This window comes from Calliopsis andreniformis, chromosome 8 (assembly GCF_051401765.1).
Source record: "Calliopsis andreniformis isolate RMS-2024a chromosome 8, iyCalAndr_principal, whole genome shotgun sequence".
Taxonomy (NCBI): domain Eukaryota; kingdom Metazoa; phylum Arthropoda; class Insecta; order Hymenoptera; family Andrenidae; genus Calliopsis; species Calliopsis andreniformis.
The window spans coordinates 9,844,250-9,988,428 of record NC_135069.1 but is presented as its reverse complement, the minus strand read 5'-3'; the positions used below and the strand labels follow the sequence as shown (position 1 = coordinate 9,988,428).

Sequence of the window (144,179 nt, the reverse complement as noted above, 5' to 3'; positions counted from 1 at the left end):
AATTAAGAACACTATTACGATACTGACAGTAATTAATACATACAACTGGTTGAATTAATTATACATATATACAATTAGTTTTTAAAATAATAATCCTTATGAACACTGAATAGATATTGTTTCATTATAGATTTATGATCCATTACAAAATTGACTAATCGGACAGTGACTGGATTATCTTGTCTAAACAGTTACTTATGAACCCAAATTAAGTTAAGATAAATCTAAATGTCTTTATCATCTTCAGGAATGACAACAGAAAATTTTAACTTTGTCTTAAATTACGAAACAAGTGTCCAAAGAATAATTTAATAATTTTATATACAATACAATTATATTCTTTTCCCATTTGTGACAAAACGAAAATGAGCTTCTTCACTGTCAATCTGAAATTCCTTTTGCTATAAGTTTGTTGTTTGTAAACCATTAGCAAGAAAATACTATATATATCGAATACAAAAAATTTAACTGGTTCAACACTTGCAAAACATTGACTTAAAATATTCATCCACCTGTTTATCTGAGCAATAACATTCAAATGCAGATTAAAAATGAAGATTTAAACCCTGTTTTGTGTTTCGAGAGCGAGAAACATGACTGAGCAGATGATAGACGTGTAAATTATGATGCATATATAATACTTCACACAATTTATTATAAAAATAATCGTCTAGCACAAAACGTGACTTGTGACTTGTTTAGAAGTCCAAGTAGGAATGAATGTCCTCCACTGGCTTTTCTTCAGTCGGCAAAAAGGTAAAAAAGAGAAGAAAGAAGAAAAGGCATAGTGAGAAGAAAGATAGGAGAAGAGCAGAAAGAATGAAGGAAATGGAAAACAAAGAATAGTATATAGAAAGCGTGAACAAAGACTATTCTCAATGGCTGCCCAGGTCTGGTCGCCAAATGCGCCTGACGGTGACCAGGCCTGTACAGATCTTGAGAAGAGATAAAGAATAGATAGAGGATTGTTAATCTAGAAAAGTGGAAGTTAGAAAACGAATATAGAAGATTAAATGCAAAACTAGAAATATAAATGAAGGATATGGTGGCAATAAAAAAATACTGTAATTTACATACGTACTAATGTTAAGAGGCAAGATTATTAACCCCACATTATACAATCATGCCCCTGTATAATTCTTTCAATGCCTCTCGCCACGGAAGACTGTAACAATCGCTTCGTAACTGCGGCCTATAATGTTACACTTCAGACGTACATTCACACATAGATAAGGATTGCGTCATATGAATGTTAATTGAAGAACGATAACGAATAAAGTCGTGAACTCTCGTTTGTTGAACCTTAACATTGGGCGTACTGTCGTTATCCTTGGACTAACAGAGTTTGTACAGAGAAACAGAAATAACTGAAGACTCGACGAATATTTCGTTAGATTTTATTTAGAATTTTATGAAAAAATTTGCATAATAGAATAGAAGATTTGAAGAATCGAGAGGATGAAGAATTTCGTGTAGAGACAGGGGTAGTTAAAGATAATTTAATAGAAGATACATATCACGTAGACAATAATAAAAATAGTGTAAGATTAGATAATTTTGTACTGACATTTTTTGTTATTATTATACGTTATACTGACAATGAGGTTATCGTTAGACATTCTTAGACATTATACTAGACTATACTATACTCTACTCTAATTCTCAGATCAAACTCAGACTTATTTATGCCACAGTCGTGTACGCCAGTTGCACTTACTACATGTTGTCACATCGATTAGTTTCATATTTAGTTGTAACTGGTGTTGTAAATAGAAACGTTAACAAATTATATTATATTATGAAGTATAATCGGTCTATGGCGTTTCTCAATTGGAAATCCAACAAGAGACTCCTGTATTTGAAGTAACAGGGAGAAAAAAGTGGCCAGATAGTGGAATTTTCAGATAATAAAAAACACTCAGTCTCTTTTGTGTTTAACTTCATTTATTTGAGTATAAATTAACAAAATTCATATTTATTTCAATGTTTAAGGATCCCATTATGGATCCCTTTAGCTGCTAGATCACATAAGCGTGTGATTTTCGATGTAACGATTTTATTTTTTAATATCTGAGATTGCAGATTTCCCAATACCATATATTCTTGTCAATTTCGTTACACTTTCACCACTTTTGAGGTTTTCCATTATTTTGGATTTTGCTTCAACAGGGATGTTGTTTATCATTGTGATACATAGGTACTTTGTCAATTTCATATTGAATTATTATGATTAGGATTTCATTGGGTGAACACAGATATCGACTCAAAAGATTGTTCTGCCATGATATTCCTTCTTCGACACCATTTAAACTATTCCATAAATGATTTTCGTTTTATTAAAATCAGATACGGGAATCTGTACTGTATCTTCGTCATTGAAAAACAAGCAAATTGCATATTGACCAATTTAATAATATCAGAGAATAATTAATATCAGAGAAAGGGGTAATGAAACAATTTCAACCTTTTTTATTATTTTATAGAATATAAGTAAAAGGAACTACAAAACATTGTGTAGTTTTTTTACTTAGAAAAAATGAAGGATATTATTAACAATGTATTACTGAAATGTTATTTGCAAAGTACTGGTTATTGAACTATGAAATGTATAATTACGTATGAAATATTAATTCTAGTCTATTAGTCATAAAAAATACAAATATTGAAACTAATAACCCTCTATAAAAATCAAAATGCTGGAAATGTGAATAAGAACAAAGTACCAAGAACATTACTAGATAACATTAAGAACATAGGAATATTATCTTAGTATTCAATAAATTTCCCATTGTTTAGACTGTTATCTCTTAATCGGATGACCCACATCTAAGAAAAGTATTTTATGAATGATCCATGACGGGATCAATAATAATAAGGCATTCGATACTCGATGACGTCGATCGAGACGTCGCCTGACTCAAAGACGTCTAATCTCCTCTCTATACTTATTATCGATTCAATTTGCTAGGGGACAGGTGCATGGAAAATTTAGGAGCAGTCCACTGATCTTTGTCATTTTTATTATAAAAAAACTACGAATAGCTTACAGTAAAACAAAAATGCTTTCATTTATTTCCCTCGCGACATCGCTTATTGCACACACACGCACGTGTTTAAAGGTCATTGCACATTTTAGTGAAGCGAATCAAAATTTAAAAATAAATTTCTAAAAAATGCTCTGTTAACATTATTCATAAGTTTATTAAGTTTCGTTTATCAAACTTCATTGATAGCTAAAGTGTTAATATGAATTCTTCAGAAGAAGTTGGCTTTAGTACTCTATTAATTGAGGCCATTGAAAAAATAAGAAATATTTCTCATAAATAATATACATAAATCTTTGCTTCATAATTCTGTGCTTCGCCAAAGTATGCAACAGCCTTGTAGGTTCGAGCCACTTTCAATGTCGATTTAAACATTTATAAAGATACATATATTATGTATACACGATCTATACTTGCACATCATTAACCAAATTATATCCCAATCATAAATTTATAATTTTATTATTTTCTGCTACTTATTTTTTATTCGACAGCGAATACCATCATGAAAAATATACAGGGTGTTGAGAATGGGTGGTACAAGCGAATAAATAGTGATTCGACGTGAAAGAATAGACTACAGACAAAAAATTTAGATTCACTTGCTAATTTATATTTTTAATACATTGACTACCACGCTAGATTCACTAAAAATTTTATCACATTGCCAGTGTCTGCAATTTAAACGAAATGTTTATGTTTATTCTGCAGTGCTCTCATTTATGAAACTTTCCCCATAATTTTTTATTACAATGTCATTCATAATTATGTAAACTAACGTTATTCACAATCATGTCAAAATTATCACGCATGTATACGTGTATGGGTGACATGTAATCAATGTGTTGAAGTATATTATTTATATGCTAACGCTCATTAAAGTTATACTACATAACAAAGTATTTTTCACTTAAAGTTAGCACCTTCAATAATATTTACAGTATTCCTTGTTTAACGAAACAGCTTAACTTAGAAAGTAATTGAAAATTTTGATCCAGTAATGTGAGTGGAAAATATAGAATAAAATTCTTTGACATCAAGTTTTGTTTTCTAAAAAATTGATATTGAATTTTAGCATGCACCAAAGTATGATTTTAAGAATTTAAGTTTGGAGATATTGTACATGGAGATGTTTGTACTTTACAGTAGATATGTAAAGTCAGTGGTCAGACTGTAAGTATTCCTCTGACCTCTTATAGCCCTCAAGCATCTAAAACTGTATTTACAGCCATAAATTTGGAGCAAAATATAAATTCAGTTTCCTCAGAAACGAAATACGATATCAAGCAATTTTATTCTATATTATTTTACTATTCTAGGATTCTATCCTATTCTTCCTTCTATGTTATCATATTCTATGTGTCTATTTTATTTTTATGTAAAATCACGACCTTTTTGGTTGTGCCACCCAATCTCAAATACGCTGTATACACATCATGTTTGTTTAATTATTTATTAAAATATTAGAGCGTCACTTAGACAGTTTCAGTAAGAATAATACAGTACTGCTTGGTTATGAGTCCACAGTCCAAGATCATAAAATAATTTTACACATTTTTACAAATTTACAATTTATATTACATATAAAACAAATTTTTGAGGTCATCTTATATGCTAGCTAATCAAAACTATTGCAAACTAATTTGCAATACTTGCAAACCATTTAAAACACTTGAAAATTAACTTTTAGATTATTGTATGTCAATGAATTGTCTTTGCCCTGTCTAAAGAACACAAAGTGAACACAAACAGAAGATTCCTTTGCTATGAATAATTTCAGAGAACAATAATCGATGCAACAAGTTTTACGTTAATTATTGCTAGGTTGAATGTGAAATCTAATGGTAACGATAGTTGTTCAAACAATTTATGACTCCCTAACTAGAAGAGCATTGTTAGCAGATCGATTTACAACACTAGTGCCTCAGTCAGATTAGCCAGGTAACTTTAGACAAGTTTTACTTGAATTCAAATTTAACTTGAAGCAGTGGATATCTAAAAAGACCTCGAAGAAAGTTAACAATGAAATTTTACTCGAAGATCATATTATACAAGTTCACGTCGTTTAAAATGTATTATATTATTTTAAGTCAAGCAAAGTTGGAAGAACTTCAACTTCGCTTGAAACTTAAAAGGATATTTGAAGTCAAATAAAATAACAGATTTACATTGATATAACAATTTTAAATTACTACGAGCAATTTAATTAATGAGAACAAGCGTAGAATCTCGAAGAAATATTACAAAGTAAATTGTAAATTCACATTAGTAAAGTGGCTTCAAATTGCTCCTTTATTGACTAATCTATTCGAGGCATAAGGGTTTTCGATCGAGATCAAAGCAACTGAGAATTTGAGGTAAATAATACTTCGTTATAATCTTTCCACTTCCGTGATCGGATTGCTAGTTTTTCTCGATCTCCTGCTGGATCTATATATCATGCTGCTCCTCAAGGTTTCACCTCGAAGAGAAGCTCTCATCGAGGCCCCCGCACTGCCTCGGGAGAAAGACCTGAACATAGCTGGTGGCATTTCCTCATCCTTGCATTTCCTGAAAAATATTCAAATGTTTTTCAAATCAGAAAATTCTTTTCAAATTTGTTTCGAATCAATAGACAAAGATTGAGAAATCATGCCAAACATGAAAACCAATGTAGAATATTTGACATCTGTTTAAAACAAATTGTTAATAGTCACTGGCTATAAATGAATGCATGCTATGTTGAAAATAAATGTGAATATTTAAAGACTCGGCATTCTTAGATTTAGAATAACATTCCAATGTTAAGAAGAGAATATTAATATGTGGAAGATAAGATAATGATAAGAATATGTCAAAAATCATTCTTCACGAAGAAGCTGGAAAAAGTTGCAGGCAGAGGTAGATTGCTCTAAGTCGAATATAATTATAATATAAAATTGAAAACTAAAGTGAAGCTTGAGTGAACATTCAAACGAAAACAATTTGATAAATTGAGTAAGTATAATGTTATCTATTTGCGAGCATTTTGTTGTCACATCTTTTGTACCTTAAAGATGAAGTACTCAGCCATCAGCCAATAAACCTTAAAGATATAAAGAAAAATTATGGAGGTATTTAAATATCTCGACATAGAAAATTGATTACATTCTACCGATAAAATGAGAAAGGAATTTTGTCTTCAAAGATTAATATCATTTCATGGATTTTTTTAATATTAGAAAATTGTAGCAAATAATGTCTTTGTTTAGAACATTAAAGTATAAAAACTTAGATGGAAAACGCCTGATGCATGACAACTTTGTAATCATCAACGTATCTCAGTGGATTAATAAACAGGGATGAGATCATCAAAGCACATTAAAAACTCAGAATCACAGATTATAAGATGTATAAATTTATATAATATTTTATCCATCGTTTATCTAATTATAAATGTGTTTCTTATCAATTTTGAAGCTTTAATAATTAAAAACACGATGCCACAATCAAGATTTTAGCACTTTCAGTTTTGACCTTAATTACAGCAATAAAATAAAGAATCACCTCTTCGAAATTTATTCCAAATCTTGTCGAATGCTCTGCATGTATCACCTAACAATTATCTAATATAACATCTGACAAGACCTCAAGTTATACTTTGTATAGATATAAAAAAAATTACGAAACATATTCATGTAATATAAATACCACTTTTGATAAATATCATAAGTCACTCATTGTTGACGAAGCTCGAATTCATTTACATATAAATTTAGTCTCTCAAACACTAGCATGCATTCATAAATTATTCTTGGGTTCTTAGATATAAATAGATAATTTAGTCGTTTCGTAATTGAACTTACTTATTGATACAAGGAAAGTCCCACATTTTCTGCTCTTTCCCAAAGTCCTCTCCGTCTTGCAGTGTTTGCGGAAGATCCTTATCTAACGTCTCTGGTAAAAATAGGGTGAGAAAACCTGCCCCGATTCCAAGGACTCCCAACACCAGAAGGGGCAGGATCGATGAAACGACATCGAGGTATACCACGAAAGGTGCTAAGATACTCGCGACATATCCCATAATATGTATCAAAGCTACGCCCTGAGCTCTCACGACAGTTGGTAACACTTCAGCCGCGTATTGAAGGCCAATATTGTAGGAGATATTTATCCAGAATCTGCCCAGAATTGCCAAACTGGCCGAGTGAATCTCTAAAAAGGAAAATAGAAGGCATGTTGAAGTGATCTTGCGTGCTAAAATAAGACTAAAATGAAGAATGACAAAATTGTAATTACGGAATCGGTTTACAGGCATGAATTGTTGAGAAAACACCTAAAGTAGGCGTAAAATATGTCTAACTTAGGACTTGCTCTATTGTTGGTTTACAGTAGTTAGATTAGACACAAGGAAATTAGTAAAATAAGTCTAAAGTCAGACACAGAGAAATCAGTAGAATGAGTCCCAAGTCAAGCATAGAGAAATCAGTAGAATGAGTCCCAAGTCAGGCATAGAAAAGTCAGTCGAATAAGTCCCAATTAAATAGGTCCAAAAAGGAACAAAATAGAACTGTATTATAATTGGATTTAAATTAATACGTCAAATAATTTTGTTTCTTGGAGAAACATTAGCATATTAGGGATTCTCTTAGCACTGAAGTTTTGTTTAACTATGTTCAATGTAATGAAATGTGAACAGTATTTGATGAATACAAAATAATACGAACTGTTGGAAACCGCGCTGGCCCAAATACTAAAAATTCCGGATACGATCAATGATCCACACGCCAACCATCTTCTTCCCCATCTGTCGAGAACAGCTGTAAGAAATGTATCAGCTGGCAATTCAGTCGCTGCTGCGATCGTGAAGGTCATGAAGACATTTAAGCCCAAGTTATCGACATTTCGTACGTGCCCATCGAACACTAGAGAAATCGCCATCCTAAAGCGTGGAAAATACGACGAAATAAGAAAAATACATATAGTGAAAAAAATCAAGAAGATCCAAAATAGAGCATCTCTTGTCGTAAAGGTAACTTTTAAAACAAATGAATTCTTCACTTAAAATAATGCCTACTCGTGAGAATTACTATCTAAGAACTTTGACCATTTTTGTATCCACTATTTATTTAGTATCTAGTATGTACTGAAATTTCTAAAGAGCTATCAGATAACACCTACCATATAACAATAAATAAGAGCGTAATCCTCCTCAGCCGCGGAGATTTAAATAGATCTATCACGGAGTATGTTTTCTCAGCCTCCTCTTCTTTACGTATTCTGGCACATGTTTCCTGTTATTTCGAAAATCAGCATGATTCGCATTCTCTGTCTTCGCTTTGCGACAGATTTAGTAACTTTTCATGGAATAAGACGTCAATTTGTTGGAATAGAGAAACCGAACGTGCGAAAGAAATTTTGTTGCTTCGTTTACCCGAAATCTCTTGTAGACGTCCTCAGGTACCTTAGTGCCGTTTATACGCTCGAATTTGTTTAGTATAGTGATAGCCTTGTCCACGTCACCTTGACTCACAATCCATCGAGCGCTTTCCGGTACCAGCCAAGGCGTAGCCACTGCCAAGACCAGAGGAACTGACGTCGCGATGCAGGTCATTCTCCAGTCCGCCAAAAAGTAAGCGATCCAAGGTAAAATGCAGGCGGCGAACGTGAAGAATATGGCTATTGACATGTTTGCCACGAACGTCCGCCATTTTGGTCCAACGTATTCTAATACTGGAAAAAGAAAAAGAATTTTAAAAATAGAAATAGTATTATGTGACGAAATTTAAAATAGTATTATGTGACGAAGTAATCGGAACAAATTGGTAGCAAAATGCAGAGTGTTTTTGAATAACATGTACAAGCCTGTGAGAGATGACTCGTTATAAAAAAATAAGAAAAATGTAAAGAATCAAATCTTTTCGTTTTCAGCTTAGTTGTTGCGATGATCAATGTACGATTCTCTCAGAGATGTATGTCTACAATCTTTGTAAATAATGTTTACAGGATATATACAAGCTATTGCATTTTAGTAAAAACAAAAAAATGGATTTTGTTAACTACTTTGCTCTCTGTAATAACGAACGCTAGTAGATAAATTTTTATTACAGTTTCCAATTCATCTAAGTCATCGACGTTGCAAATTAACTAAAAATGAGTACTCACGATGGACCGACGATTCGAAAACTAAGTCAGAAACGAAAAAATTGTATTCTTTACATTTTTCTTATTTTTTCTTAAGGAATCACTTATGTCTCCTTTGAACGTGTTATTTGGAAACACCTTATATGTAAAGTTTGTTAGATGAACTTGCAAATCAAGGTAAAAATTAAGTCAGTAAGTGATGTGAATAAAGATAGTAAGTGATGTTTCTTTACAATACTTTACATAGATGGAGAAATACAAAGAAGGCCATAAATGGCAAAAGCAATATACAGAAAGATTAACTTGTAAGCTCAGTTTATTACAAACTTAATATTTGCAACATAACACCTTCATGCTCAGGAGACGTGAATTCTCAGAATTTCAAGTAGCTTCCAGGTTGAGTTGAAATTCGTAATTAAGGAAAAAACAATGATGATAATGAATGCCGTACTTGGGACCTATTAGAGATGAAACTCAATTAAAGACAAAGACACAAAGCTCTATCAAACGACTAACGTTACCGCTTCGTTAAGAACAATTATTCCTTATTTCGTGGAGAATATAAATAGACATCATTTGGTGTCAAGACATTTCCTAGTGTTTACTACTTCCTGCCCCATTACGCGATCTAGAAGCCAAAGCCACATTTCTGGCTTGATAGATGCGTTCACGAAACATTGAATTCGCAGTATTTGGTGATTTCGTGTGAAAATCTCTTAAATGCAAATTTAATTATCTTCTTAACCTCGACATCTACCGAATTTGTAACCAATAATCGATTCTTTAATTGGAGGTGCATGTGACTCATTATAGTATTGTCTCCTTCAATTATTGCCTTCGGCAATCAATTAGATATTTTAGATTTCCTACGTCAATCATTAATGTTAACATTTTCGAGAAAAAATCTTGAATTTTCTACAAACATTAGAAAAATCATTTTCTGCATGTGCTACTCACTTTTCTATTTTGTTATCACTTAGTGACTATGCAGGTGTCCCAGATTTTAGGTGCAAAACTTTGTCAGTAGATTCTACGAGTGCAGACAAGAAGAAAATGTTATGTAAACATGAGTTGTTTATCGCTTTATTAGAAGGTTATAAACAAAAATATGAAATTCTAAATTAGTCAACCTAAAATTAGTTTGGTAGGTGACGATCGAACACTATCACTAGACTCTTTATGCATTTATGGGAAATCACAGTGTGTAAAAAAGGATAGAATTCGTATAATATTGAGATGCTTTGAAATTAGTGAAAGATAAACACATTTTATAATATTTGAAACGTGGAACAAGCCTATAATTAGGTTCCATTTCTCTAATATTATGCATTAAAATAGAAATAGGTAACTGTTGCATATTAATGAATAGCTCCATTCCAAAAAGGGAGAACTAGATTTTTACCATTAATACTAGTAACACAAAATAGTCACAGAAATGTCATGTGTGGATTAATTCTTAACAGTGTGTATCTTAAGTATCATGAACAGTCTTTTACAGTAAAATATTTATAAATTACGATTTAATAACTACTCACACTCAGTAGTTGTTCTAAACTGTGTGCAATTAGATTTACTCATTCTCAGTTGTTCTACATTTTAGAGTAGCAACCTTAATTGCAATCTGTTGACAGAATTTGTATGAAACGTAATACTATGTCACTTCATGTTAATTTCTACAATTCTTGTTTTTGCAAGTTTAAACGATCTGTTATTCTAGCACTTTGCTCGTCTTATATTTACTGGAGTGTTACATTTTAGTAATGAAGCTACATTGACACTATATATCTACTATGTATATTAGGTAGTATCTTTCTTGTTTTATGAAGGATTCTTCTCCTGAATAGATCAATTACAATTTAATTGCTTCTTTGATGTTCACGAGAAATGTTCTTCAGCCACTTGCTGTGTATTTTTGAAAAATGAAATCGAGAAAAAATAGAGAAATAGAGAATTAAATTGTTAACATAATCAAGATCTCTCAATTCATCTCTTTCAAAACATTTTCACAGTCGGAAGTTACATAAAGTCTTAATTCTTCAATGTCTCAGAATTTAACTACACTGCCTTGCTCAGTCTCACATTACACACAGAAATGGTATTAAAAAATAAAAAAATTCTTCCTTTGCTTCGTCATGTCCCATGCATCAAGGTTTCCTACCTTCAACGCAAGGACCATTATTTTTTCAATGAAAATACTTGCTTGTCCCGAAGCATCTCCCTCATTAAGTCATACAAACTATCTGTTCTTAGTAACAGAAGCTATTAGACTCTATAGCATGGAATTCCTCATTAATGAACATAGAAAAAAAAACATAAATTATATACTGCGTTGAAAACTTCTCCATTGCCATTTCACATAGCTGAGAAGCACAAAGTGAACCCTCGATCAAGACACTAAATAGGAAAACATGCATTTCTAACTAGATTTCCTTTCATTTTTCCTAGCTGAATACAATTATCGTTCTGCTGTATATCTTCCTCGCATTTCCACACATTCCCCATGCATTGCATTTAAATGCAAACTCGTGCTATTGAAAGTACGTCTGCTTAACGACTTTTAACAACGCGTGCCGATTGATTTACTCCTCGGAGCAAGCAATAAATTTGCGCGCGGAAGAAAGAGTACTGTTAACAAGGAGCTGTCGTTTCGCGGCGAATGGAAGAATCATTAACGACTCGTCGTGGCTAAAAGTTGCACGAAATTATTTATGATTGTTGAACAGAACATTTGTGAAGTTTTCGATTATAAATAATAACAGTTGAAAAATTGAATGGGGTTTCTGATCAGTTAGCGAGAGTGAACAATTAACGCAGGACTACTCTAATTTAATTGTGTACGCCTTTGAAGTACAAGTACAAAAAAATCCCCAAAACTGTCGATGTTCAATGAGCACTTAAAAAGCAACTGATGTTCTATTATTGGACACTAATATAATCTTTTATAATCCACTTAAAATGATTAAAATAAAGGTGTATTTAAACTGTGGATTTTTATGCGATTTTATATATTCATAAACATGGTTCAAATAGTGGAGTCTAAATTAAAATTGGCTTCACCTTTCAAATACTATAATTTGCACTCTGGTTTTCATATTTTCTATATAATTTTGAATATTTCAATAAATGCACAAAAGTCCACAGTTTACTTGTAATCATTCCCAATATACTTCACTATACCATTAAAAATATACAAATATAAAAAAGAACGATAAGAAAATGGTAGAAATAAAAACTATTGAATTCCATAAATGAAAAAAGAACAAGTAACCAGTTTCGCTTCTGTATACGTAACCCTTAACACTTTAAGGCACAATAAAGATACCGAGAATGATTAGAATAGTAAAACAAAGTAGAATGGACTCGTTATGCAGCTCCTCAAAGCGCGTTTCCTCAATCAAGCAACCAGGTGTTCAAACAGCATTCCTGCAATGAAAATCGAAACTCTCGCGCGTGCATTAACCGTGACACGATGACTCAAGTCAGGAAAATATTTACGGCTGCAACTCGAGCAGCTCCATCATCGAAAACTAGGCCAAGTTGACAAGATTCGAGCATCCGTCCAGTGGTCGGCTCATTAATTGTCTCGTACTTGGATTTTCCAATTGCCAAGGTCATAGTTAGCTGGACAATCGCTATTAATTGCATACAAGACTTCGATCCAGTATCTCGAACGAACGAAAGAATAAGGTTGATCGATTCGGTCATATGCTAATCTCGGATAGGGGAAAGTAAGTCGGTGATATGGAATTTCGTTTCGAAGGCACAGTTAGTTACATAATCGAGACAGTAGTGGTGTATTGAATGTTTCTTCAGATAGGTGAAGGAGTCAACTTCAAGCTACATTTTCGATTTATTTTCCCTCTTTTTGTAGGATATTATTTACTCGTTAATGTTATATTTTGCTGGACACTCTCTATATTATGCGTTTAAAATAATCACTTGCATAATTATACATATAGCAAGAGGACAGCATTGTAAAGTTCCCATCTGATGAAGAGAATTTCAGGTATACTAATCATGGAAAGGTGTAGTAGGTTTAATGTCGAAGGTAGTTCTTAATTCTTAATCATGTTAGTCAAATGGGAATTTATTATCAACGAATGAACATAAAATTGGTGTAATACTATATAAATTATAGTACCAATTTTGAACTATTTAACGCTGACAAAATTTAGATTTTAATATAATGATTATAATACGAAAATAGGATACACAATTGACTAGCTTCATTGCACTTGACAGACAAATTTTTACACCAATTTCTTTTTTCATTAGCAATTACGAAAAAACTAGACGAACAATTTTATTGAAATTAGTACATTGATTTTATAATATTTCGATATAAATTCGTCCAATTTTTGTAATATTCTATGATATATTTTTCCTGTTTAGTAGTTTTTTCTAATTCTATCATGTTTTATAATATTAAAATACGTCAACTTTGATTAATAATTTTTCAATAACTATAGGGTAAATCGATTCCATATTAGATGCAAGGGTTTCTTATAGTCCAAATTAGTTTTCCTCAAGATTTGAACGAAATCTTGGACTTTTTCGCTTAGCTAAGAACTACCTTAATTGCTTTCAGGTGAAAAATTCTAAGTATTCTTTTTTATCTAATAATCAACTAAATTTGCACAGTGATATCAAATGCTTCATAGCTTTGTGTATCGGAAAATACGAAATTTCACAAATATTTAAAAATGTTACTTTAATGAAAAAGTTCCAAAATAAATAGCTCGAATTTATTCGGTCATCTAACACACAATAACATTTTAGAAAATCGAATTTAGATAAAAATTTGTATAAATCTTCAAAATATGTTCCTATTTACATAAGATTATACTTTAATATCTCAGAAAAGCTAGTAAGTAAATATGTTGAATATGAGACTCGTATAAGAAAGCAGCTATCATTGTATGACAAAGTTCATAAGCATAAGAATGTAATTGAAATATTGGAAAGACTAAAACGAATGTTTTAGTTGTTTTCCCAATCACAAACAACGAAGACAGACATAATCGCCACGAGATCGTGCGTCGAAATATCGTTCGCGTGCAGTGGCCCTAAATCGTACCTTGAATCGAAACAAAGTCTATCTTGCCCGAGGAATACTACAATATATTTCGCTTGTGCGTGTTTCATAATCACAGCGCAAGATCAACAGGTTTTCTTACATGTCATTCGAAAAAATAGAATAAGAAAAACTTATTTTCCTTGCAAGCAAAGCCTGTGTAGCATAAGAGCATGCAGCGAATAATAGAAATAGATGGATTACCTAATATGTACATCATGGTGAAGCAATTGTCGAAGGCGAATCCAACGAAAAAACGGCACAGTGTAAACTGCCAGAAGGATTGACTGAATGCTGTAGCGACTCCCGCTAAAAACCCCATGAGATTGGCTCCAATCAGAGCTGGTATCCTCCCATACTGATCAGCTATCCAACCAAATATCAGTCCTCCAAAGATCGCGCCGACGAAGAAGATGCTCTGTGCTGTAGTAGGCAGGGCACTGTTCTCGCATACCCATCCTAACTGCAACAGAGAACTGTGATCGAATTATTTATTTCTCACAAATTTCAAAGTCAATGGGATTAGATTAGATCATAAATAGCACAGTAATGTGAAATTTATTTAGAGATTTTGAAATAGTAGATACAGTATTTAGTGCAAAGTCGAAAGAAGATTTTTCTAGTAAGAAGAAACTTATCCTGCAAAACTTCAGGTATTATACAGGGTGAGTCACTCAACTGTGTCACTTGAATTTTCTTGTGAACTATTTTTTGTATAGAAAAATGTTTCAAATAGTTGTTGTTTGGTATCGAAAGTATACTCTTCTTTGATATGCTCCTCTCGATGCCAAATAACTTTTGTTTTAAACATTTTTTCATATAACAGATATTTTACAAGAAAATTCAGGTGATAGAGTTGCATGGCTCAATCTATATATATTTGTTAGTAGTTTTCTTATCTACTGACAGACAGTTTTTTTAGAATCCCAGTAATTTTCAGTTAATCCACATTGCTTCGTGTGTCACTTTGCAAATAACGTTATCAATTTTTATTCGTGAAGTATATTGATACTAAAGTTTGAAAAAATATTCCACCAGAGCAGTTAAGGGTTAAAGAGAATTCTTATTTTCTATTAATTTACAATTTGAATATTTCTGAAACCAGAAAGGTCAGGAAGATTGCCAAAAGACTGTAAACGAAAGTCACTTCATTGTTAATTTCTTAACCATGATTTAAAAGTGGTCTAAAAATGGCCCATTCAAAATTTAAAGAATACTATTCTATATAACCAAAGTTCAAGATTTAAAGTAACGACATCGATTTGAATCTAAGACACCTTGTATACTGTGCTCATAAAGAAAAATATTAATGTTAATGCTAATGCTTCCCCTCACCTCCGTAGCTACTGTTGCATAAGGTACACTGGTGTAATTGAATTCCCAACCGTGCTGACAAGCTTTAGTGGGCCATGATGGGTCTGGCAGGTGGACTCCACTTAGCAGAATCTCGGTGTAATTAATATCGTACATACTGCAACTGGAGTAACCACCCTGCGAGATAGGTATTGCCAGCGAGAGTCTGAAAGGAAAGAAAGGAGATTATAGTAGTTCAGGGTCTTCGACGCTTATGGACGTTTCAATAATGTGGATAGTCAGCGATGTTTTTCGCAACCTAATTAAGCCTACGTTAAAGTATTTGCATTATTTATTCACTTTTTTATTCTTAATCAAACATTATTAATGGTCTGCTTCGATTCCAGTAACATTTATTTAAAAATGGTAATGATAGTGTTAGGATTCAGTGAATATCGTATAAACAAATTTTGCATTTTGACCTATTTAAATTGAAATAGGTCAATGGAAATTGCTAATATAATTGTAGATACATATTTTATACATAAAAATACATATAAACGAGATAATTGTACAGTTCGGTTCACTTATAGTCTGTTCAAATTAATTAGGTGCATGTTCTGTGTTATCATAATAGAAAAATAAATTTGTATCGATTTTTCTCGGTGTCATATGTAATTTATTGATGAAACAAATTAAAATTCGATAAAATAAAAAGGTAGATATTAATTGAAGTACTATTAACGAGCGATTGTAACATTATATTTCAACTGGTAATAATTAACTATCACACAGATATATGTAGGTAGTAGAATTTATTATATGTACAGGGTGTTCCATTCCATGAAGTAGAATTGATTTGAAATAAGTACTACGAATACGATTTATAAAATCATAATAATAGTTTTGACTGCATGTTATCTCATGAACCATTAAAAAATAATCTTATATTACTTTTTCTTGAATCTACATTAAAGAACAACAAGCACAATCATAATGATTCACAAATACTAAAATAATTTCTTTTTATAAGTAACATTAAATTAACCTTCTATCACTGATTGCTTGCCATTTCTAGTATCTCATATCCACTTCAAGGAAAAAGGAAGTACCTAGATACCATGATTACCACCGTCTGCAAATAAGTTAAAATGCCCTTGAAAGAATGCTATTTGAAAATGATTTCTTTAATTACCTCCGTTAATTTTTATTCTCATATAACGAACATAAAATATAAACCTTAATAACTTTTCATTATAATTATTAACATTGTTACTATAAAAACGTAATTGTTATCTTTACGAGATATGAATTGATGATGTCAATAACATACAATGTCATTTCAAAGAACAAAATTAATTATAAAATCTTTTAATAGTAACGAAAAATAGTTACTACAGGACACCTATTGACCGAGTCTAATTGTGTCTTGCAACTTTGTGATTAATCACGCGCGTCGTTTGACCTTTGCGTGTGGAGTGAAGGAACGACTCACTCGACGTCAATTGTATTATGCACGTGTACGATGCATTTTTATCCAGGATTTACTGTTATGATCCGTAAGAGTCACGTAAAAAGCTGTACGAAGAGTCACGAAAGGAAAATAAACGCTGACAGGCTTCCTTCGTTACTAAAATCCCTGAAAAGTTGTTTGACAAAACTTTCAGCCACCAATTTCGTTGAAACGCATCAAATTTCTGATTGCCCAAACCAACTGTAACCACGGTTTTTAAAAGTACTTCGTTATAAACTCGGTACTATGTCCATTAATTCTTGAAACTTGTTTAGACTAAAGGAGCTTTACTTGCATCCACTCATTCATACACCCTCATCCAAAAGTATCAGGACACTTGTTCAGTCACATCATGTGTATTTGGAAAACGTTCTACAATCAATAACAATTTGCACTTAAGACGCTTAAAATTTCTGTGAAATGTGTCTGACTTAGATCTGATTCTACTATCGACGTGCACTGACCTGATAAGACACACCAAAATCAGTAGAATATGCCACAAGTCAGACACAGCGAGATAAGTAGAATGAGGCTTAATGCAGGCACAAAGAAATCAGTAGAATAGATCCCAAGTAAGATACAGAGAAATTAGTAGAATAAGTTCCAAGTCAGACACAGTGAAATCTCGTCATATTTTAGCGTCTGGAATTACCCTTAAAATTTCTGATTATTGATGGTTTATATTATAAAATGGAAATTTATTGAAGATAGTAAGTATCCTATATACTTTTAAATAGGGGTGTATATTTGATATAACAAATGTAAGTTATGATTATATAAGTTAATATCAAGAAAGTATTCCTCCAACTAATTTTATTATTCAAATATTTCTTGCTTTTTATTATTTAAACATCTAACCTGAATTTTTCATAATTTTAAATTCAGAACATTATTAGAAACTATTAAGTGATTCTATCATGCAAGAGGAGAATATAAATATTTTTAGCGTGCTGTGTTCATAGCAAAACTAGAATACTTGGTATTATTTTCTAGTATCCATTCTCAGTTGTCTTTAAAATACAGAAGATTAAGATCAAATCTATGTCAGTCAGGAATTACTAAACTCGGAACAAAATCGATTGGACTCTCAAGGATACTTCCTTACATGAACATCATTGCACCTCTCCGCTTGAGAGACAGAGAGCTTTCACTAGAAGGTTCGTGCAAATAGATAAAGAATAGAATAGTGAAACGATACGGTTGCTCAATGCTCTTAAGCAGTCAATTAACTCTATACCACTTATAGTAACACTGCATCACAGTGTACTTTTTAACAAGTTCTGGTTTTTGTAAATTCTCGTTCAATTACTGAAGTTAAACCGACAATGGACATCATCCAATTGACAACAGTTGGAGACTTCGCTCAAACGCATTTATGTTGCTGTAAAAACTTTTATGAGGCGTATATCTTGTCAGAAACATTTATAGATATATCTACACTTATCAAATTAGTAATTAATAGTCCAGCTTTGTTGATATTTGACACATGAGCTGGATCTTATAGATAACATTCTTTTTCAGTGATATTCGTAGTAAAGGAGTTTAAAATTATTGTTAAACAAAGTACATATTTATTTAAATTTCTCGAAATGAAAAAGAATATTAAACACATAAAACAAATGGTTTTTTTTAACTAATAGTATGAGTTATAAAAGTTTCACTGTTTCTAAAATTGTCTAATACCTTGATTAGTTAAACAAGCTTTAATAAATAAGCTATTCAAAAGGTTGTAGCAACAATAGAATAAATAATACTTCTACTTTCTTTTACAATTTATAGATTATTATCAGTTAATATTAATTTCGTAATTAATTCTAGTTACCAATACATCAAATAATTTCTCCTAAAAAAATCTCTCAATTGGATTTCCCACAATGCTAATTTGTAGCAATTAAGCTTACAGACAAAAAGATTACAGTCTGTTCTAAATTGCAGTATTAATTAAATTCAATGTATGTGATTCAGACGATAAGCAAAAGAAATAATTGCTCGAGAAAAAAAATCAGTTTACTGAATTTGACACATTGGAAACAGTGCATGAGAAGCAGCTAATTGTTTCAAGGAAAAAGTGCTAATTACAATGCGTATAATGTATATGTATCAGAAGATACCATATAATCTTTGCATAAATCATATTTACGAGTTTATAAAAGTTTTCTTTTGAAGTTTATAAAATTATACCTTGTTAGAGTAGTTTACTGCGCAAACAAGTATGAAGACTACTAATCAATTCAGGAAAAATAATTATATGCTTGTTCTGATGCAAGAGTCCTATATCTGTCACTTTGGAATGCATTATTGAATGAAATGCTATGTGTTTATCGATATTAACAGTATATCTACGAAGATTTACGTAAATCTATTTTTATCGATGCATTAAAATTACAAGCTTTTGAAACAGTATAGTATTCACACAAATACTTCAACATTTAAGTCAGAAAAAACGGTTTACTCTGTCATAGATTTATGTAATATGCAGAAACTTACGATTCATGACTAACTGTACATTTATAAAAACAGCTTATTATAAAATTTAACAAATTTATAATGTTTGTATATATCTTGATTTTTAACCAATGGCTTCTTGTAAACAAATTGAAGAAATAAGTACCCTTACTCTTCTAAAATTTTCCTTATCTTAATTGCCAAGTAACTTAACTTGTCCATCAGTATTTAAAAACTGTGTATCGATTTTTCTGTCTGAATATACGTCTCAAAGAAACTTTTCAAAAATGAAGTCTTCAAATAACTCAAACAAAGTCTTCAAAACACAATTAGCAGAAATAAGGTAACAATTCTGTACTAACGAAACTGTTCGTCGCGTTCCCAGAAAAATTAACACGTCCTGATAAACATGTGACCATCGTCTGTAACTATTTGTTTCAGTATTAGAGCATTTAAGAATCATCCAACCGATAATTACCTTACGTCGCATAATTTAGTCATCAGAAGAAAAGACAGTACGAGATAAGTCGTATGAGGAAGAATTTAAACTCGCTGAAACTGAGGAGCATGATCTATTTAGATTTGTACGATCTACTACTGGGGCTAGCGAAGTGTCACATAATTTGAATAATACCAAGGTTGTTAACCCAGAGTGCAGCTCATACTGTGGCAGCACGTAACCAGACGAAGGTGCACCTTTCAACGTTTCGCCACCGCGTTTCGACACGCGTTTCTTCGTTACACAGTCACTCGTGCCGATTTTTACGCGAGAATAATGCAATAACTTTTCGATACTTCGGTAGAAATCGCGATGGAAATCCAACGATGATGTTACAGTATTGGGCAATCACTCTCAACGAACGTTTCATTTCATTATATTCGTATGAAAACTCTGCTTTCGTTGCTGCGCCATACAAGGTGATCGACAAGTGTCAGAAATTTACAGGTTGATTTTAAGCGTGAAAATAAGATAAAGATAATGAACGACGAAATTGCGTTTGGAACTCTGTTTCAGGGTTAACAATTATTGAAAAAATGCCTGAACAGCTGGCCAGAAAACGCATCCACTGTAACCGCAGCCTAACTCAGGTCAGGTGCAGCGAAATCAGTGGAATAAGTCTCGAGTCAGACACATTTCACGCGTATTGTAGGCGTTTTCTCAACAATTTATATCTCTGAAATGAAGCGTCAGAGGCAGTTTCATTAGTCTTGACTTAATCATCTCTTAAAATTTCTGTCACCTGATGTCGAACACTAAATTTGTTCTTGGTTACGCTTTTTAAATTTGTTGCAAGCCTACTATCATTAATATGTTTCTACATACTGTTTCTTCGTTACATATAAACTTGGAGCTCTCTAAGTGCTTGCTTATATCAAGGAATACTCTTCTGGAATCAATTTGTGTATTTAGAAATTAATTGTTAGAAGTTTTCCATATTATAATATACAGTTTCATATCTATTTATACAACACAGTTAAAAATATATTTAATATAAAAACGTATGAAAATTTACACGCTGCAATATAACTTTTAACATTTCTCTAAACTATTAAAACACATTTTACACTGATGGTACTTTATTAATTATTATACTACTTCTGTACTAATATAAAGTAATTCTGTACTAATTTCCGCATTTCTTGAACTTAGTCGCGAAGATAAAGTCCTTCGTGAAAAATATGCATCCAGTTATTAGAAGCATATTGTTCTCCGCGTTGAATCACAAAACAGATGCTAACTATCAATGGTAATCGTTAATAATCAGCATTGTTTATTAATGAATGCAACGGAATAATAATCCTGTCTGAAATGGTGAAATCCAATTGCATTTTTCATCAGCAATCCGCTAGTCTCTGCGCTTTTCTTTTCGTTCCTCAGACGTCATGTTTCAGATTGTACGAAGAACGAATCATGTTAATTAATCGGGTTAAACGTCGCGTCGTCAGTCGATTGACTAAACATCTAAGAACCTCTAATTTGCATGCAAAATACGCAAATACCGTAACGAACATGACGGTGAAATGAATCATCCTTTTCCACGTGGCTTGTGAAAACGATGATATCCTGGGGTACGTAATTATTAAGTCGAAACAATGGAACTATTCATATGTAGCAGTTGCACGAATGTAGCATTGCCATAAGCATTAATATCCCTGATTAGAACATGGGACACGAAATGTCTCGGTTTTAGACAAGTTGTGTGTATTAGTATGTCGCTGTGGATTGAAAGAAGAGGAAAAATATTATACAAATATACAGTAGTGGTCACAGGGAAATTGGAAAATTAATTTTATTGGAGTGACTTTGATAATAAGTGTATAGCGAAAGACGTATTTTGAAGATGAATTTTTGAATTTTAAGTGTGTTAGTAACTCAATATTATTTTATCATAAATGTGCATAAAAAGGCATGAGAGTAAACTTTATTTAATCCAAATTAATTCTAAGATGTAGTAAGTATCAAATTAATCCATATAGTAGCGAGTTTATAGCGAGGACATTTTATGTCTCTTGCTTGTCATCGTTTGGTGTAAGAAATTTTCTACGATACATCAGGAGTATCAACATAATTTATAAAATCGAAAATGAATATTATTTTACACAAATAGAATGTACTAATATCGATGTTGAGCAATTTTTATATCACGTCTATGACATTTAATATTTCTTTTAAAAATTTCGAGTAGACAGTCTATATCTCTATATTTGCATACAATTTTTCTCTTGCTTTTATTCGTGGAACACATTAGCACAATTTAGATATTAAATTAGTTGGGAGAGTCTATGCAAAGAGAATTTTTTAAAACAAATAACTTTCAATCATCATTAAATTACTAATTTGAATATTGTTAAAATATTTTTCTCCTGTTTAATTTTACACTATAAATCTTCGTTTGCATTTCCAAAGAGTAGGAGAACTTTTGTTAACGTTATTATTAACATTATGAGCTGCTGCATGAGATTTGTACCCCATGAAAACTCCTCTTATATGTCACCAAGGTTATTGAGAAGCAACTAATTATTTTATTATTTCTATGCTCATGTAAATACATAGTTAGTACAGTAACACTAATTGTCTATATTACGTATTTCAAGATGTGTCTGTACTTAATTGTCCGCGGTTCCGTTTGCTCCGAAGAGGGTCAGTTCATAAATCCAATTATTATCTAACAATTTTTTGTTGATATAAACCTATTAATTTATAGATTAGATTAAGAAGACATGAAAAGATAAGTAAAATAATTTCTCGTACATATTGATTGAAGTAGAAGATTAAAAATTAGGAAGTATAAACATGCAACGAAGATATATGACAAATATAGCCAACCTAACTTCAGTTTCTGTGATCGTAATTTTATTACTTTAATTCAGACAATTTTCATTTCAAACAATTATGCACAAGTTTCTTTAACTAGTAATTGACATACATTCCTATATAATGTGTTAAATATAATGTATTACATGTATAAATATAAGATATGCAAAAAATGGGTCACTTTTTGGATATCGAAAACACTTAAAGGAATTTGTGAAAGTAGTCTGATAACCTTTTTTTAATGGAAGCAATTTTCGAATGTAGGCGACATGAATTATATAAGTCTAAGCCAACTTATATAAGTCCTGCTATAAATGTTATTTTTCTATCATTAAAGATTTTATGTTTTACACTACTTTCAAATGTGATAACCCTATGCTCAAATATATTATACCACTTGCACACTTTAGAGTGGTGGACTCTCACAAATGTTTCTATACAATTATATTTTGGAGAACATGCATTAAATGTGTAACTGAGGAATAAAATTGTATTAGGTTTAAACATTTCTTTGCTTCAGTAATTTCAACAAATTTTTTGTAGACTGAATATTGGAAGGCTTTTATGTACTTGTATAAAAATAAAAGTATCTTCACTTCTGACAGCAATTGAGAGTAAATATTTGAGAGAAAAATAAATTCAATGAACCATAGTTTTTGATCAATTTCATTTAAAAGTGTCATTCATTGATTTTGAGTGATTTTCGCTTAAGAAACATCATATTTCCTTTAACATTTTAAGTACCATGTCACTTACATCTGCGTTATAGTTTTTACATTTCAAAAATAAAAATTCGATTCTAAAAAAGTACTAAAAACTTTAAACGAAGTTTGTTCAACAAAACAAATTTCGTTCTATTTTTGAAGCCTTTTTTGTGACATTGCTTATTCAAATCGAACTAATAATTAACTTAAAATGTTTTTCGCAGCTCACATGTCAGATTCGTGATTTCTGCGCAAGGGTGTAATTTGTATGATTAATAATGATAGTGACAAAAGAGAAAGAGAGGGACACTAAAATAAACATAAAAGTGCAATAAAAATAACTTTATTTTAAGTCAAAATTTCTATTCATATGGTAGGATTTTAAAAGAACTATAACATAAAATATTCTCTAAAAAGTTATACCTCTTAAATTTGTTTTAAATATTGAAAATAAGTGCAATATTCTGAATGATAAAATTATTGCGTGGAACCCGATTTTCCGGGTTAATTTAGATCGAATCATGACAGTTTTTAGAAGCAAATGCATCAGACCTTATCGAGACTCAATAGTTAAAGGATTAAGTAAAAACAGTTCAAAAGTCAAGTCTCGAGATCATTTCAGTCATATTATGAAAAGAAAGAGGCGAAACGAAATCGATTTGACTTCCATGAAGAATATAACTAGGTATTTAGATTCATTGAAAGAATTTGTCATACCTTTTAAACAAGATCTAATTTACTATTATTAAAATTAATTTAAATCTTAATCACGTATGAAAGTACCTACATGGTTTTTCATGACTCTCTTTCAATTTACTATTTTCTACTCGCATGATAAATGATAATTAATACTTTTTAAAAGAGTTGACAGAGAATAGTAGACCTTTTCAAATAGAAGAGATCTTTTGTTAAGTAAAAAAACTGGAACATAATTCCTTGAAATAGGATAAATAATAACAGATCTATAAGAAAAAAATAATGTACACATGAATTCATAGATGTTAAACTACACTACCATGCATAAGTATTTGGACACTTATATTCTGAGAAATGCATAGAACACACTTCAACTAAAATTCTCTAGCACTGCCATGCCTACAGATCTTATCTCAGACGATTATTGCGTACGGTTTACAAATATTGATGAGACTAACATTGGATATCAGTTAGTGCAAGTAAAAAAGTGTATTTCATGCATTTTCAATAATACGAAAGCGTCCAAATACTCATGCACAGTAGGGCATATTGTAATGATATCAGCGCCAAATCCTCTACACTTCACACAAAATTCGTCTAAGGAAACAACCTAGATCAACTAGATAAGACACTCTGGAAAAGCCAGCCAGTATTATATTCAACCTTCCACTTAAAAATTGGCTCATGGACAATAGTATCAAACAATCCACGCACCTTTCGTCGACAGTAAGGTTCGCCAGTTCTGGCACCCAGCACCAATAATCATCCGGTATTAGCGTGATGAAGATTTGCGAGAAGTACACCCACGCCACGAACGAAGCGAAAGGGATCATCAGGATGAACAGGATCTTCTGATAGAGCCCGAACTCCCCGACGTACGGAAGCAATTCATCGAAATCCATATCCTTGGCCTCTTCCTTCTCCTTGGCGCTCTGGTTAGCCTGATTCTTCTGGCAGGCCGTCATGTTTCTGCCACAAGTATCCTCCGATTATCCCAAATTCTCTGGCACGATCCTGAATCGAAACTCGTGGCGAGCACCGCGAAAACGAGAAGACAATTCCAGCGTCCGCTTCTTCGGCTTGGTACAGGTCTCTGTCATCAGAGGAACTCGATCACTGCTTCTGCTTAGAAATCTCTGTACCGTATCGCCTTCGCATTAGCGAATGCATCGTACTGATTTTCTGTCAGCAAACAAAGTTTTCAGACAGATTAATCCGCAAGCTTGGTTGATAAAGCCGTTCTTCGTTATCTGAGCCGTTACTTTTTATGGATCCCTATCAGCGGCACAGATTTCAGCGTTTGTTGTCGACATCGCGAGGAGAAGTCTTTGGGAAATTTTAGGAGCTCGATCAGCGAGGGTAATTTAATGCAAATGGATGAAAAGAGGAGAAATCCTGACTGAAGAGTTCGGAACTGAAATGATCGGTTCTGTAGCTGGCTATATAACCACCGACAGAGTGCTACTCCCTCTCTTCTCTTTTACTAGTAGAATTCAGTAGCTTGTAAGTGGCACTGTACAGAAGGCTGATCGCGTCAATCATCCTCGGCATTGGAAACTGAACGACTTTTTGTGTATTCCCTTGGGGAGGTGCGAATAACTTTTTAATTGAATATCTCTCGACTAATTGCGAACCTAGTGAGTGATATCTGCGGCTATAAGGCAAAACGATCTATGTCAGATTTTTAGAAAATTCGAGAGAAGATCTTAATTGAGATCTGTAATATGGATTTATATTTTACGATAGAAAAAAAACATTAATTTTTTCGCTTAAAAATAGGGGATCAGGAAGACACTAGGGCATAAGATAGTCTAAAAAAAGAACATATACCTTGGATTATTTTGCTTTATAGTTACAGATATAAGTATAGGGTAAAAGTTGAGGAAATTCTGTCTTTGCTCTTTTTTCATTTTTCAATTTGTTAAAGATTTACTGTTAAAAATTTGAAATTCTTAGGAATGACGATTATAGACCATTTAGCGCGTCTATCTTGCTGCCTGTTACGAATTGGATGCACTATATATATGCACTTTTCTGGGAATTACCTAAGTGTTGCATCCTCATATTAACTCCTTTTTTGAGCTATTAATATTGAAGTACCATTAATCATCAAAATTGATTTACCTTGCAAACATTATTTTCTCTTAATGATGAATGGAATGAAAATAATAATTATGTGCTTCTCCAAGAATTAGTAATCATAGCACACCATTCGAAACAGACAATTGTTATCCATGATAACTCTAATATTAAAATTTTAATTTTAAGAATGATAAAAATGAATCTTAAATTTAAATTTAATAATTCATTTTAGGAATGAATAACAAGATGAGAGAAGCTTAATCGAAGTAAAAAATCTATTATTGATTATATTGTTTAACAGTTAAAAATAGCTTATGTTGAATTTCAGTTAATAAAGCACCATGAACTTTTTGGATAATCAATTTGGATATATCGTTCAAAAGTTGCCATTTTGATGATCTTTGAATTTCCCATCTGTTCTACTTAATTCCGGTGATAGAAACACGCATTTGGATTAACCCTTTGCGGTCAAAAGTTCTTTAGATATGATTAAAAATTCCAGGCATGTCCCAACCGCAAAGGATGAATAATCTAAATGTTTCTTTTTAATATTAGAACATAAGAAATATCAAAACCATATCACTTAAATAGAAACAGTTCTTCAATGAAAAAATGTTCGATATCTTCCTGTCGAGGAAAATTTTTTCTATCAATGAAATTTAATAATAACGTTCTAAGTTGATTTTTTTATTATATTATTATAAGTTATAATTTATATCTGTATTTTGTCCTTAATAAAATAAAACAGATACAAAAATCTGTACAATACAGATAATTATATAAAATATTTAATATAGAGACAATTATTTTGCAAAATGATAGAAATAAAGTAAAATTATTCCCATAGAAGCTTTTTAATTAAGAAAGATATTGTAACATTAGACTTGTGAATATATTTAGGTATAATTAGAGATTATTCGCCATTTTTAAATAGAATCATGTATCTTGAGGACACATCGCGTCGTGCATTCTAAAACGTATTTAAGTGCACAGAATGTAATCTTGGTGCATTATCTACCAAGTCTTCTCACGAATATTAATTACGTGTATTAAATTTATTCACGCGTTTTTCCCCTCATTATTAAACTTCGAATGTTTATGCAAACTTATATTTTTGATCTTGAATACAATGAAAAAAGTGAAACCTAAATAGAGATTTATCTAGCTTCTTCAATATTATAATTCTATGCATTTTACTTAAGTATTACACGTTTCCTATGTTGCTTTACACTTTTGAATTTCCTGGAAATACAGAAACATCCAGCGTCTACAAGTCACTGAAATTCTTTGAACTTTACTAACTTGTCGAATTCACACATTAACACATAAATGAAGAAATCCAAGAATACCCTGTTTTATCTACGACTAATTTCAATTAATTGCATCTTGCCTAGATTACAATGAGAGAAATGTATACAATAGACTGACTCAAAGAACTCGCAGGATTTAATGTTCACAAGACTTTTTGCTCTTGCACTGTTTGGTGCTAATTTTTCCCATATTCTTTCTCACCGTGTTATAATAAATACAAAATATATTTAAATGTCGTTAAATATCAGCAATACTAAAAACAAATGGCACAAGTGTAAAATAAGTTTATGTTCTATGTATCAATTCTAAGTCGATTAAAATGGTGAAGCGATCTTCAGAAGGGATAAACATTTAAAGGTTCAAGAAAAAATGAATATTTTGATGAATTTTTAAGAAAAAATGAATTTTAAAAAGAACGATGCAGATAGCCTAGCAACTTGCCCAGAGAGTTTAAAGGAGGATAACCGGCTGAAAGGTTTCAAGAATCTATTTTTTTCTTACGTATTTACATAGATTGGCATTTTAAGAATATTCTAAAATGAGTCTAATAAAAAAATTCCAAGAATTGACGAAGTTACAGAACTCTGAAGATAGTTCTGCAGTTTACCAAAGGAATCTACATGCATTTTTCTCGCAACTACATATTTGAATTCACTGGCCCTGATAGCTCGAACTACGTTAGACTAATCGACTCCAAATTTTACATACAGTTTTATCATAAGATTCTGCATCTGGCAACGAAGGCTCTTTTTAATTGAATTTGAATTTTAGTATTGATTTCTCTTCTAAAATCATTATATTATAGGATGTACAGATATTTTCAGTGCCATCGTCCAGGATAAGACGCCCTAAAGAAGCCTTTATAACTTTTGAAAATAGTCTTTAATAAATCTTTTTAACTAGAACTTGTTTCAAACTACATTTTCAAATAGTCAAAATGTAGTAAAAAGGATAAAAATACATCAAGTTATTGAGCTGCAATAAAATGAAGAAAGTACGCGTATTCTACGGCGATTCGAACGGTAATCCCCCCTTAAATTATTTTCAGATTGCAAATCCACGTAAGAAAGTAGCGTTAAAATAAAAGCAAAATACTTAGCCGTGACATAAATAAACGTTCCACTAAATATGTAACTAAAGATGCAATATTGAAAGCCTAGTACAATGGAAATGTTCCCAACTGTGACGATTACGATCGTGTAGCATAGTGGAGACATACATGTAGGTACAATCAGGATAATCCATTGACTTCTATGCGGAACCTGTTTCGAGAGACATAGAATACTGTACATGACCTAGTTTCTTCTTTTTAATCCTCTTGCATCCCTTTCACTATTTACGCTGTGTAATCAGTATTTCACAGGTAATTTATTTACGAGCCTTTGAGAGGCTGAAGGAAGTAATACAAGTGACGTAACGTGAATAGATTGAAATGATATTTATTTAATCTTAAATCAGAAGCAAAAACATAAATTCGTTAACAACTAATGTTGAATTCATCATTGTTTCTTTTTACAATTGTACTGCTTGTGGTCGCTGCAATTTCTTATTTGAATTATTAGCGTAACAAAGAATAACAGGAAAGGTTTACAAATTCAACAAATTTTAATTACAAATTTTAAATTCAAACACAAACAGAAGAGACAGAATATAAAATATAAAAAAATAGCGGAGAGCAGATGTAATAAATGTTACAAAACCACAAGAGAGATCGAAAAACCAGAATATTTGTCATAAAAATATAAAGAACGAGATCAATTGATGATAGCTAGATTCATATGCGGAAATGAGGAGAGAGGAAGAAGAAAACAAATGCAGATTATGAAGAGAAAAGACAGAAATACTACTACATTTAAATGGGAGAATGTAGAGAAACAAGGAGAGAAAAGGCAACAATGTACTGGCTACTGAAAGGAACAGAGAAAGGAACACGTTGGATGAAGGAGATAATCAGAAGAAGAAAAGAAGTAGAAGGAGAAGAAACAAATGAGGCAGATAATTACTAATACTCTTAAAATGTTGTAAAGTTTATAAACCAAACGTGTAAATCCTCTTTCAAAGGCCGTAAGACGTATGAAATAAACGCCTTACTACTATTACTATTATAAATAATAATATTCTATTCCAGTGATTTTATTTTTCAAGAAAATCTTCATTGATTACACTTCTTGAACTTTTTCAATAATTGTTTGAATATGATCGTATTGAAACTCATTTTCATACAGAAAATTTCAGTACTCTACTGATAACGTTTTCGTGATAAAGAATACATTTTTGTGATTCGTTTGATCATAAAATATCGTTAGCAAATCACATAATTTTGTCTATGTGATTTCTTCTATATGTCAAAGTTTTAATCTATCTTATAGATATTTTCATAACTACTTTGGATTTATTATAACAAAGTAATATTAGATTTAACAAAGACATTTTTCTGGTAGTTTAACAAAAAATTGATACATACATTTTGATACATTTTTAAAGTAACATATAGATGTGCTATGATTTGTGAAGGTAAAGAAAAGTTACTGTATCTGAATATAAATAATTTAACTATATAAATGTCTACATCTATTCATTGCTACTAAATCAAGAATATAAAAAATAAATTTTAAATAGCCAAGTTGTCAACAAATACACATGCAATTGTTTTATTCAAATTTATCATTACTATACAAATGCAAAGACATTCTCTTATTTCAAACTATTACATATCTACAATGATAAGTAAATTGTTTTAATTAATAATATATAAAATAATCATAAACTTTTATGTAGAAATTTCTACTTAGGGAGCTATAAAAATTCTTATAGTAATATTATAATATAATGAATTCAATACTTAAATAAATAATTGTAAAACTACTAGCGCAGCCTTAATAGATATCTACAAAAAATAATAATGAAATTACTAATAAAATTAATAATGAGATTATTATTTTTGTGAAGAATGTATTTTTTATATTTAAGGATATTTAAGTATAACAGTATTATAGTTACTATTCTGGTATATCATGTTTAATATTGTATATGTTGAGACTATCAGTGAAACTTAAATTCAACATATTTCAATTACGTTTAGACAGTCAAGGTAACAAAGTACCCTTTATTTATAGAATGAAACTTTACAAAATTAAACATAACTTATCACAAAATTTAAAAGTCAATTATACAATATCTACTAAATATATTACCTATATCTACAAGCAATTCAATTTTTCATATATTCGTCTTACATTTTAAAATTGTTAATGTACCTGATTAGTGATGTTCCTAAATTTTTTATGACAGATTTGGTAGCATCATATATTGTTTCTTAAACTAAATCTTCATATAGAAAAGATTCTGAACATTATTTCTCATACATTATATAGTTTCACAGTTACAGTATAATAACAACATGAAATTCATCAATTCATTCTTTTTTATGCTTAAATATTGGAAGTTCAATGATAGTAAACTTACGCATGACTGTTGGTGTCTATGTCTCTTAGTATCATTTTGATTACATTACAATCTAATACCTATTTACAATTTTAATATTATAAGGCCCGCAAAGTGCAGTAAATAACATATACAACAGTTTTGTCATATGTTATAGCAAAGCTTTGATTTCATTGAATGTATAGTAACTGAAAATAAATATTTATATTCTATTTAAGTGCTATTCATTGTGCACAAAGTGAGTAACTAAAAGCTTTTATTCTTATAGATAATTTAAACGAAAATATTCATAGAATCTGTGTGTCTTAATATTCAACAAAAATAACTGAGTAATTAATTTTAGTTTATTCTGAAAGTCTTTGGCTTAACTTTACTAATTAGGCTGGAAAAGTATGCATTTGTCAAATGAATGACATTCAGCTGCTGACTTAGTTTGACATTCATATTATATTGTTCTTGTGTTAGAAAATCATCACATAAACGTAATACTTACTGTTAGTAATGGTACGAGAATTTTTATTAGCATTAATATTTCTTTTCAGTATAAAAATCAAGGATATTTATCTAATAGATTTGCTTTGAAAAGGCATCTATATTGTTTGTCTGTATAAAAACAAGTCAAAATAGTCTCTTATTTCTTTTTTAATTGCAAATACACTTGGTGAAGACTGTTATATCATATTGAATAAATCCAATCAATTATTAATTTGAACTCTTAAAGTTACAAAATTATACTGTATATGTCATTATACCACTATATAATTTCTATGTAATACTACTGTATAATAGTATATATGTAATATATATATTTACGTCAATATATTCAATAATAATATACAGTAGCATCACATAGTAGTAATGATAGTACATATTTTTAGTTATACTTACATTTTAGAATTTTTCTACATTACTTTTATATTTGTTCATTATGCTCTTTTATTTCTGACTTAAATTATTTTCTTTATAAAGATTCTCATCTATTTGTAAAATGTGGTGTTACTGAAAATTTATTCTTTTTCTATTTATTATTATAGATCTAAACGAAAACAAAATGTATTATTTTGACAGTGGAGCGTAGCCAATTGTATGTAGTCAATCACAAATGAAATATCATAGTTATTTGTTTATATGCACTTAGAATTATTCGAATACAATTTAGTTAAAAAACGTGTTTAATATAAAAACTTATGAAAATGTACATAGCCTCAAAAAATTATATATCAATAAGTAGCTTTTAACATTTTCACAAATTATTAAAATACATATAGTATACATAGATTTTATATTGATAGCACCCAGCACAATTACTGTAACACGGGAATAAAGTATTTTTACTTGTTTGTTATTAGTTTATACATTCTTTTTCAATTGAAAAAAAAAAAAATAACAGTATTGGCAATTGTTCCGAGATTCCAATAATTAACATTTCTTTGCTTCATCACATATAATAAAACAATAAGGTACAAAAAATCGCGAAGATATTTGTCACTTCAAATGTTCGATATAATCGATTCGTTGTCATCTGAAGTAGTACATACGTAATAAATCAACAGGAAAAATACAATTTCAGTAATACGACAGCGCGTAGCGAACAAACCTAACGTTTTATATGTACAGCATTGTTAATACCCATGAAAGGGATGAAGAAATGATAACATTAAATCAAAACAAATCTCCCCTACAACTCCAGGAACTTAGTTCTGTTCAGTTATTGATATTTTGATTATTCACAGTAGAATTTTTACATTAACATTCATAGTAATGCCAGAAGTTTTACCCATAAATAGAATATTTTAATGCTTTAAAAGATACTAATATTACCTAGTTATAATTAAAACAGAAAAGAAAGGGGTAAAATCAACCTTAAACTATGCAGTGGTAGCAAATTCCTTATGTTGAAAAACTTCAATATCCACTCGACATATAGGACAGCGTTTATTAGTGCACAGCCACTGGTCAACACAGTTTATGTGAAATAAATGCATGCATGGAAGCCTCCTGTAAAAAGATTCAATATAGTTTTTAAGAAAAAAGGAATTATCAAGCATAATTGTCAAATGTATACTGTACCTGACACTTTCAGAATCCTCAAATTCAGACAAACATATAGTACATTTTTCAATAACATCTTCTTCATTTTCAACTTTCTTTACCTATCAAAATATACAATAAACATAAAAAAAATTGATCGTAGCACTTTTAATAGCACAATAAGGAAGCTATACATTACCCGTTTGTACTTATGAGGGAATGTATGACTTTCAATTGATTCCTGTGTTGCTCCACAACTAATGTGGGACATATATAATTCACGTGGTGGAGGTGGCAGTCGCATTAAAGGTTGCAGTAAAGGTGGCAGTGCATGAGCTCTTTGCTATAAATGAAAACATTCATAGCAAAAATTGATTGTGTGAATTGCCAAAAATGAATTCAAGACATTGTGTTTGAAATCATACCATACTGATCTGGACACTATGCATACGTGATGCATAATGATGAAATACAGGATGGCGTAGAGAACGATGTGGATGAAACGCAATTGAAGCTGGCATTACTGGCGACGTTCTCTCCGTTTCTACGACACGTGAGGAATTTACCTGCACGTACAAAGTCATATCAGTTGTCTAAATAGAATCACATTTTCGAAAAAACATAGTCGTCTTCTTAAAGTATTAAATTACCATCATAGGTTGCATGGGACAATTGGGATTGAAGTTCGGTGGGCCTCTAGTTTCTGGATGGCTATAAACAGTAGGCTGTTGCGGTGTTGGCAGAACTGGAGGAAAATAGTTTCCTGGAAACGTCATGTTTCTCATGCCACTGTAAGGATTGTTCGAGGGATTCACATTTCCATTATTACATGTATGTTGGTTCGTTTGATGCACACGATCACCACATAACGTTCCATTTCTAAATATGAAAATTATTACATAATACGTAAGTAACACAGTAAAATATTTATTATAATACTAACGTATGACGTATCGAAGTTACATAAAAGCATCTTCTGCGCACTTCTTGCATATGCTGCTGAATCATCCATAGTCTTTCTTGCATAGGATGCATACGTGTTCTTGTCATACCTGTCGGAATATCTGAAAAGGAAATAAGTTTTACGTTTAAAATTAAAGCCTACAGTTACTAATGAAAATATTAGCAAATAATGGATCATCTATTATTATTATTATACACTACTGCAATTGAAATCCTATAATTGTTATGCATACCGCAATTATGATGCGACTGTGATCCTCGTCCATGATACACATAGTCTGGTATACCATGCATGCAAAAATAGTTGTTCCCACTAAAGTAATTACTAAAATAAATTATGAATTATATGTTACATAACATATAATATGTAATAAAGGTACCAAGTAACTATTTCTTCATACCTATTTACATAATCTGTTGTCTGTGGATTTGCCACAGAAATTGTAGGTGTAGGTGGAGTATGTTCTTCATCTGATTCCACAGTTAAATCAACCACAGTTACTGGACGACTATTTTCTTCATTATTTTGTAGACAATTCTGTTAGTTAAATATGTGCATATTTTAAATATATGAGATAAAATATATGAGATAAAATATATTAGATAAAATATATATAAATAATTTAACATATCTAAATTTTGTTACTTTATTATTATGATTTACTGTTCCAAGCACTTCAACCGATCCATCTTCATCGTCACTACTAGAGGACCAATCTAATTGTAGATCTGGTGCTGATGGTATATCGTCATTCCCTATTCAGTGTTAATAAATATGTTTTATTGGATTGTTTTACTATTTGTAAGCCTTGTTAATATATTATTAATACACAATTGAGCAATGTAGATTATATCTATTATCAGTAACTTATTTAACATCAATAATGCGAAAGAATAATACTTGTTGTATGTGTAGAATGCTGCTGAGAATTAATTGTATTTGGCAAAACAGGATGGTATAAAGTATTAGATTCATTGGCACTATCATTTTCAATATTTCCTATAACTCTGTTTAAAACATTTCCATCATTAGTTGACCTGTTTGTGCTGAAAATCAAAATAACACGAAAAACAAAAAATCAAAGAATGAATTTTAATTTCGAGCACATACCTATTAGAAATATCATCTGATAATCTAGATGGTCCAGCTATACTTAAACTATCGGATTGTTGATCACTTGATGATTTATGATCTTCGCTTTTTCTACTTTTATGTTTTACTAGTGCATCTTGTTTAAGATACTGCCAAATTCTCTCACAATAATTTTCGCAAGCTCTTTTACGTCTATGATCTAACCGTAGATTATGAGATTCTTGTTTTGGACTTCTTTCTTGCCAATAGGTTTGAGAAAGATGTGGTAGATTTACATAAGGATTAATAGGAGCTGTTTCTAATTCTTCTATATCACTCTCAGCAAATAAATGTTCATACTCCATTTCATTAGCTGTAAACAAAAACAGGAATTAAATTAATATTTTATTATTTTGTAAAATATCTGTTAAGAGTATTTACAATGTTATTTCAATAATCTTTTTCAATATAAACAAATGCTTCAAAATTTAATTGTTTGTAATAAAAAAAAATATAAGAAATGAACTAAATATTACATTAAACATCCACAATGTCCTTTGGTAAAGGAAGAAAATATTTTTGTATATCTCATATTACTAATGTTCTGTTTATACCTGCATTAAATCTTGATTGTGGAGAAGGATCAACTGTAGATGTAAATGCTGTATCAAATATATCTACTAAAGAAGTAGAATTAGCTTCCAAAGACTGAGTTGATTCTCCGTGATATAAACCACTTTGTTCCTCAGTTTTAGTCTTACACCCAACTTTTTCAGAGCTTGTACTTTCTTCCATCTTATTTGAAGTCTTTAATCAATTAATATCTATTCAAGAAGTAACTATTATAAGTGATATATATTTTACGTTGTTCTTATTAATATATTTCTATAGTGTAAATATATCACAAAAGATATAATTATAATAGAATTTAAAGTTATCTATATATTGTAATCATATGTTTGTCACACAAATACTTTATTGCGCATTCATTTCTTCTTCTCACATACACAGAATGAATAATATTATGAATATATTGAATTCTCTAACTCTAATAATTCATTTTGTTAATAAATTAGGAAAAAAAATTAAATAATCATAAAAAGACAATATTGAAATCTATTTACTTCATTCCCTTATAGATTTTATAAATATTTTACAACTTTCATCCTACTTTTACAAAAGGGAATATTTTTACATAAATAAAAAAATCAGTTTCACGTAACATACAATGAAAGGAAACAGTACACAATGAAAACCTTTCCGTATCATAATATGAGTCACATAATTAATTGTCAGAAAATGTTTTTCAGGAAATTATATCCGAAACAATCCGCTTTTCAAATAGATGTTGTTCCTTCCACTGGAAAGAATATTATCGAGAAATGTTAGAAACATTTCGTAGTCTATGTACCTTGCAGTTTCTTCGATGGTTTTATAAAACGATAAAGCTCTCTTCACCACGTCATTTTTATCAAGAATTTTATTTTCTATACATCACTGTCATTTATATTGCATGGGCGTCAATATTAGTTTCGTAATCAGATCACTTTGAATTTCAATAAGTATTCAATCCATGTAAAAAATTTCGATATAATTAAATGCTTATGTCAGTAATAACAATAAAATCGAAAAAGGATTTACAAGACTTTCTTTTGGTACATAATCTACATTTGGCAACTATGATACCATCAATCGTAACTTTCATTAACTACGCTCAGTTTTACAATGTCTCCGTTGATTATGTAGCATGCTACCTTTCCGTGGCATAGAATCATTATGTTTGCTTTCATTCCAACAGCCACAGCAGAAATCTAATATTTAATCACATAGCATGCATGTCTTTCACAATTAATTTCACTCCCCTGCCCACCATATTATTTTAATTTCGGCACCATATATTTTTATTCGAAATGTATGGATTTCAGAATACAATTACAACATATCTCAATACATAGAGATGTTCAGGGAAAAACTTAAATCCCCTATTTTCTGCAAATTATAATTTTAGAACTCTACAATGATTTTGATAATTTAGGAAATATTAGCAGGATAAATTTTGTGTTTCTGAATTAATTAATATTAAAATATATTTCATCTTTTGCTCTGCTTTCACAATTTTCTGTGGTATTTTAAACGATGAAATATTAGTGAATTATTCAAAATGACATTATTTTTTATTTTTAGTACTGAAATGTCTATGAATTGTAATCAGAATTGTTTGCATTTGTGAATGTTTATAGTTCTATATTTTTTTATACCAAATTGTGGTATTACTTGTCTAGTGATATTAGCAACGTTAGTCATTTCTATAATCTATGGTAGTAAGTGATGGACAAGAACCTAATTTTTTTATATCCAGTGGTTACTTTTTAAAATTTTTAGAAATTTATACGATTTTTCTCAAGTTAATGCAAATCTTTTTAAATATTCTTTACATTAACTTCTTTTATTTTGAATAAGTTTTGAATTTTCTGATTCCAAAAGCTTGTTTATAAATAAAGCAAATTTATAATTAATACTCTTTAATAACCAATTACTAAATTTCACGAATGTAAAGTTGGCTATGGATTGAGTGATAGTTACTGTCATATTTAATTTTGAAGCGTTGTTGTTTTGTTAATAACAAAAAGAAGAAGGATAATAAGGATTTGAAGAAGAAAGGTGGAGATATATTATAATTCACGATTTATTGATTTCTAATGTTTAATCTATAATTATATAAGAATTTTAAATACATTTATTTAATTAAAGAAAAAACTTCAGTATTACGAATTTTTATTGGAGACCCAAAATTCCCTAGTGGTTCTCCAAAGAATTGTTTGCGTTGAAAGTCAGACCAAAGGAGGAGTTCCATGAAATACTTGACCAATCGTTTCGATGTTCGACGTCTCTGTCACTTGACAACTTCGTAACGAATTCATAGATACATGCGATAACTGGCATTTTGTCAGTGTATTTTCTTTCGGACTCTGCCTTCTCGTTAAACCACAAAAGTCAGTCCTCTTGATGGTGGCTCTCCGATAATTTGATTTTCTTTATTAACATATTTTTATCAAAAGTATCAATTAGAAAATGGCTGTGGTAGCCAGGACATTTTCAAAATTTACAGGTAAGATTTTGGAAAATCGTCATATACTTCACTGTGCTAAAAAAGAGAGAGGGCTTATTATATTTCGAGATGCTTAAAATATATTCACGAAGTATTCCGAGATAACTTACTTCTTTTCTGTGATTTTTCGTTAAACGCTCTGCTTGAAGAACTAAAAATACATCTGACATCCCGCGTTCACGTTAACGCTCCATTATATAAGGACGCGTACAATTAATTCTTAATTCGATCTTTAGAAGGCAATGTGCTTTTCATTAATTGAGTTTTCCATGTAGTTTTGCCCTAATTTAACTGGCAATCAAATATTATGTAATTCTATATTAAATTTCTGTTCTCTTTAACTATATGTGTTGTAGCATAAGCCTCTCAATAATTTTCTTATTCTTCAGTCATGTTTCTTGATTGTGGAACTTACAAAATTATGAAGATTCTCTTTGATATTTGTTTTAATATTTTTTATAATTTGTTCTCTTTAACATAGAGAATGACTTATCAGTTAATTATGTGTTGGATGATCTTTAGTCCATGAACCTTGACCTAAAAGAAATTTGATGTTGTCGCTATTAATAATACCTGGCTTAAAACAATAGTGTTTTGAAATATATCTCTGTTATAAAATAATATATAGATTATTATTTCAAAACTCATTAAGGATTAAATTAAATGAAAATTATAATACATGTTTTGCATCAGGATCTAATTACAAGAACATTTCCACTAATCAGATTTTTTATATGTATTATCATAACAATTGCTTTTGTGTTTCAGTCAGAAATTGTGGAAACTTATTACGTTCTCAAGTAAGATTCAATTATGCAGATACAAGGAAAAATCTAAAAATTGATTCCAATACTAAAGTTATATGTCAAGGTTTTACGGGTAAACAAGGAACATTTCATTGTCAACAAGCCATTGACTATGGTACAAAGGTAGTAGGAGGTGTTAGTCCCAAGAAGGCTGGCACAGAACACCTTGGTAAACCAGTTTTCAAAACTGTAAAAGAGGTAAGTAAATAATAACTGAAATTTTTATACAAATTTTATTTTATTTTTTTAACGCATAACTGTAGTCTTTAGACCTTTCAAAATTAAATTAACATATCTAATGAACTACAATAACTATTCAATTAGTACAATGGAGCCATAAGCATGAGTAAAAGTGTAAAACAGAACAATATTTTGAAAAAGAAAAAAAAAGAAAAGAACTTAAAAGATTGCATTATGGAGTAGAAGCTGTCATTTACATTACTGTTTATTTAAAGTCTTTGATAATACCTCTTGATTTACTGTGTGGTATTTCAAGGTTCATAATTCTGAATTGCCTTATAATTTCCATTTTTTATTCATATTTTAGATCTTTCTTTTGTAAGTTTCAAACACCTTACTTTTGTCTTTCATTTAATATTATACAATCCATGACGAATCATTTTAAGAATTATGTGCAGCAGAATATTTGGAATAAACTTTTTAAAAATTTTATCTTTTTTATTGGTTTTCTAGGCAAAGGAGGCCACTGGTGCTACTGCAACAGTCATTTATGTACCTCCTCCAGCTGCTGCGGCAGCTATTATGGAAGCAATAGATGCAGAAATGCCATTAATTGTATGTATAACAGAAGGTATTCCACAACACGACATGGTTAAAGTTAAAAGGCGACTCTTAGAGCAAAATAAATCACGTCTTATTGGACCAAATTGTCCTGGAATAATAGCTCCGGAACAGGTGCAGATACTTTGAATTTATCAGTAGTTTTGTGTTAGTTTTTATATGTCCTTCTGTATATACAATAACTGACATAAAACTAGCTTAAGTTTGCTGTTTTATAATATGACACCATTTTAGTGTAAAATAGGTATTATGCCAGGGCATATACATCAAAAAGGAAAAATTGGTATAGTGTCAAGATCTGGAACTTTAACTTATGAGGCTGTGAATCAAACAACCCTTGTAAGTGAGCAATATTTACTTTTACACAACTGGTTTTGAAGAAAACGTATTAACTTGTCATCATTTTATGTTACGAATAACATGAAGTAATTGCATTTCAAGGCTGGTCTTGGGCAAACACTTTGTATTGGTATTGGTGGTGATCCATTTAATGGAACAGATTTCATCGACTGCTTGGATGTGTTCCTACAAGATCCAGATTGTGATGGTATTATAATGATTGGTGAAATCGGTGGCAGTGCAGAAGAAAAAGCAGCAGAGTACCTCATTGAAAAGAATACTGTTGGTTGCTGTTCTGAATTATTGGTACCTAAATCCCATCCTATCCTAGAAGCCATACTTCCTTCCCAGTAATCTTAATGATCTGTATACCTAAAAAATCTCCTTGTCTTCATAGATGTTTATAAATTACTTACCAATTGATATACATAAATATTAAAGATTCTATTAATTTCAGGGTGGCAAAGCTAAACCAGTAGTATCATTTATTGCTGGTCTCACAGCTCCACCGGGACGAAGAATGGGCCACGCTGGTGCGATTATTTCAGGAGGAAAAGGAGGCGCGCAAGATAAAATTAACGCACTTGAAAAGGTACTAGTAACTTTACCGTGTAATTCAAATTTCGTATTATAATTTATATTACACCATTTCATTTAAAAACATTTTTTATAGGCTGGCGTAATAGTAACAAGGAGTCCTGCGCAAATGGGAAATGAACTCTTGAAAGTAATGACTCGTCTTGGTTTGGTCTGTAATTAAAGACACATGCCACTATAAATATGTAGTTTCTCTCATGTGCATGTATCTTCATACAATAAATTGAAAGTATAAATAATGTTGCAATCATCTAAACAAAAAAAAACGAAACAGTATATTGTATTCAACTATGCAAATTCTCAGTGTTGTCAATGATATGGTGACTATATCCATTGTTAAAATTGTCCAACAGTTCTATTCCTAAAGAGAAAGTTTTTAAACAGAAATGCGGACATTTTTTTAAAGAACTGAATTTATTTTATCAGTGTACAGTGCTTATGAAATATTTTTATCGACATAGTTCTTATTTTATCAGTAACAGCTATCCAAAGATAATTTAAAAAGTATCTAAGGAAACATTAACTGCCATTACATCATAATTTTAAGAAACAGTTATTTAAGAAATTCTCACTATTGTAAATTATATCAAAGCTATATCTGTTATAATTAATGTATGTATAAATATATATACATATACTCATTGTAAGGTGAATTAAAAATTAAAATATATTGAATGATTACAATTAATCTTTTTATTATCTTATAAATATTTACAATTTCTTCATCTTGAGAAACCCATAATTTCATCAATAAATTGAGCAATGTGTTTACTTTTCCTTACACTAAATGGTTTTAATTGTGCGAAGTTCATTGTCTCGATAGTATTTAATAAGGTTTCACAGGTACAATAATACAAATATTTATCTGTATATAATTGCTCTGCTAATTCTAATTGATGATTATCCATTAAACTTTGATTTGTAACTACAATTAAATTTTTTCCATTTTCCAGAGCATCTAAAATACTTCCTGCACCTGCGTGACTTATTATAAGATCTGCATTTTGTACATATTCAAGTATATTCTCTTTTAAATTAAAATATTCTATAGCAGTGATACCATAACGTGGAGTACAATCGGGTATCAACGAAGCTTTTCCAATTTGCAAAATTAGCTCATTGTATCCTTTTGATGACAATGCCTATACAAAAATATATATTACAAACTATATAAATCTTTTACAATAATATGTATTCACAGAAATTAGTTCAAATATGTTAGTAGTTAAATATTTTTGTAATGTTTTACTCTAACCTCAAGTAATTTATGTACAAAATACAATGACACATGCATCTCCAATTCAAACAATTGTATGCACGAGGAAGCACATGGGACTAATCTCAATATGTTAAATTTACATGACTTGTAATTCTTTAACAGAAATCAATTTCGCGGGAAATATTACAAACAAAAAGTTACCTCCAAAATTTTTGGGCTAAGAATTGATTCAATTAATTCATTGAACGTTGTTGTGCCTACAGTAACGAATACTTTCTTTGTCATCGATGACATTTTACAAAATAAATTTTATATCGTAGAGGTTGTTAGAGCGAACGCAATAGCTGGAATTTCAGCTACCTATTCACATTGTTATAACATTGAGTTAATGATATGAAAACTATCAACATAATCAGTGCTTACAGTAATTTTTAGTATCTAATAACAGTTTTTTGTGAATATTGATTTATCATTTCTTCATGGTTTATTTTTTCAATACATTATGTTTAGAGATTGACCAAGTAAATTACATGGTTATCCCATCTACACAGTTCAAATCTAGAAGAATGGAAACCTCTCTCCATATTTAGAATAATTCTACTGGACGAGGGTTCTCAAGATTGCGAGTACTTTACATGCAATAGATTAGAATATAAAAAAAACCAAAAAATTTATAATAAAACACCAATCAATATAAATTATAACTATAAAAAATATTTTTCTGTTACATCTTGGAGAGACTCGAGAAAGTCGCAGGTCTTCTTACCATTTTTCTGTCAAAACCGATGTTATCGATTAATTCTAAAATAAGATTTAGCGCTAAGAACGGTAGGAATTGAAGTTAAATATTACCAGAAACATTTTAAACAAAAAAAATTAATATATACACACATGTTTTTCACGAAATAATTAACAAAAATTTAGGGATTGGTAAGGTTTATTATAAGTCATGGTAATTGTATTATAACACAGAAACTATAATAATACCAACCATAATCAATCAATAAGTTAGTATGAAAATCGTAATACAGAATTATACTCCATTAAAATCATTTCTATATAAACATTAGTAAAGATATTTTACTAAAACAACTTTGCTTGCAAAATACATATTTGAGCAATATAATATTAAAATAACTACGAGTATTTTTATTACAAATATTGCAGATGATTAAACATTGCATGAAGTAAATTTAGAATCTTTCTGAATAAAGAAATTATTCCATATTTACGAGGCTGAACGATAAACGTTAAGACTAATTGGAATTATCAATTTTTCACGATTTCCTCGTTCCATTAATCTCAAAGTTTCAGTACCTGGCAAGGATGGTATGAGAGCTGCTGCTCGATGACGTCACAAGATAGAAAGAGAACTTTTCACATGGGATGGGGATTGCCCCACCGCTTCGTGATTGTTAATCCCCACCTCACTCGAGAAGTTCCCCTTCTACTTCGTGACGTCACCAGGCAGAAGGTTTCATACTATCGCTGGTCACTGGTTCCCTCTCCCCTCGCCGTGAAAGTATAAATACCCATCAGGAGCGACAAATTTCGCAGTCGCTGCGGTGCCTCGGAAGTGTGCGGACTGTAGATAGTTTCTATCATTCCTTGGACTGTCTTGACCAATTACCAACTCGTCATTCATCATCCTTGACCACCGATAAGCAATGCTCGAATTTTTAACAGAAAGTGAATGACCAGCATTAATACCTTCTCTATATATGTGCCTGTGTCTACGCTTAGTGCAATAAAGTGTGTGTTTAACCTATGGTTAATGTATATAGTGTAGTGTTTTATTATTAATCTCATAATTCCAATCACTGGATCTCCCTTTCTTGGTCCGGAAGGTATAAATACCCTTCGAGAACGATGAATTCCACAGTCGCGCTTGAACCTCCGGAGAGTGCAGATCGTTCTGGTGATTCTGTGGTGAAACTACCCTGGACTCTACCCTGTTTTCCTGGAATGCCATAGTCACTCGACAGACGTCACCGCTTGGACTACTCTAACCAGTGGACAACTTGACCTTTCATCATACTTCACCTCTGATAAGTATTGCTCAAATTTTAAGTGAAAAGTAAACTGCTAATATCAATGCCTTTTGTGCGCGTTTGACGTGTGCTTATTGTGTATAGTATAGTGTAGTGTATAATGTTCTTTTTCTTTTTTTCGTGGGTCAAACGGACACTGGATGAAAACTGCGTATTCAGAGGCAACAGACGTTTGGAGACAATGTGGCACTCGGTGGGTGCTGAACGTGGCCTGGGTGACACCTCACATGGTACGCAGTTATCCAAGACGTATAATGCAATTGTATTGTTAAAGCAACTGTAATGTAAAATATTCAACTACATTAACACCATCAACCCTATTCCCAAACTTCCTCTTAAAAGAAATAAAGACATACCCGAGTTTAGAGTAATTTCTCCCCTTAGAGTTAAGATAGAAGGACATTGAAGACATTGAATGCTCCATTAAGGAGCGAGGATAGACGGGACTTTCGTATTTTTCAAGTCCTTTATTTATTCACATATATAACTAAAGTGTTTGATAACCGAATTCTTTTCTACGGTAATTCAAACTATAGATAGCTTCTTTTGAGTAACTATTAACTTGAAAATTTGAGGAATATAGTAAAATTAGGTAATATTTTGAATACACCACTAAAAGGCGCGCTTTCGAAAGTTTTCGTGTTGTATAAAATTGGAGTTGTTCGCATCCTAGGTCCATGTATCTCTACCATCAACTCACAGCCCAGAATTAGTGTGCCCAGAATACATGTGCACAATAAGATCGACGAACATTCCGTGGGTAGATAGAGATAGGACGTTTTGGTCACTTGACTAGAGTTGCCCGGTTTCTTAGTGTGATTTTAAAACAAAAAGGCGTAAATATCCTGCACGCCCGGTGCAACAGGTTCCTCAGTAGTATTGCGATATGCCAGGAGAAAAGTAGAAGAGGGGGGTTAGTGTAGGGAAGGCAATCAAATGGTAGGTGATACCCCCTCTCTTCATCTTATGTCGAGGCACATCCCAGCACTGCTCCTCAGTCGCTCCTGAGACTTCGAGGGGTGCGGGTCGTGGCGGTTTTTAATCTGTTCCTAGATTAGCCTCACCTGACCTATGTCAAAGGCCCTTGAGACTTCGCGGGTACGCCATCCTTGCTCAGCGATGATATGGGCGATGATATGGATACGAAGCATCCATCCAGGCCAGCATCAAGTGGACAACTTGATCATTCACCATCGGTGACCACTGATAAGTATTGCTCCCATTTTTAATGAAAAGTGAGCCGCCAGCATTAACACCTTGTCTGCTTGCGCGTGTTTAGTGCATGTGTAAAGTGTTTGGTTGACGTTGGCTTAATGCGTATAGTGTAGTGTAGTGTTTTATTATTAATCTCGAGATTTCAATTACAGATTCTCCCCCTCTTCTGGTCGAGAAGCTATAAATACCCTTGGGGAACGATGAACTTCTCAGTCGCGCTTGAACCTCCAGAGAGTGCGGATCGTTCTGGTGATTCTGTGGTTGGAACTTACCCTGGACTCTACCCTGTTTTCGTTGTGTGACATAGTCACTGGACAGATGCCATCGTTTGGACTATTCTGACCAGTGGCCAACTTGACATTTCATCAAACTTTATCTCTGATACGTATTCCCCAAATTTTAAGTAAAAAATGAATTGCTAATAACAATGCCTTTTGTGCGTGTGTTTGATGCGTTCTTAGTGTATATAGTATAATGTTCTGTCTCTTTTTTTCATGGGTGAAACAGACACTGTATAAAAACAGCGGATTCAGAGGCAACAGATGCCTGGAGACGATGTGAACTTCCATGGGTGCTGAACGTGGGTTGTGGGATACGTTCCATAGTACGCAGTTATCCACCACGTAAAATGGAATTGTATTGTCAAAGCAACTGTAATGTAAAATATTCAACTACATTAGCACCACCAACCCTATTCCCATATTCCCTCCTAAACGAAATAAAGACATACCCGTGTTTAGAGTAATTTCTCCCCTTAGAGTTAAGATAGAAGGACAGGGATGACATTGAATGCTCCATCAAGGAGCAAGGATAGACGGGACTTTCGTATTTTTCAAGTCCTTTATTTATTCACATATATAACTAAAATTTTTGATAAACAAATTCTTTTCTACGGTAATGCAAACTATAGATAGCTAGTCTTGAGTAACTATTAACTGGAAAATTTGAGGAATATAGTAAAATTAGGTAATATTTTGAATGTGCTACTAAAAGGGGAGCTTTTGAAAGTTTTCGTGTTGCATAACGCGAAGATCGTTCGCATCCTAGGTCCATGTATACCGACCGTCGACTCACAGCCCAGAGTTAGTGTGCCCAGAATGCTCGTGCACAATAAGGTCGATGTACATTTCGTTGGCAGATAGAGATAGGACGTTTTGGACACTTGACTAAAGTTGCCCAGTTTCTTAGAATGATTTTAAAACAAAAAGGCGAAAATATCCTGCACGACCGGTGCAACAGGTTCCTCAGCCGTATTGCGATTTGCCGGGACAAAAGTAGAAGAGTCGGGATACAGTAGGAAAGGCAATCGAGTGGTAGGCAAAAACCCCCCTCCCCTACATATATCCCGGTACGTCCCACCTCTGCTCCAGGGTCGCTCCTAGGATTTCGAGGGGTGCGAGTCCAGGCAGTTTTTAGTCTGTTCCTAGATTAACCTCCCCTGACCCGTGTCAAAGGCCCATGGGACTTCGTGGACACGCCATCCTTGATGAGTGATGTGACTATGGGCTGCATGATATGAAGCATTTATCCAGGCCAGCATCAAGTGGACAACTTGATCATTCATCGTCCTTCATCACTGATAAGTATTGCTCCCATTTTTAATGAAAAGTGAGCCGTCAGCATTAAGACCTTGTGTGCTTGGGCGTGCGCGTGATTAGTGCATGGATAAAGTTTCTGGTTGACGTATGCTTAGTGTGTATAGTGTAGTGTTTTATTATTAATCTCGAGATTTCAATTACAGATTCCCCCTCTTCTGGTCGAGAAGGTATAAGTACCCTTGGAGAACGATGAACTGCTCAGTCGCGCTTGAACCTCCAGAGAGTGCAGATCGTTCTGGTAATTCTGTGGTTGAAACTACCCTGGACTCTACCCTGTTTTCCTGGAGTGCAATTGTCACTGGACGGACGCCACCGCTTGGACTACTCTGACCAGTGGGCAGCTTGAACATTCATCATACTTTACCTCTGATAAGTATTGCTGAAATTTTAAGTGAAAAGTGAACTGTTAATATTAATGCCTATTGTGTGTCTTTAAAGTGTGCTTTGTATGCATAGTATAGTGTAGTGTATAATGTTCTTTCTCTTTTTTTATGGGTCAAACGAATACTGGGTTAAAACAGCGCATTCAGAGGCAACAGATATTTGGAGACGACGTGGACCTCTATGGGTGCGGAACGTGGCTTGATGGAGACATTACACGGTACTCAGTTATCCACCACGTAAAATGCAATTGTATTGTCAAAGCAACTGTAATGTAAAATATTCAACTACATTAACACCACCAACCCTATTCCCATACTTCCTCTTGAAAGAAATAAAGACATACCCGAGTTTAGAGTACTTTCTCACCTTAGAGTTAAGCTAGAAGGACAGGGTAGACATTGAATGCTCCATTAAGGAGCAAGGATAGACGGGACTTCCGTATTTTTCAAGTCCTCTATTATTTATTCACATGTATAAATGAAACTTTTGAAACCCCGTCGTTTGTAAGGTAATTCAAGCTCTAATTAGCTAGTTTTGAATAACTATTAACTGGAAAGTCTTCGGAATATAGTAAAATTTGATAATATTTTGAATGTGCTACTAATAGGCGCGCTTTTGAAAGTTTTCGTGTTGTATAAAATTGGGGCTGTTCGTATCCTAGGCCCATGTATCCCTACCGTCAACACACAGCCCAGAATTAGTATGCCCAGAATACTCATGCACAGTGAGATTCACATACGCTCCGTGGTAGATAGAGATAGGACGTTTAGGAAACCTGATTAAAGTTGCGCGGATTGTTAGTGTGATTTTAGAATAAGAAGGCGTAAGTATCGTGCACGACCGGCGTAGCACGTTCCTCAGCAGTATTGCGATATGCGGGGACAAAAGTAGAAGAGTGGGGATAGCGTAGGAAAGGTAATCAAATGGTAGGCGATACCCTCCCTCTTCTTCTTATGTCACGGCACATCCCAGCACTGCTCCTCAGTCACTCCTGTGACGTCGAAGGGTGCGGATCGTGGCGGTTTTTAGTCTGTTCCTAGATCAGCCTCACCTGACCCATGTCAAAGGCTTTGGGACTTCGCGGGTACGCCATCCTTGGTCAGTGTTCAGACCATGCGCTGCGGGATACGAAGCATCCATCGAGGGCCGTCAACAAGTGGACAACTTGACCCTTCAACGTCCGTGACCACTGATAAGTATTGCTCCCATTTTTAATGAAAAGTGAGCCATAGTGTGCAGTATGTAGTGTATAACGTTTTCAATTTTGTTTTCCGAGATCAAACAGACACCAGATGAAAACATCGCATTCAGATGCAGCTGGAGTCTCTGGAGCATTACTGGAGTCCACTGGATCCTCCTTGGGTGCTGTTTCTATACACTACGCAGCTACCGAATAGTGAATCGCAAGTAAAGTGCAATTGTTGTATAAAATACAATGTAAAATATTGGAATACATTCATCCCAATCCAATTCCCATACTTCTTCTTAGAAAAAATAAAGATATAGGAGAGTTGAGAGTAATTTCTACCCCAAAAATTAAGATGTAAGGACAGGAAGGACTTTGAATATTGCATTAAAGAGTCAGAACAGACGGGTCTTTCATAGTTTCGAAGTGCTTTATTCGTTTACATACGCGACTAATATAATTTCAAGTCCAAATTTCTTTCTAAGGTAATTCAAGTTTTACATTAGTCAGTTTTCATTGAGATAGTAATGTTCATTTATTATAAGACGATGACGATGTAGAATATTTAACGAAGGCAGTAAAGACTGTAATATTTCGAATATTTTATTAAAATAAAGGTAGATGGAACTTTGAAAGTTTTCCTAATGTATAAGATTAGGGTTATTAGCAGCCTATCCCCACGCGTCCCCACTCAGCCCAAAATGTCCATGCCCCGTAATGTCATTCGTTCCGTGGCAATCGAAGAGATAGGACACTTTAGATAACTCGTTATTTCCAAGGCACTTGAGGTATATAATTCGACTTTTCCAATAAGCATTGCCATCAATATTTAGCAAACGATTGAAGAGTAAAATGAAGCCACATAATAACATTTCATTTTTCTTTATTCTTCAGGGGTCAAACAAGCATCCAACGAAGCGTCGCATCTCCAGGTTGATCTGTGGAGAACGGTGTAACCATTTGTCGTGGCAAGATGTCCTCCAGGAACGTCACAACGTGGAAATGTGCGCGCAGCTCACGGCATTCGAGTGAATTGCATGTGGCGCCCTCACTTTCCCACTTTATGACGTCACTGGAAGACATTTTGGAAACGATCCCGCACCACCAACGCCCTCCTCAATCGCTTCTGAGACTTTGGAGGAGACAGATCGTGGCAGTCCTTGGTTAATTGCTTCGGCTGTCCCATATTAAAGGCCCATGGGACTATAAGGGTGCGTCATCCTAGAGCAGGGAGCAGGCCATGCGCCACGAGATACAGAACATCCATCGAGGGACATCATCAAGCGTCTTCAGTTGAAGAATGTAATCATAGGTAAGGTTTCAGTTTAAATCTTCCTTTTACGTCTTTGATGAGCCGACTATTAATCTTATATCTATCTGTTTCAGGCCAGGTAGCCAGCATGGTTGTATGGCATGCATTGACACGACAGGAGGAATGCAAAGTACTTTACTGTCAAGAAGCTTCGTCGTGAAGATAGAGGACAACTGCTTGCATTTGTTGAAAAATTGTGTGTGTCATGATGTGTATTAATTATATGTGTTAAAAATTGATCTTTATGTTGTATGTACAAAATACGTCTGTATAAAATCCTCTGCCTTAAAAAAATAAAAGTCTTTGTAGAAATAACCATGTGTGCTTATTTACACCACAATCTTGCCATGTTCCTTTCATATCCATTCGGTAATCAAAATTCCATTTTCCTTCAATTTTTCGATAGACCTCCTTGCATATCATGTTCTCCTAATAACTTAGTCGATTTTCGGGCAAAAGCTGAATTTTGATTCCCGCCAATTTTTGGTAGACCTCCTTGCATATCATGTTCTCCTAATAACTTAGTCGATTTTCGGGCAAAAGCTGAATTTTGATTCCCGCCAATTTTTGGTAGACCTCCTTGCATATCATGTTCTCCTAATAACTTAGTCGATTTTCGGGCAAAAGCTGAATTTTGGTTCCCGCCAATTTTTGGTAGACCTCCTTGCATATCATGTTCTCCTAATAACTTAGTCGATTTTCGGGCAAAAGCTGAATTTTGGTTCCCGCCAATTTTTCGTAGACCTCTTCGCATATCATGTTCTCCTATTAACTTAGTCGATTTTGGCCAAAACTGAGATTCCGTTTCCCGCCAATTTTTCGATCGACCTCTTCGCCTATCATGTTCTCCTATTAACTTAGTCGATTTTGGCCAAAACTGAGATTCCGTTTCCCGCCAATTTTTCGATCGACCTCTTCGGCTATCATGTTCTCCTATTAACTTAGTCGATTTTGGCCAAAACTGAGATTCTATTTCCCGCCAATTTTTTGATCGACCTCTTCGCCTATCATGTTCTCCTAATAACTTAGTCGATTTTTAGCAAAACTGAGATTCTGTTTCCCGCCAATTTTTCGATAGACCTCCTCGCATATCATGTTCTCCTGATACTTTTGCGCATTTAAAGGACAAGCTAAAGTACGTTTCCCGCAAATTTTTAAAGATGCTGCGATATCTCTTTTTATATTATGTTCTCCTCAAACTTTTGCTTATTTTCTTAGCAATATATAACTTTGGGGCAGGAATAATTGCAAGTATTAGGAGAACATGATACTAAAAGAGGTCTATTCTTTACATATCGTTTGCTATATGCTAACGGTTAGGAAACAGGATTAGTGATGGAAGAAATAAATCATGAATCGCATATACCTTTTACTACTGTCTTTTTATTGTTATAAATCAAGTTACATGATATATAAAATACATTTCAACTTATGCAAGCTATGTTCAGGACTCACAGAGGTTCCAATCGGCACCAGGCGTCTGACGTGTTCCACGAACTGGATTCATATTATCGCTTCACCGCGACAGGCGTCAATGAAAGACTCAGGGAGAAAGTGATGCTTTCACTCGGTGTCTCGTTGACCTCTGAAAAAGGAACAAAGCCATATTCACTACGGACACTATATACACTCTAATATATTAACGAACGCATACAAGATATTAATGCTGGTCGCTCACCTTCTGCTTAAAACGTGCGCAATACTCGTCAGCGGTCAAGGTAGTCCAAGGGATGTCGGCTGTTCAGCAGCTGTCGTAGTACAGGCAGCCATCTTGGACCGGTACGTAGCACACCCTCCAGAGGACGCTGTTGTCCGGCAATCCCGCGGCGTTTGATGTGAACACTGAACAAGGATGGCGCACCCTGAACGTCCCGCGGGTTTTCGATATGAACCAGGGGAGGCTAGCCTAAAATCCAACCGAATGTTGCCACGATCCGCACCCTTCGAAACCTCGCGAGCGACTGAAGAATGTGTCTGTCCTTCTCTGACCTAGTAAATATTCGGTTCACTCGAGTTCAGGCTTGTTTTGACCCGACATCTATCGAGTTTTTACGGAAACATTTCAGGTTCGGACTGCCTCCGCGGCACAGGACTGGCAGTAATGCAGTTACAGAGAAGCGGTTTTCCGAGGGTCAAAAGCTCTCTCTTTCCTCAGTCGTTCCGGAGCTTTGGAAGAGTGCGGATCGTAGTGGTCCTCAGACGGTTCTCGGGTTAGCATTTCGTGGTTCCCGTCCTCAAATATGATCCGCGAGGACATCATCAGCTCATCAGGAAGTGATCGTATCATATGCCGCGGGGATGCCATACAACAACGTCCTCTGGAGGGTGTGCTACGTACCGGTCCAAGATGGCTGCCTGTACTACGACAGCTGCTGAACAGCCGACATCCCTTGGACTACCTTGACCGCTGACGAGTATTGCGCACGTTTTAAGCAGAAGGTGAGCGACCAGCATTAATATCTTGTATGCGTTCGTTAATATATTAGAGTGTATATAGTGTCCGTAGTGAATATGGCTTTGTTCCTTTTTCAGAGGTCAACGAGACACCGAGTGAAAGCATCACTTTCTCCCTGAGTCTTTCATTGACGCCTGTCGCGGTGAAGCGATAATATGAATCCAGTTCGTGGAACACGTCAGACGCCTGGTGCCGATTGGAACCTCTGTGAGTCCTGAACATAGCTTGCATAAGTTGAAATGTATTTTATATATCATGTAACTTGATTTATAACAATAAAAAGACAGTAGTAAAAGGTATATGCGATTCATGATTTATTTCTTCCATCACCAATCCTGTTTCCTAACCGTTAGCATATAGCAAACGATATGTAAAGAATAGACCTCTTTTAGTATCATGTTCTCCTAATACTTGCAATTATTCCTGCCCCAAAGTTATATATTGCTAAGAAAATAAGCAAAAGTTTGAGGAGAACATAATATAAAAAGAGATATCGCAGCATCTTTAAAAATTTGCGGGAAACGTACTTTAGCTTGTCCTTTAAATGCGCAAAAGTATCAGGAGAACATGATATGCGAGGAGGTCTATCGAAAAATTGGCGGGAAACAGAATCTCAGTTTTGCTAAAAATCGACTAAGTTATTAGGAGAACATGATAGGCGAAGAGGTCGATCAAAAAATTGGCGGGAAATAGAATCTCAGTTTTGGCCAAAATCGACTAAGTTAATAGGAGAACATGATAGCCGAAGAGGTCGATCGAAAAATTGGCGGGAAACGGAATCTCAGTTTTGGCCAAAATCGACTAAGTTAATAGGAGAACATGATAGGCGAAGAGGTCGATCGAAAAATTGGCGGGAACCAAAATTCAGCTTTTGCCCGAAAATCGACTAAGTTATTAGGAGAACATGATATGCAAGGAGGTCTACCAAAAATTGGCGGGAACCAAAATTCAGCTTTTGCCCGAAAATCGACTAAGTTATTAGGAGAACATGATATGCAAGGAGGTCTACCAAAAATTGGCGGGAATCAAAATTCAGCTTTTGCCCGAAAATCGACTAAGTTATTAGGAGAACATGATATGCAAGGAGGTCTACCAAAAATTGGCGGGAATCAAAATTCAGCTTTTGCCCGAAAATCGACTAAGTTATTAGGAGAACATGATATGCAAGGAGGTCTATCGAAAAATTGAAGGAAAATGGAATTTTGATTACCGAATGGATATGAAAGGAACATGGCAAGATTGTGGTGTAAATAAGCACACATGGTTATTTCTACAAAGACTTTTATTTTTTTAAGGCAGAGGATTTTATACAGACGTATTTTGTACATACAACATAAAGATCAATTTTTAACACATATAATTAATACACATCATGACACACACAATTTTTCAACAAATGCAAGCAGTTGTCCTCTATCTTCACGACGAAGCTTCTTGACAGTAAAGTACTTTGCATTCCTCCTGTCGTGTCAATGCATGCCATACAACCATGCTGGCTACCTGGCCTGAAACAGATAGATATAAGATTAATAGTCGGCTCATCAAAGACGTAAAAGGAAGATTTAAACTGAAACCTTACCTATGATTACATTCTTCAACTGAAGACGCTTGATGATGTCCCTCGATGGATGTTCTGTATCTCGTGGCGCATGGCCTGCTCCCTGCTCTAGGATGACGCACCCTTATAGTCCCATGGGCCTTTAATATGGGACAGCCGAAGCAATTAACCAAGGACTGCCACGATCTGTCTCCTCCAAAGTCTCAGAAGCGATTGAGGAGGGCGTTGGTGGTGCGGGATCGTTTCCAAAATGTCTTCCAGTGACGTCATAAAGTGGGAAAGTGAGGGCGCCACATGCAATTCACTCGAATGCCGTGAGCTGCGCGCACATTTCCACGTTGTGACGTTCCTGGAGGACATCTTGCCACGACAAATGGTTACACCGTTCTCCACAGATCAACCTGGAGATGCGACGCTTCGTTGGATGCTTGTTTGACCCCTGAAGAATAAAGAAAAATGAAATGTTATTATGTGGCTTCATTTTACTCTTCAATCGTTTGCTAAATATTGATGGCAATGCTTATTGGAAAAGTCGAATTATATACCTCAAGTGCCTTGGAAATAACGAGTTATCTAAAGTGTCCTATCTCTTCGATTGCCACGGAACGAATGACATTACGGGGCATGGACATTTTGGGCTGAGTGGGGACGCGTGGGGATAGGCTGCTAATAACCCTAATCTTATACATTAGGAAAACTTTCAAAGTTCCATCTACCTTTATTTTAATAAAATATTCGAAATATTACAGTCTTTACTGCCTTCGTTAAATATTCTACATCGTCATCGTCTTATAATAAATGAACATTACTATCTCAATGAAAACTGACTAATGTAAAACTTGAATTACCTTAGAAAGAAATTTGGACTTGAAATTATATTAGTCGCGTATGTAAACGAATAAAGCACTTCGAAACTATGAAAGACCCGTCTGTTCTGACTCTTTAATGCAATATTCAAAGTCCTTCCTGTCCTTACATCTTAATTTTTGGGGTAGAAATTACTCTCAACTCTCCTATATCTTTATTTTTTCTAAGAAGAAGTATGGGAATTGGATTGGGATGAATGTATTCCAATATTTTACATTGTATTTTATACAACAATTGCACTTTACTTGCGATTCACTATTCGGTAGCTGCGTAGTGTATAGAAACAGCACCCAAGGAGGATCCAGTGGACTCCAGTAATGCTCCAGAGACTCCAGCTGCATCTGAATGCGATGTTTTCATCTGGTGTCTGTTTGATCTCGGAAAACAAAATTGAAAACGTTATACACTACATACTGCACACTATGGCTCACTTTTCATTAAAAATGGGAGCAATACTTATCAGTGGTCACGGACGTTGAAGGGTCAAGTTGTCCACTTGTTGACGGCCCTCGATGGATGCTTCGTATCCCGCAGCGCATGGTCTGAACACTGACCAAGGATGGCGTACCCGCGAAGTCCCAAAGCCTTTGACATGGGTCAGGTGAGGCTGATCTAGGAACAGACTAAAAACCGCCACGATCCGCACCCTTCGACGTCACAGGAGTGACTGAGGAGCAGTGCTGGGATGTGCCGTGACATAAGAAGAAGAGGGAGGGTATCGCCTACCATTTGATTACCTTTCCTACGCTATCCCCACTCTTCTACTTTTGTCCCCGCATATCGCAATACTGCTGAGGAACGTGCTACGCCGGTCGTGCACGATACTTACGCCTTCTTATTCTAAAATCACACTAACAATCCGCGCAACTTTAATCAGGTTTCCTAAACGTCCTATCTCTATCTACCACGGAGCGTATATGAATCTCATTGTGCACGAGTATTCTGGGCATACTAATTCTGGGCTGTGTGTTGACGGTAGGGATACATGGGCCTAGGATACGAACAGCCCCAATTTTATACAACACGAAAACTTTCAAAAGCGCGCCTATTAGTAGCACATTCAAAATATTATCAAATTTTACTATATTCCGAAGACTTTCCAGTTAATAGTTATTCAAAACTAGCTAATTAGAGCTTGAATTACCTTACAAACGACGGGGTTTCAAAAGTTTCATTTATACATGTGAATAAATAATAGAGGACTTGAAAAATACGGAAGTCCCGTCTATCCTTGCTCCTTAATGGAGCATTCAATGTCTACCCTGTCCTTCTAGCTTAACTCTAAGGGGAGAAAGTACTCTAAACTCGGGTATGTCTTTATTTCTTTCAAGAGGAAGTATGGGAATAGGGTTGGTGGTGTTAATGTAGTTGAATATTTTACATTACAGTTGCTTTGACAATACAATTGCATTTTACGTGGTGGATAACTGAGTACCGTGTAATGTCTCCATCAAGCCACGTTCCGCACCCATAGAGGTCCACGTCGTCTCCAAATATCTGTTGCCTCTGAATGCGCTGTTTTAACCCAGTATTCGTTTGACCCATAAAAAAAGAGAAAGAACATTATACACTACACTATACTATGCATACAAAGCACACTTTAAAGACACACAATAGGCATTAATATTAACAGTTCACTTTTCACTTAAAATTTCAGCAATACTTATCAGAGGTAAAGTATGATGAATGTTCAAGCTGCCCACTGGTCAGAGTAGTCCAAGCGGTGGCGTCCGTCCAGTGACAATTGCACTCCAGGAAAACAGGGTAGAGTCCAGGGTAGTTTCAACCACAGAATTACCAGAACGATCTGCACTCTCTGGAGGTTCAAGCGCGACTGAGCAGTTCATCGTTCTCCAAGGGTACTTATACCTTCTCGACCAGAAGAGGGGGAATCTGTAATTGAAATCTCGAGATTAATAATAAAACACTACACTATACACACTAAGCATACGTCAACCAGAAACTTTATCCATGCACTAATCACGCGCACGCCCAAGCACACAAGGTCTTAATGCTGACGGCTCACTTTTCATTAAAAATGGGAGCAATACTTATCAGTGATGAAGGACGATGAATGATCAAGTTGTCCACTTGATGCTGGCCTGGATAAATGCTTCATATCATGCAGCCCATAGTCACATCACTCATCAAGGATGGCGTGTCCACGAAGTCCCATGGGCCTTTGACACGGGTCAGGGGAGGTTAATCTAGGAACAGACTAAAAACTGCCTGGACTCGCACCCCTCGAAATCCTAGGAGCGACCCTGGAGCAGAGGTGGGACGTACCGGGATATATGTAGGGGAGGGGGGTTTTTGCCTACCACTCGATTGCCTTTCCTACTGTATCCCGACTCTTCTACTTTTGTCCCGGCAAATCGCAATACGGCTGAGGAACCTGTTGCACCGGTCGTGCAGGATATTTTCGCCTTTTTGTTTTAAAATCATTCTAAGAAACTGGGCAACTTTAGTCAAGTGTCCAAAACGTCCTATCTCTATCTGCCAACGAAATGTACATCGACCTTATTGTGCACGAGCATTCTGGGCACACTAACTCTGGGCTGTGAGTCGACGGTCGGTATACATGGACCTAGGATGCGAACGATCTTCGCGTTATGCAACACGAAAACTTTCAAAAGCTCCCCTTTTAGTAGCACATTCAAAATATTACCTAATTTTACTATATTCCTCAAATTTTCCAGTTAATAGTTACTCAAGACTAGCTATCTATAGTTTGCATTACCGTAGAAAAGAATTTGTTTATCAAAAATTTTAGTTATATATGTGAATAAATAAAGGACTTGAAAAATACGAAAGTCCCGTCTATCCTTGCTCCTTGATGGAGCATTCAATGTCATCCCTGTCCTTCTATCTTAACTCTAAGGGGAGAAATTACTCTAAACACGGGTATGTCTTTATTTCGTTTAGGAGGGAATATGGGAATAGGGTTGGTGGTGCTAATGTAGTTGAATATTTTACATTACAGTTGCTTTGACAATACAATTCCATTTTACGTGGTGGATAACTGCGTACTATGGAACGTATCCCACAACCCACGTTCAGCACCCATGGAAGTTCTCATCGTCTCCAGGCATCTGTTGCCTCTGAATCCGCTGTTTTTATACAGTGTCTGTTTCACCCATGAAAAAAAGAGACAGAACATTATACTATATACACTAAGAACGCGTCAAACACACGCACAAAAGGCATTGTTATTAGCAATTCATTTTTTACTTAAAATTTGGGGAATACTTATCAGAGATAAAGTTTGATGAAATGTCAAGTTGGCCACTGGTCAGAATAGTCCAAACGATGGCATCTGTCCAGTGACTATGTCACACAACGAAAACAGGGTAGAGTCCAGGGTAAGTTCCAACCACAGAATCACCAGAACGATCCGCACTCTCTGGAGGTTCAAGCGCGACTGAGAAGTTCATCGTTCCCCAAGGGTATTTATAGCTTCTCGACCAGAAGAGGGGGAGAATCTGTAATTGAAATCTCGAGATTAATAATAAAACACTACACTACACTATACGCATTAAGCCAACGTCAACCAAACACTTTACACATGCACTAAACACGCGCAAGCAGACAAGGTGTTAATGCTGGCGGCTCACTTTTCATTAAAAATGGGAGCAATACTTATCAGTGGTCACCGATGGTGAATGATCAAGTTGTCCACTTGATGCTGGCCTGGATGGATGCTTCGTATCCATATCATCGCCCATATCATCGCTGAGCAAGGATGGCGTACCCGCGAAGTCTCAAGGGCCTTTGACATAGGTCAGGTGAGGCTAATCTAGGAACAGATTAAAAACCGCCACGACCCGCACCCCTCGAAGTCTCAGGAGCGACTGAGGAGCAGTGCTGGGATGTGCCTCGACATAAGATGAAGAGAGGGGGTATCACCTACCATTTGATTGCCTTCCCTACACTAACCCCCCTCTTCTACTTTTCTCCTGGCATATCGCAATACTACTGAGGAACCTGTTGCACCGGGCGTGCAGGATATTTACGCCTTTTTGTTTTAAAATCACACTAAGAAACCGGGCAACTCTAGTCAAGTGACCAAAACGTCCTATCTCTATCTACCCACGGAATGTTCGTCGATCTTATTGTGCACATGTATTCTGGGCACACTAATTCTGGGCTGTGAGTTGATGGTAGAGATACATGGACCTAGGATGCGAACAACTCCAATTTTATACAACACGAAAACTTTCGAAAGCGCGCCTTTTAGTGGTGTATTCAAAATATTACCTAATTTTACTATATTCCTCAAATTTTCAAGTTAATAGTTACTCAAAAGAAGCTATCTATAGTTTGAATTACCGTAGAAAAGAATTCGGTTATCAAACACTTTAGTTATATATATGAATAAATAAAGGACTTGAAAAATACGAAAGTCCCGCCTATCCTCGCTCCTTAATGGAGCATTCAATGTCTTCAATGTCCTTCTATCTTAACTCTAAGGGGAGAAATTACTCTAAACTCGGGTATGTCTTTATTTCGTTTAGGAGGGAATATGGGAATAGGGTTGGTGGTGCTAATGTAGTTGAATATTTTACATTACAGTTGCTTTGACAATACAATTCCATTTTACGTGGTGGATAACTGCGTACCATGGAACGTATCCCGCAAGCCACGTTCAGCACCCATGGAAGTTCACATCGTCTCCAGGCATCTGCTGCCTCTGAATCTGCTGTTTTTATACAGTGTCTGTTTCACCCATGAAAAAAAGAGACAGAACATTATACTATATACACTAAGAACGCGTCAAACACACGCACAAAAGGCATTGTTATTAGCAATTCATTTTTTACTTAAAATTTGAGGAATACTTATCAGAGATAAAGTTTGATGAAATGTCTAGTTGGCCACTGGTCAGAATAGTCCAAGCGATGGCATCTGTCCAGTGACTATGTCACACAACGAAAACAGGGTAGAGTCCAGGGTAAGTTCCAACCACAGAATCACCAGAACGATCTGCACTCTCTGGAGGTTCAAGCGCGACTGAGCAGTTCATCGTTCCCCAAGGGTATTTATACCTTCTCGACCAGATGAGAGGGAATCTAAAACTGACATTTCGCGGTTCATAATAAAACACTACACTATACGCATTAAGCCAACGTCAACCAAACACTTTACGCATGCACTAAACACGCGCAAGCAGACAAGGTGTTAATGCTGGCGGCTCACTTTTCATTAAAAATGGGAGCAATACTTATCAGTGGTCACCGATGATGAATGATCAAGTTGTCCACTTGATACTGGCCTGGATGGATGCTTCGTATCCCGCAGCCCATATCATCGCTGAGCAAGGATGGCGTACCCGCGAAGTCTCAAGGGCCTTTGACATAGGTCAGGTGAGGCTAATCTAGGAACAGATTAAAAACCGCCACGACCCGCACCCTTCGAAGTCTCAGGAGCGACTAAGGAGCAGTGCTGGGATGTGCCTCGACATAAGATGAAGAGAGGGGGTATCGCCTACCATTTGATTGCCTTCCCTACACTAACCCCCCTCTTCTACTTTTCTCCTGGCATATCGCAATACTACTGAGGAACCTGTTGCACCGGTCGTGCAGGATATTTACGCCTTTTTGTTTTAAAATCACACTAAGAAACCGGGCAACTCTAGTCAAGTGACCAAAACGTCCTATCTCTATCTACCCACGGAATGTTCGTCGATCTTATTGTGGACATGTATTCTGGGCACACTAATTCTGGGCTGTGAGTTGATGGTAGGGATACATGGACCTAGGATGCGAACAACTCCAATTTTATACGACATGAAAACTTTCGAAAGCACGCCTTTTAGTGGTGTATTCAAAATATTACCTAATTTTACTATATTCCTCAAATTTTCAAGTTAATAGTTACTCAAAAGAAGCTATCTATCGTTTGAATTACCGTAGAAAAGAATTCGGTTATCAAACACTTTAGTTATATATGTGAATAAATAAAGGACTTGAAAAATACGAAAGTCCCGTCTATCCTCGCTCCTTAATGGAGCATTCAATGTCTTCAATGTCCTTCTATCTTAACTCTAAGGGGAGAAATTACTCTAAACTCGGGTATGTCTTTATTTCTTTTAAGAGGAAGTGTGGGAATAGGGTTGGTGGTGTTAATGTAGTTGAATATTTTACATTACAGTTGCTTTAACAATACAATTGCATTATACGTCTTGGATAACTGCGTACCATGTGAGGTGTCACCCAAGCCACGTTCAGCACCCACCGAGGTCCACATTGTCTCCAAACATCTGTTGCGTCTGAATACGCAGTTTTCATCCAGTGTCCGTTTGACCCACGAAAAAAAGAAAAAGAACATTATACCCTACACTATACTATACACAATAAGCACACGTCAAACGCGCACAAAAGGCATTGTTATTAGCAGTTTACTTTTCACTTAAAATTTGAGCAATACTTATCAGAGGTGAAGTATGATGAAAGGTCAAGTCGTCCACTGGTTAGAGTAGTCCAAGCGGTGACGTCTGTCGAGTGACTATGGCATTCCAGGAAAACAGGGTAGAGTCCAGGGTAGTTTCACCACAGAATCACCAGAACGATCTGCACTCTCCGGAGGTTCAAGCGCGACTGTGGAATTCATCGTTCTCGAAGGGTATTTATACCTTCCGGACCAAGAAATAGAGATCCAGTGATTGGAATTATGAGATTAATAATAAAACACTACACTATATACGTTAACCATAGGTTAAAGACACACTTTATTGCACTAAGCGTAGACACAGGCACATATATAGAGAAGGTATTAATGCTGGTCATTCACTTTCTATTAAAAATTCGAGCATTGCTTATCGGTGGTCAAGGATGATGAATGACGAGTTGGTAATTGGTCAAGACAGTCCAAGGAATGATAGAAACTATCTACAGTCCGCACACTTCCGAGGCACCGCAGCGACTGCGAAATTTGTCGCTCCTCAGGGGTATTTATACTTTCACGGCGAGGAGAGAGGGAACCAGTGACCAGCGATAGTATGAAACCTTCTGCCTGGTGACGTCACGAAGTAGAAGGGGAACTTCTCGAGTGAGGTGGGGATTCTTAACAATCACGAAGCGGTGGGGCAATCCCCATCCCATGTGAAAAGTTCTCTTTCTACCTTGTGACGTCATCGAGCAGCAGCTCTCATACCATCCTTGCCAGGTACTGAGACTTTGAGATTAATGGAACGAGGAAATCGTGAAAAATTGATAATTCGAATTAGTCTTAACTTTTGTAGTTTTTAGGTAAGGAGATATAATGAAATTCGCAATATTGCAAATTTAGAATAATTTCTCTGCTCAAAAGGTGTACGTAATTTCTGCAACGCAATAGGTTAGGATACTTATAAAATAGGGGAACTGAAGGATTAAATTTAGAATTTGTGCAGAACGTACCGCTGTCGACAATGGCCAATTATCAAGCTTCGTTAAGCTTGGTCAAGTGTGACGAACAAGAGAGTATTACTAATTGAAAGAGAAATCAACGAGACCTAGCTTTGAAATTAAATATTGAATTAGAAGTGCATCCCGATTCAGGGATCACTATGAGACAAAATCGCGATTCACGAATGACTGTAAGAAGTTTTACTTATAATATAAAAAGAAAGACACTGTTGTTGAAAACTTTATTTCGTAAAGAAATTACAAAACTCCTTGTACCAAGTATCTCGTATGTATAAATTTTTAATATAAATGCATTCGTTACATATATATGTATATATAAACGTGTACCTTCATAAAACAAATGAAGTAATAAAATAATCTTATGTTTTATAAATTAAATACACTCAATACACTTTAACCCTTAACTACAGACATGTAATTTTGAAATAGACAAGTATCAATTAGAACCTACTGATATTAAATATTTTTAAAATTAATGTGATTTTAATTTGAATATAAAAACGAAGTATGACATGTGTTTCCAAGTTTCATTATAAAGGCTTTGATATTTAAATGAGAGTAATAATAACAAAATATCTTATGAAGTCTACCAAATTTCGTGTCAATAATTAAGGGTTAATAAATGTACACTCTGTTTTCTTTTTTTTTTTTAATAAAGTAATGAGCATTTGTAAACTAAAACGTTTGAAGTGTTTTTAGCACCCACTCACTTTGAGGAAATATGTAAACCTGTTAAATTGCAAACTTTGTTTTCTCCAGACTATACAGTATTCAACTTCATTCAACTTTTAATAAAGTTTATGTAATGTTTAATTCCCTGAAAATAGCCTTAGCCTTCTATAAATAAGTTCGTTCTATTTCATCAAATTTTATGCAAATAGCAATATGTGTTCCCAAAATCTGTACAATATTACAGCTCCTTGACGCACATCGTTTCTTGCCATCAATAAATCTTTCCATAGAGATACATTTATTCTTTGGCGCAGCTCAACATCAATACACGGTTCCACGCTTCAGACTCTTTAGTTGGTTTTCACGTGAGCGTTCAGCCAGCTTTCCAACTTACCACTGTTTTTAGCCAGCCATTTAATGTTGTTGGCCACTGTTTCCAAGGCTTTCGCGCGGTTCATCGCTCCAGCACCTGCGTCTGGGTATTTCGCGAAGAAGGCTTTAATCTCGTTCAGTTTCGTTTCCGTAGCGAATGTCTTCGTAATCGCAGGGATCAATGCGCCAAGGTTTCGATCGTTCAAAGTATATCTGCTGACAAGGAACTCCCAGTTAGAACGAACCCAGTCCCACACTAACGCAGTGCCCTCAGGATTCTCGGAAATGGCCAACAGACAGCCGAAGAAGTCCTGGGCGCGGACGTAGTTTTCATCTGTAGCTGTCGTGATGAACCTGCGTGGAAAGAAATTCAAAAAAGAGATTGATCAGTGATGGAAAATTACTATGTTTGATTTTTATTGTTTTTGCTATACTGCACAACTATAAAGGAAAGCAGTACCTACTAAAAATATTTTACTACTATTTTGCACTAAGACAAGACATAAAATGTTCATAATTATAAAAAACTGCAAAACACTTAATTTCATAGTTTTCTATAGTTACTGTCATTCTCCATAGCTTGACAGTATAGTAGATTGTAAATACAATTTGCAGTAGAATTAAAGGATCACTAATTTTAAGCAGAAAAATGGTCAATGTTTGAGGTACTGTAACTCTGACAAAAAAGTCGTACAAGGGTGAGCCTTAGCTCATTTTAAAGAGCAAAGTTTCTAGTTTCACACTCATGCATTGAATGTTTTCGGAGGCCCTTAGAGGCCATTCAAATATAGGACAAAGCAGAGTGGGTGGTTTTCCCCCAAATGTCTTCCAAATTCAAACGCTTGTACAGAGCTTAATAACTTTTTCTACAACTTTTTCTTTTGTGAAATCAATCACAGTTTTATACATCAAGCTTCTGCAAAATTCGATAGAATAAAGTGAGAACTTACTTCTTTAGAATCCAACTGGAGCGTATTCCAGCTAATCCGCGCATGAGCTTGAGTTTCTCCGTCGAATCAGTTTCAGCAACGAACTTTTTGAACACTACGTTCCATGCTGCTTCGTCACCAACATGGTGCATTCCTAAAACAATGCAGAAAAACGATGGAGTATTAATATGACGTACATTTCACTCTCAAATAAAAGTCAGATGTTACAGTTAATAACAACAGTATTTACGAAAGACAACAGACATTAGGAATAGAAAATATATTAAGTAACCAACATTTATTAGAATTTAGAGTTAAAAAAATAAAAATAATAGTTATAAAAAAAGATTTTACCATAATAATAAACAAGAGGACGGATATCTGGATGTGGACGATCATCCTTAGGATCTTCTATCCAATTTTTAAATATGTTCCCAGCGTCCTCAAGGCATTCGTCGTGTCCTACTGAGCAAGCTAATCCAAGGATCGCTGTTCGAAGTCTCCTATATCAGACAAGACGATACGAATCATGAAAAAAAGCTGTTCAAGGAAAAATGTAAGATTTTTGTAAGAAAGTAACGTTTACGTACAGAGTAATGTTATCTTCAGTGCTCTCCACGCTCCATGCTACTTCATGATACACACTGTCCACTAGATCTCTCACGTATTTCTAGTCAGTAGAATACAAAATTGAGTTAGTTTTCTAATAGATGTTAACTCTTTGAAGCACAGTAATGCTGCCGTCTAAACATCATAACAGAGACCCTGTCCCTCTACTCGATAAGCTACATATTGAATGTATCATTGATGACGATGGTCAGTACAACGAAGATGTTCGTTTGCGTGTGACCTGTAAACATCTTGCAATGATTTCTTCGTTTCTTGGATACTTATCATTTGAAACTTTACATATTCAATAGCTTCTAATAGATGGACAGGAGTTCTGTTATGACGTTTAGGCGGTGGTACTGCTTTTGAGTCCACTAGCGAAAAAATCACCCTCTATTAGGTCTGTCTGTAGTATTTGAATACCACTCACCCTGAATTTCGACGACGAAGTAGTAGACGACAGTAAAGTGTCAAGAGCTGTTAATTTAGATTCTGCCACTTTCCAAGGGACAACATGGTGTTCTTGAGGAAGATATCTTGTCATGTTCATTGCAACTCCATAATCGAGTTCTCCAGCAGCTGCCAAACTAAACGCATCTTCCAAAAGGTGTGCTCTGTCTGACACTGACAATCTCTGTAAATGAAATAATACGAAATCGAACGTTAATATGAGAAATACACTCAATTTAAACACGCACAAGTTCTTTTTAATTTTACCTTATGATAGTATCTAAGAAGGTTGTTGAGAGACTCCCATTCAGTTGGTTCGTAATTAACTCGATAGTATCCAACTTCATCCGCGTTAAACTTGATCCAGTCAATCGTTTCGTTGAACACAATCTCGACTATGAAGTTTAAACAGTATTTATAGTTATTCTTCGGATTGTTATGCATTTATGGAAATTTAAAGTAAATAAAAAGCTACAAGATACAAAGATAGAGAAAATATGAAAACTAGAGTGCAAATTATAGTATTTGAAAGATGAAGGAAATTCTTATTTAGGTTCCATTTCTTTAACTATTTTATGAGAAAATGAATTTGCTTAAATTCCGCAATCTAGTTACAATGAAAATATATTTGATGATAAACTTTTAGTGAATACGAGCAACTGATTTCTAATACAATTAAATAGTTGTCTACTGCACAAGACTGTTAAAAAGAAAAAAAATAATTACGTTTATCTGCATCCTTGTCAAACCAGACGAGAGTTGGTTTCTCTGTTTTATTCGTTCTGTAGGTGATGGGGATAGTCCACTTGTATCTTTGAAAAAAGATACGTTAATTACCATTTGTCTTCTTCATGTTATGATAATATTAGACTTACAAGTTACAAGAAGAGCCCACGAGCGTGGCAATCGCGTTTAGAATAAGATTGGGTATTATTTGTGATATACATATAGTGTAATAAAATCCTTATACCATGCATGAAAATGGGTTTTTGACGAATGGTATGAGACTCTTAACATGTTATGTATATACTGCAAATTATACCCAATTTTATCTTAAAAACGATTTCCATGACCGTGGACTCTTTGTTAGAAGATACTCACCCAAATTCAGAGTCTGCTGGATCAAACTGAGCATCAGGATCCGCGAGGAATCGCTTCTGCGTGAGTATGTATTTATTCTCAAACTTCTTCACGTTCACCACTGGGAAGCCTTTCTGCCTGGTCCACGTGTCCATAATTTCAGTCACGTTCAAGTTCGATGCCTCTTGCAAGATTTTGAACAAATCAGCCGTCTCTGCGTTATGGCACATAAATTTATTTAGGTAAGTAGAAATAGCGCCGTAGAAGATATCGGGTCCAATGAAGTTCTGCATCATTCGAATCACCGATGATCCCTGAAATTTCATTAGACGATAAATGAGTTAAGACTGCATGAGTTAAGGAATTGATGATTAATAATAGTACTGGTTTACCTTTTTGTAAGATATCTCGTCAAAGATCGCAGTTATTTCATCAGGATTGTTGACAGTTTGTACGATCGGATGAGAGCTCAGTTTGGCATCAGTTACGAATACCGAATGCATTTGTTCGATGAGGAATAATTCTGTCTAGAAAGTCATACTATCAGTACCTACATAAACGCCTGTACATATTGATAAAATACAGTTATCACTCTTTCAATGTGATCCTTAATTAACCAACCCTATTTCAAAATCTTACAATTCTCTCACTTTCTTTGAAAATAAAAATAACTTACCAGAAGAACTCACCAAGTATAACTCGCACTTTTCAATGGTCTTTGGCTAGTTTGTAGAGTTCGTCAAGCTGAACACGTTAATAATCTTTTTAGCTACCAACGCTTAACAGTTTCCAAGATACTAACAATTAAAGATATTTAATTAAAAAGTTTCAAGTTCGATTCCCGTCTTCGCAAATTCTAGTTTATATTACTTTTAGTTTTTGTTATTAATTCTAGTAATTTTATTATATTATTTATTTTACTTAATATTTTTGGCTTCCATTATTTATGTTAATAACTTTAATCGTGAATCTCATAAATTATTGGGCGTTGGTGGTTAAAAAGGTATTGGTGAATTTGATTTGACGAAGAACCATTCAAAAATGCAAGGTACACGTGGGAGTTCTCCTCGTTAGATATATGCACCTAAAAAGTCTATCTTCTCGAGAGCAATTTTATAAAAAGGTTTTAGATTTTGAAACAGGTAATCATACAATTTTCAATTTTTATAGGGACCTACACAAAAGAGTTATTCCAAAATAAACAGAAGTACATATTCATACAACAGACAAAACAAGATGCACATCACAGAATTTTGCAGAATAGATTAAATATAACTAAAAATTAAATATAAATTAAGAACTGACCAATCCCCAATCAGGAAGAATCGCGTTGGCGCTTTCGTACTGCATGAAGGACGCAAAGCCCTCGTTGAGCCATAAATCGTTCCACCAGAGCATAGTGACTGAAATACATAAAAAAAGTTCGAAAAAAAGATAAAAATTTATCTTTTTTCTTATAGTTGCTCAGGTTAATCATGCTTACCCAAATTCCCAAACCACATATGAGCAAATTCATGACTGATGACCGTGACGATGTCGTACATGTTCGCAGTGGAAGTTGTTCTTTTGTCATACAATAGTCTTGCTTCTCGATAAGTAACAAGCCCCCAATTTTCCATTGCACCGGATACAAAGTCAGGAATCGCTGCCATGTCTAGAAATCAAATTTCGAGAGCATCTACTTAGAGAAGAAATAATTTTATTAAAATAAAATAACAAATAAAATATAGACGCCCAATCTGTGGATCGCGATCCCTAAACGAGATGCTAAGTGTTTCTTCAGAAACCACGACGATTACATATTTCTAATTGCAATTATTTTTAAGAAAAATTCTATTTCAAGGATTCTCAATGCTTATTTAAATACGGTTATATTATAACTATTTTATTAATGGTTATAACGTTGTTTTTCAACTCTTTAAAGTATGATAGAGTTAAGTGTCCCACCTTTTTACTTAAATATATATAGTAGAATATTTCTTACACCTTCTTGAAAAATTAAAATTACTTGAAACACAACAATTATATAATAATTAAAATAAACCTACTTTGTTAAATTTTAGAATAAAATTTCTGTGATTCAAAGAGTTAACAAATGGCATAAAAACATATTTTCTTGCAAATATTGGGGTCTCATCTATTTTTCACAATTAAAAAAGGCAGAAAATACATCTTTAACCCTCTACTAACTTCCTTCGAATTTATATTCTTCCTAATTAATCCTGTAAATGTTTGATTCAAGCAGCGATAATACATTAAAATAGAGGTTTCAATATATCTTCCAGAATTTTTTTAGATTTTTTGAAAGCTTAGAACAATAAAAAGTAGTCGCGGAGGAAATGGACTCAGTGTACCCACAAAAGTTTAATCGCAGAAACGCATCTCTCGCTATAACTTACCAAGCTTTGGTAATGGATAATCGATACCAAACAAGTTGATGTAATATTCGATGATTTTCACGCCTATGTCAAGGGCGAAGGAACCTTTCTCCCTTTGAGCCCTTGTGGTATATACACTGATAGGAAATTGACGATTGTTGAGACCCTTAGCCATGCTGGTAACAGCAACGAAATCGCTGACAATGAAGCAAGTTAAGTACGTTGACATCAGGACGCTCTTTGCGAAAGTTACTGTCGTTAATCCAGGCGATGGTTGATTTACTTGTGTGCTCTAAAAAGAATGCACGCTTTTAAGGATCATAATTTGAGGATTAATGAAACAGAAGTAAGTAAAAGAATAAAATCTTGAAGCTTCATAAAATTCTATTACACTCATTGATCCTAAGCTCTATAAAATTCTACTTCATCATCAATCTTAAAATATTACAAAATTTTATTTGTGTGATAAACTTGTTATTATTCTTAGGCTTTTCTAAAATGATATCAAATTAATTAGTTTCTCTTATTTGTATCACTGATATGACAGGAACTTTATATTGCGATACAACAGAGGCTCTGAAACGCTATAAACTCGTACTCGTCACTGACTTTAAAGTACGACTTTATAACGAGGAAATATTATATCGTGTAGAAACACGAGAAATAACTTCCTCTTGAGAAATATTTACCTCAACATTCATATTAGATAATGCACTGTAACAGTCTCCGGTAGGATGAACCAATTGCACCGTGAATTCTGCTTTAAACGCTGGCTCATCGAAGCAAGGAAATGCTCTTCTGGCATATGTGGGTTCAAACTTTGACGTAGCGATATGTCTGCGAAGAAAAATTCAAATTACGTCAAAAAAGTTTAGATTTTCTCATCATTTTATATTGTAAAATATTAGAACTAAAAGAAATTTTGCTTTTTCGTTACTTGTGGCATTGAGCACACAAACGAACTAAGCTACATTTTTTCCAAAACTGAGTTAGTCAAATTAATTTATCACAAAGAAATCCTATATTTTAGATCACCTATGCCTCATTTAGTAAAAGTATTTATTTTTCGGTCATGTTACGCTTGTACTTTTGTACGTAGGATAACAAGAAGATTCGATATGTACAAACAAAAAGGTGGGGTTCTGTTTAAAACAAAGCGAAACCATTTATTTTTTTCCTGTGACATTTTTCTCTAATTTCAACCAAGAAAAAGGATATGGTTTGTTACAGTTGAGTGAGTCACTTTATAGATTAAATTTTACATGTTCAAGATGGAAGCACACCTAGGTGCGTGCATACGATCAGGAGGTAATTATTTTGAGCAATTTTTAAAAAAGACTTTATCCAGTATAAATAACTATAAAACATGATTACAAATTAAGGATCATCTTCAAAGATTATTATATTATATAGGTGCATATAACATTTTTTCCACAAAATGACCTCCCAACAATGTTGCCAAAGTTCGTCGATATCAATCTGGGACACCCTACATAGGATATATACATTTACATTTTTCAATAATGTTGCGTTCACGTAACTTTGGGCCTTAATAGTTTGACCCTAAGGTAAATTCACTGACGATGTAGTCTTCATCGATGACGATGATTTTTAAATGTTATAAATCCCGATATTTTGAGTAACTTTTTCCTTTGACAAAATTGGCAGACGACCTTAGTTTCCCAGTTATTCGCAAAAAGACTTTCTTTATTATACAATCTTATTTTGTGTATATGTGCACGCCTGTGACAGTTTATGCGTCACCACATTGCTGCAGCAAGCGCATATAAGGGGTGGCTCACGTGGTGTTGCATTCCTTGAAAGAAACTAGCCCAAGTCAAACCTAATTACAGGACATTAACAGAATGCACTACTTTTAGTACTATACTCTGACCTAACCGAGACGTAACGCAGACCTACCAAGTTTTTTGTGAATATCTCAGAAGCTAAGGTCGACCCCCAATTTTGTCAAAGGAAAAGTTGTTCAAAGTGACGACATTTATAACATATTTAAAAACCATCGAAATCAGCGAGGACCCCTATTATTGACAACTTTACCAAACCTAGCGTTGTTCAAGGCTGTTCATGTAGAACAACAGAATCTTCCTTACCATTTCTGAAAGAAAATCACTCACCTAGTTTTATTATGTTCATCCTTGTACTTGCTCGAGTAAAAACCGACGATCTTGTCCGGCTGCAGAGCGCCATTAAACTCGAGGCTCAAGTTATAAAGTCCCGTGTGAAGCTCCTGCACGGTCGACAGCACGAACATTTCATATTTTGGAATGGGTGTAGTGTGGAGGATCTCGAACTCGTAGTTCTCTTCGCGATCGTAGGTCTTCAGCGTGGTGGACGTGATGTTGAGGTCCTTTTGATGAAGCGCTATGTAATTCCTTCTGCCGAGGACGTCGATCAGGATCGTAACTTTACCTTGAAACGTGCCCTTTTCGAGGTCTGGGTGCAAATAGATGTCGTAATGCAAGGGCTTCACGTCCTTTGGCAGTCTGAAGGACAAATCGGGGATCGGTTCCTTGGCCATGATGGCGGACGCTGTGGAACGAAGATGTCAGCTGAGAAGGGCGTCTTTAAACTTCGACGTGTTATTTTAGGCTATCTGGGACTCTGATAAAAGTGTCGGAGTGATAATGCAACGATACCCGCGTAAAATCGGTGTAATGTGATCGCGCGGCAAACACAAGTTAACACTTTGAGCCTTGCCATTTAAATACTTCGCTACTTTTCTTGTATTTAGCGATTCCTTTACTTGTAACAGAAAGGATGTTGATCCAAATGGAGGTTTACTGAATAGAACTGCAATGAAAATATAGTAGATCAGTATCTAACCATTTTCATGGAAAATCACTTCAAACGTTAAGGCAATTGATCGATCCCCTTCGACTTTTTGCGGTCTTCAAAGTATAAAGTGTTTTTCTTATTTACATTCACACATGACACAATATGAATTTTATTAATATGGAAGAAGGTTAGTTGAAGTAAAGTAAATTTATTTACGTAAACAGTGTTTTGTTTGCTTTTGGATATAACTTTTTAATGTTACTAAATTTGGTATCCAAAGAAATCGAGGTATATATGTTTATACAAAAAGAGTATGAAGAAGCTATGACTTTAGCCATCAAATAAATTGATAGTCGATCAGGATACTGATCACTTTCTGAAGCTATTTATCTTGAATATATAGTATTCAAAGGATTAATTCCAATTCAGTAGGGGATGACACAGTAATGAGATATATTTAAAAGAATGTTCTTTACTAAAGAAATGACTTGAACGCGTTGAAACTGTTTTTAGCGAGAATACAGAACAGAATCTCTACTACTTAGAAAATACTTAATGAAATATCTGATTTTTGCTAAATGTAGGATTACTTTACAAAAGATACCATAATTTGTTAATTGCAGAAAACAATCATGGGACAATAACTTAATCAAATTCAATCAAAATTAATATAATCAAAAGTAAAGAAATAGAAAACCAAAATTTTAAAAGGTAAGAAATACCTATAAAAGAATTATAAAAGAAGATACAATGAAAAGAATTGTTAAAGTATAAAATATAATGAAAATCAGAAATTAAATAAAATTTTAACGTGATAAAAATATTATAAGAATTGAAAATATTCCATAATAATTAGATAACTGTTTCCCATGTCAAAATATGTATAATTGTTTTCTTATCTAAAGAAGTCAATTATCTGTATAGTGGTTCAAAGGTTAAATAGGATAATTAAGAATGAACGTATCAAATGTTATCATAGATCATATCTCGTATATAAGTAGTATATCAGGCTGCTGGGATAACTTAGATTGATTTCATTCATATCAATCAAATCATTTGTCAATGAAGATTGATAATGACGATAAAGACAATTTTTATGTACAAACAAGTTGCAGCAAATTAATACGTATTTTTAATTAGTATTCGTCCAATATTACGAGTCATTGCAGACTGATAGTTCAAACTAACAACAGATGTGATAAGATTGATAGCGTACTAGGCATCGTACAAATACGAGATAGAATGGAGATAATATCTACAGGGTGTTTCACGCAACTGGGCCAGACTATAGGTCTTAAACGATAAGATATTGGAAAAAGTGTCATCAGATAAACTTAAACAGTATTGGATGATGCATGTTTTGGCGTATGTGTCTATTCGAAAATGGAAGCGTTTTGCCTAATTTTTTAACTTAATTTTTTACCTAAGTGCTCTAATACTTTCGTAGAAAAGAAAAGGAAGTAGAAATAAGGTGTAATTTAAATAGAAATATAAATAAAAATCTTTGAAACGCTTCCATTTTCAGGATAAACACATACGCCGAAACACGCATCATCCAATACTGTTTAAGTTTATCTGATGACATTTTTTTCTATCTCTTACCATTTAAGAACTATAGCCTGGCCTAGTTGCGTGAAATACCCTGTACAAAACAATGTATAAAACTGAATTTTAATTAATTGCAAGCAATGTTACCTATTTCCGAAAAATTTATTTTGCACTTCTTTTATTCGTATGAAAAGTCTTTGCTCCCATTACCATGTCATCCCGCTTTTTAGCAATGTAATCACAAACAGTAGTATTAATTATAGCTCAAAATGTTAAAACGCAAACGAATAGGACCCCAATTAATCGACTTAAAAATTATAGTGCCCTTTTATAATATTTAATTTTCTAAATTTCATTAGAAACAACATTTTTTCATTAAATCAAAATCAGTTTTATTTGCAGTCTTAGTGTAATTTCATTGTTAGGGTACTGAAAAATCGAAATTTTGAATGACATAGAACGTAGACAATCAAGGGCTGATTAATCAAGGTTCTATTTTTAAAATTTGAAAATAAAATTCAAAATGGTTCAAAATGGCCACGATTATATAGTACACAATGTTAACCCTTAGTATACCAAAATGGAATCAATTATATAAGGTCAAAGACCTTAACACAATTGAATTCAATTTTTCAAGTTTCAAAATGCTCCACTTTCTAACTTTTCGAATTTTCCAATATTTAAATCTATGATTGACAGTTTCTCAAAAATTCAAATATTAATTTAAATTCCTAATTCTCTGAATTCAAATTCATGGGAGTCTGTATTTGAACTCTCAGTGATCCCACTTTGGTATGATAAGAGTTAATAGAGGGTCTTTCATTAAGAGTGATAGATCTTTGAACTTAAATCAAACAAATTGTATGTAAAGTATTGTGAAAATCTTTATTTAAATTTGAGAATCTTAAAGGCAACGTTATTCGTTACTTGTAAAATTGGTGAAACAGAGTCTCAATTGTATAAGAATATTATACAAAATTTAAGAATTTTGAGAAAAAAAAAAGAAATTTGAGAATATTTAAGCAATATTATTTTCCATGTTTAATAGCACTGAATGCACTTTAAATTTAAATAACAATTTTCACAGTACATTACATACAACTAATCTTATTTAAGCTTAAAGATTTATCACTCTCAATGAAACGCCCTATACATATAGTCAAAGCAATTTCAAATTTCCCGCCGTTCCTTAATCGCAGTCACGAGGGTTCTGCGTCTCACAACCGTGATAACACAAACGAAGATGCAACTCACGATACTGATAGCTGGCAGCTTCGACTTTCTGGTCAAGAAGAACCAACAACGTAGCCAGGCATGTACAGATCAGACTGAGAACAAAGCAAATGCTGCAGGTGAAGCAAAGGAGACCCGTTCCTCGTTGCAACTGCGCCCCCAACGCTGAGAACCCAACACCGTGGCATCCAGCGCCACCGGAACTTCGTCTAGCGACCTTTGACTCCATCTGGTACGCATGTGCCACTTGCGAAAGAATAAATTGAACGTGAAAAATCTGGTTGTTGGGATTATCTTTCGAAGTAAATTGTTAGGACACTCCTAAAAAATATTTTTTCTGAAATATTAGGCTTCTTTTATCTTCTCCCTCCGCGCGGAGAATCGAAGGCATTCGAGGCGGCAAATTTAAAATAATACGAGAGAAAAGGCGCCATTTGAAAACACGATCAACTTATATGAAATATTCTGACACTGTTATTGTTATTTGTTAGGCTGCGGATTTTTATGCAAATGCATAGTTTTATAAACGAGGCTAGAAAAATGGAACCTAGATTGAAATTCGTTTCACCTTTCACGTATTGTAGATAGTACTTTACTTTAAGAGTTTGTGTATTTTTGTTTATTATATGCATTCTGCAACTTTCTACACGTTTAAAATTCCCATAAAACTCTTATGTAGAACAAGTAAGTAATTACAAGTTAACTCTTGTGACAGTTTGTATTATAAAGTGTTAATTCTGAAATTTGAACTATTCAATCTATGCAAAACTATAATAAACTAAAGAAAGTTGGAAAATTAGTATGGCACTGTTCTTTGAAAATATACCTAACGAAAATATTATTATAATATTTTTCTTAGCGCGAGATAGGATTATAGGGCCCAACTATGAAAAATGTGAAATCGAGTTTTTTGCATGTTTTGATCATTTTGAATATTTTATGTTCTACGTTTTAGTGCAAAATAGCAGTAAAATATTTTTAGTAGACACTGCTTTCCTCCATAGTTGGGCAGTATAGTAGTTATCTGAAGCTTTATTTCACGAACTGGAATTTTAATTCACTATTTTTTCCTTTGCGCCTTAAATCAGGGACAGTTTGAATTCCAAATGTTTATACCAGTATTTACTGGACTTTCATGGTCTTCCCAAACGAAGAGCGAGGAAGCAAATATTTAACTAGAAACGGCAAGTTTGCAGAAGGAGTGCCATTCACCGCACACTTCACTGGACCCAACAGAACAGGAAACAAGTGACTAGAAAAATGTTCGTAATACCGTATGTGTCCACGATCTGCACACCACTGACGTAATGGTTAACGTCAACACTGAATGAGTTCACTAAGAATTATTCAATTATCTCCCAGTCTCTTTCGAATTGAATAATAGTCAAGGAGGAGTGGCCGATTCAAGCGAATCGATGTCCTCTGACTAAACGATCGGTGTCACTTGCACTGGCTTTATATCGCGCAGTTTCCTCACAAATCTCTCCAATGATGAACTGTCCGCTCCTCGAAACTATTAAATCCCCTTATCACTGGTCAATGAGATAATCTCGATCTGTGTCGAAGAACGCTGCTGGGAAAATCACGACCGACGTCAGTCTGTGTCCCACGATACACGTGATCCAGTGAAAGTTCGTTTAATCAACACAAGCGAAAAAGTTAAGTGAATTTTACTGAGATAATAACTGCCTTCGCGATTTCTTGAGGACAACGAGTGAATGATTTATATGAGATTAATTGTTTCTCGGATCTGTTTAGAAATCGATGTCAATTGTCCCGATAACACTGAGGCCAGTCTTGATGGCTTTTAATGGTTCCTTGGCTTTGTTTTTCGTCCTTCGAATAGGAGATTCTCTGCTGGCTCAAGGACTCCAATTAAAATTCAATCGCGCTACGATTTGTTGCTATTGGCTACGATGCGTCGTTTTGGTTTTAACGACGTTAGAATTGCTTTCGTTGATTATTTTATAATTGATATTAGAAATATGAAATTCGTTGTCTAGGGAATCTAAATTAGTATACAAGGTAATTATGTTAAAAAAATATTGAAATTCCAAATTTTTTATTTTCAAGCTTTTTCTTCAAGTCTTCCTTTATTCATTTCCCCAAAATTAACACTCTAGAATGTTTATATTTTATTATTAATATGAAAGTAACTTCAAAACTACATGTCTTTTTTTATTAATCGTTATTTAGTATTACTACTCTTTTGTAAAAAATAACAGGAGATTATCGTTCACTGATAACATTATTATTCACAGTCATGGAGGCTTCTGATACAAAAATAATATAATAAACCAAGTAAAATAAAAATTAATATAATAAAATAAAATTGCACAAAGTCTGTTAAATTATTGTAACATTTTTTAATTGAAAATTATGGCAAACAATGAAAGTGAAGAAACAATGCAATTTCACCGTTACGCTTTCCCTTTCGAAATCGAATGAGACTTGTTTAGGTTTATAGTAAGATTAGAAATAATTACGAACATAAATTGTTCTACACCATTACCTTTGTTTTTCTTGATAATAACTGTGCGTAGGAACTTTTTCCTTGTTTTCAAACAATACTGGAAAATCACATGCAAAGATAGTTCCTCTTCGTTCGATCATCGAACAAGAACTGCGAAAAATATGGAGCGCAACCAGGTCTTTCAATTGCATACGCAACACGAAGACTTGCCGCGTGGAAATTCTTGGTTAATTGGGCTGAATTACTGATGCGCAATTTTGCATTCATTAATCTCGAGCGAAATTAAGGAAACTCACGACCTTGCTCAATCTTTCACAAGTATGAATGTATTATAAAAATCAAGATGCGTTATTTAATGACATTTTCTAAAGTCGACGCTTATAAAGAGCAATAATATGATATATAATTTATTTTTATTTTCTTTTAGATAATTCTCTATTATTTTTTATTTTAAGTCGTATTTTCTGGGAACCTTAGTAAATTACATACCAAATACAAGAAATATAAAATTTAAACCTGTTAGCTTGTAAGTACTATTTTAAATACATACTTTCCAGCGAAAATTTTCCAGTGAAAAAAAAAAATTAAGAAGTGAGGTGACATCGCGATCAAAACAAATTTCAAAATAAATAGGATGGTTACTTCCGAAAAAACATACTTTTGTAAAAACGATGATAACTTTTACATGTTTTAACATTGTTAAAAATTTAGATTGATGCTGTTAAGATCTAGCAAATAAAGAGAAAAATTAGTATTTTACTGCACATTTTAAAAAAGGTATTTACTTGATGTATTCAAGAAGTGCAATTTTTGAATAAGAAAAGTAGTGTAATTTTAATGTATAATAAAATTTATCAGAACAAATTAATAGTACAACAGTTTTTTATTTTTACTCATTTAGAGTGATGTTTACAATTTTAAATATGCCCCTGCATTGAATAATGTAATAAAGGTCGTAGAATGGCAACTGAGAGTTCAATGCCTTGTTTCTTCCCTTTTCTACAATAATTAATAAAAAATCCGAAATATTTTCAGTTTAAAAATATTATAGTTCTTTTAGCAGCCGTATTATAAACGTATTCAACAAAAATCCTGTGACTTCGATTGTAATAGAAAATACGTCTTTGTCACACGTGGGTCAGAATGACTACACTTTTAACAGTTGCCAAATACGTACTAACACGTTCCTGGCAGAGTAACCGCTAGAAGTGACAGACAGTTTCAGACTGACATAAAACGAAACGACTAGGACCATTATAAACGATGTCTTGAAAATATTTTTCTTCAAAGTCAAACTTTAGGCCAATTTGACCCAGTGTGACAGCCGAGGATTAAGTTCACTGTGAAACCTAGAGGAAAAGAAATTATACTAGAAAAAGGAAAGTAAATGGTTGGAAGTCTCAAACACTCTATTAACCATGGTAACAGTAGATATTTGTTTCTACCGATAACAATAATTTATTTATAAATACATTGAAAAGGTTGACGTTGTCCCGTATTAAAACGTACGCATGTAATGCAAACAGTTTCTTCGTCCTCAATTAACCACATACTGTAACCCCTACAAACTACAGTTTTATGTACTTTTTATTTTTACAGTCTCCACAAACCCAACTATACTTACATATTTACGCCCCGAATCTATAAATAATATTCGCCCACAAAATCCTAAAATTGCAGATTTTAGATAACACGTACCAGAGATAAGAAAACTATTATCTCTATAGGATAAATCTTATCATAGGAATCCATGCTGATTCACATAGAGATTCAAGATTTCATAGACACAACAAATCACATTTTTTGATCAAATAAAAATGAATTGAACACTGCGTACAAAAACGTGTATGCTTTCATATGTCCCTTCCTGTGTATATACATTATAGTCCTTACACATATAAAACAAAATTTACATAAATTAATCTTCAGAGGAGTTCGTTGCTTCCAATAATAAATAAATAATATTCCTAGAATAAAACGAAGTCGTAAACCACGAAAAGGTAATTCAGAAACATCATTTTCGAATTTGTATAAAATCCAATCACCAATATCTTTTCCTTGCTCTTTTTCCTACTTTTTTTTTGCGATGTAACGCGTCATGTGAAGAGATTTCGAATGGTACGCGCACAGATTCACGCGACAGGACAATCGGGGTCTTAAGGCAAATTTGTCGATGTTGGATTGTCGCATTTGTTGCTAATATTGTTGCTCTTCCGAGGAACGACCGCCGTCTGCACGACTTGTCGGATGTACTCGCCCATAATTGTCAATCGCCACGATTCAAATTGCGTTTAATTGACTCCGTCCTAGTCGCGGGCTTATAGTAAAACCATCGTAACTCGTAAACGACTCGAACTCGATTCCTCGATACACATTTGGCGGAAGACAGACGAACGAACATCGAGCTCGAGTCCTCTCGCATAACTGATCATTCTCAGTGATTCTTTCATCGTGTGAATATTCCTTTTCTCACGTCCATCGTCAAACAGATCTAACCTAGAGTTCCCATTCGTTCTGTTTTCCCAGAGACAGTCCCTTTTGTTCGATAAAATGTCTCAGTGTATCAAACTTATTCCAAATATCTCACTTTTTTATCAAAATCGATGAATGAAGGATGTCATTTCGTTTTTAATGAAACCATGTAGTGATATTCTTGGTGGCTAATCTATGAAACATTATTGACCAGTTTCTATTATGATGATGGCAATATTATGTCAAGATACAAGAAGAGAAAAAATTGCTTGAATAGATTCACAAGTAGAATTTAAAACATAAGCTTGACTATTGCGTATCTTATAAAAGTGTAATTTTTTAAAGTGGAATTTATGTTAGTTAATATGCGTATTTTTATTTCAATATAGCATTGTTTTTGGTTTTCTTAATTCTTGACGTGTTCAGTTTTTTCACAAAATGTTCCAAGTCTTTTACGTAAAGATTTGAAAATGTGTCAGTTTTGTCTCATTTTAACTCCACCTCAACGACAGAAAAATAAAATCAGTTTTGTTGAACTGACTTGACTCCTAATTTGATCTACTCTATTGTATGCCCATTTTAGATGAGTGTGTAATATCCTCTTCATTATTACAAATAATCGACTAATTATATTAACGATGAATGTAAAGATCTCATCCAAATTGAACCACTATATTAGTAATTATGTTTCTTTTGTCAGTAGTTTTTTTACTCAATGGACGTTAAAAGGAACTCTCGCACGGTTATCAATATTTCAGATCATTAACGATTTCCCGCGCGAAATGTCTTTCCCCTTATCTAAGTACTAGACAATATAATCAATATATAGTTTATGCGCTTTGGTTTGAATAACTCTATATTGCTCGAAGTGTATTATAATTGTATCGATGGTTTGCCTATCGTTTATCAAAACCGACGTAATACACATTGAGCAGGGTCAGCTAATACACTGTCCAACTATCATGTACACACGATAGATTCACCGCGAAATACTTGAGAACTCGAAAAGCGAAACGTTTTCGACGCTAAAAACGATAACTCGAAAGGCCACGAATTAATTTGATTTCACGTGTGAAGAGTTGATTACTTCGAATGCTTCGTCCCATCATTTGCTTCTTTCTTTTCAATCCGTCGCTTTATTCACGATAGACTTTCCTCGAACTCGATCGTGCAGAAAATGTGAATCGACTATTTAGAAAATATTGTAATATTCTTCGTTTGTGCAACATTTTTGTCAACAGATAATGTCACGATTTTTCAAATAATCGATTCTTCATGGGGAAACGATACCACAAATCCTTAGTGATATAATGTATGTGCTATAAGTATATCACTAACTATTTGCGTACATACGCATGTGTACATGTTATATATAAATATTAATTGACGTTATGAAAACTTGATCGTCCCTCTTTTGACATGCGATCGTCCGTGCGAACTCAACCGAAGATCTTATACAGTATCATTGCTTAAAAACGATTACTTATTCACATTTGTGGATGATTTCTACTTGTTGGATTTCCTCAGGTTTTATGTCAGAGTCGCCCCATCCCCATTTGTGATCCGCGTGACTGTGAACATCGTTGTCTGCTGGACACCTGATAATAAAAATTCAAATTTCAAAAGTGTTTATTATTTTACAACAATCATGAATCTTCGAGTAACTCTTGATGTTATTTAATGTCAATTTGTTTACGATATACTATTTTGTTCTTTCGATCAACGTTCAATCTCCCAGACAGCACTCGACATCTTGAAGACGTACATAGATGTTTTAAAGACATCTATTTTTTGTCTGAACATCTTATAGACGAAATTTGAACGTTTTTAATAGGTTCTGTGAATGTCTTTTAAGACATCCTAAAGACGTACTGATTTGTAATTTCAGATGTTCCAAAGACGTCTTCTGGACATGTTTAGGACTTTACTGAATTAAATTTATAGAGTTAATTGGAAGACGTTTTTAAGACGTCATTGTGCTATATGGTCTATTTTCGTCTATTTAATATTAGCAATTTTCATCAAATATTAATATTTTTATGTTCAAGCACATTGTACATATTTTCAGCATCGTAAATTCTATTATTGGTCATCTAGTACTTTCTAGTAACTTTATTTCTTTTCAGAATAAAAATATTTTTGATTAATTAAGGTATTAGATGAAATTAAAATTATTTAATTAATATATTTTAAGTCAGATACTATATTAGAAAACTTTAAGGAAATTGAATTATTGGAAATTTTGAAACTAAGCGATATTGAATATCAATGCTGCCATGAATATATTTTTATGTATGTATATAAAAATAAGTTAAATAAGTCAAGTTTATATTTTGAATTTTTTATAGACTACTTAATTCTAATCTTTAGAAAAGCTTTATCTGTAATGGATGTAAAATATACAATTACTGAAACCATCTATATAGATTAATGTGCATTTAGTACAATTTACTGAAAGAAATATTCCAAAACTTAAAGGAAAAAACGAATCGAATGCGTACCTTGATCCATCACCGGTTCTGGTTGCCCTCTTTAGTACCACGCTTTCTGGGACAAATTTTAAGTCGTATGCCAAGCCTATTCGAGCACAAAAATCGATGAATGCTGTTGTGAAATTCAATTTGTAGTTCCCTAATTCAGCGGCTTTGTAGTCATAAGGGAACACGTGGTGATAATTGTGCCAGCCCTCTCCAATCGCAAACAATGCAACACTGACATTTTCGGTGGGGCCAATTGTTCTAAAAGTAAATAAAAAGCTTGTCAAATTTCATGCCACTATTGTGTAGATCAAATGTCTATAATTAGGGGATAGACGATGCTTTTTGAATCGTCACGCGAAGCTATTTGTAAGAAGCTAAATAAGCAATTTTATTCTGTAAATTGGAATCCAGAAATTCAAACAAAATAAGACTTCTAAAATTTTAGAAGTTATACTTCTTAGAAAATTAAATATTGAAATTAAGATATTTCAAATTAAATATTCAAACATTCAAATATTGAATATCTAGAAATTAAAATTTGTTTGATCTGTTCCTCTATATAATATTTATCGAAAAAAGTAGAATAACTGGATTTAACATAAAATATGATTTGTTTGCGCAAAAAATGAGTTTGTTCGATACATTTGAATTCCGATTTCGACACTTAACAACTTCGAAACCAGGTGGATCACAACACAAATGTTATCTTTACTCTACCTTTGCTCTGAATACATCGCTCTATCAAGAAGAATGATGCATGTGTTGGGCAAAGGAGAATCAAGAAGAAGAGAAGAAGGAGAAAGACACAAACACCACATACGAGAGATTGTGGGTGTGTAGTAGGGCGGTGTTGTGTGCTTTAATTACTTTTTCTTTTGGTTCATAATTTAATTAATTATTATACACACTAACACACACAACTTCCTACTTGAAACACACACACTACACACACACTAAAGGGATCGGTGGTCACCCATCTTTAAATGGTACCCGTGCTGAGGCTGCTTAACGCAGAATATCGTGGAAAGTTAACCCAAACTTTCACAACCAATTCAACCTCTGTGAGGATGTTTTGTAAATTACGTATGGCTTTCTCCGATAAATAAATATAAAGAATAAAAATAAAAATATAAAATAATAACGCGCAGAATTTCATACTTTTTTGCTCGAAATTGAATAAATGAATCTCATAATCAACAACATATCCATATCTTGATAGTATATTATTAAGAGAAATGTAAAAAAAATTGATATTACTGTTTTTTTGTTAGCTCTATAAAAAAAAAGTTTAATACATTTTATTATATTCATGGATTCCTTTAATGTCTATTACACGTCTGTATTAAACAAAAAATACTATTTTCTAATCACGAGCCATATTTGTATTGTTAAAATAATTTGTTTGTACAAAGTAAAGGACAAAAGTTATTGTATTTCAGTTTAAAGAATGGTTCATTAATTTCACGGTAAAAAGAAGTCGTTAACTAATCAAGTAATCGTTAGTCCTTATGAAATTAAGAAAGGAATACCTGGGCTTTTAATAATTAACAAATGCGCTTTGGGACTTGAATAGTTTCGATTTAAGCAAGAGTTGGTCAAACCCAGAAGCACACATTGTCAGACATACAATTGCAACTCAAAGCAATTAAACTTCTCACTTAGTGGAATAATTACTAGGCTTGAGGCTATCGAACAGTTTGAGAGTACCTATTTAGGTTTCAATCCTAAATAACTTGACTTTGGTCTTCCCGACTACCCCTTAAAAATTCTGCAAAATTTTCCAAAAAACGAAATAATATATGTACGAAGCATTGAGAGCAACAACAGATTAACCCCAGGGTTTCTTGGCAGTAAATTAATGCTACTAACTCAATTTTGAAAAATGTGACTTAGTCCACTTCTGCATTTGATGCCTCACATATCTTTACAAACAACAAAAATCATTCGTTTTTTTTTACTAATTACTCAAACATGATTATTTTTGAAATTATGCCATGAATGATACGTTAAATTACCATAAGAAGGAAAAGAGATAATCTTAACAAAGTTATGCTCTAGTAAGTTCTAACTGTTCAATAATTTTGTTGGTTTGTCTAAAGCCGATTACAGAGTGAACAATCCTTTCTCTATCATTCTATTTAATAGATAAAAAGGCAATGAGTATGTAAGATGCTGAACGAAATAACCTGATTCAGACACATCGTAATTGAAAATTCATTTCTCCTCATAGATGCCTTTCTAGGTAAACTGTATATTATACCGTTTTTAATTATGCACAAGTATGTCAAAATGCATCGTTTGTTCTTATAAGTCTACTCTCTTAGAATTTATTGTTAGACATACAATGAACGCTACTCGTTCCTCTGATTTATTTGTATATTAAGCTATTATGTAACATTTGTATTACAATGAATATTGCTAATATCCCCATTTGGGGTTCATTAACGTAAATAAAGAAAAGAATCAATATATAAAATTCTGTTAAGCATGTAATCGGCTTTTAGTTAGACCGACGAAATTGTCAGTCGTGTGCGCCTAAGCTTATGTGTAGTAACATTATTGTTATGTTACACACTGTAACTGATTAAAAAAAAAACAATTATTGCGTACCTGTCGTAAGGTTTCATGCCCCAAATATGTGCTGCAGAATTCACTAACCACGTCAGGTTTAAAGTCAGGGTATATCTAAACACTGTGACGTACCAGGCGTACAATGCTTTCTCGTTCCAAGCATAGACAGGTATCCACGTGGGAAGTATGAAGCAAAACAGTGGCATTAAGATAATATAAAGTCTGTAAGGAACAGAAAACGCAAGTTCTTATGTTGCAGAGCAAGTGTCTTCTTTTGAACATTCGTAGAAAATATGTTAAGGAAGTCTGAGTCTACCTCCTCTGCCAAACAACAACTGGATCTTGCTCCAGGTCGGTCATGTCAATGTTGGCACCCTTCTTTATCACGTCAGGGTGTTTGCGAACCATCAGCCAGCCTATATGAGAGAAGAAGAATCCCCTTTGCGCATTGTGTGGATCTGCATCCGAGTCCGTGTATTTGTGATGCACTCTGTGGTCCCTCACCCACTCGTAGATATGATTCTGCGCAATAACGCTCAAATTTGATGCGTTCTACTTTTAAGTTATCAATAAACTATTGTTATAAATAAGTGGAAACGCAGTTCAAGTAATAACCTTGGGGTACTGTGAACTATTCATTTTTTACGTCCTTTTGGAAGCTTTGTTTCAATCATTCAATTTATTTATGAATTAGTAGAATCTCAGCGTATTGAAAATATTGAACTATTACATAACTTTTTCTATATTTATAGAATATGTGTCTAATCATTAGACTGCGGAATTTTATGAAAATTCACGTTTTCAAAGAAATGGAATTTAAATACAGATATCCACTCTTAAACAATAATATTATAACGTGTGCTTTAGATATTTTATATATTTTTGCAAACTGTGTGTATTCTGCATTATTTTGCAAATTTAAATTTCTCATAATTTTATAAACTTCCACAGTCGACTGATCATTGTCTGTTATGATTTTCGCTAACTAATAACTCTGATTTGTTAACGTTCTTAATCTGAAATAATTTGAAACGATACATAATCTATAAATTTTTTTGCCAGTTGACACAAAATCGTGTGCTTCAGTCTTCAGAATAACTTGAAACACTTTTTGGAAATAAATATAGCGTATACATTCCCATGAAAGCAAGTTTTAATTTATCTAAAAATAATGAAAGATAAATTTAAAAATGAAAAACATCCTCTTATTAATTTGAGGCAAAATTGCTTTTCTATCTTCAATCTCTGAAGAAAATAGTTTAAGAAGTCTTTGCTGTCCGAATATTAGATCTGATACACCTGAATTAGTGAGTACTAAGTATATACTAAATACATACACTAAATATATACAGTAAAAAAAGAGGAATCTTACTTGAAACGCTATACATTGAAAGAACATCAACATGACTCGGAGCGGCCACTTTGCTTTGTATGATCGATGAGCCCATAATCGGTGAGCACCAGCTGTGACACCTAAAGCCCCTGTATATGCTACGAAGAGTGCTGAAAATTAAAATTCTGTTATGTAATCAAGTCAATTTTCCACGTTCGATTCATTTAATAAAATAAGGTGTAATTATTTCTCCCACTTAATTCTTTTTCATCAGGTATTATTCAATTATTTTTTACTTCCTACATACATATTCAGAACTCACATTGCAGGCTAACTGAACAGAAGGTTAATCGTTATGAACCGTACACAAGCTTTCATTACAGGTTTCTAAGAAAGAAGGAAAGAAGGATGCTGCATCAACATTCCTTTGAAGTGCTTTTTGCGAGCTAGGATATACCATGTTCTTAAAAGCCCATGAAGGGACATAAAATTGATCATGAAAATTACCGTTCGATTGAAATCACCACGAATTAACGTTCTACAATTTCTACTTTATATAGTTTACCTATGACCCATATAGCAAGCATAATAGTAACTGTTATATCGCTTTGGAAAGTAATAGCTTCGTGTATCATGTCAGTTTATCCGATCGTGTCTCTAGTGTGATCATTATTTGCCAAATAAATTGTTTAGCAAAAAGAGGCAGAGCATATTCAATTTACTGGAGTGCTTATTTAATATGCTACAGTTTCTATTCATGTATAATAAATATGTTACTAAAGTATAATGTTTTTTTAAATATTACCCGATGAAAGATGAAACATAATCAGAGATTAGAAACTAACTTAACAAATTTAGGACACTGTGCTTCTTTTCCACAAATTATTCAAATAATCTCAAAGCTTTTTAAAATTAAAAATATCACCTATATTTGCCTAATTTCAACCTAACAGAAATTTATAGGAATTTTTGTCATTAGACTTTCAATTGCTAGATATCATCACTATCATCGTTATATTAATGTCATTTTGAGGCCTCTGGCGTATACTGTGTTCATCCATGTGTCAAGACGCTGCTGCTCATAAAGTTTCGGGAGAATGTTGTCGAATGCTAATTTATTTCACAGAACACTGCCATTACCATTTATTATGATACCTGAGTGAAAGTAAATTCTGAATCATAAATTCTACGAATTCATACCAATCAGCAACTTTAATGCCACGACGTTTTGAATTTCTAATCGTGGAAAGAAGCGTTCCAACCGAAGGGCATCGTTACAGTGAATAGATAAGCTGTTAGATACTCGATGACAAAAGAGAGATACTATCAAGACGCGACTTACTCCATAATACTGTGTAAAATTTCACTGCAGTGAAGCAAAGGTACAGCCCATACAACGCTCCAATGTGAAGGTAAAGAAAGGCGATCACGTTTCTCCAGACAATCCTCCATTTATATTTCGGTTGAACATTCGACGGCTGCTGAGCAAGGAACTTCTGTGTGTTTTCCTTTTCTGCCGATGACTTCTCCCGATGAACATTTTGCTGGGAAGCTTCCAGATACAATGCCGCTGAGGTACCGAATAGATTGGGCGCCATTTTGAAAAACTGGAATAAATATACCTTGGATATGAATCACTTAAGTGTGTAACGAGGGAGAATTGAAGGGCTCGGTGCAAGAACTGATCAGCTTCAGTTTTTAAAATTTTAGAATATTAACAAAGAAAACTATTAAATGCTAAAATACATAAAAATCCACACAAATAGTAGTTTCTGCTAAACATTGGAGCTAACCTCTTCTTGTACCGAGTCCTTTAATTCTTCAGAAATTTAGAAATTTATTCATAGCCATCCTTAAATAATTCATGCCTTTTAGTTCTGGACAGATTTTCGGTTACAGTTTCCTATTTTTTTCCTTAACTTACTTTATCTATTCAGTTCTATTTTATAAAAATTATATAGCAATAGCTGCTCCTATGTGTTTAATTAAATAAATGTTTCAATCATTGAAAATGTAATATCCCTGAAATTGTTATTGAATGAAATTCTCGAATATACAATATTCACTAATTATAAAATTTTGTTCTTTTTTCTAATATCATCTATTAACCTGACTTCATGCTTATGCTGTCAAGACGTGTTGTCGTCGTGAGAAAGTACTTTTAAAGTCACTATTATCTAGTGACTATCCTTTCAATCTTTTCTTTTTTACGGATTGCAACTGTCAACATCCAACAGAAGAATTCTTCGAAGTCTTACAATCAGTAATAGTACGACCTATTGAGGCTGTATAATTATCACAAAAGGCTGTGACAAACGATATGCATCAATGCAGCAAACCAAACGTCGCGCTTTTCATCTTTTTCAAACAAAACGATTCCTATTCATATTTTAATTAATTGTATTTAAACATAGAGTCAGGAAATGATGAACGAGTATCTAAGAAAAATTGAGTCTTAAGAACTGTCATGGAACAGTAAAGCCTTGAAGCACAGTCTTTAAGATTTCAAAGATGAAAGATTATGAATTGCATCTTAGAATTAGTAATGACTCGCTTGCTTTATTAAGTTGAAATTTACGAGTTAACTGTTCATGTGTTCTTAAATGTTTCTTAGATCCATTTGTTATATGGATGTATGACTGCCGTGTACCTGCATTAACTAAGGTATCATAGCTAATTAGTTGAATAAAAGCGCTCTAGTTTGGTTAATTATATTACTGTGCAATCTTGTACACGGGATTTCTAGCAAGAAAAGTAGAATAATTATTAGAAAATTAAAAAATTCACATTCTTACTTTTAGTTACATTCACTTCGCATTAAGTACACTTCAGAAGCCGAATAAATTATTTGTAGAAGAATATTTGAAAGTCAACTTTCCTGTATTAAATAAACAATATAGTTTAAATACTTTATATGACTAAATTCTATACTTAAATTTTACAATAAATTCTATATTTCTATGTATATTGAAACTTGTTTGTTTTTATCTAAACAATATAAGCTGTAAGTTCGTATCAGACATGACAGGCCATTCATATAATTTAATGGTTTGTGGGTTATATCAAAACCTAAATCTTCGTAGCGAAAGAATGCTTTTAATTTGGTGAAAGTAGTAACAGAAATCTTTACTAATTCTTCATTTACTAGAAATATGTAAAATCTCTGTAACGGTACTTCTAATGTCGCTCGATACTATCGAAACGCGTCTTCCAAGAAAACGTATTATACTAGATGTATTATACAAATGTATTGTACTAGAAACTTATAGTCTATTTTATGTTCATTTTATACCTGAACGTATTACGACATAACTTGGACGTCTTAAAAACATCTAACAGCGTACGTTTTAAAAACTTTCAAAATGTACATCCATGTCTTTTAAGACGTTCTAAAGACACAGTGATCTGTAACTTCAGACGTTTCAAAAACGTCTTTTGGACATTTATAAAATTTCACTGGATGTTTTTAAGACGTTTTTAAGACGTTTCTAAGACATTTTTGTGTCATATAAGACACAAAATATCTTATATGTCGTATTATTAAATTCTTGTCTACTTACATTACATTACACAACTATACAAAAAGAAATTTCTTAAAAGCAAAACTTTTTAAAAAAATTACTCTTTAAAAAGAAGTTGAATTTGAAGATTTGAAGAAGTTGAATATTTTATTCAACAGAATAAACCACATTGGTCCACATAATTATGTATATTCGCGTAAATAAATATATAGTTTTATTATAAATATTTATTTGTTTGTGGTACTTATATTACTGCTCCCATCTCAGACTTTCACTCTCAATTTAATTATGCTATTCACGTTAACCATAAACAATATATCACACTGAGAAAACGAATTTCTGATTCTATTACATTATTGCATTCATACACCTCATAAAACACTTCGCTACAATAAATAAATTTAAAAGTAAAATAAAATATTTTCAACTAACATAAAAGAACATGTGGAAGCCTCACGCGTGATAAGCAGTTACAGCTACGCAAGGTAATAACGGTACGTAAAAGTAATATAACTATTCTATTTTTAGTTCAGTAATTGCACAATAAAATTGTCGTGCGAAAAACAATATTCTATAAAACCCAGCAACACAGCCAAAGAAATAAATCAGTCGCAAGAAAGTAAGACGTTCAAACATGGTTGGGAGACAAGTTGCAAGCTCGTTAAAGTTGAAAGACTTCAGTAAGGATGGTACACGTCTGTCGGTCAACTCTCCATACATGTGCAGCCTAGACTTGAGTTTTACTAGCAAAGGATGCGTCTAATGGTGAATACGCAGGTCTTTTGAAGCCGTGAAAGGCTGTAGTTGGTTACGTCTACGTCCAAATGTCTTTATGATTGGAACCTAGTGACCTAGTAATAAATACTTTCAGAAATGCAAAATTACACAGTGGGCTGCGTCCCACTTTTGTCGCGTTTTTAGACGCGTGAAAGTTCGCGTTTCATTGTTCCTCAAGCGGATCTTTGACGTATTAACGTTTATTTCGTTGTTAGTAAATGTACAGGCTACATACAGACGTATGTGACCATACGTTTCTGGAAACAGGAAAATAACTTCATCATCGTATTCATTAAGCATGTTCTTTGCTATTCCCAGGCTCATAAATATTCATGGTGTGAAACTATCAATATGTAACGTATGTCATTAATATTTTGTATCATTTTCCTCAAACACTGTTGCAACAAAAGACTCTGTGGGAATTGTGCTTTGCTACCTATGATTGCTATGATTACTGTGAACTCTTAATACGTACGTATTGTGAAATTCTGTGAAAATGTCGAGAGTTGCATGGATTTGCAATCTGGAAATGTTAAATCTGAAATCCTCAAGCCATTGTCAAGCAATTTTCTATGTAACGTGACATTGCCAAATGTGTGGAACATAAAAAAATATTTCTATATGCATTTTTTTATAGATCTATAAAATTAATATTTATAGGATAAAAAGAGCCTTTGAAACTGAGATACTTTATTATAATCTATTTCTTGAAATTTCTTGGAAAATAGTGAAATCAAATGTATTTTTTATAAATCTTTTTCCTCCCACTGATTGGCCAGTGTGAAAAGCTTAATTGCAGATTGAGAAATGTTACATGTTACGATGACTCGCAATATGATTTATGTTCGTTGAACTATAATAACTAGGTAGTAGACTAGTAAGTATGTACTCCATACCGTAAAATTGAAAACAAGTGCTTGAGGAAATATGTAATTCGTAGCGAGTCTCTTTTGTTATACAACTGATCCCAATTCACGATTCACAATGTGATGTAACTGAGAATTCAGAGTTCACAGGCATCGTGTGTAAATACCTGAATACTAGACATACTACTTTTCCTTGGATTGTGACTATAATACAAACGAGTTCAGTGGTCTCCGTAGAATGGCCATTATTTTCATTTCCATAAGCAGCTATTCTTCCAATTGTCTACTCTGAGTTTTCTCAACACCCTACTTCAAATTTTACGTAACAAAAGTAGCTACACATCCTCCACTTCATGTGTCAATAATAGTTAACTTATTTATAAAGTATAAACTAGAAATATGATATTTTCCTTCTTTCTAAAACGAATGTCAGACAAATACGATTCTAAGGTGTAATTTTCAGAAGAAAACAGAGATTGTTCTATCTAAAAAGATGGATTGGATATAAACTGTAGTGCATTGACCTGCACTACTTCTCTTGCTTACACAATCTTCGCCTTTCAACGTCTCATCTTCCTATTTTCTTTTACGAAGCTCACAAGAGATTTTAATTTATTTATCCAAAATAGATAGTAAGGTAAATGTCCCAGTAGCTGACCATGTCCCTATACGTGGACACAAACGCTAATTTTATTTCATTTTTGGCTTAAATTCTAATGTATCTAATGAAAAAATGGTATTATACAATAGTACATCCAGTTATTGAATACCATTTAAGTCGGGACGTGTGTGAAAATACCTAAAGAGGTTGACCATTTACTGGGACATTTGGTATCTTAAGCGTCCAGGTACTGGGACATTTACGTCAGAAAAGAACACAAACTGGATTTTAAACGGAGAATTTTCCAAATTCTTAGATATCCCAATTATTTCATATACATATGTATTGCAAAAAAGTTCTTATGCTTTTTATGAATAGCAAGAAATTGTATGAGCTTAGAAGAAAATTATTTACTGAATAAAATATTAACAAAATAAGTAGTTTAATTTACTGAAAGTTATTTTGTTTGAATAATTCGTCTAGAAATAATTTACTTGGTAGTTATAATTCTAAAATTGCGGTTTTATAGTTGTGTTACCTTTCAAACACATTATAATAGTCGATTTTGCCTTAACGACTGCCTCAAGAGTGGATCATAACGATTAAATACAGTTCATTTTAGCAAATAATACATGTTCAACTTTTTCTTCCCAGATCAACGTGTTCACATGTCCTTATACATGTGTTTGTACATGTCTAACAGTTTAAAATAAAATATAACTATAAATCTCAGAGGTACATTTCACACAATTTACGATCATTTCTCTCTTCTCTCTCCTCTTCTTTTAAAAAGAAGAGAAATATTTCTTTTTCTTTAAAAGAAATACCAATTAACATCATCAATCAATTAACTAACAGAAATTTTTGCGAGAATTTCCTACAGAACCAGTTGAAAACCAGTAGGTTTGATGAACTGTTTTTATCGCTAGGTGTGCAGATCCTAACCTCTAAAAATGCCCCACATTTTTGAAAACACCTTCTGTATTTCGAAATCATCGTATACTTAATTCATGGAAAGGAAAGCAAAATATTCATACGGCGCCCGTTATTCGTATGGTCATCGTTGGCGTGAAACGCGATGACCCTGTTGGGAAGCTAGCGTGAAGCTGTCGTCCTAGTAAAAGTGCTCAGATTCGAAACGGTACGTGCTGTATCTGTTCGAGAGCATCCGCAGAGAAAGGGGCCGAGCGACGAGGAAAGAGCACCAGAGAAAAAGAGAAGGGAAAACGAGGAAGGAAAGAAGTGAACCTGTTCTCCGTAAAGGAGGTCAATGGCGCGTTTGAGGTCATTGCCAATCGCGCGTCGAACCTACCCTGTCCCGTGTTCTACGTATGTATCTCGATTGGATAGCGAAGGAAGCTGTCATCCTGCTCCTACAGCAACTCACGTTTCCTCCGCCGTGAGTTGCTTGCTCATCCGACAGACGACGCGACAACGGACGTGACTTTCGACTACGGAACCTTTTCAGCTGAGAAACTTGTCTGACTGTGGGTCAAGATTCTCGAACTCTCATGAATTCGAAACGATGCTTCCAAATTTTCAGATGGTCCAATTCTCGGGCTCTTGATTCCCAAATTTTCATTCCCCTTTAAATCTTTAAATTTCTGTTGTTTCAGACTCTTAAATTCTTGAACTTTACAGCTTTCAGATTTTCATTCTCAAGTTATGAAACTTTCAAGTGCTCTTTTCCAAGTTTTAAATCTTCAGACTTCTTAGGGTGCAAATATATTACTGTCACGTCATGTGAAATCACGTTGCATATTATAGAAAATTTGTTTCATATTATAGCAAAATAGGTCTAAAACAAGGGAAAAACCTCGACTCACATTATGGATTCGCTATAGATATAACGTGAACTCACGTGACACATGTTCTCACCCTAAACTTATACCATAGCACGAAAATTGTATTTTAACTGTATTTTAATAAAATAATATTATGTTTTAATTTTAAACACAATTTAAGTTAATAAATTAGCAATAATATTAACTAAATTGATTAATAATAAATTTGTATTGTTCATGACTATGTTAATCTAGATATAATTTTAATATCCCCAAGTGTTTAAATATTTAATGTATCCTGTATATTTCAAATATTCACTGTTTGACCAGGAATGATATCGAATTTCAGAATGCGTGTCTTTTACGCGAAAATTTAAACGTCAGCGAGCAATCGGCCGAAGCGGCAAAATTGACCATTGGTGATAACAGTTTGTGTAAGACAAATTGCAAGGTCATTGATAAATTTATCACTCACATAACTGTAAAAAGTTTTGTGCGTGATGATTTAAAGGGCCTGTCAAAATTCATTGTTTACGTCAGTTAAAAATTTTCATATTTGTTTCAGAGAATGACAATATTCTTGTTATTAATTATTAGATCCCTAATAATAATTACACGAATAACTGCTAAAAACTGTTAGAAAAGTGTTACTTTCTGCATAACCAGAACATAAAAACGATAATTAAATGAAGACAAATATTTTTCAATAAAAATAACATTTTTTAAGTATTCATTTTTGAAATTGTATAAAATATTAAAAAACAGCATAAAAGAATTTATGGAAAACTTGAATTGGTACAAGTGTATAAATTGCATTATTTTCACTTGAGCTTCATAAAAGATTACTGATTTTGATTTTTCATCAATGAAACTATACTTGAGCACTGAGCAAAACAGTAAATTCGTCGGTACATAACTCATTTCACTCACAGGATCATTCAGTCGAGTCATGAAGTAATCCTGTTCTCTATTGCTAATTTGAATTCTCGTAAATACTCCTACACTGTCGCTGTACGATGCAATCGTTGCGCCATTCCCGCAATTCGCGGGTGCAAGAGCAATTAAAACAATCTAGTGGAGAGTGAATCGTGGCTGTTGGTCACAGATTTGTTTTGTTCTACGTCACTGTCCAGAAGAATGTTAAATACAAAACAGAAGAACAAGCAAGTTAACTTGAATTACGTCCATCGTGTAGCAACAACTTTGATTAATCAAGAAAAATTATTTACATATCTGTAGTAAAGAAATAACACGGAGCACGATTTTTTTCACAACTCGCTAATATTAGTTGAATGCATAATGTTCTATAAAAATATTTCATCCCTATTTTGATCTTCAATGTTACTCCATTTTTAAAAGTAATTTTGAAAATCTTTCACTGTTCTATGAAATAATTTTGAGTAAACTTTCGTTCGATATGAGTAATGGGTAGTTAATGACAAATACGTAGTTATTCTAAGATTAGAATACAATTGTACTGGGTCATAGAGCGACACTTAATGTAAGCTTTAATCATATGGAGCTATTTCACTCGCTACTCATTAGTGAGTTTACTTTCCTCAGGTTATTAAAGTCACCTCATGTGGTAACGAAAAGCGAAGAACAAGAAAACTAATCCTTCAAATATAAAGAAAAAATAAAGCCAAAAAATAAATCATGTGAATACTTGTTTTTAGAAATTAAGCTGTCGCAGAAGCTTTATATTTAAGAATTACTGCATTAGAAGTACGAAACAATTACTGTGTCTTTTGAATTTTTTCGTTATTAATATCGAATAACTAATGATAATATTACTAACATTATAATAATATCACTAATTATAATATTAGTGGTATTTGTGAAATTAGTGTCAAATTATAAAAATAATATCAAAATATATTCTTTTTTAAGAAATCATATAGAAACAATATTTAGAAGTGTGGTAGTCAATTTCAAAATGAAACAGTAACACTACCTAAACCTGTAGCAGATGCTCTCATAAATTTTAGAAAATTTCGAAGATGAAAGCAAGAAACAATGAATAAATCTCTAAAATATTGGGAAATAGTATTATTTGCATTGGCAATATTAACAATTTTGTAACAAACTATGCAATATATGGGAGACACATTTGTGAAATTCATGGTATACAAAAGTATAATATTCTATGTGTAAATTGTGCATTATGTTACATGTACAAATTGTATTTACTGTATATTTTTACTTCTTTTAGTATTTTATTATACATAGATTAATGATTCAACAAATTTACAGTGCTCTTTTTACAGATTATGTCACATGACGAACGTTATCGCTACAGTATTGCAGTGATACTTTATTTTCATCATAAAAGTGGCTTAACCTGCTTTAGAGCATGAATTCTTCATTAAGTTTCACCAAAGATACAAGGATGTTCTAGCGTTTGTGGAATTTTGTTTCCAAAGTGACAAAGACATTATCAAATGTTCAAATACATGATTTTGACATTTAGTTTCAATAGATATTCATTTGCAATAAATTTCTTTGTTACTATCATCGTCAGTTTATCAAGTATCATGTTATCGTCAGTTTGTCACAAGTATATATACGCTGCAATGTAAGACAATAAATTTGCAAAAACGGATAGAAAGAATAATAGAATCGACCACTAACGCAAACCGAAGCTTTATAATAAAGGTACAGTATGGTGTCATTTATTCCTGTCTATAACACAACATTGTTCTGTGACGTCACAGAATGTCATATTCTTCACAGATGCACAGAGTTTTGTTTAACTTGCGCTATTTCGCAAGTAGGTCAATTGAAATAGTAAAAGTCTCTTGAGAGTCACTAATTCCTGAATGAATTAAGAGCAGAACCTTCTTCGAATTCGATGTGTGAACTCCACATAAATATACGAAATTATTTGGCTATGGCGATCAATTTCTGTTTCCTTAATTCCCGCATACGATTAGGCAAGTCTTTCAATCGAATGAACTCCAAAGTATTCTGACGTGTGATACGCGGTCAACAAATTAATTATATGCTGTTGGTCAACTTCCTAACTCTCAGCCTTTTGTCTCTATCTCTTATTATCGGCTTTTTTTCACTTTACAGTATTGGATAGAGTGATTTTATAATAGTTAAAAAGCGAAGCCTTCAGCAAATAACGCGCGGTTATTTAGTAAATTATTTTATCTCCATTTATCGAACTATAAGCAAGCTATTTAATTTACGGATTATTATTCAATCTGTGGTTATCTTGACAATAGTCTGATAAATGTTTCTCACTTGCTATGTGGAAGGTATTTGATTAAATTCAGCTATTTCTATTAGAAGCAAGTACCTTATAGATCATAATGGCAGAAGAAAAATATACTCATCGTGGATGTGTTACTGTATATCCTGTTAAATTTTCGATCAACTTTCAAAACAGTACAAAATGAAAATCCTATTAACAACAGAGAAGATACATTCTGTTCCATGAAAATAGTATGATCCAAAATAAATAAAAATTGCCATTCTTATTGTAAACCCGAGGTATAATTTTGCACTTTCAAAATTGATTTTAATGTTACCTCCAATACCATGGAAATAATCATATGATTTTGTTAATAACATCTGCCTGTCATATTTTCTTTCGCTCTGCTTATCGACACGAACTGATGTGCGATCACGGAACTCGCAGCGCGATAAGCGATTGGAATCCTGCGGTGTAACACGTTGCTCGAATCAACGAAGTAACAAAGTGTAATACGAAGCCACTGTCTTGGTCTACTTTCAGACTGCTACATAGCGGTCATCTTTTCCTGAATGAAAATTTATTCCAGTACATTCCTTTTTAGATATAAGACGACTTTTATTCTTAAAACGAATAATTTTATAGTCGATATTGTGCATTTATAATCATTTTTCATATTAAACTATTAAATGTGAAAAAAATAAATATATACAAATTAAAATAGTAAATTGTTAACCCTTGAATGCAGAATTTTTTTAGAAATAGTGAAACATTTTGAATTACCGATTTATGTGCTAAACAATAGAAATAATGCTAATTCAGAAACACTGATATACTGTCAAGTGGCAACGCTATGAATTGAGAGTTAAATTAAAGCGTATATGCTCTTCACAATTACAATAAATAATTCGTTAAGAGGAAATGAGAGAATAAAATTTTATTTAAATAGATTGTATTTTCATTTCGTGAGCTCAAGAAAAAGGACTAAAAAGGTAGCGAATATTAAATCCATGTCAATCGAGTAATTTAAACTACACCAAGAAGCATTTTACTTTGGAATAAATTCTGTAATTGGAATATTTAGAGAACAGAAATGAAGCAAAGTGCAATAGAAGATAAACAGAAACAGAAATCAAACCGTTTAAAGAATCAATCAACCACAGCTTTAACTTAAAACTCTATATCCAACAATTTGACTGTTAGAACTACAAAACGTCTCTTTCCTGACTTCTCCAATCACTCGTCACAAACTTTCATCTCCTTTTGAGGGAAAAAGACATTGAGACTTCAGGCTGAGCCTCAACCAAGCAGTCAAACAACACAACTTGTCACACTGAATCTAACATATCACGGATCTTAACGTATCAAGCACACCGATCCCTCAGACCTTTCGTTGCCCCCTGGATCGTCTTCGAGCCACTAGTCTCTTACCCAAACGAAGGCAGAAACACGAAGGAAATGGGTAATTCATAAAATCTACCGATAATAAAACGAATTCGATTCTACCTGCAGTACGAATCAACCAACCGCCCCAACGATCGATTTCAGCCTCGAAGTGCCCGCGAAATGGCAAAACGCGCAAGTGATTCCGAAAACTTACTGGCGTGGATGCTCGGAGGCGGTAAGGGGATCCTCTTTTCACGAATCACGAAGTGGTAGTCAGTGGTTGCTGCAAAGGCACCGGTGTCGCGCACCTTCCCTGTAATCCGACCCGATGGCGAGTTCACTACGAAATACCGAGATGCAAGAGCGTATGTCCCACTTATCAACTGCGCGCCGCCCCATGAAACCGCGTCGGCACGAAATCCCCCACACACGGCCGCCGTGTCACCTGGCTGCCCTAAAAAAAGCCCCCACAAAAACGTGGATTCCAAAGCCAGACGCGTTGGTGTGCGCGAACAGTTAATAGGATGTTATAGATAAATTATGAAACAGAACGATACCGATTATTGCTTTTTTCAAGCGTTTCGAAAGGTGCTCGTCGATATGATTGGGCGACGAGCGGGGGGGATGAGATCTAGATGATCGTCGATAAAGAAGCGATTTAGGTGTTGTTTTAAATAGGGGGTAATAAAAGCGAAATGAGTTTCTGGTTTAGATGGGAAACGAAGTTTTTTATGTTTGTAATTTGAATATTTTTGTTTGAGGATCTGTAAGGTAAACTGAAGTATATTGAGATGGCGAGGAAAGTTAGTAGTGTTTGTAAGGTAGTTGATTCAGTAGTCGATTACATGGCAAGAGATGTTGACTTGTTTAATGAAAAAATATGGTTAAATTGAAGAAAAATGAAGGACTTTTTTTTAGTAGTTATTTTACATCGTTTAATGAGTTTTCGAATCACTATACCTAAAGCTGTTGATTCGATACTCGATCGGTACCCAGTAGTTGATCACTTCAATAAATTATGATTTTAAAGTACTTATTTATTTATTTTGTTATTTAAAAAAATTGTATAATATAATGAGATATCTAAATTTATTGTGTGATCAATTTGATAAAGTTTAAGGAATGCTATCTCATTATTTATTGAAGTGATCGATTATTGGGTACTGATAAATTAACCGACTTATATTTTAGATCTTTACGCAATCAAACTATCGATTTAAAATGTTCTGTTTGATAATCTTAATTATAAGGCTCAACCTTCTGTTTAATGTTATTAAAATAATCATACTCTACATGGGAATACACTAAAGAGCAAATAAAAATAGAATACGTAAATACAAAACTGTATCGTTTTCAATGTCGTTAAAATAAAATTTTTACTTTAAATTGTTTTCAAAAAATTGAGCTTTAATAAAATTTGTTGGTGAGAACTTTTTTCTAGAGATGTCTTATTATATATGTATTAGTTTATAATTTTGAATAGACATCAACAATAAAAATGAAAATATTTGATATATAAATAATATATAAAATATTAGCTTAGAGTATTTGTTATTTGAAATTTTAATTAAGAAATATTTTCTGATTTCTTAATATATTCTATCATAATGATAACTGACTAGCATTTGAGAGGGAGCATAGAACTCGCAGGTAGCATAAAGAAGCTTAAACAGACTTTCGTTTTCAAACTTTCAATAACTGAAAATCAAAGCATTACAAATCTTCGAAGTAATCAATTCCAAAATAAATTGATTGTAAATAACTTATTTCTTCGATCCGTTAATTGCAGTTATATTAACGACTGTATGGGTTATTAAAGTCACGAACAAACTAATAAATTTAGAATCCATTATACAATTTCATACACTTAGATATAACAATAACTATATTTAGGTAAACAAAATAAACTTCAGATTGATATTTTATTCCATTTTAAAGCAGACTGAAGGCTTAAGCAGCTAAATCTGCTTCCAATTCTTTTTCAGATTATGCATAAAAGATACGTCTTAGTCTTGTGTCGTTCTGTTCCTTTCTTTTAACCGAAGGTTTCTGAGTCTTTCAAGCAAGAAACGCGGAACTCCAGAGAATCCTTCAAAGAGGCGACAAGTAATACAAATTCGTCCCGCTGGGATTTAAATAAAGAAAATCTTTGGAGACGTTTAAGGCAACCACTCGTACAAAATTTCGTGTTATTACCATGGTCAATTTACATGTCTATTTAAGCTGGCTGTAAAATAAGTACAATCACTACTCGGTTGGCTGAAAAACAATCGCCATTCAGCGCGTTCAACAGCAGCGTGGTATGAAATCAATCAGAGGACAATGAACAAACAGACCGTTAAACAAATTTCGCACTGTGTCAGCTAATAAAAATGTATTCAACTTCCCTTTTTCTCAAGCGCGGGTTCCTAAAAAAGTTTCATTTGCAACTTGGTATGGTTTTTCTCAACTATCTTATTGCAGTGCATCTTTTTAAAGATTTTGTTACTAAACGATGAATATAAAATTGTTATGATACTATGTAAATTATAGTGATTATTTTTAATACTATTTAGATTTATTCAGAAGATTTAAATTTTAATATATTGGTTGCAATACGAAACTAGGATATTCAATTAATCAATTGATCGTTATAAACTACAAAAATTCACATTCAGAATTAATTTTAGAATTAAGTAAAGATAAACAAACAATGTATACTTCCCAATTTATGTAATTATAGTAAGATAAGATACAGATAGACTTAAGTAGAAATACGCTAACAATGTAAACTCATACAAATCACAGTGGTCGCTAATAACCTATGATGTTGATGCGACCTAAAATAAATAAATGATAAAAAAAGAAATATTTAGCTATAATTGACTAACTTCATTGCAATTGACAAACAAATTTTTGCACAAATCTCCTTTTGCGTTAGCCATTACGAGAAAACTGTACAGTTTTATTGAAATTAATATATTTGCTTCATAACATTTCAATTTTGGTAACATTCTTCAATATAGTTTTCTTGTTTCAGACATAAAAAGTAGCTAAGAAGCAGTTTTTTTTTATTCTGCCATACGTCACAGTATTAAAATGCATCAACTTCTATTAATAATTTCTCGATAACTATATAGTAAACTGTTTTCATACTTTGCGCAAGGGTTTCTTGTAATCCAACTTAGATGTCCTCAAAATTTGAACGACATCTTAGACTCTTAGACATCTTTAGACATCTTTAGACAATCTTTAGACATCTTAGCCTTTAGCTAAGAAATACCAACTGTTGTAAAAGAAACAACATCAACGTCAAAATTCGTTGAATTTATTTTACGATGTGCACAAATCACAAATTGTAATTGGAGGTTGTAAACTTTTTAGTAGGGCCCTCTACTAATTCAGTCTGTGTTTCTTCCTCCACCACGGCCCGATTTTGGAATTGCCTATGACCTGATTTGCTCTGTTGCGTGAATCTTCAAACACGTAAATGTCTACCGAGACAAAACGCCATTTCTTTTGGATGAAGAATGCTGAGTATTGAGGACAAGTATATTTCGAAGAGCATTATGCATACATTTTCTTTTAGCAAAACGGGAGACATCTGGGATAAAATATGGTTCAACGTGTATGCAGTCCATTGCCATAATTTACACTTAGTAATGCATGAAGTTTTCATGTAAATTTTATCTAGAATTTTCTTTCGTCGTAGGAAGTAGATACCACAAAACAGAGTTTCTGATTTTGATTGCATAAAGAAGACAGCTACAACTTTTTCGATGAATAAATTCATTAATAGTGCTTACTGGTGTATACCAAAACATACAAGGTGGAAATTATAAAGTGCTACAGACGAATATCTCTAAAAATATTAATTATAGGCAAAAATGTTTCAGATGAAAATTGTTCAACACCGAGGGGAATATCATATGGTGGAACTTTTATTTTTCCCAGTGGACGCGCAAAGGTGAAGTGAAGGTCACGATCATTTTTTCAAATAGAACCATACTTTTATTTTTTATTAGTATTGTAGCTTATTTTAAGAAAATTATCCACAGAAAATCATTCAAGATCAACCTTGCAGGGAAATGTCGAAAAGGTGATTGAAATAAATGTATTGATTAACTTAATTGCGTTTTATTTGTACTTTAGTAAGTGTTCAAAATGATTACCTTGCACTTCAATGTACTTGTTAATGCTTTGTTCAATTTACTTCCGAAAAAGAGTTTGATTTTCGCTTTACAAGTTTATTGTGTATTCATTTCATTCACACGTTTCGTGCCTTCGAATTTTCACACTAAACAGTAACATGGGTTCAATATCAGCACTATTAACGACAACATCAAAGTCATTATTAATTAAATGAAAACAAACGTACTTATGTATTATTGTATAATACAAATGAAACGCAATTACGTTAAATTATCAATACATTTATTTCAATCACCTTTTCGGCATTTCCCTGCAAGTTTGACCTGGAATGACCTTTTGTACATAGTATTCAAATTCATCTTAAAATAAGCTATAATACAATACAATACAAAAAATGGTGAAATAACGTGGTATCATAAATATTTTTTCTTATATATTCATCTGTAACCCTTTATAATTTCCATCCTGAAGATATTTACGCAACTAGTTAAGAAAATTGAATACATGAGCAATAGAAGTGGACAATTAACCTGTATGTCTAATTACCCATTACTGCACGGAAATTTAAAATTAAACTGATAAACTTTTTAATCATTATATACAGGGTGACACAAGCGAAAATGTGGTGTTCTGGAGAGGGTGAGTCACATCATTGGGACAGATTATATCTCAAATTTGGTAACAGATAGAAAAAAACTGTGGAAACAGGGAAAGGGAAAAGTTGAATGATATGACAGTATTCATTTTTCTACAGTATCTATTTTTTGATATCAGTATCGATAAGCATAAAACAAAATTCAGAAGAGTGAAATTTATGTACTGTCTTTTACGAAATCACTGTCAGTGTTTCTAATTTGATAAACAACTTAATTTAATATACAAAATGTACTGTTATATATGTGGCTGTAAGGTAAAATGACTTAAGTCACATGTTTTTATTTTCGAGATATTGACGTCTTGAAAGTTTTCAATTTCAATTACTGACTTAGGGACTTGTGCCTTCTTGAACCCTTATTTTTAACGCCACGTTCAGTTTAGCCAAGTTACATTTGAATTGTTACATTTGCATAACAAGTTGTCATGCAAAAATAATAATAATAATGCTGATTATTTGGTTATGTATTTTCCAAACGAGACATGCACTTTGGACGGCTTCTTTGACGTTCACACGTTTGTCGATCTGCTTAAAATTTGCCCTGTATAGTATAGTATACACATGGTATACATAAAATAATGTGTATTTCGAAGCAAAGAAAAGTTGAAAAGACGTCAGTTTCACTCGAAGCTTGAAAGGACATTTGAAGTCAAATAATATAACACGTTCACATTGGTTAAATGTGCCTAGACGAAATAGAGACTTGAAGGGACGTTTCAAGTGAAGTAAAATAACAGGTTCACATTTGCCAAGTTGCTTCAAATCACTTACATTCAAGCTGCTTGAATTCCAGTAACTTGACTAATCTGAACAAGGCTTAGGTGAAGAAATTTTTCAACTACTTTTTCTCCTTTCTGAAAATATATATTCTATACTCTAGATCTCAAGTAATGCCTTAACTCGAATTTTTAAAAATGTAACATAGGTTGTTTTGCCTTATAGCCACCGATAATAATGCAAGCGAAACGTGAAAGATTCATGAGGCCTTGCAATAGCGAACTGTTCCATTGTAATAAAGAAGAGCGTTTGGTTCCCAAGAAGATTAAGCAATTGTCGTGATTGAAAAGTAATAAATCTGTGCCAGATCTGGTTTCATCACTTCCTGGATATAGCAACATTTTCGAAACATCAAACGTGGGATCCAAGTACAACTCGTTCAATTGTTAATGAAAGGATCTTGACTTGGCTAATATGTTCATATATAACCATGCATTTGCATCTTCATTTGCATTTGAAATGGTGACATGTGTCATACAGTGAGGATGAACAGAAAACTTGCAAATTCATTATTCGTTTACAACAAAAATTAACGCCTCTGAGATATTGTACAGGTACTTGACTTGTAACTTGTTCTTAATATTTATTTGATTTCGAGAGAAAAGTCATCACACATTTTGTTGAAAATTCTGTATATATTACTTATTATTTTACCCAGAGTTTTTCAAAACTTAATTAGTTTCCCTGAGAAACCGATTACCTGAACTATCTACATACAGACAGCAAGAATTAATAGTTTTGCTACGTAAAACCTTAATAGCCCTCTAAAATGTCATTACCCACAGTTTATTCGAAATTTTATTAACATTATTTGGACCTTTAATGTCAATAAATTGGAAAAAGGTACTTAGTATCAGAAAATATATTTAATGCTTAATGTTGCTGCACTGTTTGTACATATTTATGCTCCCTTTTTCAATCCTATTTATTTTTATTTAATACAAATGTTTTATTTAAACCAAATTTTTAAAACGCCCGAAGTAAACGCCGATAGAAATAATATCAGACATATAAGAGAAGTATATTATATTATTTTTAAAATACAACTCTTGATAGAATACAAATGATTTATTTTTAATGCGTAAATATTTGACTTAAATGTATGAAACTACGAAATTTTAGTGCGTAATGATTCATAGTGCAACTCATTTATTCAGTAGAATTTATTCAATTTTCAATAAAAGTAGATACTTATTGAGTGCAATTTTCTTAAGTATATGTTTGGCTTAATGTAAAATACTTCACCTCCTTTTCAGGAACTACTGAGCCCAAAAGAATTTCCCTAACAAATCAGTATATAAATTTTAGTATTGGTTTCTATAAACCTTATACTGCTTGAGTCTTCAAATTCTCAGAATTAAAATTATTGTACATATTTTTTTAAATCAAATTATCCAAATGTCTTCTTACGCATAGAGTCATAGACGTCAATTCTTATATCGATTTTAATATTCGTCACTCCCTTTTCTTGTCAAATTAGTCAACTTACAGAATTACACCTGCACAAAAACAATACCTACGTAGTGAACTACATAACACACACAGGATGTTAGTTACAGAAAATAAAATACTATAAAGAATTTCTAAAGAAAAGCAGAAGATCAAATGAACAAGATAAAAACAGTAAAATAACAAAACGTAGAAGTATGATATGCAATGAAGACATCATGGAAAGAAAATAGCAGAACGAAGACGTTTCAAAAATTGATACGAAGTAAAATATTAGAAAGTGTAACAGGAAATGAAGGAAATAAAACTAGGGAGCTCGAGACTAGATAAATGTCATTCGAATCATTTAAATCAACCAGCTGTACTTCGAAGTGGCACGAAGACGCAGCATCGCGTTTCTAATTCTCCCGTGGCATTTCAACCCGCGCCTGTACAATTGGCGGACAAATCGTTATCGTGGTTTCTCCGAAATAGGTCTCAAACGTCCTGGATACGAAAAGAAAACATTTGCCATACATAAACTTCCAGTGCATCAATCAATATTGAGTTTTAGCAAGACACCATACACTTCTCAAGGCTGCACTTTCCGCTAGAGATACCCTGGTTCGAGTGCCTCGAATATTCGCAACTTCTAGCAATAAGATTTTCATAATTCGACATGTACATGTGAACGTCTCAATGTTTTCTTTTCTGTTCGGTAAACGTCGATTTCTTGGAAGTAATGAACTTATTATAGTTGAAGCAAAGGACTGGAAGTAATGTTACCGATTCTGATTCTTAGAAGTGATTTTGAATGGTTGGATTTGTTCTGAGGGACCGAAAGAGGTAAAATTAAGCAATTTTCTTTGTAAAAAGTGTGGGTGAATAATGAAGAAACTTTAAAACACACTTTTTTGTTAGATTCCCTTGAATTATCGTGCTATATATATTAACAGAAAAGTACTTGCTGTGTTACTATCCTTTATAATGTTTTATTTAAAAGAATTGGTGATGCTTTCACTGTTTGATGTTACAAAATGTTTTTCGTGGATATTGGTATTCGTTAATTACATTTTAATTTTCTAATAATAGTTATTTGATTTTTAATGTCTTTTATTTTAATCGTAGGTAAGAAAGATCAAAATGACTCTTAAATTTATAAAAATATACTTAAATTATGCGACTTTTACGAAATATTTTAACACTAGTATATGAATAGAATATTTGAGATATTTAATACCAATTTAATTCACGTTGGTTACAACATTCGAGTGGTATCCAAATACAAATGTGAAATACGTATCTTCAAATATCAATTTAGATTAATCTAATTCTAACCCTCAGATGATTCACAAAACCCAATATCGAAAATTCGATATTTGTTTATTATAAGCCTATAACGCAAGGAACAAACTTACAAAATATCAAAGAACAAGAATCTCTTCCTAAAATCAGTTTATGGATTAGTGACCTACTTTTCTCTTATAAAACTCAAAGAAATGAAGAGTGAAGAATTAATTCCCAGAAGCGAGGGAAACATCAACGACTTTCAGACAAAACTAAAATTACAATTATTCATCAAAGCCATATTTACAGTCACATACTTAAAAACGAATCAATTCATTTTTTCACACAACAATCATTAAACTTGTATAAACGGATTCGTTCCAATAGGAAAAGACACGTGACGAATTAATTGACCTTCCTACTGAACAAATTGAAGCTCTTATGAGTAAAGTATCTAAAAATATCCCGATAATAACATTCAGGTGATAGTAAATTTTATTGGAATGAAATATGTATATATATACGAACTCAAAATACAGAAGTCAAAATGTCATGTCCCATAATTGTCACTCGAAATTGGCTATAAAAAACATTTTATGGTCCCAATGATCAGAAGACAATACGATGCGTAAAAGATTTATCGTGGATTCCCCAATGTTATTGCTCCGAATTTTATAGCAAAGATAACCCGAAACATCGTTTTGAATAAACTTTCTCCCACGTCCAAATCATTAAACCTGTTTGATCCAACGACACGTGAGAGCAGTGATGGGATCAAATTCAGTATATACTCACAAAACCAAACCATATCCAATACAAAAACTTTACTTCACAGGGTTTGATTACTACTAATAAAAGATGATGTTTCATTGGTACTTATTGTATTACTGACATTCTAACGATAAGCTGTTTTACTTAAACTAATGTTAAATCTTGTGGAATTAAATAGAATAAAACTTAGCCTACAATTAAAACTGTAACTTATGTAATACAAAAAGCAGCGTTTAATTTTTTGTTTCATTAATTTCTGCAGGAGCATGGAAAGCCTTAAGATGATTAGAAGAGTGAAGACTATGATTTTTTTCCTAGGAAAAGAGAAAACTAAGCTTCAAAGGAAAGGCTATAAGTGTAATGTAAGGTGATCAGTATTTTTTTAAATGAAACCTTATATTTTTTCGATATTCTTGTAGAGGATAAAAAAACAAATTTAACGACCACATTAACCATGAATTTTCATCATATTAACTTTGATGAATTTTTACCATATTGACTGAAATTTAAAGTCTCTTTAGGATTCATAACAGACGAGAAACTGCAAACTAGCCATCTCCTTCACCTACCCTCACCCTATTAGATTTTTCCACGCTGAACCACATTTTCGACTTTACTCCACAGATAAAATACAAAAGGTACCTATTTATTTCAAGCCCTGCTTTAAAGTACCACATTCATTTATCAAGGCACTTAGAAGTGCCTAGCCTAGCCTAGACTAGCTCTGTCTATACTCGAAGATATCGCTTCTGGTTTTCGATCCTACTTGCAGTATGCTCGATCCCATCGCTACGTGGGAGCAATGGAAGTGGTCGCGAGATCAGAAGGGGCGCCGAAGGAATGGAAAACGGAACATGCTCGACGCCAGACCGAATCTCGAAGGTGAGGTTCCGTTTAGAGGCGAAACGAGCTAGACTTTCAACGGCCGCAGGCGATTAAAGCCTGTCAAACGGTACCTAGCTCTTCCACGCCTCTCCTCATAACTCTCATCTGCGGAAGAACTGGCTGGAGATGAGATCGAAAATTGAGCCGCGGATGCGTACTACTTTAGAAAGTGGGCACAGGTTTCTGTCACGAATGTTTTCGTGTAATTCCACGCTCGGGTCGGCGATTGGACCATTCCACTGACTCAGATGCCAGCCTTTTCGGCAAATTTAGCGATCATCACAGAGCAATGATCTCTCTTCCACGGATGGTACTGTTTGCGTGGTTATGTACATATTTAGCGGCAAGAAAGGTGGTCCCTTTTTTTAAATGCTTCGTGAGGAGAAGTACTTGCTTCTAAGCTTGAGTAGGTACAGTTAGTTCAACAAATTTACGTTGTGATGTGTAATTATAGCAGCACTATAACTTTTAAGAGTTCTAGTGTTCTGGAGAGTAATGTAAATGCTCTGGAGAGGTTGCTACTACGTTGAACAAGAAAATAAGTTTATGGAATTACAAAATGGATTTTCATAAGGTAACTACACAACCAATGTGGTATCGATGTTGTTGAAAATTGTATGATAGGTAAAGTCTTTTTTCTTTAAATTTTTCTTTAATTAAATACAATTGATACTGAACCTATTAATGTTTCTTCTTTTTACTAAGAAAAATTGCAATGCACAAGCTGGTCAAGTGACTTCTAGGCTTAAATACCAAAGTCGAGTCAAATTTACTTAGTTTAAATATTAAAATTAAGCAGTATTATTTAAAATTTGAAGTTATGACAGGAGAATGAAAATTCCTTCCCGTTTCTTTATATGCAGAGTACTCGACAACAGGGTCAGCATTTTCAAACGATGATTGAATATCTCGAAAGCTTCGTTTCAGAGTTATTAATGATTGAGAAAACACTTGAGACTCATGGGAAATATGTCTGACTTGGTACTTACTCTACTGACTTCGCTGTGCCTCAGCTGACTAGTGCACTTCGGTAGTAGAATAAGTCCTAATTGTAAGTCAGACATATATCTGACATACTTAGACGTTTTCTTAACATTTAATAACTCGGAAACGAAGCTTCAAATACATTTCCATCATCCTTGATTTTCGTCTCATTTTAATGTGTAGAATCGCTCCTTAAAATTATTGACTACTAGTGTAAGAATTAGAGTTGTTACCAATGTGTATTCCTGTTTTATATTAGCACGTACTATTTAACGAATAATGATGTTAAACTATGTTATGGTTAGCATTAATTTTGCAATACTTTTTGAAATTTTTGTTATTATAATGTACAGACTGAGTCTATTATAGAATGGAGCTTAAATGATATAAAGATCTTTATACATGTATTAATATAACTGATCTAGCTTCACCTTTCAGTAGCATTTCTTTGTATTTTCATTCGGCATATCAGACGTCATATCCTAACACAAATACTTCACTCTGGAATGGTAGAACATGGTACATAATATATCAGAAACTTTCTCAAGGAAAGTCTACTTCTTTAGAAAATGGACAAAGCTCATCTGTAATTCAGGTTAATATCTATATAACTACTCAAAGCTATGAAAATGATAGGTGTTCAAAAAAATAGATTTTCTTCTTTACACATGTATGCTACTCGTGTATGATATTTAGTAGATGTAAATACAACAGAATGAGTACCTAAGATTTATTTGCTACGTTATTTTCTCTAATCTATCACAACCTCAGTAAAATTCGTTTAGCTTTTATTTTTTAAAATCCGTGTGAAAGATCTATTACGTAGATTCTATCAGGACCTACATACGCGTATACTATTTGACCGCTACTTTGATTGATTTTGACATTTACGTTATTCTCCTCATATCAGCTATAGAATACTGCTTCAAAATAAACTATTACATTGAGATGATTAATGATAATAACTTTCTCAGGAATTAGATATGAAGATACAAATTTAAACCTGCGCTAACACATATGTACGTACTTTTCGAACATGTCTTGAGTAATTATGGCTCAAAAAAATTATTTTATATATAAAAACGTAATTTGACCATTCTCAAGATGCTCTACTTAAATTTAAGTATGATTATCGTCAGTGGCCCGAAGATCCACACCTTTCTCAAGCTGAAACTTATCAAGCTAACGGAAGTATATCCCCTTCACTCTCTACCTTCAAGAGAACACGTTAAAACAAATTAGCCCTTCGTTCTACAGAATATCATTAAAGAAAGATATTGGAAACCAGCCCTGCTGTGTCTTGTGATTGGAAGGTGCTTGTTCTTGAGGTTCTCGTTAAAAATAGACTATGGATTTTGTGCAATTTCATATTTTAATAAAATAAAAATTTGATTCGTCTTTTAAATACTATAATTTGCACACTATTTTTCATATTTTCTATATTTTTTAATATAATATGCATTCTGTAAGTTTTTATGGATTTCAGATTTCCATGAATGCATAAAAATCTGCAATTTAGTTATAAAATATAATTTCGCAACGTGAGACCTATATCGATTAATTTAGCCTTTAATTAAGTATTGTAGAATCACAGCGTTTATAATATTCCACTTTTAATATTTATTGTGTAAAATATCAGTAAATTATTTATAGATAATAATAAACTGAAAAGCTGTGGACTTTCTATTTATTATTAGCACTCATTTTTGATAATGGGATGATAGTAATTCTACCACATTATATTATCCGTAACACTGGTATCATACACTTTTACTGTTGTACTATTTTTTAATACTTTACGCGCCCTTTATCGATTTCAATTTTACAACTAAAGGACTATTAAAATGTACTTCATTCTTTTCGACATTGACGTCAACAGTTTATAAGCATTAACGTTTAAACAGTTAGCGATAACTCACGCAACATTCAACGCGTTAAACAGAAGACACATTTGGGACATACCTACTAAACATCAGGTACTGCATATTTAAGTAATTTTCAGAACTATTTGAGATTAATTTACACGTCAAAATTTGATTTAAAATACACTAAATACTGTAAATAAAAAGACAGGTGGGGCACAAAGCAGAGAAAGAAGTCTACTGAAAGAAATAAAAAGTTGAAGCTTCAGATAAACAGAGGAAGAGAGATGTAGAGAGCGTTGCCTAGCATTAGGCGTATATCTACTCGATATTTCTCATATATTCTAGAGGCATGCACTATTCCTTTTACGCTCAATTTTACTATTAGTGGTACCCATCATAATGTTGCTTTATTACAAACATTATCCAAAATCGATAATTGTGTTCCCTACAAACTCGCTAAACCAATGCATATTAAACACTGACGTTTTAAGTTGCATGTACAATCGATCCTTGGTGATTCGCTTATACACCCAATTCAATATCAGTTTCTCGAATTCATCGTAACAAGCTCAAAGAAAGATCCGCTTCGACTCAGTTTCCTCTAACAATTTCTTAAACTAACGCCTGATTTCCTTCATTGCTATAGTAACGACAGCGCAGCGGCGTCATAAAACATCACGTGTCTACCGCACACTGCGTCAAAACAGCCTGCTCGTTTATCATCACTCGCGTAATCCATTTCTGCTTGAAACACAAGCGAACCATGCCAGGCAGGATTCATGTGTCCAACAATTTCTCGAAATCTAATTTAAATACCCAGCGGTTATGGGTGAAGCTTGAATATGACATTACTCATGGGTACCCCTAATCCACTGGTGTACTATTTAAATTCGACGAAAGAATATCTCGCGTAGATCTTCGTGGATCACCAACCCGAGATTCGAGTGACGAGTGTCGGGGGCGACTGGGAAGAATTTCAAAGGAAAATCAGGGTTAGTCACCCCACTAGACTGAGTCACCCCTCAGCTGGACTGCGGTTTCCTGCACGAGCAGCTTCTTTTTTTACGGCGCACCCACGGTTTTCCGCGTGGCCTTTGACGGATCTATGCCAATGCATGCGCGCCACTACTGTAAAATGAAATATTTCCGTCCACGAAAAATATTTAGCGAATCGCAAAGACACTGTGCGTACTCGGTCCGCTGGCCAGTTCGATTGATCCCTGGCGCCACTGCCGCCATTCTCGGACGTGACCAGAACTAGCAGCAACTGTATATGCACACTGGTCTATAGATAAGAGCTCCTCGATTGATAGAAAACTGTACACGAGCATAGCACTGTATGCGACCACACCTTGCATATTATTTATAAGTACTGACGAAGTTTAGGAAAGACTTATCTGATAGGATTTTTTTCAAATGGTCTGCAATACCGACTCCGCAAGGAACGATTGGATTTATTGTGCCCTCTGTGCTTGCAAACGGTGGCTTTGGAAGTCATATTCAACTCAACCACTAAAGTCGATGGAGTTAGTAAATTTATAACTTTTTAAGCTAGGAGAAAAATTTGATGCAGATTGGTCCTGTAACTGAAATCTTGTAGTTATGTTATAATTATGAATAGAATCTAAGTTCCATTCATGTCTTGAACTTATTGTTAGGTTCCAAAGTGGGCAACTGCTAAGTATCTTTAGGAATATTCAAGAAAATTGGAATATTGTTATTAGAGTTCGAAATGGGGTAGAATTATAGTGTCTCTCAGAGATATCTGTGGTTGTCCAATTAAAGCCATAATCAACATCTAGGATATAGAATTTACATTTTCAGAAAGAAGAAAAGGTACGAAAAGAATTTTTACACATTAAAAATAAGGGTTTAAGAAGACACAAGTCCATGAGATAATATTGGAGCTAAAAATTTGAAATATCAATATCTCGAAAACAAAATCATGTGACTTAGGTGGTTTTGCATTACAACCACAGATATAGTTTTCACTGGACTACATTAAGCCCGTCAAATAAATAAATAAATATAGTGACTGTAGAAACAACAGGAGTTCAAGTTCTTCACGCCTCTGACAATAAGTATTTTGGTGGCTGGTGAGACATTTGAGAATGGCTTAGGAACTATACTAGTTCCTTGGAACCCACAGTAACGCTGTTCAAACGAGGGCTTGGGACCTTGTGGTGGCTTAGTAAATGTGGCCAAATAAGATACAGCCTTGAGCCAAGTAGCAAAGAATACATTTAGGACTTGCACCCACAAGAGCATTGCACAGAACGCCTTTTTAGTAGGTCTCACCTAAGTTATTATACTTCCGAGAGACGATATAAATTCAAAATTTGGGCAAACCTTATCAATGGTCATGAATGACCTATTGTTAAGCTGTTCACTAGCCAGGGCAGTCTAGAGGAGACCAAGGAGACTCTCCAGAACCTTCCAAAGATTCAGAAGCGAATAACAAATTCATCATCCTTCGGATGATGTCCTTGACCTGAAAAACGGAAACTAGTCACTGAATTGCGAATAATTGTGAAAAATTGATATTTCCCATAAAATAATCATAACAGCAATTTGTGCTAGATGTATTATTAAAGCAAAACAATCGTGCGCAGTGACTCGTGAAAATTATTAGCATTCATAATGGTTAGGTAATAAGAGGAAGAAATAAAGAAATTTGCAAATGTAATTTTAAAATAATGTCTCCGTTCGAGAAAAAAATTGCAAATTTCTTTTTCATAAATCCATATGCTATCATTCCGGAAATGATCTTATCTCGAAGGTACTATTCATTCATCACTGACCATCTGTTCTTACCGCACACGTGTGCCTGGTCTACTTTTATAATCAGAATGATGAATGTACAATATGCGAATTTTTAATAATAATTTATATTGTTTGTTTCATAATCTTTCGACTTCGAACTTCGAACGAACAATTACAAACATTTCAACAGTATTCAAAAGTGTTTATTGGAAATTTTATTTAGTGCTTGACACCTGCAAAAGTTAATATTGAATTAATATTAAGACTAAAATTACTGCTTTGTACTTTTCCTAATTTTAATAAGTCCTTATTAAACGGAACTAAAAAATAATTCAACTTGAAGAAGATTAAGATATTCTTGTAAAATATTTGATTTAATTTGCTGTATTAACCATAAGTAATCATGTTATGGTTAATAATGCTGATGATACTATCAGTTATATATGGAAAAACTGTAAAATTAGAAGAGAAAAAGTTTACTTTGAATTAATGCTGTCAAATCAAATGCATGTATGACGTGACAGATTCAAGTGAACAGAGCGTCAAGGAGCAAGGTTGTGTCTCATGCAACGATAGGATACGATTACAATTAATGCTTACGTCACTACTCGCGCTCATGATGATCAGACTGTCTGATCTCAGATGTTTTACATCCAAATTTTTCATCCTTAATAATAAATCTGTACCACGATTTTAGCATTCTTGATCTATATTTTATTTTATCATTTAGAATCACCCATTAAATTTTCTTCTGGTTATTATCAAACATCTGATACATCTACTTGAATTTTTACAATTATTTTAATGCCAAAACGACCATCAAAAATATTCATAATTTTAATAGTAGTTTCTATAAACGCGTTGGTTACACTTTGCATACTATATGGCCTTGTATTTTCAATCATAAAATAAAATAAAACAGTGAAGTTAAGAAAACTTACCTACATATTAATAATCATGTGAAATTGTATCATTTCCAACCAGAGAAAATATACATAAGTATTTAAAACCAGTAAGAGACATTATCAAGATTATCGGTAATAGTCCTTACAATGTTTACATAATGGATATTAATCTTGCGTTAGATAAAGCGTATTAGTCATACACATAAGTGTGTATCGCTCCCATACTTGACATTTATTACTACATTGAACTGTATCCACACTAAGTTATTACTAATAACCCTGCAGCTACGTCTCTGAAGTACTATTGAATTGTTAAGAATGTTAGTGTTCTGAGAAACATATGGATAAAACATCAGTTCATATGACTAACTAAAAACGAGCATACAAATTTTGATAAAAATTATAGATGTAAAAAAATGTAGATATATCAGAAAGAAGTAATAATGCTAAATTAAAAAAATTATAAAATAGAAAAATATTTATGATGTAATAAAATTCAAAGGAAAATTTTTTTGATAGAAACTCATTAATTAATAAATCATTTGGTAATAAATATATTTCATTTTTTCCACAATTTAGTTATTAGTCTCTGTATGTTGAGAATTTCTAATATAATATTGTCTATTTGTATTACTGCCCACAAGAAAGGGGTTCAAATAGTCCTATTTTGAATTCTGACATTGTTCTTATTAAATACTATAATTTTATTAACTAACTGTAACACCCACTATTGCCATATGTCGGGAAAAAATGTCTTCCATTGACGTCATAGAGTAGAAGAGTGGGGTACCGCACAGTATTTGACTGCATTGCCTGCGGTACCCCCACTCCTTTACTATAGGACTTCACTGGAAGACATTTTGTCCTGGCATATGGCAACACTGATGACACCTTATCCTACTCCTTTTCCTCAAACCTCTCAAAAAATAACTCTAGTCTAGTCTAAGTCTTCATTTTTGCACATATCTCAGGATTAACAACTTCTTAAATTGCGACACCCTTTAAAAACACTGTAATTCTACAGATACAAATCATCAAAGTTTTCCTACTGAAACTTTAAATAATGAAACAGCGAGTTCTTTCATACATCCATTCTGTAAAAGTTAATATATTTGCAAGAAATGTAAATGATGTATATATGGTCCATAATATATATCTAACACAAAAATATGAAGAAAAGAAACATATTTTTTTATTATCCTTCACCTTTTCCAGCACATTCTAAAGGAAAAAGAATTTTAGGTAAGTTTCCTTAACTTCAATGTTTTATTTTATTTTATGATTGAAAATACAAGGCCATATAGTATGCAAAGTGTAACCAACGTGTTTATGGAAACTACAAGAGATTATCTTGTCCTATTGAAGGTCCACTTTGCGACTGCTCCGAAAATTCAATTAATCGCACAGCATGCTGTTCGATTAGTTTGAATGATCTACGACCATGTCCTGCGTGTCGCGCCAATTCGCGCGCGCCTCGCGTGCACGAACCGTTTCGAGAGCTGGCAAGGCGCGTAAGTTGATGTCGCGAACAGTGTTTACTCTACGCGGTGCGTGGAGCGAAGCGTGGAGCTCGGCAAGATCCTATCTTAAAGAAACAGGTGTTACGGACTGCGTTAAAGTTTTCACCTCGATCGCGACACGTTCTCCAGTTAATCTTTGGAACTCGTGGAATCAGTATAACAATCTCGTTGTATACTGCGCAACTCGCTTCTGTGTCACCAAGCTGAAACCTACGCGTCCCTTCCTCGAATCACAGACCGATAACTGATCGAGATTATTTCTGAATTTTGCAGGTGGGTGTAATCGATCGGTTCGGAGAACCCATGTAGAGGAAATCCCTATCTACAGCGGATTTCGTGCGATTTTCGAACGCAATGTCAACGTGCACATCAGTGACTTTCAGAAACAGATCATGCTGTATTAACTCTGTGTCAAGAATTTGTGCGCCGCCGATTGTGTTTCAGTTGCGTCAAAAGGATATATTTGACACCTTTTGGTGAGCTTTGAGTGCTTTAGAAAATCAAAGAGAAGTGGGACTATCAGATAAGCGGAGGAGCAGAAGATTCAGGTGGAAGATAAATACGAAAGCGATAGCATGATCTCTTTACCGAAGTTTCCAGTTTGGAAAGCGTAGTTTTTGAGGAAGCTTCGTGCGTGTTTTTATGTGCTCCTGGATATAACCGAGTGACCAGATCAGTTGCGTCGTCGGGGACTCTACGTACACGACTCAGGTACATTATTTCTGTAACAATTTTTAACCTCGTGAGTGTCCAGTTATGAGAGAATTTTTTTCGTCAAGGTTTCGTTAAATTCGGACTAGGGTGTCACGTGGAATTGACGCCACGTTCCGCTAGTTAGCTACTTCACGGAATTGTGCTTCGTTCTAGATTTAGCCTTGAAATGATGACGAGTGTTATTATTTATAGGAATTCGTAGATGTATTCTATTGCTCTAGTGTGTGGCGTAGAAATGGTACAATATTGCATATTTTTATGGCAGTTTTCTGTACTTCGAGTTCGACTGCAATTGAAGTTCGTAATACCCGCGTGGAATGTTCAATGGGACTATCAATAATTGAGTAAGCATCTTTGAGCAATAAACATGAAGAGACAGTATAAAAAAGGAATGAATGTTTATGTATCGTCGTAAAAATACACCCAAAATTTCAATCTATCTATTAATCATATTAATAAAATATGGAAATAGAAATGAGTTACTTGAACGTATGCCGCAATTCAGTTGCGAACTTCTATTAAGCAGACTTCTATAACTATTATCTAAGGACTATGTACTCACTGCAAATTTTCAATATAACTAAATCGTACTGAATAAATTACTCCTTACACTTCCACGATTATGTTAGAAATGTTTTGAATTCTTTTTTTATTTACTCCATACATTATACACGTCACTGCTCTCTCATTCATGTTTGGTCAGCAGCCAACTGAGAGTTTCATTCACATCATCTCTCATTATAAAAGAAAGTTTAAAAATAATTTAGGTCATACACAGTGTTACAGAAATAATTGGTCAAACATTGATGTCATATTCCACATCTCCTAAGGATGAAAATAGGTTATGTAAACACAGATCCAGAAATTCTTCGTTTTCGAGATACGAATGTTTTGTGTTTGTAATTGAATACTTCCAAAATTTGTAATTTACTCAAAGAAATTACTGAAAATTACTTCCTTGCGGCATGAGATGTATGAATATCGGCATACTATTAACATAAGAAAAAGGTGTTACTAGTTCACGTAATCCTACGTGTGATATCTGCTGATGTGATATCTGTGATATCTGCTAAAGTTTTGAGATAAACAAAAAGTATTTATATCTCGAAAACGAAGAGTCTCCTGGCCTGTGTTTATATGACCTTTTTTTACCCTTAGGAGGTGTAGTATATGGTACCAAAGTTTGCTCACTTAGTTCTGTAACACCCTGTATACAAGATGTCTCGTAACAACTTTGGGTGCTTCAGGGGTACGAAGAGACAAGGGACACGCTTCTCGCATACCGTCGTAAGCATAAGCATAGTTGCGTCTGACTAGGATAGTTCCCCTTTCTCCTGTGCACGCCTTGGGCGTCCAACACTGTACGAAGGGCTTTCAAAAAATTTCTTACGTTTCGTCCGAAAATTATTTAGTTTTTATTGGTCTACTTATAACCAATTATTAATCTCTTAATCTATTCACTTTACTCCAAAATGAAGTGAAGGAAATATATGTCTGACTCAATTTGCTTACGTTCTTATTTGATCTTAGTTTAAACAAAACCACTATTCTTCCAGCCTAAACGTGATTACTATAGTATAGGATGTAACACTTTCCCTTCGTACTTCAGTGAACTCATACTGAATCGAACAGTCTATTGAATTTTCTCGAAATTGGAACGCATTATCAAAAAATTGCTGATAATATACATATGCAGAATTATTTCCCATTCGCTTGTACTGTTCGTTGCAAAGCACTCAGTGCCTGTATGACTGAAAGTGAATTTTTTTAATTTATGCACCGACTCTTTTATGAGAGTATTCAATGAAGATCTAATTAAAACTAAGCATAAGTATTTTGAATTTGCTGGGTGAATATTTAAGATAAAGGTATCACATTTTGTAATAACATAATAAATACTTGAGTATACTTGAAATGGCTCCAAGTATACAGGCTGTTATAAGAAATTTAGAATTTTAATACAGCTGTTGATTTGTAGATACGAAAATATAATTCGGTTTCTTTAACCAAAACTAAGTATAGTTACAAAATTTTCCATAATTTTTAATGTCTATGAAATGAAGTATCTATTTAAAAAGAAGTAATATTGATCGGAAAATTATTTATTTAAACTTTTATAGTTGATATCAATTTTTGTCAGAATTAATGAGATTGAAACATAATACCTTCTTCAGCTGTGATAATGAATGATAAGTATCATCAATCAATTCTCGTATTTTACATTTTATAATTGTACTGTTAGGTTAACTACAGCAGTATCTATCTCCAAACTAATTCTCGTTCAAGGTTGAAATGAACTCTTTTAAATACTACTAATAAATTTTCAATTGTAACCTTATCCAGATGCTAAAAATTCATTGATGTCATGTGACTAGAAATGAATGATCTATTAGAGGGTCAAAGGTGCACAAGTGGAAACAATTCTCTAAGTAATGTTAAGTAGTAGACCTAAAAGCTTATCTTCCTACGATATCTCCTTAAAAATCATTCACTTCCAGTAGAACGTTCTGTAAGACAGACATGTATAATTGCGAACGTCGTGAGTAGTCTTAACAAACATTCTTTTTTCAATGAGCAAAATACTGAAATTCGGGAATTTGTCAATAAAACTAGATTCTAGTTTTGTTTGTTAAACAGAGAAGAGTTAAATAAACCCCTAATATTATTACATCTTTTCTTTTCTGAATGAGATACTTCCCTGGATGCATAAAACAGAATAAAACTTCAAATACGAAATCGTTCAGTTTATATTATCCTTTGAAAAAAGATAGTACGCAGGAGATGTGAATTTATAAATTTTGTCAGTCGATTCTTTAATGTTTCTGTATTAAAGAACGAGTTAGAAATTTCTATCGATATGAGCTACCAGAAGGAAAAGCAACTCGGCCCTGAACCATAAATTCCCGACAATAAATTCTGATTGGAGGCTTTATAGTTAAGTATAGAGGACACCATTAAATGAAGAATTTACGTCTCACGATTGAAAACACATAGTCATCCATTTCGTGACTACTCCCTTGCTCACGTGTCATGATTAATATTTATTAAGTTCGTCTTGTTAAATGACACAAGTTTTGATATTCGATTTTTTGATAAATAGTTCATTGGTACTTTGCTGTTTAAATTCATGTAATTTTGGATTCTTGGAAAAAGATTCGAAACTTGATATGTAACACATGTCACATGTCATTTTCTTGTTATTAAAAATAATCATTACATGGCAATTACTTGATCGAACGATTATTGTAAAATTACTCAGAGATTCTATTTTTGAAATTGGTATAAGTATGCGAAACAGCTGTAAGAATAGCAAAAGTTTGCATCAATCTGTTAATGAACTTCCTTTCTCTGAGGAAATTTAATATGTTAAAAATTTTTCGAATACCAGTAAAAGATGTTAATAGATAACAAAAGTATTCTAGAATTCACATTAAGTAACTCAAACTTTTCGAAAACAAAGATTTCCTTACATAAGTACATGTACATAATATACTACAACAATAATAAACAATAGAGTTGTCTTTCATTCGTTTATTTTATGAAACAAAATCTTAATGTGATATTAATATCACTGTAAGTGTAGGTATTTATTAGAAATAACTCATTATAATAACAGAGCAGTAACCTGATAAACTTAAAAACACCCCAACAAACTGACACATTGACAAAGTTGATAAACTTTCCAGCATTAAAACGTCTACAAGCGATAAAGCCAGATAAAACTTTCTTTTTTATACTGCTGTTTGACCATTTGTAACCTTGATCAAATACCATCTGGTTTCAGTAATATTAATTAATAAGCACACTTGCATTCATTGCAAATCTATTTTGTAATCTGATATTATTAGTAATATATGCTAGTAATGAGCATTTTTCGTATCACGTTTGTGTGAATCATTTTATATTCAGTGATGCCTAAACTAACTGTGTGTTAAGGAATCGATAAAAACGTTAACGAAGCTTTCTGAACACGTCACGTAACTATTCTTAATTAAATTCTAAACCACTCGGGACTGATCGTTACGTTAATTATATTCTTCTGCTGTTTCCAACAGTAGCAGTTTGCATTCTTTACTACAGTAGAGCCTTGATTAATTGGGTCTCGATTATGCACAGTCTCGTTTCTTAAGAGTTATGGTTATTCAGTATAACCATAATATATAATTATAACATAGAAATACAATACAATAAAAATATTGAGAATAGCGGAGTTTTTGACTCTGTAACTTCTAAGCTTCATAATGTTTTTAAAAAGGTCGAACAGTACAGTAAACCTACATTATTAAACAATGTAATCAAACAAAAAACTAGCAATATATTACACCAATTATTTTAAATAAACTTTTTTTTACAGTATATCATTTATTACTTTTGTCCCTACCCCTATGGACGAAAATAGAATGCGATAATTTGAGGGATGATGATGACATTCTACTTAAGTTTAAAAATTGAATTAAGTAATAGAAAGAATACTTTTGAAATATATACTTATATACTTATTTTGAAGGAAAAAATAAGTATAAATATCAACATGAACTTAACGTAGATTTTTAAGAAGCCAGCCCACTATCTGTTTCTATTTTACAAATGTGGGGGATTCTGTAAACAGTAATCCAATATTTGAAGATCACGTTTAAAAACTTAATAACTCTATTTTTGTCCATTTTCTGTTTTTTTATTTATGTCGTATGATAGTCAAAAGAGAATGCTTTTATTGTATATCAAAGTTGAAAAGCTGAAAATCTTGACAAGCCCCCCGATGTGAATAACTATTTTCATAACTTGACAAGCCTATGTGAAACAGGAGAATAATTTAATAAACTAACGAAAAATTCAAAGTTATTACGTAGTTTCTAATTGTTCTATTGAAGAACGTAGTGTTCTGTTTCGAACTTCAAAATCACTCGTCTATAAAATTTAGGAAATGTGACTTAACAAATTCTTCCCTTAATAAAATGTATTAAAATAACATATGCGCTAAACCAAAGAATATAGAAGAATATCGTATTATCCCTACTAGCAGTATTTCTCATGAACGTGTTCTACATACTACATTTATAACCATAACAATTTTTATACCTACCTATAAGACCAATATCTATTGAATGCAATACAAAAAACGTCAAAGGATTCTATGAAGTCAGAACAAAAAGATACGTAATTGAAACAGACCCTACAAATTAACTTTTAATATACTATTTCAATAAAACGTTAGAATACTGAGAACTGCTTATTATCACGTGTTGCCAAAGACTAAGGTAGAGAGAGATGGAAATGACATGCAAAAATGGAAGCACGAGATTATCAATCGATTGGTATTTGTTTTATAACGTTTGTTACATATGTCCCGAATGCTTTTTATTCTCTGTGGTAAATAACTATAATTTTCTATGCATACCACCATATCATCTACTATATTTCTTACTATATTTTTTAAACCACTGGCATTTTAAGATTAGCCATATCGTATCTAATTAAACTTATAATTACACTAAATCGACACTAAGTCGACTGAATTTAATTGGTTCTTTTCATCAGAAGCCAATTTATTAGTATTAAAACATTTATTTCTTGATAATAATAGGCTTCTTCTCCAACTTTCAGATTAGAGAAAGAAGAGAAATCTCATTGAAGAAAGATAATTTATAATTTTTGAATAAGGAAGACCAAGAGTACTTTGTGAACGATTTAGTAAACGATCCTGGTTTCAACACTGGAGCAACATCTTTATTGTTCCAATGGTACGTCAATATCAATTCCACTCCACATAGTCAAGCCTGGTGATATCAACTATAGTACATCTCTGTAGGGGTTGTTTTCTTCATTAATGTTCGTGTCTGCCTTAACATTCGTCGACACTCGACATCCCTAGACAAGTCACTATTTTCTAAACTAAATGCTTCTCTGTATCCTACTACTGTAAGAATATTGAAATCAGTTCATACACTTAAATCAAATACTAGCTTTAATTTGTTTGTCGATATTGAATATACATACATAGATCGAGTGAGAAATACTCAAAAGTGTACAATGATTTCACAATATTGGATAATTTTAATTACATAAGAATTAATGCTTATTTTATATGGTACTTAAAAACTGTTTGTTTTATTACAAAACCTTGTCCCTTGAAGTGATATGGAAAATTCAACAGAAAATTTTATGAAGAATATAAATTAAATAATTAAAAATTATTCTATCACTTTAATAAGTTTATTTCGATAATTAATTATAAAAATTATGGAAAGAATTGAGAAGATTTTGTTCATTATTTTAACAAAATTTCTCCATTGAAAATGAGCTACCTATACCTATGTAACTTTCAAAAATTTTAATTCAGGAATATTTGAAGATAAATAATTTTATCAATGTCTACTCCTATGCCACAAGTGATAATACTTACGATCGATAGATAGTATTCTCTGCTAAAGCATCAACGTATCGTTTAGTTCTCCTCAGTCATTGCTAGTGCACATAGCAGTGTTAGAAGCTGGTCAATTGCTTTCCGAAGATGGGAACCAAATTGAAATATTAATTGTAATTTTTCTGCTCAGTTACTCTCCTTCCATTACAAAAATATCTACCACCACAAAATGCTCAAATAATGTGTCACGTATCCAATGTTGAGTGAATCAATTTGGTGACTCAATTTAAAATCTCAAAGAATGCATAAAAGTTTTTACAAAACCAAATATTAAACATTTATCAAGACTTACAACAATGAAATGTATAAAAATCGAATCGCAAGTCAAGAAAAGGAAAAATAAATCCAACAATATAAAACGTAAACACAAAATTAAAATCAAAACTCACTTCTCAACTTAGTTTCCACCTTTTGACAACATTTGTAACAGTAATTATGAAATTGGGCTAAGTCAAAAATTAAAAAAGAATTTAATTTATCAGTTAGTTGGAATTGCATCGATTTACGCTAAAAAATAAGAGAGAAATTCAACTTTTTATAATTACCAACACACTTTACCTCTTTCACACAGTAATGTCTTGTAATACTCTAATTGCAGAACCAGTGAATTTGTAACTTATCCTAAAAGGAGTTAAAATGCAGAACCCGTGAAGATTAAAGCTTTAAACCAAGAAGAGATCTAAAAAGAAATGTCACCGAACGACGAAAGAGTGCCCCCAAGCATGTGTCAAATTTTAGAGAAGCGAAACGAGGACTCTAATTCAAAGAACCGTACTCTAGCGGAAAGCGATGATTTCTTGGTGGTTGACGAAAGTTATCGCAGCAGCAAGGCGGAATATGTTCCTCGTGTCAGATGGCCAGACCTGATCGCGCAAATTTTTATTCACGCTGGTGGTGTCTATGGATTCTACCTCATCTTCACGGAAGCGAAACTTCTAACCACTTTGTGGGGTATGTGTAATCTCAGCATGTTAACTATGAAAGCAATTTTTCATTTCTAAATGCGAAAACTAAATTAAAATTATTTAAAATTATTTATTAAAATTATTTTAATTATAAATTAGACTAAGGAGACACTAAATTATCTCAAATTCAAACACTGACATAATTGACGAAGTAAGACAGAAGATAGAAGTAGACAGTTGAGCACAGCACAAGTCAAACTAATCTGATCGATGAGACACATTTCGTAGAATTTTAGTTCACGTATCTGTGATATTCTAATCGTATGGCTTGCGTAAAATTTGCTTCTGCCTGGAAAGGGAATTTAATTTCATAATAAAAATGGCAGAACTTCGTGTGACACTTGAAAGTACAGTTCTGAATTTGTATTTACTTATTTACACTCTGATTAGCTGGATTCGTTATTAATCACTTGATAACGTGGGAATACAAGAAAAGATAAGTAATAGAAGATTAATTCCCGAAACACATTTCGTTTCTGTAAATCTTATTAGAGGAGTTTCATGTACAAAGTCAAATTTTTATATCTATCGTAAATTCAACTTTTAATTCTTTAACAATTTTTTCAATCGTTTTCATTGACATTAAGAAGTTTCAATGGATCAATTTTTAATGAAAGCAAAGTAATTGAATGAATTGTATAATAAGTATTGCTTATGTAGCTTTAACTTTTGTTTAAGTTTTGTGATTGTAAAATATTGCAAAACGAAAAAATGTACTGCTTAAGAAAATACATTTACCATATTTCTAAGTAGAAGACTACAGTATTCTATAAATAAAAAAAATTTTACTTTTAACAGTTCTTAAGAAAATGTTAGTTAATATGATTTACTTGCTTCTTATTTTCTCTGTACAAATATTTTTCTGTTTATTAAAGTAGTAAAAAGAAAAATTTTTATTCGTTTTGTACTACGAAATATCTTTCATAAACTTATTTCGATACATAAAAATGATACGTGACTTTCTGTGTAGGAGTTTGTACGTACGTTGACGTACTCACGTTCGCATTGCAAAAATTCAGACCACGGACAAAAATAGCTTACATCTATTTCCTGCAAGATTATTATTAATCTATGACATCGTTCTTGGCGACGAATTCTACAAATTAGAGTAGACTAATAGATCAGTGATAGATTTAATCGAACGATGTTCTAAATAAGTTGTTTTATTTAATTGTTTACAATCATATTAGGTACTCGTTTAAAAATCATTATCGAAATATTAAAAGTAAGGACTTAGTTTTACTGTTTTTTATAAACCTAAACCTGCTACAAGTATATGTGCAAATAAAATATTGCTTTAATTCGTTGTTCGATTAATTTTCCATAAAGCAGCTAAAATTCTGTTTCTTATGATACAAAAATTATATAAAGTAAAAAATATTTGTGCATTAAAAAAGTATACATCATAACAAATAAAATTATTCATAGATTTGACTGCATAAGAGATACGAGTGAGCTAATCTTGTGTAAGTAATTTTGATTTGTGAAACAATAACTGATTTGATTTTGTCTTGACAGACTCTTCAAGCAGTATCTATCTTCAATTAATAGCGAAAACAAATAATTATAAATATTTAACCTTAATTTAAATTATATTCTATATAAATTATATCTGTAGTTGTAAGGCAAATCGATCTGGGTCACATTTTCAAAAAATTTGAGTTAAGTCCTCAGTTGACTTATACTTTTAAAAAGAAAAGCTCAAAAGAATTGTTCCATTGGCATTAAAAGAATTGTTTCACTTAAAAATAATGGATCAAGAAGATACAAGTCTTTAAAACAGTATTGAAGTTCAAAACTTTAAAAGTCAATATTTCGAAAACAAAAATATGTGACTTAAGTCATTTTGCTTTACAGCCACAGATATAACGCTACATTTTGTATATTAAATTAAGTTGTTTATCAAATTAGAAACACTGACAGCAATTTCGTAAAAGCCAATACACAAATTTCACTCTTTCGAATTTTTTATTCTTATCGATACTGATATCAATTTAAAGATAAAGTTGAGATAGTATTTATCATGATTATCTTCTGCGAAAACTGTAAATTTTGACATTTCAAGATACGTATCTTCATTATTCGAGAGGTTTCCGATAAGGTGACGATTGTAGTGGTAGTTGTAATTAAGAAAAAAGTCTATATCGAGTAAATACTCTAACTGTAGCGAGATTCGGGAAATTTTAAGAAAGTGGGTAATCAAGCACTTGTTTATTCCATGAATCTTTAAATTCAATTTTGTCGACAATTAAGAAATCTTCTTATCAAAAGATCTTATTTTACAGCTTACTTTACAGTTCATTTCTACACATGCTTATCACTCCTCTCGTATTGCCCAGTTCTGTCTGTATATTAACTGCACATATAATTTAGCTATGTGTCGATGTTCGTAATACAAATACAATATATGACGTTACAGAGTTAGAACTATAAATAAATGTACCGCTTTAAAATTAAAACTAAATATACCTTATGCATTTTATTGCAGCATTTGCAACTATAAACATTTCTGGATTTGGTATAACCGCAGGAGCCCATAGGTTATGGTCCCACAGGTCATACAAAGCGAAATGGCCCTTGCGTTTGTTACTAGTCTTCCTCTTCACCATAACTGGTCAAGTTAGTAACTTTCCTAGTAAATTTTCTATTACAATATTCTATATTTCTTAAGATTATCTCACTTGCATCTTTCATGCGACAAAAATGTACATAAATAAATTCGCTCTACTACTACTCTACTGCAAGCTCTTTGCTACACTGCCCAATAGAAATTACGAGTAAAATGACTGATTCGTGAATAAAGAATAATTTCTTTTTCACATGAAGATATTAAGCTGAACGTGTGCTAGAATCATATTTTACTGTATTATATTGTAATCAGTAGAATATCTATATCATGTTCAGACATCTTACCTTCAATCGAAGATTATTCCAATAAGAAATTATTCTTTATTTACGAGTAGGTGATTTTTTGTTAAGTAATACTTAGTAGAAGATTACATGAAATAGTTCAAATAAAAACTCATTTGAGTAACATTTAATTCGAATGTGATTTATCATCGACTGACACGATGTTCGTTCAAGCTCGTTCACACTCGTTTGTGCCTCTTCTCGTTCGCTTATTGGATCTAAGTAAACGCGGTTTTACGAAGGCCAACAGACTTGATGTGTGTATTTACTACAGCGAAACATTACTGTTTCCGAGTATATATATATATGTATTCAAGTGATACTTTGCGTAACAGATCTCACGAGTATGGACCTTCGAAATGGCTTGTTTACTTTCTCATGAATGACTTACTCATTATCAGGTCTTACTGGTACGATTGGTATTAACTATCAATTTCTGCCGAATAAACGTAAGAAAGTGTGGTAACTATAATGCGGATGTTTATACGTTTCTGATAAGAAGTGTAAATATATGTGAGAAAGTACTAAATGTATAAAATGAAGTAACTGAAGTAAAGTACAAGTTGTAGCATTTAGAAGGTGAAGCAGATCTGTTTTTAGATTTCATTTTTTTACTTGTATTTTGAAATACGAATTTCTATGAACATTCGTAGATTAATAAGGATATATAAAGAATATTTAGTATATTATTATGAATTTATTTTAAGAGTCAGTTTATAATTAAGTACTAACAGGAAACGAGCTAATCGAAATGTGTGTCGGTAGAAATTCGTTACGCAAAACATCAGTGTCAAGTACACGCCTACTCAACTCACTTTCAAATTTGTTCTGCAATTTTAGAGTTTAGAGATACTTTAAAAAAGCGTGATCAATTTGTGAAGATGATTTCTTAAATCTAACTCTTAATTACTCGTGTGAGGTCTTAATAATTTTTTCAAAACAGTATTTAAATTTAGTTCGCAAATTTTCGCGGATATTTTGTTATCTTATAAAATTTATTTTGTGCATTATTAAATACTTGCTCAAATTTTTACGAATATATGTAATTAGACAAATATAAATAGTTTATACAAATGTGTGCGAGTAATTAAGTTCAAGGCTAATTAACTTCAAACTGTGAGCGTTGTGCATGAACAGTAAATTTTAACAATCGTTTAAAGCAAGTTCTTGAATATTAACTGTAATTTGTAATTGTAAAGTACTCTAAAAACACGAGTCATTTTTCTACGAAATTAATAAAAGGTATAGTTAAGAATACACTTACTTATTTAGAATCTAGATTTCAATAGAACGAATGGAAAATGTATCACTGTAATTAATATAATAACTGTTGTTAAAATAGAAAGAAATATAACACTAATAATAAAAGTCACGTAGAATGAAAATTTGTCGAATATATAATAGTTTCACACAAAAAGAATGTAGGTTAACAGTTTGTGTAAAAAAGATTTAAATACCAAAGAAATAATCAACAAATTATAATATATATCAACGATTATTCTATTCTCAAAAATGTTAAATATGAATTTTTTATATTCTTGTCTCTCATCAAATGTGTTTTTGCTCGTCATTTTTATCATTAAAATTAAATATATCGAATACTTTTTAAAACAAATAAAACGTGTAACGTTATTTGTTAACAATGTTACATATGTATGTTCACTACCGTACATAAGTATTTGGATACTTTCACATTATTCGAAATGTATGAAATACCTACACTTTCTTATTTATACTAACTGATATTAAATGTTATTCCCATCGGTATTTGTAAACTTTATATAATCGTCTGAAATGAGATTTGTAGCCAAAACTATATTTTAGAATTTTAGTTGGTGTATTTTACATATTTCAATAATGTGAAAATGTCCAAATACTTATGCACTATAGTTTATATGTATATTGTACATACTATATGCATCAGCTGATGCAAATAAAAATTGCTGTTGTAAAGATGAATTGCATTAACATTTTGGAAAATACAATAATACAAAATAGCTCATAACAAACACAAGAAGAAATTAAGCGTTATTGCAAGAATGAACTTTTACTATTATCGTGTAGTAGAAACGAAAAACCTAACTCATTAAAAGGAATTCATTTTTTGTCATACACTCATTCTCATTTCTGCCTACAGAAACACGTGTACGCATGGGCACTGGACCACAGAGTGCACCACAAATACAGCGAAACCGACGCCGATCCTCACAATGCGAAAAGAGGCTTCTTTTTCGCTCACATTGGTTGGCTGTTTCTAACGCCGCATTCCGATGTCGTTTTGAAACGCAAAGCCGTCGATATGAGTGACCTGGAGGTCGATCCAATTGTTATGTGGCAGAAAAGGTACGCCAGTAATGATGCATATTTAAAAGCTATTGCGTGAAAAAGTAATTAATACATTGATCGTCATATGACGTTTCCACGTTCTTTACGACCTTTCATTTTATTCGAACGTATAATTGATTAATGAAGACCAGATGCTATAACTCAGTGATACACTTGATAAAAGCAATATTATATAATATCTGATAATTTACTCATTTATTTATTTACGGGCAATGATAAGTCCACTGATATAAATAGGGCCAATAATGAATATTAAACAGAAATTAGATTTTAAAATAATACAAAAAAAAACAGCAAAGAAGCGCTGAACTAAATGTAACAGATAACGCGTATTAGCAGTAGACGATATCATTTAATATTTTTTATAATTGCTTGTCTACACGCGTTAATGTAGCCAGAAAAGAGATTTATTTTGTTGATTTTATTGGCATAGCTTAGATATTCGTGTGATGGGATCATGAAATCTGATATCGATCCTAAAGAAATTAATTTGGAAGACAGGTATGCTGCGTTGAAATCGTATACATATATAAATAAAGCAAAGGTGGATTACCAACATAATTATTTATTATTTAAAAAAGGAATAGAAAATCAGCAACCTGTCTTCTTTGTCCCAATGTCAACATGTTCACTTTGTGCAAAATAGAATTCTAGTCATGATCAAATCTATGTACTCGATATCCCAGTGATGTGGATATGAAATAATCAACATAATTTTTATTCACAGACTGTACATTCCTCTGTTTGCCCTCTTAACTATTGGATTTCCGGTCGCCGTGCCGTGTTACTTCTGGTTAGAATCTTTATGGACGTCATTTTGGGTGAACTTCAACTTCCGGTTTTGCGTAACCCTGAACATAGCCTTTTTTGTGAACAGTGTCGCGCATATGTGGGGACAACGACCGTACGACAAGTGAGTCTTCGAAATTTCGAATCGTGGAAATTGTGAATTATATTAAATTAATAGAATAACTAATTTCAGAAATTCTTAGCCAAAGCTATCCAAATCGAATCCGAATTTTTCAGCAAATTTTAATCAGTTAATTATAATTCTTATAACACAGACTTAAGTTTATGCTTGTTAATTTTGGTTTTAAGTTATTTTACATACAACACTGATCAAATTCTAATGCCATAAAAATAAAAAGCATAGTTTGTATGAAAATCAGTAGATGATAAAAACATATTTTCCGTGAGAATAAACAAAATAAAGTTTGTTTGTTAAAGTTTCATTTGGATTAAGTTTTGCCAAATAATATTTAAAATTACTATCTTATTTGAAAATAATTTTATTTTAGAATAAAGTAAATTAAATTAAATTTGTAGTTTCAGAGCATAAGTCTTTTAAAATTTTTTTATAGAAGAGAAAAAAGTGCATGGATTAAAAGCATGCAGTTTGATATAAAAAACAGATGAATGAATATTTTAGTTGCAGTGATGCAAAAAATTGCAAAAAACTAATATCAAAACATGCTCCACTCTTAATCATACAATTTTGCCCTATGACATTTTTCTCTATCTACAAATATTTTAAAGATATAGCTTATCTTCGTTACGTAAGGCACTCTGTATAAACCCTAGGTTTAAAGCATTAAATAAATAAAAAATACATAAACAATTTTAAATATTAAATAAATTTCAGATACATCTCCTCAGTGGAGAACATGGCGGTCTCAATTGCAGCTCTTGGAGAAGGCTGGCACAACTTCCACCACGTTTTCCCGTGGGACTACAAAACAGGAGAACTGGGAGATTACTCTTTTAACGTAACCACTGGTTTTATTGATGCTTTCGCGCGGATCGGCTGGGCCTACGACCGGAAGTACGTGTCACCAGCGATGGTTCGACGAAGAGCGAATAGATCTGGGGATGGCAGCCATGTTTGGGGATACGGTGATGCTGACATCCCCAAGGAAGATCTCCAAGAGCTAAATCTCATGGACAAAAGAAAATAGTGGTGCTTATTTTATTAAGAGTGGACATCAATGAAGTATTATTTGATCTCCGTGGAAAATGGATCAAGCGATTGGACTAAGCATAGGAAATGTTTGCAATGTTATCGCGTCGATCTTTGTGCATAAAGTATGCTAAACTTCATCCTGGATGAAACGTCTGAAGTTTGATGGTAGTTTTAATTAAAGCAAATTATGCAAATTATACGTACAGATGTGTATCTTTGGTACTAATTTTCTGTATCAGTTTCTATGGAGTTTGTATTTTGCAAAGGGACTTTTGGTTCCTTTTTCATGCGAAATTTGAGTATTTATTACCTAAACATTTTGTTACTTATCGAAACCATTTACTTATACATAAGAAAGCAATTCTGTAAATCATCTATTAAATTATCGCATACATAAAATTAATTTACTACCAAAACGAAGAAAGAAAAGTTCTTGTTATACATATTTATTATGTTATATTATTTTTTCTACCTCTTGTATCCTTATTTTGGGAAAAATATTTAGAAATTGAAAAAAAGTAATTTTAATGGGTACTACCTACTCTTAGTAACATTTATCAATCACTGTTTATCACATTCCTAAGAATTTTTCATCGATTATTTTATATTTTGGATAAAAAATGTTTGGAAAGTAACACTTTGTAGTTCAATTTAGGGAGACACTCCTGGAAGTTCTGTTTTAATCAAACCATTTGTATGGTTATGTAGAAAAGAGATATAAGTACAATGTTTCTAAACAATAAATAAGTATTATTCGAAAATTGTTCCAATCTTCGCTCGAATTTTAAAAATACGATGTGTCGTATCAAAAATATTTTTGCGTGTATCTATACACTCATCTCAGACAGCCTGGCAGTCCTTCAGGAAACGAGCAGACTCATTTACGAAATTGTTGCACGAGTTGCTTCAAACCAACAAATACTTATTAAAGCTCGTGCACGATTATATTATTTAATTAAGTTAACAAGAATTATTTCTAGACAGAAACATGGAATCAACTCGAATGCTGCTTTAACCTCACAGGAACAAATAAAGAATACGATTAACTATTTAACAGAATCAAATCTTTTTGCTAAACTTCTAAACAGTTAAATTCTTACATACAAAAAAAAATTTATTTCTACGAATTCAATGAAAACAGTCTCTATTTGAATATTATATTTTAGTTATGGTTTCTCAACAAAATATAACACTTAATTAAAATATTTTAAGGGACCAAAATCCCATGCTCCATACTTTAAAATTTAATGCCCTTTCTTTTTTTTGCAAATTTCTAAATGTTAATTAAGGCTTTAACTCGAATTTTTTGGAAATTTGACAGATAGTTTTCATCATTCATACGAGAACAAACTAGAAAGCTCAACCCTAGAATTCATTAATGATTTACAAAAATGAAAGGCGTAGAAGCTGTTCAAAGTTCAAAATCTATTAGATAATGCGTGAAGGAATCAGATAATGAATATTTAATTTTTTATAATCAAGAAAGTATAATAAGTCCACTGATTTCGTTGAGCGTAAGTATCGACGCCAAAAACAAAGGAAATGACGATGTTAAATATCGGATAATGAAATTCAAAGTAAGGCCACGAAGTCAATCGATGTGTATCGAAATAGGTAGTCATTGTTACAGTTTGTCGCGTATGCTTCAGGAGTGCGTTTTGGAGTAGGTGATTCAAACGAAGCTCATCGGACGACTCCAATTGCAACTACATAATTTTTTCTTGAGCTTCGCTCTCTAAATTTATCGATACATGTAACTGTTCGTCTGCAAAGTGTGTCGTGATCCATATCTTTCGCAAGAATCTTAGAAGCTAATACAGACAAGTAGGTAAAAGAACTGAAAGCATCTTTAGCTTTCGATTTATCACACAGTCAAACCTACTTTATTCGTGATACCAGGATGTCCAGTGAGAAACCGAAACCTAAGAAGCGGGATATAAAGTGGGCGGCTGTATTGTGGTACATTCACCTGCACGTTCTCGGTGTCTATGGTTTGTGGCTATCAATTACTGCTGCCAAATGGATGACTGTATTCTTTAGTAAGACACTTTCGTACCTTTTTCTTTCATATGACGCACTTTTGTGTGATCTCCACGTTAAATACGTCTCTAACATGGTCGTGAGAATGAATAAAATGAATTTTACACAAAGCTTATAAGTCATTCCATGCGAAATCGGACATTTTATGGAGTAACATTTATGATCTTGTTCAAATTTAGATATGTTATAGACTTTAGCGATGTTTAAACATATTTCAAAGGATTTTCCGTAATTTTTTAAATTATGAATTTTAAAACTGCTTGAAATGGAGGGCTAACTCTTTTTTCAAAAATTCATATTTCCTGAAGTCATAAACGCATGAGAATTAACTTGTGTGCGCTTATAACGAAGGCATTAAAGTACTAAATAAAAATTATTTCGTTTAAAAAAATTGTTTTTAATTATGTTTCTTGCAGTTGTTCTAAATAAATGCGTTTCTTTATTGTGGAGACAAATTTAAAAATCTAAAAAAATGAGAATATATCCCCATTTGTTCTTTTTACGGAGAGCGTTTCAAAAATATGGTCATTTTAAAATTGATTCTATGAAAATTCGTTGAAATTAACACTGCGACAAAATTTATATAATCCAAAATTTTTAAATTTTCGTAAACCCTTTGAGATACGTTAATAATGTTTAAAAACTACAACATATCCAAATTTGAATAAGATTTAAGATGTTACTAGAAAAAGTGTCCCATTTCGCATGAAATGCTTCACATGTTTAGAGCCTGAATCTTATAGTTTGAACTAACAATCTGTTCACTTTACAAAAATATTTAAATTCGAAAATAATATAAGTTATTTTCTGTATGATCTCTTAATTTAATTAAGTAATACGAAAAATTCATTTTAATATAGTCGTACGTTAAGGGATTAATTCCACAAGCAATATTTGGTAGTATGATGGGGTTACAAGATTTACACTGAATTAATTTTTTTGTTTGACGTGAGAAATATTCGTCGAGAATCAATACAAATTTGTAAATTAAAATATTACGAACGTTTTGTACAGGTACTATGTTAGAATACATTCGACTATCACCTCACATCATGTTATAGTGTAACCCATTATATCAGCTAAAAATTAAGTACCATTATAATATTTCCAGAGTTCCAAAAACTCTATTAAAATTAATTACAGAATAGACGAAAAATACTAGAAAATTAGCGTATAGTACAGAAACGTCTTGAAGAAATTCAGTAAAGTTCCAAAAATGTTTAAAAACGTCTTTGAAATATCCGAAATTACGAATCAGTCTTTAGGACATTTTAAAGGACGTTCATAAGTCGTGTTAAAGACGTCCAAATTACGTATATAAGACGTTCACACAAAACTAGACGTCTTTAAGACATCCAAAAACATAGGTCTCCAAGAAGTCCATGTAATATGTCTCTAAGACATCTTATGGACTTCAATTTCGGAAGTCTTTGAAACGTACGTTGTTGGATGTTTTAAAGACGTCCAAATTATGTCATAAGACGTTCAGGCATAAAATGTACATAAAATAGATGACTTCAAGACGTGTACTATCTGAGTGTAGCTTACATTTCCTCCTTATCTAATAATTAGCAGACCTACAATACTAGTAATTTAATGCATATTACGACAAAGTATTATTTTCCAAGCTTCAACTACTGAATATTTTAGCAATTTTCATCACATTACTTGGTTCTCTCGGAGTAACTGTGGGCGCCCATAGATTATGGGCGCATAGGGCATTCGTAGCACTGGGACCCCTAAGACTTTTCCTCATGCTGGCACACACGCTCGCGGGAGTGGTAAGTTTTTCAAGGTGATAATAACAGTGGTCTATTTCGATAAAATTCAACACAAAATGATTAGGCTATAGCCTCCTTTTATATTGGAGACTCCAATATAAAAGGAGGCTATAGTCAGAGTGCCTTTTTTAATTTGGCTAGAAATAAGTAGGGCAGACCAGGGACAAACGTAACACAAGACGAATGTAAGAAACGTTATAAAACAAATACCAATCGATCAATAATCCTGTGCTTCCATCTTTGCATGTCATTTCTATCTCTCCTCTACCTTAGTATTTAGCAACATGTGATACTAAGCAATTCTCCGTATTTTAACGTTCTATTAAAATAGTATATTAAAAGTAAACCTGTAGAGTCTATTTCAATTACGTATCCTTTTGTTCTGGCTTCATAAAATCTTTTAATTCTTTTTGTATTGTAACCGAACACCCTGGATGCATATAGTCGCTTGCATTGTAAACTTTTCAGCACTTTTGTCCACGTATTGAAAACACAATTACATATAAGTAATTGTGAACATATAAAAATCTAATACAAATACCTAGTTTAAGATTTTCTTCGAGTTTAAAACATTCTTTTATTGTAACATGAATTTTCTAGTTTAATATGAAAATACATTTTCTTTCTTAGCAATACGACTGTACGTATGCAAAGCAACAAATGCATCACATAATTGCTTAAATACTCAAGCATTTAGAGACACTTAAATATTTAAGTATTTGAATTCAGAAAAATTGACAATTAGTTTCAATCATACTCTAAGAAGAAATATTTCGTCGGTGGAATAAATTAATAAATGTACAAATAATGTTTCGATAACTTAGATCTACGATCTGAATTATCAAAAATTTTAACATGCTCTTTACAGGGACCTATATACGACTGGGTATTGTATCACAGGCTTCACCATAAATATTATGGAACCGACAAGGATCCATACAACCATAAAAAAGGATTTTTGTACAGCCACTACATAAGCAATATCTTGTCGCCAAATGTTGATTACGATCAGGCAAAAATTGACATCGATATGCGTGACATAGAAGATGATGGATATGTTGTAATTCAAAAGAAGTAAGTCTTACATTGATTACATATCGTAAACAACTGTTGTGGAACAGTCTGTATACGTCACAGAAATAAGTCAAAAATCTATCAAACGTATTATCATTTCTTCTATTCAGATTTTACTGGGTTTTATTCATAATATTTGGCTTACTATTACCACTGAACGCGCCTCTGGAGTATTGGAACGAGTCAATGGCAATTACCGTGCTGACCACTGGAATTCTACGACTCGTGATCACGATGAACGTGTCTTGGCTGGTGAACAGCGCACTTGTAATCTGGAGCAGCGTGGATACTAAGTTAATACTCATTTTAGATACGCTCGGTTTGCTATATAAACTTTTCTTTAAGATGCCGAAAAGTCATGGTACCGTTGTTATCGACAACGATGGTATACACGCTAAATGAAACAAATTATCCTCTGGATAATAATAATTTATAGAATTCTATAATATCACTAGAACTACCAACCTTGTTAAAATTTCTAGTATGATTATTCCTTACACACATTTAATCCTTTATAAACTTTATTTTTTTCTTAGTTAATGCTAAATAATAGAAAATGTAATTCCTGTAAATTACATACCTTTTCAGACATTTGCAGTTGTGGCACATCGTAAAAATAGACAGAATAACTATGGATGGTAATTCAGTGATATTTCAGAGAAAGTGCATGAGTGGTTCGTTTATTTGTTTAAACAATTATCTTTATACTTGGTAGAATCCCGTGATAAAATAGCCAAACCATAAAATGCATTTGAGTTAATTAGGTGTGAAAGAATTTAATCGACATACATCTCAAGTAGTTATCAACTGAATTATTTTATTTCATTTTTTGATTTTGATTTATATTTAAACCTTTCTCTCTAATTATACCAGTTATAGTTGATTATCAAATTTTGTCGCGATAGGAGTGTAGACAGAAAAGTTATATTCATTTAATATTCGATCATTTAGCAAAATTTGTATACTGGTAAATATTTCAGCTTAGAACTGGAGAATCTAAGCATCTTCGTCCTCTCGAAGTCCTACTGGCCAGTATATCATTATTTGATGCCATGGGATTGGAAAACCGGTGAATTCGGCACATATAATGCTAGTTGCAGTACATTCTTCATCAAAATGTGGTACGAGCTTGGCTGGGTTCATACCATGCGAACAGTTTCGACCGAGAATTTGAGGGAGATCATTCATCAAGTAGTGAACAAGAAATTCAGTTTGAAAGAGGGGCTAAGTAAACTCAAAAGTATCTCTGAATTCGACGCGAAGAGGGAGAAACTGATGTCTCATTAAATTCGATAATGTTAAGCTACGTCTACACTATTTGACAAAACACTGTTATGTAAGAAACTTATTTCTAACTTTACTTCCATAACTTGTCACTAGATTTTGTAGTGATTTAAACATTCGCGTTATGCAATCCTATCGAAAGAACAAAGTAGCTTAAGTGAAAATTCTGGAAATCCATTTCCATGTCAACTTCAGCTCACATATCAGTTTCTTAGAGACAAAAATAATGGCTATTTTTTGGCTCCATTACATTTGAATAATTACAGAAAAAATAACATTTTATCGAACAATAAGAAACATGTTCTGACCAGAAGTCAGATTGAGACGAAAATGGAAAATATTTTATAATGTTGTTACAATATTTGGATTGATTAACATCATTATATGACAATATAAACGTTTTCCAACTTTGTTTGGTTTTTATCAACACTGAATAACAAATTTCTCTACAACAGAAGAAATATTTTAATTGTATGTAAAATTTTTATTTTTTGTTTTTAGACAAGTTTTACTTTATGTACAATGTAACAAAGTGTTATGTTACATAATATAGACGCAGCTTCAGTAAATACATTGGGGTTCTTAGACATCAGTACTCGTTACACTGATTTCGCGTTTTGCATTTGCAGTGTCACTATCATGTTTAATACCTGTGTCATTTTTCATTGATGTCATTTTGAGAATGATTTGCTACTTTAATGTCTTATTCAAATTCTAACCAAATTATAAATATTAATGTCCTACTTCAATCCCAACACGCGTGTTCCTTGTTACTTAGTATCTACTCTAGAATACTACTGTTGCGTTAAAGGTTTATAGATTGAGCACGTCCTTAAACAATTATGGAGGGTTGATACTTACAAATTTTAGTGAAATGTTAAATAAGACAGTGATATATATTATTTATTCGCTATAATCCTACAAATCAGTAAAAGTTAGAAAAGAGAAGAATCTTTTTCAAGTGAAATTATGATTCGATAATTAAATTTTATTTTATCAAAAGAGACAGTTACAAAAAGGGATAAGAGAATAATCAGTGAGTCTACAACAAGAATATACTTTAATCTACTGGCCAACCATAGATCGAAATAGTGCTCGAAATAATTCATTTAAACAGTAGTGAAAATTGCAATTTATCTATTTTTTATGAGATCGTAAAGTGACACCAGGAAGCTCCTGCAGCTCTCTGAATAATTATGTGACTAGATACGATGATATTGAAGTTATGTTAATTATACGATAATTAAAATAATTTTTACATATCCCACAATAGGATATTACATCATACAAGGTTAGAAACAGTTCAAAAATCTACTTTCCTATGCGGCCTTATCTTCATTTAAAAGCTGTCGGGTATTTAATAATATCGTTTTAATGAAATTTTAACAAATAAACGAATAAGTAAAAGAGATAAATTCTTGGTTGTAAGATAAATCAACATAATTCACATTTCTTAAAAATATGAGTTTACATTTTAAAAGAGATTTAGAAAATAGTTTAGAGAATAGTTTCACGCTTATAAACTGAGCTAATCATCAAATAAGACACAAATCCCACTTAACTTGATGCTTGAAACTTTAAATTGTGCTATCTTGAAAATGAAAACGTGCAACTATGTAATTTTGCCTGACAGTCACAAAAATAATGATCGTTCATCCAGGGTTAAAAGTTAACTCTCCACCGAATTGTTCTACAATATCAATAATTAATTCTCAATTCCACTGTACAAATTGAAATACATGTATTCGTATTTATTTTCAAACGCGAAATATCTCTGTAATAAAGTATTTATGAAACATTGATTTTCTTGTATTGACTTCTATATCCTGTGTTACTTGATTTTTTCTACACACAGAAAGTTTCATTTAATCATCTTTAAAATTTCTGATTATTGACGATTTATATTGTAAAATGGAAGCTCACTGAAGATAGTAGGTGTTCTAATATTTTTGAATCGGGATGTACCTACCAAGTATAAAGGCAAGTAGTATTCAGTGAATACTAGAAAAGTACTGCCACACAGGGCACTAAAAAACAGTAATACAGAGCGTTAAGAAATAAAATATGCTAGATGAGTTTTCCACTTTCCATTTTCTGCTTGCAACGTTCCACAAATTGTGGAATTTCCTTTTACAACCTTTTTCTTTTGATACCTATGTATATCCTTTGTTACCCATTACGGGACTTTAAAAGTTATGATCACGTTTGTGAGCATTCGTCGCCAGCAATATGGTCTTATATTTTTACTTATCAGCTTCAGTGTACACAGCATTATCGGAAATTCTCATAAAAATGCAAGTCGTAAAGACCAGGCATTCCCTTGTATTTTACGCTGTCCATAATCACATTATCATCTTTGACCACGATTCACATATTTTGATATCATTCTTATATTATTTTATAAATTTAAGTCAAAATTTATTTAACTTGGAAACCTAATCTTCATTTCGTTAACCAGCCATCCGCGATCCTACTCCCACCAATAAAAATCAATGCAGACCCAAACTGTTTTACCGACGGCTGGGACTGAAAAAGTAAGTCCCAGAATTACCAAAGTTTGGTGTGAAAAAGTAGGCCCCATTATTACCGACGGGAGGAGCCTACCCTTCACCCCTGTAACATCAGCCCATCCCCTTGGCACTAATGAGTTAGAACCCGCATATATCCACTACTCTTAAAATTCTTTTCATTAATAAAAAATTATTCTAGTTGAAACCTTTTTTATTCAAAAAAGACTACTTTAAATTCTCTTTTTATTAAAAAAGAAACTACTTTAAATTCTCTTCCTATTCATTCTCTACTATTTATTTCATTTAAAAATTTTACTTTAATCATTTCAAATTGTAAATCAATCTCGAGCGAATCCGTCGTCAAAGAATACATTCTACAAAATAATAAAAGAAAAAAATATTCAAGTTCATTACTTGACAACGCCACGAAATGCCTTCTTGTACACGAAACACAACATACATATGTACTTTTTTTTCAGTCGATCGAACTTTCATGGAAAAATATAAGACTTTAATATGCCTTTAAAAATATTAAATAATTATTACGCTCACGCATTAGTAGATAATAAATATATGTATAGATTAAATATCACATTTATATTATTAATACAGTTTCAATTTCATCATTATTTTAAATGTTGTCGCATAAACCTACCTAAACTTTCAAATTCTTAACACTGGACATTAAATCTTTAAATTTTATTTAAAATTGCAATAAAACAAAATAGAAAGTACTTACATCATTCTTCAAGTTTCAATGCCCGAACTCACCAACCCAGGAACCCGTCTCGAATTCAAAACATGTACAGCAATATGGAGTCTTTTAAGAAATCTGAAACACAAAAATAAAAATTTGAAACAAATATATTTCTATAATCATAAATGTGTTATATGAATACATATTATACTGCAAAAAACTCTTCTGCATTTGAAAATCAGTTTTCAGAATTATTAACTTCTTCGGTTTTCGAATTTGAAATTTTAAACTTCAAATTTTAATTTGTATGTTCGATTTAAATTTTTGGAAAATAAAATACCACTTACATTATTCTTCACATTTCAGTGTTTGAACCCACGAACACAGGAACTCACCATTGTTAATTACAACAGAATGTCTATAACAGAAATAAAAGCATGAACTTAAGATTAATGTATCTGTATAATTAAAGATGTGTTGTACGAACTCAAAATATATTACAAAATATTAAGTAAAGCACAGAATCACAAAAAATAGTGAATGAATTTTTAATAACAAATATCTTGATGTTACGTAGAAATAGTAGCACAGAATAAACAAGGGGATTAAATGTTAGTAATTAAAACTGATTAAATGTCAATCGATACACTACACCTACACTATTAGTCACGAAGTTATCAAGACATGTTATCTCTCCAATGTTCACGGAATAAATGACGACCCTTCGTTCGTATCAGGTAGCTGAACAAAATAGTTCTTAGGTGGGGGAATACCAACCACCGCTACAAATTGTATTGTTTTGGAAATCGTTAAGGCCACTAAATATTTCAAATATTTACAACACCCAAGTTCCAGTGAAACCAGATTAAAACAGGGGCAATAAAACCATAAAAATGACCATAAAATAATGAACTAATTTGTGACCTATTTCCTAACACATTCCCAATATTATTTATATTTTAGACACTTGTGTTTCTACAGTTTGAAACTCAGACTAAAATGTTTTATGAAATTCAGAAATATATTGAACGATACATATAAAATTGCTACTTGATGATGTACTAATAGGTTATATATTTTAGAAACAAACAAAAATGCAACAAATTTTGTAATAATATCAAAGAAAATTGTAAAAACTTACCTTTGAGATTAGCTCTACTCTCCTACGTCGTTTCGTTCGAAATGGACTGCGCGCGCAACTTCGAGAATCGATAGAGTATGAGAAATCCTCAAATGACGACCAGTGATGACTACAGCGCCAATCCTTATACGAAACAGTAAGATATGGACGAGAGATTCTCAAAGGGGGACTACGGTTACCGCCAATAACGACTTTACAAAGCAAAATGTAGAATTTTCTATCACCCATCTGTGATACACAAAACAAAGTACAATGAGAATTAGTAAAATACAGAAAATATTATTTGTTTTGTCTCCGAAATTATGAAAATATATAATGTAATTACAATTTATGAAATGCGTCATACAATAGATAATATAACTATATATCAACCATATTTTATTATAAAATGTGTAAAAAAATGGAAATAGCATTCAAAATTAGTTAAATTTACATAAAATAACAAAGGTAAGAAAAAATGTTGGCTGAAATATATCGATGAATACTTCTAAATTGAAAAACAAGAAGTAAAAATTTGTTAAGTACTATTCATTAAAATTTATTGAAAATAACGTTGATTTTTCGTTAAATATGTAATAGCATGTTAAAATTAAAATTATATACCTTTAAAAGTAGTCAGAAACCGCTAAGAATAGAATTAAACACGACGAGAGATGCACACGTCTGCTGTTCATGGTGTCTAGATACAAAATGACTTTAAAGATGGCTGCCGGATTGAACAATAATGGCGGGAGAAGATAAACATTTTTTATAAATGCACAATTCATTCAACTTTAACTTAATATACTTAATACACTAATTAGAATAGAAATATTCTTTAAAGTTATATCACATAACTGATCTAAATGAGGGAGTAAAAACAAAAATGAACTTTTAAATTTTTTATTTTTTTTCTGCATAATGACTATGCTATCGTACTATTTTGCACAATATAAATTATATTCACATTAAATTCTTTCAATTTTGAAAGACCGAAATATCAGTTATATATATATATCTCTTGAAATGAATTACTGTTGATCATATAAAATTAAAATATAAGAGAATGTTTGCTTATGTGAAACGTTCTCTTAGTAGACTTTGTATTTTTCGTACATACACAAAGTAAGTTTTTTTACTCGTAAAACGTTTACCACATTATTTGAAATATATGGTACAATGAAATATATTACAATGAACATTGCTGTAACAGGTCTTGTAATTGCGCGTATCGCATTTGTAACACACGTTCTCGCTCTGTTTGTCTGTTAACATCTTCCATGAGTGCGTTCACTCGTCTTGGCACCGCAGCTTCTTCTTGAGTTTGCAAAAATTTGAACGTTGAAAGCTCTAAATGCGCTTGCTCTATTTGTTCCCACAAGTCGTGCAACTGTTTCGTTAATACCTGTGCTCTAGTCTATCATAAAAAAAGATATGTATTAGCATCAGTTATAAGTATTGTGAGATGATTTAAATATTTTAAAAAGAATATGTACCTGGTAACCTCCAGTAAAAACTTTCAACTTTTTCTCCATCCTTGCTGCTCGTTTAGCCTCCCCAGTCATATGCATGCGATTTTCTTCTAATTTTCTTTCGCATGCTTCTACTCTGTCTTTTTTTGAAGCCAATGTCGCTCGCGTATATCGTTTCTGCGTTTCCAAATACAATATCTAAAAAAGAAACATTAGAAATTAGTGTTATAATATAAAATATTAACAATTCAGACATAAAATATATTCTAGTACCTGTGACAAACATTCTTCCCATACAGTTGTGTAGGAATCTAAACTGAGTTCACCGTGTGCCATACCTTCTTTCACGACTGTCATTTCATCGGTTAAAAGCTTTTTAGCCTAAAATAAGCGTTAACATTATATTACTAACATAAATCTAAAAATACCACATGATAAAAGTAACGTACAGCAGTAAGTTCATCTTCTTCAAAATTAACATATGGGTGTTGTTCCAAATAAGCTTGAGCATGAGCTATTGAGCTTGAAGCACCTTTACGATTTTGCTGCACAGGATTCTGTAGTGCGTCATACTGAAGCATCGTGATCATTTCTCTTTTAATTAATTCTTCTGCCTAAAATTAAGTAACTATTAGAATATTTATAGTTTCTTCAGATAATCAATATTTATTTATATCATTATACCCTTTGTAAGTCCGTTAATGGTGTATCCATAAATGGCCTTAAAATATTCATATTTACATCAACTGGTCGTGGTAAATCTCGTTGTATAACTTGTGATCTACGAGCTAATTCCTTCTTTCCTATAAAATGTATGAAAACGTTACTATATGTGGAATTCAGAAATATTTCTGTTTAAATAGTTACACACTCTGTTCTATCAATTCTTGCTGTTGCCTAGCATCTATATCAGCCTGATCTTCGACGATCTCAGTCGTAGGTGCGGTGGCATTTTCATCTTTCGTATCCCCTTCAGGAACTACTATTTCATAATCGTTACGCGGTACTGGAAGAGCACTCAAACCAGCACGTAATTGTTCTTTCACTTGTTTCTGGATCACAGGAGTTTCTGATCCTTCGACGCCTTCATCCGGGTTAATACTGAGCTTATCGCGAACTGGTGTAGCAGCTAGGACTCCGTTTTGCGTTCGCACGGAAGCTGGTGTGTTAAATGAATTCACTGGAGTACCGTCGCTGCGTTGTGAACGGAAAGGTGTAGCCAAAATCGTATTTGGAGTTGCCACAGCATTTGCAGAAGGCACAACACCAGTAAAATCTGAATTATTTAGTGGAGTATTTAAACCACCTGCGAAAAATAAAGAGGTTAATATCCCTGACATATTATTCCTAAAGAAAATTAAACAAACCTTTTAGTGGAGTGTCAACAT

The 144,179-nt window shown here is 33.0% G+C and overlaps 9 protein-coding genes across 23 annotated transcripts in view; 3 read left to right on the top strand and 6 right to left on the bottom strand.

Moving 5' to 3' along the window:
• Positions 1 to 3,003: 3,003 nt before the first annotated feature.
• LOC143182472 (organic cation transporter protein-like) lies at positions 3,004 to 25,585 on the bottom strand. Of its 3 annotated transcripts, none has more exons than XM_076383473.1 (9): positions 25,450 to 25,585; positions 24,902 to 25,369; positions 15,556 to 15,739; positions 14,425 to 14,683; positions 8,437 to 8,735; positions 8,184 to 8,296; positions 7,730 to 7,944; positions 6,869 to 7,217; positions 3,004 to 5,594 (listed from the first exon to the last, which is right to left on the bottom strand). In XM_076383473.1, the coding sequence occupies exons 2-9, from the start codon at positions 25,150 to 25,152 to the stop codon at positions 5,417 to 5,419; spliced, it is 1,848 nt and encodes a 615-aa protein (XP_076239588.1). In that variant the 5' UTR covers positions 25,153 to 25,369; positions 25,450 to 25,585; the 3' UTR covers positions 3,004 to 5,416. The 3 variants fall into 3 exon arrangements, with proteins under 3 accessions (XP_076239588.1, XP_076239587.1, XP_076239590.1); XM_076383475.1 differs by adding an exon at positions 6,073 to 6,108 and having other exon boundaries at positions 5,459 to 5,594; positions 24,902 to 25,583; XM_076383472.1 differs by having other exon boundaries at positions 24,902 to 25,583.
• Positions 25,586 to 32,089: 6,504 nt separating this feature from the next.
• Positions 32,090 to 36,972, bottom strand: LOC143182207 (uncharacterized). Of its 5 annotated transcripts, XM_076383069.1 has the most exons (14): positions 36,777 to 36,972; positions 36,502 to 36,636; positions 35,705 to 35,914; positions 35,130 to 35,463; positions 34,920 to 35,065; positions 34,665 to 34,774; positions 34,420 to 34,556; positions 34,252 to 34,343; positions 33,999 to 34,119; positions 33,706 to 33,934; positions 33,481 to 33,621; positions 33,255 to 33,398; positions 33,095 to 33,177; positions 32,090 to 33,022 (listed from the first exon to the last, which is right to left on the bottom strand). In XM_076383069.1, exons 3-14 carry the CDS (start codon positions 35,883 to 35,885, stop codon positions 32,893 to 32,895), a joined length of 1,848 nt encoding a protein of 615 aa, XP_076239184.1. In that variant the 5' UTR covers positions 35,886 to 35,914; positions 36,502 to 36,636; positions 36,777 to 36,972; the 3' UTR covers positions 32,090 to 32,892. The 5 variants fall into 5 exon arrangements, with proteins under 5 accessions (XP_076239184.1, XP_076239183.1, XP_076239188.1 ...); XM_076383068.1 differs by having other exon boundaries at positions 36,502 to 36,972; XM_076383073.1 differs by having other exon boundaries at positions 33,706 to 33,844; positions 36,502 to 36,972.
• Positions 36,973 to 38,009: 1,037 nt separating this feature from the next.
• On the top strand, positions 38,010 to 41,354 carry Scsalpha1 (Succinyl-coenzyme A synthetase alpha subunit 1). The gene is made up of 7 exons (XM_076383074.1): positions 38,010 to 38,199; positions 38,968 to 39,203; positions 39,699 to 39,920; positions 40,041 to 40,145; positions 40,248 to 40,427; positions 40,603 to 40,737; positions 40,819 to 41,354. Exons 1-7 carry the CDS (start codon positions 38,163 to 38,165, stop codon positions 40,903 to 40,905), a joined length of 1,002 nt encoding a protein of 333 aa, XP_076239189.1. The 5' UTR covers positions 38,010 to 38,162; the 3' UTR covers positions 40,906 to 41,354.
• Positions 41,355 to 41,417: 63 nt separating this feature from the next.
• Alg13 (Alg13 UDP-N-acetylglucosaminyltransferase subunit) lies at positions 41,418 to 42,665 on the bottom strand. Of its 3 annotated transcripts, XM_076383075.1 has the most exons (3): positions 42,408 to 42,654; positions 42,163 to 42,321; positions 41,418 to 41,884 (listed from the first exon to the last, which is right to left on the bottom strand). In XM_076383075.1, exons 2-3 carry the CDS (start codon positions 42,253 to 42,255, stop codon positions 41,465 to 41,467), a joined length of 513 nt encoding a protein of 170 aa, XP_076239190.1. In that variant the 5' UTR covers positions 42,256 to 42,321; positions 42,408 to 42,654; the 3' UTR covers positions 41,418 to 41,464. The 3 variants fall into 3 exon arrangements, 2 of the variants coding, with proteins under 2 accessions (XP_076239190.1, XP_076239191.1); XM_076383076.1 differs by lacking the exons at positions 42,163 to 42,321; positions 42,408 to 42,654 and adding an exon at positions 41,998 to 42,139; XR_013002406.1 differs by lacking the exon at positions 42,163 to 42,321 and having other exon boundaries at positions 41,745 to 41,884; positions 42,385 to 42,665.
• A 19,789-nt stretch (positions 42,666 to 62,454) lies between these two features.
• Positions 62,455 to 76,835, bottom strand: LOC143182435 (glutamyl aminopeptidase). 3 transcript variants are annotated; one of them, XM_076383414.1, is made up of 16 exons: positions 76,573 to 76,835; positions 74,082 to 74,306; positions 70,619 to 71,033; positions 69,173 to 69,320; positions 68,505 to 68,775; positions 67,589 to 67,759; positions 67,411 to 67,508; positions 66,498 to 66,632; positions 66,127 to 66,419; positions 65,752 to 65,837; positions 65,293 to 65,420; positions 65,006 to 65,209; positions 64,557 to 64,636; positions 64,321 to 64,469; positions 63,988 to 64,120; positions 62,455 to 63,391 (listed from the first exon to the last, which is right to left on the bottom strand). In XM_076383414.1, the coding sequence occupies exons 2-16, from the start codon at positions 74,287 to 74,289 to the stop codon at positions 63,016 to 63,018; spliced, it is 2,895 nt and encodes a 964-aa protein (XP_076239529.1). In that variant the 5' UTR covers positions 74,290 to 74,306; positions 76,573 to 76,835; the 3' UTR covers positions 62,455 to 63,015. The 3 variants fall into 3 exon arrangements, with proteins under 3 accessions (XP_076239529.1, XP_076239531.1, XP_076239530.1); XM_076383416.1 differs by lacking the exon at positions 76,573 to 76,835 and adding an exon at positions 75,334 to 75,457; XM_076383415.1 differs by lacking the exon at positions 76,573 to 76,835 and adding an exon at positions 75,177 to 75,295.
• A 718-nt stretch (positions 76,836 to 77,553) lies between these two features.
• LOC143182433 (acyl-CoA Delta-9 desaturase-like) lies at positions 77,554 to 116,839 on the bottom strand. 3 transcript variants are annotated; one of them, XM_076383410.1, is made up of 7 exons: positions 116,771 to 116,839; positions 86,732 to 86,996; positions 85,429 to 85,559; positions 84,373 to 84,578; positions 84,096 to 84,278; positions 81,507 to 81,743; positions 77,554 to 80,603 (listed from the first exon to the last, which is right to left on the bottom strand). In XM_076383410.1, the coding sequence occupies exons 2-7, from the start codon at positions 86,985 to 86,987 to the stop codon at positions 80,489 to 80,491; spliced, it is 1,128 nt and encodes a 375-aa protein (XP_076239525.1). In that variant the 5' UTR covers positions 86,988 to 86,996; positions 116,771 to 116,839; the 3' UTR covers positions 77,554 to 80,488. The 3 variants fall into 3 exon arrangements, with proteins under 3 accessions (XP_076239525.1, XP_076239524.1, XP_076239523.1); XM_076383409.1 differs by lacking the exon at positions 116,771 to 116,839 and adding an exon at positions 111,240 to 111,479; XM_076383408.1 differs by lacking the exon at positions 116,771 to 116,839 and adding an exon at positions 97,738 to 97,837.
• On the top strand, positions 115,462 to 131,883 carry LOC143182434 (acyl-CoA Delta-9 desaturase). 3 transcript variants are annotated; one of them, XM_076383412.1, is made up of 8 exons: positions 115,462 to 115,572; positions 115,768 to 116,205; positions 121,813 to 121,949; positions 123,231 to 123,583; positions 126,086 to 126,216; positions 128,645 to 128,850; positions 129,581 to 129,766; positions 130,496 to 131,882. In XM_076383412.1, the coding sequence occupies exons 4-8, from the start codon at positions 123,322 to 123,324 to the stop codon at positions 130,806 to 130,808; spliced, it is 1,098 nt and encodes a 365-aa protein (XP_076239527.1). In that variant the 5' UTR covers positions 115,462 to 115,572; positions 115,768 to 116,205; positions 121,813 to 121,949; positions 123,231 to 123,321; the 3' UTR covers positions 130,809 to 131,882. The 3 variants fall into 3 exon arrangements, with proteins under 3 accessions (XP_076239527.1, XP_076239526.1, XP_076239528.1); XM_076383411.1 differs by having other exon boundaries at positions 115,523 to 116,205; XM_076383413.1 differs by lacking the exon at positions 121,813 to 121,949 and having other exon boundaries at positions 115,523 to 116,205; positions 130,496 to 131,883.
• An 809-nt stretch (positions 131,884 to 132,692) lies between these two features.
• On the top strand, positions 132,693 to 136,995 carry LOC143182079 (acyl-CoA Delta-9 desaturase-like). Its single transcript, XM_076382821.1, has 5 exons — positions 132,693 to 132,852; positions 134,504 to 134,634; positions 135,503 to 135,708; positions 135,819 to 136,001; positions 136,689 to 136,995. Exons 1-5 carry the CDS (start codon positions 132,714 to 132,716, stop codon positions 136,993 to 136,995), a joined length of 966 nt encoding a protein of 321 aa, XP_076238936.1. The 5' UTR covers positions 132,693 to 132,713.
• Positions 136,996 to 142,206: 5,211 nt separating this feature from the next.
• Cdc5 (cell division cycle protein 21) overlaps positions 142,207 to 144,179 on the bottom strand; it is a 3,523-nt gene continuing 1,550 nt past the window's right edge. Inside the window, exons 5-11 of the mRNA XM_076382921.1 lie at positions 144,159 to 144,179; positions 143,663 to 144,097; positions 143,476 to 143,594; positions 143,241 to 143,405; positions 143,065 to 143,172; positions 142,816 to 142,989; positions 142,207 to 142,736 (exon numbers count right to left, since the gene is read on the bottom strand). The exon at positions 144,159 to 144,179 is cut by the window's right edge and continues 154 nt beyond it. Coding sequence (XP_076239036.1) covers positions 142,509 to 142,736; positions 142,816 to 142,989; positions 143,065 to 143,172; positions 143,241 to 143,405; positions 143,476 to 143,594; positions 143,663 to 144,097; positions 144,159 to 144,179 — 1,250 coding nt within the window. The 3' untranslated portion in view covers positions 142,207 to 142,508. The remainder of the gene's footprint in view (positions 142,737 to 142,815; positions 142,990 to 143,064; positions 143,173 to 143,240; positions 143,406 to 143,475; positions 143,595 to 143,662; positions 144,098 to 144,158) is intronic.

What these genes read in the sequence shown, in the direction of transcription:
- LOC143182433 (XM_076383410.1), bottom strand. Translation starts at nt 86,987, where the DNA reads ATGGCGCCCAATCTATTCGGTACCTCAGCGGCATTGTATCTGGAAGCT. An exon ending in GTTGTTGTTTGGCAGAGGAG is followed by an intron (nt 84,279 to 84,372) that starts GTAGACTCAGAC and finishes TGTTCCTTACAG; the next exon opens with ACTTTATATTATCTTAATGC. An exon ending in GGCATGAAACCTTACGACAG is followed by an intron (nt 81,744 to 84,095) that starts GTACGCAATAAT and finishes ATTTACTTTTAG; the next exon opens with AACAATTGGCCCCACCGAAA.
- LOC143182079 (XM_076382821.1), top strand. Translation starts at nt 132,714, where the DNA reads ATGTCCAGTGAGAAACCGAAACCTAAGAAGCGGGATATAAAGTGGGCG. An exon ending in ATGGATGACTGTATTCTTTA is followed by an intron (nt 132,853 to 134,503) that starts GTAAGACACTTT and finishes TGAATATTTTAG; the next exon opens with CAATTTTCATCACATTACTT. An exon ending in TGGAGCAGCGTGGATACTAA is followed by an intron (nt 136,002 to 136,688) that starts GTTAATACTCAT and finishes TAAATATTTCAG; the next exon opens with CTTAGAACTGGAGAATCTAA.
- Scsalpha1 (XM_076383074.1), top strand. Translation starts at nt 38,163, where the DNA reads ATGGCTGTGGTAGCCAGGACATTTTCAAAATTTACAG. An exon ending in GAATAATAGCTCCGGAACAG is followed by an intron (nt 39,921 to 40,040) that starts GTGCAGATACTT and finishes ACACCATTTTAG; the next exon opens with TGTAAAATAGGTATTATGCC. An exon ending in AAATTAACGCACTTGAAAAG is followed by an intron (nt 40,738 to 40,818) that starts GTACTAGTAACT and finishes CATTTTTTATAG; the next exon opens with GCTGGCGTAATAGTAACAAG.
- LOC143182434 (XM_076383413.1), top strand. Translation starts at nt 123,322, where the DNA reads ATGTCACCGAACGACGAAAGAGTGCCCCCAAGCATGTGTCAAATTTTA. An exon ending in ACTTCTAACCACTTTGTGGG is followed by an intron (nt 123,584 to 126,085) that starts GTATGTGTAATC and finishes ATTTTATTGCAG; the next exon opens with CATTTGCAACTATAAACATT. An exon ending in ATTGTTATGTGGCAGAAAAG is followed by an intron (nt 128,851 to 129,580) that starts GTACGCCAGTAA and finishes TTTTATTCACAG; the next exon opens with ACTGTACATTCCTCTGTTTG.
- LOC143182435 (XM_076383414.1), bottom strand. Translation starts at nt 74,289, where the DNA reads ATGGAGTCAAAGGTCGCTAGACGAAGTTCCGGTGGCGCTGGATGCCAC. An exon ending in ACGAGATATCTTACAAAAAG is followed by an intron (nt 66,420 to 66,497) that starts GTAAACCAGTAC and finishes ATGAAATTTCAG; the next exon opens with GGATCATCGGTGATTCGAAT. An exon ending in TCCTCTTGTTTATTATTATG is followed by an intron (nt 64,121 to 64,320) that starts GTAAAATCTTTT and finishes GCATTGTTTTAG; the next exon opens with GAATGCACCATGTTGGTGAC.
- LOC143182207 (XM_076383068.1), bottom strand. Translation starts at nt 35,885, where the DNA reads ATGGAAGAAAGTACAAGCTCTGAAAAAGTTGGGTGTAAGACTAAAACT. An exon ending in ACAATCAAGATTTAATGCAG is followed by an intron (nt 35,464 to 35,704) that starts GTATAAACAGAA and finishes TTTTGTTTACAG; the next exon opens with CTAATGAAATGGAGTATGAA. An exon ending in TCCCTCATAAGTACAAACGG is followed by an intron (nt 33,178 to 33,254) that starts GTAATGTATAGC and finishes ATATTTTGATAG; the next exon opens with GTAAAGAAAGTTGAAAATGA.
- LOC143182472 (XM_076383473.1), bottom strand. Translation starts at nt 25,152, where the DNA reads ATGACGGCCTGCCAGAAGAATCAGGCTAACCAGAGCGCCAAGGAGAAG. An exon ending in ATGCAACAGTAGCTACGGAG is followed by an intron (nt 14,684 to 15,555) that starts GTGAGGGGAAGC and finishes TCTCTGTTGCAG; the next exon opens with TTAGGATGGGTATGCGAGAA. An exon ending in GACTTTCCTTGTATCAATAA is followed by an intron (nt 5,595 to 6,868) that starts GTAAGTTCAATT and finishes AATATTTTTCAG; the next exon opens with GAAATGCAAGGATGAGGAAA.
- Alg13 (XM_076383075.1), bottom strand. Translation starts at nt 42,255, where the DNA reads ATGTCATCGATGACAAAGAAAGTATTCGTTACTGTAGGCACAACAACG. An exon ending in TTAGCCCAAAAATTTTGGAG is followed by an intron (nt 41,885 to 42,162) that starts GTAACTTTTTGT and finishes ATTTTTGTATAG; the next exon opens with GCATTGTCATCAAAAGGATA.